The sequence below is a fragment of the Polypterus senegalus genome, chromosome 8 (genome assembly GCF_016835505.1).
Source record: "Polypterus senegalus isolate Bchr_013 chromosome 8, ASM1683550v1, whole genome shotgun sequence".
Classification (NCBI taxonomy): Eukaryota; Metazoa; Chordata; class Cladistia; order Polypteriformes; family Polypteridae; genus Polypterus; species Polypterus senegalus.
The window spans coordinates 15,548,263-15,676,161 of NC_053161.1; the positions used below are offsets into that span (position 1 = coordinate 15,548,263).

Consider the following 127,899-nt stretch of genomic DNA (forward strand, 5'->3'; position numbering starts at 1 on the left):
GGATTTATGAAAAAAATGAAAAAATACAACAGGAATTTGGTGTTGGCTGAGGCGCTTATAGTGTTAAGTGAATTCAGCTCATGTGGTGTTAATAAAAGTGGAGGCAGATTTATGTTCGATGAAATTTAATATGAATAAATGTAAAAAATTACAGTTTAGAATTAAATAATATTATCTTTGAATACACCAGGGGAGATCTAGAGCTTGACAGTGGCAGAAAAACTTTGATGGCAAAGCAATGAAACAGATGAGTTTTGGGATTTTAAAAAACATGGAATAATGTTGTTAGATATGGTTATTGTACATTTTATTTGTAGCTCTGAAGTTAAAAAAAAAAAAAAGTCTTTTTATTAGCCAACTGGGGTGGTAGCTCCATATGACTAGACCCAGATGATGAAGAGGATTACTCCCCTTAGCTGCAGTAGACTAGCCTTTGGCTAGTCAAGCTCTAGGAGGATCTACTCAATGGCTGAGGCATTTGTTTCACCTCACACAAATATCTGAAGATGACTGGGAGTGTGCCAGTCCAGTAAAGATCTGATTTGCTGATGGTAAGATGCGTATGGCTGCATGCTTTAAAATATCTTGTTGAGGAAGACGTGAATATGTAGTGAGCTACTGAACATACAGTCATCTTCTGTGTGTACGGTGCTTGGTCCCTTGGTGTATCCTATTTTCTGAAGTAATTTCATGAGCTGTGGTTAAAACCAAAGGTCTAAGATTATAGGTATAGATGTGAAATACATGAAGAAGCTAACTTAGAATATGTTGGAGAATACCTTTCAGAGATGTGGAGAAGCTTCATGTGGGAGAAGAAATGGGGCCTGTAGATCCTACACCAAGGAAAGTCAACATAAAAACATGGGCATACACTGACAGCAAGAGCAGAAAGGGTGGTGCAAATCATTATTGCAGTATTGTAGAATGAGTAGACAGTAAGATGTAGTGGCCATAGACATTAAACCACTAGACTACCAGTTTAATTTCTGGACATCTGTTAGTCACTTAACTTGCCTGTGCTCTAACTATAGAAAATGTACATGCACAGATGAAAGGTATTGTGACCTTATAATTTGTTTTAGTAATTGCAACAATAATGGTAATGACATTCCTCCCCTGTACCTTCATCACATACATTTGTGTTATTTAGGTCTCAATGATTCAACGCTGTACCTTGTTATTGTTTCATCGATGAGTGTACAGGAGGCCAGCTCACCTCTTTACTTCTTCACGGGTGCATGTAAGTTATTATTTGGGTCTTGTATTCAGCAGGAATTCTCCCCTGAAGATCCATGAATTGATACATTTAGTGTTGATTTGGTTATATTTTCCAGTGCCCCTCAACGTGAGTGCCACAGCTTTGAGCACCACAAGTGTACTTATCAATTGGACTGTTCCACTGACTGGTATCCGGTATGAAATCCAATATGCCAGATCTGGAGACAACATCTCATACATACTGTACACCACAGAAAAGTTCATCCTACTGCAAGGACTTCTCGCCAATGCAACCTATGATATCAAAGTGACTCCCATCATCAGCTGTGTCCAGGAGAAGGCTGGATGCATCACAGTCAAAACCTTAGCTGGTTAGTAAGATCATATTCATTAAAGTGTTCTGTGTGTGGTAGTAGTAGTGTTTAATATAGGGTTGAATTTAAATCATGCCCGATCATTTCTCTTTGAACTGACTGTCCCAAGGATTCTTCCATTTTTTCCCTACAAGGGGTTTTTTGGGAGCTTTTCCTTGTCTTCTCAGAGAGTCAAGGCTGGGGGGCTGCCAAAAGGCAGGGTCTGTTAAAGCCCATTGCTGCACTTCTTGTGTGATTTTGGGCTTTATATAAAAAAAATGGTACTCTATTGTATAAATTGTATTTCTGAAGATTAATGCATGCATTTAAGGCTGATTACTTGACTCTAAATCATATTTGTTTCTTTTGAAGGTTTCAAAATATACCCAATTAATATAATGATTATAAATGAAACTGCAGCTTCTGTCCTTATTTCCTGGAAACCTCCAGCAGAGAACACTGAGCTGATCTCAGCCTTTAGGTTGTATTACGGAGAGGTGGGCAGTATTGGTCAAACTCAAAATAAAACCATGCCAGCTTCAGTACTAAGCATGCATTTGACAGGTATGTGAAATAGAGAATCTTCTGTTTTTGAAATTGTATCATCATGGGATTTATGAGACTTACCAAGTCTGTTTACTAGACTTGTCTACTCCTGCACCTTATGATTAACACAGTAAATAGTAAATGGTGGTCCATTGATTCTGATGTTTATGTCCACTTCTGTCTTTATCGGTGAGTTCTTTGATGGCAGAATAGTTCCATCCTGTAGCCTCAAATCCTATTGTAGATTGGACATGTACTTTATATGCGGTAGCAGTAACCATGGGTGTCTTCCTCCTATTTCTCCTCTGCTGTTTCCTGGTTGCCCTTTCCACCTTCAGCATACGTATCCCACTTGAGCACATCAGGTTTAGGGTAGGGGATTATAGCCTTTTGCAACATCTTCCAGAGCCCTGGCCCTGATTTTTCACTCTCTTAACATGATCTACTGATTCTAATTGTGCTTCTTCTGCTCCTAGCAGAGCATTATCCATGATGTAGCTGGCCATGTAGCACCGTGTGAGGCTGTGCTTTGGGGGCACCCTTACCACATATCCCAACCATTGTAGGTGGTGCTGGGTAACAATGGCTTTATAGTACATTTGCAGATGGTTTTCCTGAGCAGTTCATAGTGATACACACAATCATGCCAGGTATTTCCTTAGATGGCTGCAGGCAGCACATATGGAAGTGCTCCAGAAACTTACTGTGGCAGTTGTAAATTACCCAAGCTTCACAGCTGTAAAGGAGGGTGGTAATGCAGATGGCTTAGTAGACACAGGCCTTTGTGCGGAGATGTAAATTCTTGTTTTGAAAGACCTGGCGCCAAAGTGGTGTGGTGTGGAGTGGAGTGAAGTGGAGTGGTGGCTCTGAGGCTAGGGATCTGCACTGGCATTCGGAAGGTTGCTGGTTCGAATCCTGTAAATGCCAATAGGGACTCTGCTCTGTTGGGCCCGTGAGCAAGGCCCTTAACCTGCAATTGCTGAGCGCTTTAAGTAGTGAGAAAAGCGCTATATAAATGCAAAGAATTATCAAAGAATTATTAAAGTCTCCCAAAGGCAACTGTTGATTGTTGGATTCAGTTCTGGACCCCATCATCAATGCTGCTGTCTTCAGAGAGAATGCTTCCCAGATATCTGAAAAATGAAACTACTGACTGTTGTTCATCAACAACAGTGAAAACTGGTGGTACTGGTGGGATGATGGCATACCATTGACGGATTACTTCTGTTTCTGTGGTGTTAACGGTCAGCTCCATCCTACTGTACACACTCACTGCTATACAAATTGGAAATGTTGTGGTGTGTTAGAAACTGCATACTGCAGCTCAAGAACCCTCAGTCTTTGCAATTTGGTAGTTGCTTGGAACCTTTCCAACATTGTAGAGGATACCATCTAGCCAAAAGTCCACTGCCACGCTTCTGATGTCCTCTATGTATTTATGTAGAAGTTTGGTGACACATAAGTAGAAGATGTTAAAGAGCACAGATGTGAGCCCACACTCCTGCCTGACCTCTGTATGTTCAGGGAAAAGGAGGACTCTTGTCCCTCTGTGGTCACCCGAGCAGTCATTCCATCAAGAAACTGGCTGAGGATGTTAAGAAATTTGCTGGGGCATCCAACCCTAAGGACAATACCCCATAGAAGTTCTTTCTGGACACTGTCAAAGGCTTTGGAGATGTCAATAAAGTCCATAAATAGGTCCTGGCATTGTTCCTGGCACTTTTCATGAAATTGCTGAGCTGTGAAAATCATATCAACTGTGCTCCTGTTCTTCCTGAACCTGCATTGCAATTTAGGCAGCATTGACTCTGTGATGTTATTGATCAGCCTCTGAAGTATCCCCTTATCCAGCAACAGCAAGGAGTGATGTGCCTGTACTGTTGTTACAGATGGCACTGTCACCCTTGTTCTTGTAAATAGTGACAGTTTTGACATCCATCTGTTGTTGTGGGATGTTCTCATCAGCCCAGAATCTGGTGATATATTGATGTAGAGTTCTTGTACAGAAGTATCCTCGCTGCTTTAACAGCTCTGCAGGTATTTTGTCAGCACCAGGAGACTTATTGTTTTTAAAGGAACAGACAGCTGACAGAACCTCCAAGAAGGTTGGAGATTGGTTGAGATTGCGAATGGGAGGAAATGGAAACGTTTGCATCAGAGTCCTGTAATAAATGGACTGGAAAATGAAGAAGTTAGAAGACATTTCCAAAAGAAAAGGAAAGCAGGGGTATGTTACCAGTTGAAAAACCAAAAGAGCTAAAGTGAAAATTTGAAGTCAGGAAAACAAAGCAAAAGTTCTGACTACCTGTTGATCATTTCCCTAAATAACTAAAATATGCAAGTCATTTATTTTAAATGTTATCACAATACTTAGATGCCAGTGACACAGTGTTGGCATCTTAAGTAGCTTCCACAATTGCAGCATCACCATCAAGGCACGTGATCAGCAATGAGTGCTGTTGTAATACAAAACATGACTGCTGAGGTGCCCAATGACATTACCATAAAACAGTGAAAACCAATATACGCAGTATGGAAGAAAGAACACACAGAAACGTGACAGTAATTTGTAGTTACAGATAATAAATGTGCCATCTATTCAGGTTATCTGAGAGTACTGTAGTGGAAACATAAGAATCCTGAACACACCTTAATTCAGGCCTATCCAGATGGCCCTCTGTTGGAATATTGACCACGCTAGCTTAATCATTCTATATAGCTGATCATGTTCTTTGAAAATGTTCATTTTTGTTGGTGCAGGGCACAATTTATTTCTTTATTTGTCAATGACTAATTTTATGGTGATTATGTTTGTATCGAGGCATATATTGGCCAGATATTTTAACATTGCAATATGTGGGCTCAACTAGAAAATCTTTTCATTATTCATTACATGAAAGTCAAACATTTAATGGGTGTGTTTGAAACCTGGGGCATGTTTTTCAAACTTCCTCACAATGAGTTATTTATTGAGAGGACTGAGGAATATCAGAACTGAAAAGTCATGTGAAGACCTAACATAGGTGTCCATATTGATGCATAATATAACTTATATGCATAAACAGGGCAGATCTTTAATTAGTGGAGCAAACTCAAATATCTCCCCATTATGCATTGCCTCAGACTAAACTGTCTAAAATGCTGTTCTCCCTCTTCTAGGCTTTAAGGTGGACACACTTTACTTTGTAGCTGTTTCTGCTTTGACATCAATGGGAGGAGAAGAAAAAGGACCTCCAGTCTACTTTACTTTGGAAATGTGTATGTAGGAGTCATTTCAATTTTACTCTTGTCTAATAATCTAGTCATACCTGACTTATTCATTTCCTTCCCCTCTTTTTATGCATATATAGAAGACTAGCAAAATACCCGCGCTTCGCAGCGGAGAAGTAGTGTGTTAAAGAAGTTATGAAAAAGAAAAGCAAACATTTTAAAAATAACGTAACATGATTGTCAATGTAATTGTTTTGTCACTGTTATGAGTGTTGCTGTCATCAAGGATTTGATTATCATCATTTCTTTCAATCAGGTTCGTATTTGGAGGATGTATTGTGTTCAAGTTACATTCCGTGTTTGTCAACCGTTGTAAAGATAACAGGTTTCATTTATCAAAGTGTTCACTACCCAAATCGGTACTTGTGAATCTAAGATGTTTAACAGGCATTCCCGGTATTAAGTTGTGGATTTGCCTGCGAGTATTTAGCGACAGCGTGTCTATTAACTTGTGGATTTCCCTGTGAGTATTTAGCGACAGTGTCTCTATTAACTTGTGGATTTTCCTGTGAGTATTTAGCGACAGCATCACAAAGTTGTTTTTGTCTAGCTGCATCAGAAAATGTACCACAATGTCTGACACGTCTACTTTTTTCTGTTTTGTCACAGCTTGGATTGCTGCTGTCATAATATGTTTGAGTTTCATGGTTTGTTTCAATTACGAAAGTATTTGCAGGTCTTGTGTTGAAGTGACATTCAGCATCTGTCAAGCGTTGTAAGCACACAACCGGTTTCATCGATAAAATCACATCCAGCTTTTGAGAGTTTAAACATCAAAGTGTCCACTACTGAAATCGTCACCTGTGAATCTAAGATGTTTAAGAGGCATTGGCGGTTGTCGAAAGGTGTAAAATATTTGGCCATTTCGGTACACTTGAAAGCGACAACCGAACAATTCAGTGGCAGCCATCAACTCACATGCAGATCCATAGGTGAAGGGCTTAAGCATTTCACTCTTCTAGTGCTCCTGTGTAGTATAATTATCTCCTGTACCGTCATCAGTCCACACCTTGAACCTGTCCCAGTCATTCAATACATAAGACACAATGTTCCTCCGGATATCAAGAGTGAGCCTGATATGGCCGTGCAATATGTAACAAAGAGAATGGAAAAGGCAGGTGCCATCTCCGGGCATGGAAACCACTCGGTAAGTGACAGTTCTTTGATCGATGGTGATCACCTCGATAGACATATTAATGGGGGTACGGTTGGAACGATAAAGGAAATGGGTACCTAAACAATGTAAAGTAAGTCTAAAATACCTACACAATAACTATAATCGTAATAAATGAATAATAAAACAGCGGAGAAGCCGTTGATTAAATAAAAAGGTTGCAGTTATCAGCAGGGAGACGTGAATACCGTGGCAAAGCAGGGAAGGGAATGAATAGACTGGAGTGAAGGACGGCCTTATATAGGCAAGCAGTCAATTACGTGGGAGGTGTGGGGATGGGGGAGGCAACGCCGCAAGGAAATGGGTACTTGAACAAAGAGGCTGTTTGGTGCAGCGAAAGTCAATAACCAGCTTCCTGGCTTTGCTGATGTTAGGTTGTAGATAGTTCTTTCTGTACCAAGAAAAAATGTTCAGCACCTGATTCCTACACTCTGTCTCATCCCCTTTATCAATACACCACATTAATTGCAGAATCATCTGGTGTTATATTTATAGTCTGAGGTGTACAGAGTGAAGAGAAAAGGAGACAGGACTGTTCCGTGTGGTGCTCCACTGTTGCTCACCTCTATATCAGAAACACCGTCCTCAAGTCTCACAAACTGCGATCTGCCTGACAGATAGTTCATTAAACAGGACACCATAGGCTCATCCACCTGTATATCTCTGGAATTATCCCTTAACAGGGATAGCTGGATGGTATTAAAGGCTCGTGAAATTAAAAAGCGTAATCCTCACAGTTTCTAGTATATACTTTATCACTCCAAGGATGCCAGTAAAATAACCTACAACATGAAAGCTGATACACCAATCAGTTGTTTAAAGGTTCAAACATCCATCCTCATGAATTAAATAAGAACAATTAGACAAATTCCAGTGTTAAAAATAGATCTCTAAAAGTGATAAGAACATTCAATAATTAAAGAAAGCTCTGATATGATGAAACCCCTGCACTACAACCTGTGGCGTAAGGTCTGCTCTAGGAGACTCATAATTTGAGTAATGCACACCTGAGGGTATGAAGGCTGGTCAGGTGGTCCATTAAATAAACTCCAACAGAGCACTTGAGAAATGGCAGACTGATGAAAACAGAGGTGATCTCCATATCATACTCAAGCAGATCTCATTACTCATGTCCATTCACATAGTTTGCTGAGCCTTTTGTTTCTGAACCATTTAAGGAAAATGGCATTTTTCATGCTGCTTTCAAACCAGTAATGCTTCCCACACTGGCACTGTTTTGATTATTATTTTTCTTTAATTATGTAGTGTACACCGTGTTTAGACCTAATGACGGGCTAGCTTGTTCTCACCTGACACTTTCTGGAGGTTTAGTGAAAGCCTGCGATTTTACATAGATGGAGTCAAGTCTAGTTAAACTAGCAATATGTGTTCATGAGAAATCTTAGCGTTTTGTCTTTGAAAAGGAGATTCATATTGATACATTATCATAATAATAAAATATATCACAATACTTCACATATGTGACATTGACTTCACGTCAGAGCTAATAACCAGAAAACTGCAGGAACAGTTTAAGTGAGATGGTGAGCATAAATAATGACAAGTTTCAAAAGATTTTGTCTATAAGCTATCAGCATACCATCAAGAATGACAGACCTTCTCTCAGACCTTCTTGATCAAATTCAGGGTCACAGGGACCTACCTAACCCATAAAGCAACAACCCCAGACGATGCTCAAATCTTCACAGAACATATACAGATACAAAACACACCAGGTCTGCCCACCTACAGTATAGCCTCCCCACCAGCCTCTGCAGTGCACAGTACATTAAAGTCAGTTAAACAACATTAATGGGTAATTGTGATGTGGCCACTTCTTAATCCAGCAAAAGATTAATGCATTTTCCATCACCTTATTCAAACATAAAAACACACCCTAACAAAAAATAGAAGCCATGTCTGGTCCTAACACGCGATAGAACACCACTGAGGATCCACTGGCGATGGAGGCTGAGGCACATTATTTTACTTACTTTATGTGATGACCTGTACAAAAGGCCTGCCATTTTGCAGTTTACCTCTAGGGCTTCCAAAATTTCTTCCCAAATACCTTTACAGGCCAAGAATCCGTATTGAAAAATCAGTAAAACATTCCTGGAAACTCTAAAATTTCCATCACCCATGTCTGTTCTGAAAAGCTTCAAAGATTTTTATGATTTAAGACTGCAGTCAAAATTGTGAAAAGTTATTGAAGGAATGGTACAATAAGATAAAACTTGTCGACAAATCAAAAAACTCTCATCTTTGTTTTATTTGCGTTAAGCTGTCTCCAACAGGACTGATTCCAACCTGACAGTCGAGCATGGTGTGAATGTGTTCCCTTCAAATATTGAGTCTGCAAAGAGGATTCCTGGCTATCAAGTTGTCTGTAATCCTGGAAACTTCACAAAAAACGCTTCAGAATTCACCTGCATCTGGACTGGTAAACATGACAACATTTTAGTTGTCCATGCTTATTGGATTTTTAAAAATAATTTCGGATATGCCAAATTATAAATAAAAAGATAACTATTTCCATACTGTGCCATTATGCAGCGGTTAGCGTTAGTCTGTCCTTCTGTGTAGCTAAAGTAATAAATGACTAAGTTCTCATTATTCCATTTTTGATTCTGCACTTGCAGTGTACGTAGGCAGTTCACTTATGCATATAGTTAGGTATAAACACCTAAAAAAAATATGACCAAATCTCAGGAACCCTACTATATACATTAGCGAAAATGGAAACTGAAGCACACTGAAGGTGTAATCCCAACTTCAACAGATTTGATATAATAATTAGACTGACATACAAAACAAATGACTGCTAAGGTCACAGAGCGTCTAGATCGGGGTGGGCAAAGTCAGTCCTGGAGGGCCGCAGTGGCTTCAGTTTTTTTATCCAACCCAGTTGCTTAATTAGAAAACAATCCCTGCCAATAATTTAATTTCATGGCTTGTTAGTGCTTTAACACTACCATCCATGTCAGGTCATTCTCATATCCTAGATTTTTTTTGTTCCTTTTTAAGGATATCATTCAAACGATATGAAGCCTAAAACAGATGAGTATTTCTCAGTCCTTCACTTTTTTCTCTTTGCTTTCCTTCCAAGTATTTAATTAAACTCAATAGTGCATGATAAATCCACACAGTAAATGGTAACAAGCTAAATGGAGAACTGCTGGTTTCTTTTGTCATTTACATCTAATTGCTAATAAGGAGTAATTAAAAACCAAGACTACAGCTGTTTAACACTAAAATAAGTGATAAGGGTTCAAAATCTTAACGAGCAAAACAACTAAAATGAAGCAGAAGTGTTACTTGAGCAATAAGTGCTTCTTATTAAGCCATGGGGTTGTAACAAAAACCCGCAGCCACTGTGGCCCTCCACGAACGACTTTACCCACCCCTGGTCTAGATACTTATATCTGGGATGTCATTCTAAGCCTACTAGATGTTCCCAGTGCTATATTCAGGTGTCTTCCATTTGGTGGTGTCCAAAAAGAGGTTGACATCTCAGGTGATCTCCCTGTGGACAGACTGTTCAGCTCTTCTGGTGCTCTCAGTTAATGACCAACTGGTGTCTACCATATGCTATAGGTTATCAAATCGTGACACTTGTCACCAGTGACACTCAATATGAATTTTGGCAGTGGCCAAACTACGCTTTCTTCAGGCCTTCTGAAAACCGATTATCACCCATCACTCCATCTCAAAGTGGACTTGGTGCCATCATTCTCAACTGCAGAAAAGTGATTTCTGTCTGTGCTGAGGAAGACATCCCATTGTACATTGGCAATGCAGGGTACTGTCCTGCAGACAATGGCAACTCATTAGTATTCAGACAGTTACTGCCGAAAGTATATGCACCATTTTTCTTCTGTGGTCTGTAACCAGTATGTATATGTATAGACCTTTACTGTCTTTCCTCCTTTTTGGGATGGTCCTGCTCCCAGTCTGCAGCTATCTTCTGGTGATGTGTGCTTTTCATGGTTCAAGTCCTTCTGCGACCCGGGCTTGAAGTCGGCTGGTATGCATCAGTACTGCCAGTGTTTGTTAACATACCACCACTAATAGTGCATCACGAGCACCCCTGAATTCTAAGTTAGGATTTGAAAGGTGAAGTCCCCAGTCCCTCCATTCTCCAATATAAAGTAAATACAGCTCGGCATTCAAAAGTACCACACACTATTAGGAAATGAGACGTAAACAGTGAGTACAGACATTTATGTGTCTCCCCTTCAGGCACACTCTACAACATGTTATATAGAAATGGCAGCCTCATACTGTATATGCAGATAAAACCCAACCCTTCTCCAAATCTGATAGCTGTTGAAACTGTGCTCCTGTCTCTCATACTGGCATGAGAATAAAAGATGTTCAATATTCCTCATTCATTACAGTTCCGTTAAGGATTTGTTCTTCACACAGTCGGACAGTCCTTGACTATAATGTTTGTCAAGCCTTGATCATGTTGTGTGTGACCTTCAACCATTTGTGAACATTTCCATTAGCGTTATTGGTGCCTGTTCTGTGCAACACTTTTACAGTTTTGCAATTTCAATTTTCACTAGTGCATTCATTCACTCATTCGAAAATTGTTATTTCCATACTACTCTAGTTTACGTTTGCAGTAAGTTGTAGCCTATCCTGGCATCCTTAGGCACAAAACAGAAACCAACCATCAACCAAATGCCAGTTTATCACAGGGGACGCTCACAGCAGTCCAGTTTTAATTCTGCATCTGAGCTAACCTGCACCTCTAAATGAGTGCACCTTTGAGAAAACTCATGGGCACTGGGAGTATGGAGAAGCTCTTCACAGAGGGTGACTGGGCAGGTTATGCCTCCCTTATGCCCTTGCTAAATATTACCAGCTGTAATTCTCAGATTTACACCCTATGCATATTCAAAGTATATTTCCTAAGCCAACTCTGACAGGTCGCACAGTCCACACAAAGCCTGAAGTGTAAAGCAAGCCCAGTGGCATTGGTCCTAAGGACGCCAGCCTGCAAACCAGGACTGCACATGCGGTATTGATATCTCATCCAAGCCAGGCTCTTATAAAGATTACAAACACAACCATTTCACAGTACTGCTTTGTATCTGAGGGCAAAGGGTGCAGCATACAAATCCTTACGTATCACTGCTGCCCACTTCTGATACGCATCAGCTCAAAGTGGAGCAGCCAAACACTCGTTTGCCCATTTTGCTTTTCCACTCCTGTTTTGTGTATTCTAGTGTGTCTGCACACTGCACAGATGACCTTTGCTGAATATAGAGAGAGTCAAGATACAAGAGTCAAAACCCTTGTGTAATCTCAGCTTAGCGTAGCACTAGAATTTCCATGCATTTATTTAGATTTGGCTGAATGCTACCATTTTAATAAGAGCCTCGGCTAAAGGTTGTTATTATCTACAATACTGTCAGCACAGTTGCAGTGCTTCTGGATGATTCCTTTTGTTATGTAACTAATATACTCACTCCTTCCATGCCCTTATACAACGCTGATGATTGCAGTGTGGCGTAGTGGCTAAGGCCCCCGACTCTCAACAACATGGCAGCCAGCACAACTGCCAACTGTGTGACCCTCTGAGAACGTCACTTAAATTGCCCATTCTCATATTGTACTGTACAAATGTATGGAAAAATATACCAATAATATAAAGCGCATAAGTGCAGTTTGAAAAGGAGCTATACAACAACAATGTTGTGTGTGTGTTGAAACGGCTTGTCAGTGACTTCAGTGTTGCTTATTTTCAGGTCTGAATCAGAGTACAGCTCATTTACCATCCATGTCTGGTCCTCTGTATCTGGGAACTACAGAAGTGAAGAATGAGGCTCACATTATTAGGGAAAGCTGTAAGTTGCAAAAATCTTGAGTGTTGCCCCATATCTGTGATAATCAGAATGTCTTTGAAAGTACTGTATGTGTGTGTTGATATACAGCAAAAAAATCTGAATTCTTCTTATGCTTTAGCTTCACATTTGTTGCTATTTCATTCGTGAATACATTTTGTCAAACCTTCACTTAATGGTGACAATATTTCATTAATCAATGCTGTTTCATTTTTTCCAGACAAAGAATGAGATTGAAGATCTTTGATTTTATTAAAATATCCAGTCATCTATTTACAGAACCCTTTTCCTTCACTACAGGCTTTCAGGGTGTAGGAACATATCTCAATAGCATGAGGCACAAAGAAGGAGCCAACCATGGTGGAGTACACTCACTCTTCCATCTCCACATTTATCAATTGTATGGTCAAAGAGGTCATAAAGGTGCCAGAGGGGTTCTTCAGAGTGATGCTTTAGGGGAGCCATTTTTGGTTCCCTAAGGACCCTAAAGGTTTCAGAAAGAACCTTTATTTATTTAGATCTGTAACAGACTCCATACAGTAAATGGTCACAGATTTGTAAAATACCAGTGAGTCTTGGTGCATAAGTCCAGTAACACAGGCTAAGTCCAGACTTTCTTAATCTGTTAGTGTCCTGCAGCCCACCAAAAAAATAAAGATTTTTCTTATTTTGCAACATAGTAGGAACTTTTTTGAAGCACAGAGAATCAGATTCATATGCAAAGAACCCGTTCCAGAATGAAATAGTGCTTGGTCAAGCCATGGAGCTACAAGGAACCAAACAGCATAGTAAAGAATATATAGTGCCATTGAAGAACCATTGTTTTTTAAGAGTGTAGAAACACAACCCACACTTCACTGGGTGGCCAGTCCATCTCAGGACTCACTCGTTCACGCTCATTTAGTGCAGGGTTGTCTTTAAACTGACGTGCATGTCTTTGGGATGTGGGGGGAAAACTGAAGCACTTTGAGAATGACCTGCATGGACACAATGGGAATCTGCAAAACATCTCACTAACAGTGAAAACAGGTAATGTTGTTGATTACCGGTGCTAACCATTGGCCACCATGACATAAGAACATAAGAAAATTGACAAACGAGAGGAGACCATAGCCCATCAAGCCCATTTGTTTAGCTAATAGCTAAGCTGCCCTAATATCGCATCCAGATTCTTCTTAAAGGTTGTCAAGGTTTCTGCTTCAACTCCAAGTCTCTGCAGTTTCTTCCATAGTCCCACAACTCTTTGTGTAAAGAAGTGCTTCCTGGCTTCAGGTTTAAATGTATTTCCCCATACTTTCCACCGATGTCCTTGAGTATGTAATTCATCCTTAAGCTGAATGAGAGACCGACAGACACACAGCATGTTTCGGTCATGAGTAGCACTGCATCACCGCCTCACTGCACTGGTGTCACAGGTTTGACTCCAGACTGGAGTGTATCCATGTGCGGACAGCCTCCTGTGATGGGGTAACTCTAAACAGTGGCCGTCTTTTAGTAGATGGGCATCTTGTTGCTGATAGTTTTGGGCATGTGTCCATTTTGGTCAGAGTAAGCACTTAACCCATCAATTTATGTTAGCCTGGTACAGATACTGGTAGCTCTGGAACTGATAGGTTTAACACTTTTGATTTTAAAGTCAACACATTTCGAGTCAAACTTTGCTTATCCTGCTAGCCCTGGTATTGTACTAGCACAGACAGATTAAGTAAAGTGAGTATTGTGCCCAAAACGTGGACCTGTGTATGTGCAGACAATTTGTCATTAAAACATAAAGGAAAACTCTTTGGATTTATTATTTCATTGTGAGTCTGGTAATTGGTAGTTGAGGTATATTGGTTAACACTCACTGCCTCTCACTTCAAGAGTTAATCATTTTGAATCTGTTTTTCTCACATCCCAAAGACATTTAAGTTGTTTGATGATGTTGCACTAATTTCATAACTACTGTAAAGAGAGACAAGAACACATCTGGGGCACCTGTAGGCAAACCCTGTATATTAAAGGTGTTAGGCGCACAGAGACTAGCCCCGTTGAAATCAGACAGTCCTCCTCAAGATGGTGGTACTTTCGGTTAAACTGAATTCTGGGAGGAAGAGGTGGGCACAGCTGGAACAGGTTCCGGAAGTGATGTCATAGGAATCGGCATGCCAATCATTCTTTCTGCAGAGGGCAAAGAAGGAGAGATACAGTTACTGCTTAGCGCCCTCAGCTGGCCTGGGATAGTATAACTATTATCTAAGCCTTTAAGGTGTTCCCCAAGCACACGCGTGTGACACTAGATTCAAATGTATGCTTAGCATTATTTAGAAAGATCAACTGATATAACAGCCTCTTTTAGGACTGGGAAAGTCAAGTAACCTTACAAACTTCATGTAGTTGGTAGCCTGAGAATTGGATCCTAGGACCCAGCACTCAGAGTTCACATTATGACTTGCTGCACTGCCGAGGACTCCACAGTTCAATTGATTGTCTTCTGCTTGAACCAGCTAGCAATGTGGTCTGCTGATTTTGTATTATGCTGCTAAGTACTTGAAACAAGCTCACTGGAATTCTGGTTTCTTAAACTTATCTCTACATTTTTATCTTAAATACTAAGTCACAAACTGTTTCCATCCTTTGTTTTCTAGTTTCATTCACAATCGAAGCTACTGCTAAAAATCCAACCAGCATCTTTGTATACTGGACCAGCCTGACATCAACTTCCATGACAGTCTTTGGTTATGAAATCCAGTATATGAGAGTAGGGGACAATAGTTCTGTTGTGATAAGAACAAATAACACACAACTTTTGCTTCAAGATCTCCTACCGAGCACCACCTACAGCATCAGTGTTACGCCCTTATACAACAACGCTAGAGGAATCCCAGGATCCTTAACCATTACTACTCCAAGCAGTAGGAATATTTCATTTTTATATAATTTCCTTTCATGAATTGCCATATGCAATTTTTTAAATTATTTTAAAGTAATTGGTAGTAAAATTTATAAGTGTAACCTGTAGAAATAGGTCATGGAAAGGTTAATTTTGTAATATTATTTTAACACAAAGCCTGTTGTATCTTAATTTTTTCAGAATTTTTCATTTTTCTTCATTTTACTTTAAGTTCCTTCCAGCTATTTCATTAACGTATTTGTGCATAACAAGACAGCAACGTCTGCAGTAATCAGCTGGCAAGTGCCTGCGCAAGTTGCATCAAACATCACGACGTATCGATTGTGCTATGGTCTTCTGAACAGTTCAGCCCTCATCAAAAATATGACCCTGGCTTCTTCAGTGCTCAGTTATCACTTGTCAGGTAGAAAACATTATTTTGATTTAAACAAACTCCAATTTGTAAAAAAAATATTGTATTTCAAAGCTTAAAATACTTGTTTAATCCCGGATGAGAAATATTATATTGTTCATGCAGACTCCAGTTAAGTAGCCATCTCTCTTTGTAGGCCTGAAAAACAGCACAGTGTACTTTGCACTCATTTCCGCAGTATTGAGCCCCTCATTGGGTGAGATGAGCTCCATTGTCTACTTTCTCACAGGAGAGTGTGAGTCTCCACTTATAAACAATACTTTTGAGTTAATGTTAACACCTGGTTTTTTTATTGATTGTTCTTCATTGACATCTCCAGCATCCCTATTGGTCAGTGCAATGACCAGCAGTCCAACCAGTGCTCATGTGAACTGGACCTGTCCAAGTTTGCAAATGGTCTCCAGTTATGAAGTCCAATACATCAGAGTGGAGGATAATGTTGGCAACATCTCCATTACCAGCAACACATCGATCCTGCTTAGAGATCTTCTCCCCAATTCCACATATTGTATCACTGTAACCCCGCTAATCAACGGCACCAGAGGAAATCCAGGATTCACAGCGATCAGCATGACACATGGTCAGTTCTGTATTTCGAAGATAATTGTACCAGGCAGGAGGGGTGACTTTTATTTCAATGGAAAAGATTCTTGATGGTTTATAAAGTTGTTTGAGCTCAAGCATTTCAATGTGCAGTAGCACTACATTAACATCTGTAAATGTTTTGGCTGTGAAGCCTTTATCTGAATATAACCTTCACCTGTTTTATTAGTTATCATTATTTATTCCTGGAGTATTTCTTTAGAAGTGAAAAAAATGCTAACCAGAGTCATACATTCAAATCTCTGCCTTGTTGCTGTCTGTGTGCAGTTTGTGTGATTTATTTTGGGGTATCCCCTTCTCCTTCCACATCTCAGATAAATACAAGTTAAGGTGATTGGCCACTCTAAACCAGTCCAGTGAAAGTAACTATGGGTGTGTATGGGAGTGTACTCTGTGCTGGACTAGCACCCCACGGTGGTTTCATTCTTGCATTAGAGTTAATGTTACACAGAGAGACAGTGAAAATGTAGGGAATCCTGTAAAGGTTGTTAATTAACAATCAGGGGAAATTATTTGCTAGGGACAGTATATTGTATGAAGTGCTGGTAGTGTGATATGTTGGACTTTAAATTACATAGCTGCTGGTTCAGTTGACACGTTCGGCTCCATTTGTGACCCTGAACAAACCACTTAACCTGTTCCACTTCTACTTTTAATATAAAAAAATATTCATAAACATATCCTGGTCTTTCCTAAAGTTCTCCACCAACTTTTGCTGGAGTATCCCAGAAAATCAGGAGACCTTTTACCAAGCTTTCCCTATCGCTGTATTTGGAACCCAGTAACACACTGAGCAGACCCACCAACCTTGACATAAATGGAGTTATCCAATATGAACAGTCTAATGAAATTCAAAAAACACAGACTATTTTAAAAGGTGTTGCTCAACATTATATCACTCCTTACGTTATAATACTGCACATATGTTAATGAAAAAAAGAATCTAATTGGACTTTATTCTGTTTTCCAGATGTTAGTGCTAAGGCAACCCCATCACCACTGCATTTGATGGTGTCAGAAATTGGACAGGGAGTGGGCTTGTTTTTAGTGACCTGGGAGCCTCCCGAAGTACCCGTTGGGACCATCTTGCACTATAATGTAATTCTGAGGATATTCAACTTACATATCAATTGCTTTTAATTGTTGATCTTTTAGTCCACAGCCTTTGACTTTGATTTAACATTATTGTCACTTACTGGATTGAGTCAAGTACACAGGAAGGTTGTAAACCTAACAAGGAATAAATAAATAAATAAATAAAAGGTTGAGTCAACTACTGTTTAAAATTTAAAAATTAAATGCAATAGATGTACTGAAACTTAATTAAAAGTAGGCTTTGAGAAAGGAGATCTGATAGTTAGCATTTAGTTAGCCATTATTTTATATTAATACATGAGGAGATCATGGAGCAGGACTATATTTGGTGCTCCCTCTTCAAGTCTGAGCCCATCAATGTCCAAGTGAGGTTTGTCGTGTTTCCTGGTGCATGCCTCACATCCTAAAGATGTGCGGGTTAATTCTAAATTGACCCAGTCGTGTACTGTACATGGCACAAAATGTACATGAATGAGTATATAGCAAAATGGTATTCCAGCAGAACAGTGCTCACCACTACTGGTCCTGTGTTCAGATCCCTTGTCTGTCAGGAGCCTGCACATTCTGCTTGTGTCTGTGAGGATCTTCCTTTCACACCCTAAAGACATGTATGTTGTGTTTGTCGGTGACACTAAACTGGAAACCAGGGTGTGAACTGGTATATGTCATGTGGTGGTCTGGTGCCTTACAACCACTGCTGCCATAAAAGGCTGCAGCCTCCTGTGACTTGGAACTGAATCATGAAATCTAAACTTTATGTAAGTAGATAATTATGATACTGAGTAACCAGTTACCTTTTATTAATTGACAATTTGTATTATTGAAGAAAGAATTGCCATATTTATGTGTAAATGTTTTGGCTCCCGGTGTGATTTATTTTGGGGTATGCCCCAAAAAAATAACCCTAACCCTAACCCTAACTTATAACTGTAACACATCCATTTTTGTATTCCTCTTTGTGGAAACAAAGGCTCTTTCAAGGCCGGAGTCATCCATGGATGGAACACCAGTCCATTGTTGGCACCTTCATGCACATACTTACACAGATTTATGTCAGGCCATTTGTGACTCTCCAGTCTGCTTAATATGTTTTCTTTTTTTAACAATTTTTACTGAAGTGTCCACTCGGCCGCCCAACTAAGTACCAATATCAGTCTTTATTCCTGCAAATGTACAGAGAAACATGACTTGAAATACCTGCTAGGTTATGGACAGTGTAGAGGCTCAGAGTTCTTAGTAATGAATTAAAAATGAAGCTTCAGCACATCTTTTTATTTTTTTTATTTATTTATTTATTTTTTTTAATAATTTTATTACACTCCATACAAAGCAATCAAGTTTTTACAAAAAGAAAAATAGAGTTAAGAACAGATCGATCCCCACCCTTGTGCTTCAGCACATCTAATGGCACATGTAGTGCCACCTCGCAATGCATTGCTCTGGTCATTCATCACTCTTTTTTTTATGAAATTAAGATTGTGAAATGTAATTAAACTTAGTGAGATGAAGAAAGATGAGTTCTTATTAAAGACTGGGTTGAAGACTTCTCTGCAGGCAGCACCTATAGCTAAACTCAGCTGTTTATCTGAAATGTATTCTCTCTGTTTGCATAAAGCCTGCAATTGCTTCAAAGCTTTCAAACTTTTTTATTTCTAGTAAGTACAGAGTGGATGATTTTGTATTTTCCTAAAATCCACAATTCAGTATCACCTCCGTACAGAGGCCCCAAAAGGCATAAACAGTTTTGATGTTCCTCACGTTATTCTTGACTACACATTGATTAAAATGTATAAGCCTAACACTTGTGGTATATGAAATTCCAAGTGTTCATTTCCTGTAGGTGTCTGTACAGGCCAATGGCTCTTCAACTGCTTGGTACCACACAGACAATCCGTATCTCTACCTTCAAGATTTCCTACCGAACACGGTTTACAGCATCAGCGTGACAGCCGTCGGAGAGAATGGCGAGAGTCTCCAAAGCGACACAGCTACAGTCCAAATTCAACCTGCCATTGCGTCCAGTTCTGGTACAAGTGCTTTTGGCATTTTTACTTTTGATTTTTTTTCATTTGGTTATATAAAATATAGTGTGATAAATAAGTTGTGAGTTAATATGTTTTTCAGTAATGTCTTATTGGCAACAACTCTGACATCTCCTTTCCTTCTCATTTAGAGAACCACAAATCAGAACATTTAGTGTGAGATGATTGTTCACAGATATTGAGGCATGCTAAAGGTTAGCAGAGGTTCAGCAACGTAATAAAGTGCAACACTAAGAAAAATTAGGTTTATAAACAGCTCATTTTAATGTGAATTTGTTTTCAAATTTTAAGTGAAATAGCACTTAATAAAAGTGGTGTTTGGGATTATTCCAGTTTGGTAGACTAAGACGACATTCTTGAAGCCTGGTGTAAGTAACCACAACTGGCTGTAACGTCCCATCAGATGTTACCCTAAACAGTGCTGCTTGAGGTTTAGGGATTGCAAAGAATCCAATACTGTCTAGAAGATAAGCGAAAATGTTATTTTAGTAAGGTCTAAGCTTAGGACATTCCTAGAAATATGACCTAGTGAGGTGGGTGACTGATGACTGAGTTTACATCTGGTTGCACATTTTGGGCAATCTGAGTTAAGAGAAATGAAAGTAATGTATGCATTTGTTCAGAGCAGCTTCATGCAAATCGATGAGCTGTTTATTGTATTAATAGCTGGCCGGCAGCACTGAGGCTCACAGTTACAAACAGCCTGAACAGCAGGCGATGACAGAATGGAAGATGAGACTTTATTTTACTAGACTACTACATGTACACTCTTTATAAAAATGCCACAATCAAACAGAAAAACAGGCCAATCACAACTGAACATTTCTGCTAAAGAAATGGCATCCTGACAGTCACGAAATGTATATTTGCATGATCAGCAATATCAATCCATAATGCATTTTGATATCTGTGTCCCGACATCACACCTTCATTATCCAAAACTCTCATTCACACTGTTTCCTCAAATTATCTAGTGATGATCTGTTTCAAAAAATTGGTAATATCTGGTGGTCCAACTTATGCCTTTTTAGCTCCTAGACAATATAATTTCCACTGGAGATATTAAGGAAAGTATATAAGAAAGGTTTAATGTAGTCTCTAAATGCCATATTGTTGAAGAAATGTGTCGATGAAAGGTTATGCATGGGGCACAGTTGTTGAAAGACTGCAAATATATAATCAGTTTACAAATCTAAAACCTTCAATACTAAGCACTTTCCATGTGTTAAATATTGTAGGATGCAATTGAAATAACATTTGAGCCTTAAACAGTCTCCTCCATTGATATCAGTCACTGAGTGAGTGCTGAACCAGCTGGTTACTGTTTAGGCTATGGAAATTGGTGGTGATTTGTGCACAGAAAAGAAATAAAGCAGGATTTCCTCTCCATGCCCAGCCACAACTATACAATTTAATTTCTTTCTGATTTTTTACACAGTCTTGCTGCACATATATTTTCAACTCCACAGAAGAGTGACCAATGAAGTAACACCATGTCCTCCATGCTTTAGATCTCTGGAGAGTTGTATTTTTCTTGTCTCATTTTGATTAAGATATGCATGAGAAATGAACACTGATCCAGAAAACTTGAACCAATGCAGCAATAATGTCCACAAAAACTGTCACGCAGTAGACTTTCATATGTTTAGCATGTTTTAACTGGTAGCACTATGCTCACTATAGTTAGAGTTTCTTTTTAAACATTGTAAACAGAGACACTGCCTCCATCTCTGTGAAATCAAAAGTAAGCATGCCAGTGTTATTCATCATATTAAACAGATTTCTGGCAACATATTGTCCATATGGTATGCTATATTTGACTTTAGCTCTTGAAGTTACCAGAGTACAGTCCTTTCAGACTAACAGTGAGCTTCGTCCCTTTTCAGTGTCCAGCTTTAAACCCCAGCTCCTGAGCACTGAAGAGCTGTCCATACGATCATCCAGCATACTGCTCAAACTGCCTGAATGTGGGGTGTTTGAGGAGGCAGCCAGGCAGCTACCGAGTCTTAGTGGCCAGAACCTGTCAGTGTCCTTGGTGGTGGCAGAAAGTAAAGGTAAGATAAGACTGAATGTACTCCTCATGGACCTTTACTTAACTTTGTTTTGTAGTAATGGGATCAGGAACAAGAGAGTGCCAGACTATAGTATAAAACTGCAAGCTCTTTATTCAGAACATAATAATGAGGAAGAAATGCATGAACGCAATAAAATAAGCCCCTTCTTTATAGCGCATGTAGACCTTCTCTTTTTGGTAGGTGCAGTGGTGTGGTGTATCCCAAAATGCAGCCTACCCAGAATATCTTCACACTACATCCTCCCAACGTAAAATGCTGTTCTCTGTCTTTTTGCCCCCTGCCTCAGATACACTGTGGTCTCTGATTGCACTTGTGGTGTAGTGGTTAAGGCTTTGGACTGCAAACCCTGAGGTTGTGGGTTCATATCCTGACCATGAATGACCATGAGCAGGTCACCTCACCTCCATGTGCTCCAACTAGAAAAAGAAATGTAAACTGTTGCATCTCAAATGTTGTAAATTGTCTTGAGTGAAGTTGTCAGCCAAATTATAACAACACTTGCTGTTCTAATTGTCTAAGACGGGTTGAACTCAAAGTAATCAACGTAGACCTCAGCATTAATGTTAGTTGTGCATCATGCAATGCATATATCTCTGTTTTAAGTCATTAGGTATGGAATTCATAAAAGATGTGTTAATGCTTGTAATGTGCCATCTATTCCAATGAAAAATGCAATGAATCTTTTTAGTAAAAATGTTTGTTTTTTGTTATTTTGGACATCCATCCATCCATTATCCAACCGGCTGTATCCTAACTACAGGGTCACGGTTAGGAAAATAGGATGGATGAGCTTCTTGGGTTAAATGGCCTGTTGTTGTCATAATTTTTCTAAAATGTTTTCTGAGTTAAGTGAGTGTTCGTGTTTCCATCCAGCCCCACTTTTTCCTAAATATGCATATTCTAGTTCAGCCAGAACTTTCCTGGCAGACTTGTTCACAAAACACAAACCACTGGACACCTGAGAATTTCAAGATGACAAACAGGCGGGGTGCATTTGAACATATACTCATACTCTGTTTGTAGAGTGTGACCATTTGCTTTGGGGTACACAACAAGTGAAAGTTGGGACCTGAACCATCAATCTCATATTTTATTGGTCAGTGCCTCTGCCACTTGGCGGCACTGCCTAACATGTTTATTGGAGGTAACATAATCCATTTTCCATTTCCAGTCCGCTATATCCTAACTACAGGGTCACGGGGGTTTGCTAGAGCCAGTCCCAGCCAACACAGGGTGCAGGGTAGGAACAAATCCCCAGGCAAGGCACCAGCCCACCACAGGGCACACACACGCACACACTAGGGACAATTTAGGATTGCCAATGCACCTAACCTGTACGTCTTTGGACTGTGGGAGGAAACTCACACAGACATGGGGAGAACATGCAAACTCCATGCAGGGAGGACCCGGAAAGCGAACCCAGGTCTCCTAACTGTGAGGGAGCAGCACTATCACTGCGCCACCATATTGTCCTGTAGCATAATGCAAATATAAAATTTTTAAATTCTCACCCTTCGTGGGATTATGACCCAGTGTGTTGCTTATGTGCCTCAAAGACTTAGAATTTTATTATCAGGAGATAAGTGTTCAAGATAGGGTTGCGTGTAGCAAATTGGTCAAAAGCCAAGCAAAGAAAACTCCATTGATGACCTTCATAAGTCTTGATTAAATCAGAGAGACTTCACTTAAAATGGGTACTGGGATTCCTGGAGCCAGAAACGTGAGTGGTGGTTATCAGTGTCCAGCGGCCACATAACTCACATAGCTCAGTTGAGCTCAGTTTGAAAAATCGTGGGGCTCATGTCGGCATACCACTAATAAGATAAACCATGAGAGTTTAGATGCAATTCCCGGTAGGCGGCAGGCAAAATAGGAGGGATCCAAATTTACTTGACCTTGGCAATGGAAGATGACTGTTAAGACAGGAGAGTTAGATTTTTCTGGTGGGGTTGGACCTGAAGGAAAACTGCCAGCTAGATGTAGTTAATCACATTGCTTTGCACTGTCTCTGGAACCAGACATCTTAATCAAGAGTGGTGTCTCTCACTTTTTCTTCTGCCTTGAAGCTGTCCTATTGAAGAAGGTAATACTCATAAGCCCCCGAATAAGTGCCAAACTGTTGGTGTTTATTCTGGTGTATAAGGGGTTTGCTTCAATACAACTTTGAGCTGCAGAGTGGAAAATTTTGTCTGTTGCTTGCATGTGCTGTAAGCACAATTGCTCAGAACTGGATAATTTTCCAAGTACCTGGCACCATGACTGACTTTACATTTGTGTCAACTGCTCTGAAGCTGTATATTCTGGGTAAAGACACGTGGTGAGCTGTTAATTGATCACGGCTTGGTGGTGTGCTCTCTCAAAACAAAAGCAGATATGGAAGACCCAAATGGGCATTAAGGGTTTGCTGGGAATGACTAATGGCTGCCTCTGTTCAGGATGAGTTCAACTGTCTCTTCCTAAACAGTTTTTCCAGTACATCAGGGAAGGCCAAGGACGTAGAATCCGAGAAGACAGTGTTCAAGACCTCAGTAATGGAGGCAATCCACATGTCTGTGTCAGTGATGACTGTACACCCAAGACCCGCTGATGGACACTAGTAGAAAGTGCATCAATCAAGTCAAAGAAAGCATTGTGGGGGTGCTGTGGCTAACATGCCTCTTCAACATTGAGTGAAAAGTGAGGACAGTGTTTTGGGAAGGGAAAATTGAGGTGGTGGTCTCCTTTGTTAAAAAAGAGATGCAACAAAATGAGGGATCACATTCCTCCCCCTGTGTGGGCATGCTGGAGTGGAGATTCAGTCCAATAGTTGAAACTCCAATCCAGGACAAAGAATGCATATTCTGTTCTAGCCATGGAAAAGTGGAACAGCTCTCTTTACTTACTTAGCTTGCTAATTCTGTTTGTAAACCTGAAAAATGCTTATGATCTTGTACATGGAAATATCTTACAGCAGGCACTTCAAAAGTGGGGGCAGCTACTGTGGACCATTCAATCCCTGTATTAGTGGAACAAGAATTGTGCTCACATAGCATAAAGTCAAGTCTGCTCAATATGGGTGACAAGACTCGGTCAAGGTTTCATCATGTTTGTTCTCCTGCTCATAATTGACAGGGTGCCAAGGTTCAGCCAAAGATTAGAGAGTATCCAGTTTGGGATGAGAGTGTCCAGTTTGCAGAAGATGCTGTCCTCTTAACGTCATTAGATTGTGACGTTAAGCTGCAAACTGTTTACAGATGAACATGGTAAGGTTTTAATGAGAATCAGTATCTCCTGTCTTAGATAACTCTTTAAATAAGAGGTGAGCAGCTGCCCCAAATGGAGAACATCAAGTTCCTCAAGGTCTTGGTCTCTGCTGAGGAAAACAGACTATTGTTAGATTGACCAACAAATTGGTGCAGCAGCATCAGTTTTGCAGGTGTCACACTAGACTGTGGTGAAGTTTGTGCCAAATACTTGGTTTAAGTTTTTCATTGTTTGTCAGTCTACAACCTGATTATCATGTATGCTCATAAGCAGTGACTGAAAGTATAAGAGTGTGAGAGATTAAGACACTGAAATAGCCTTCCTGTGCAGCGTTGCTGTGCTCATTCTCTGTGAAAGGGTGAGAAGCTCAGCAATACAATAAGAGAGTCAGAGTTGCCTTTCCACAGCAAGAGGAGCCAGTTAAGGTAGTATGGACATGTTATTAGAACACCCCTTTGTTGACCCCTCCCAACAGGATGTAGGCAGAGTATGACCGAATAAGAGAAGGTCTAGGGGTAGACCCAAGGTAAGCTGGAGAGATTAAGTCTTTCATGGGTCAAGGAACATTTGGGATCTCTCTCTATGAAGAGTTAGAAAAACCTACTAAGGATGGAATAACTCGGCCCACCCACCTCAATGGGTTGCTACTGCAATCTTCATCAAGATAAGCAAAGAGAAAATGACAATGATGAATATCACCTAGCATTGTGCAGTAATGAACAGTACATCAGGAGCATCAAACACTCATAGGTTTGAAAGTGGCCCAGACCTGCCCTTTTTGATTGTTATGGCTTTATGCTCAAATCCATAAAAGAGACAGAATAGTGTAACATGATTAGCTCATGAGTTGACAGCAGGATTACCTTACATCAGTGCATCTTCCTCATAGCTGTTTTTAGAGTTCCTCTTTTGAAGTTGCTCACCAGATTTATTCTCCATTCTTAAATATACTGTAAATCTGTTCTAAAAAGTTGTTCCTGTCTTATGTCTGTTGTAGCGGTTAACGAAGACTTCAAACTGGCATCCTCTACTCTGACTAATTTAACTTACAACGACACAAATATTGGCAGCACTGGGCCTTATGTGTCCATCCATTATCTCTCTGCGTATGACTGCTACAGCATTACAACCAACAGCCGGATCATTCAGAGGGACACTGAAAGCCTTTGTGGTCCTTCTACTGGAGGGTGTGAGAAGAAATTCATTAGGGCCAGAAGTAGGTAAGTGTCATTATTTGTTGGTTAGAAAAATGCATTTTTAATAAGAATATTTTAAGTAAATTAAAACATGACAAAACAATACAAGTAAATCGCAGCAATGTCTATTATTTAATCTATCCATCCAAGCTGTCGTGCTTCTTATGCCATGTCTGTGACAAATGGAGCTGCATGTACTTCAGAATAGATAATCCATATGAGGCTAAGCATGTCAGAATCAGAATCAGAATATCTTTATTGTCATTGTAACAAATACAACGAAATTAGGTGCAGTCCCTGCAGTGTCAAAATATAAATAAATACAATTACAAAAGGATAACAACAACAACAACATTTATTTATGTAGCACATTTTCATACAAACCCCCGTGACCCTGTATTCGGATTCAGCGGGTTAGAAAATGGATGGATGGATTTTCATACAAACAATGTAGCTCAAAGTGCTTTACATGATGAAGAAAGAGAAAAAAGACAAAATAAATAATTAAAATTAGGGAACACTAATTAACATAGAATAAAAGTAAGGTCTGATGGCCAGGGAGGACAGAAAAAAAAAACACCAGACGGCTGGAGAAAAAATAAAATTTGTAGGGGTTCTGAGACCACGAGACCACCCAGCCCCCTCTAGGCATTCTAAGTAACATAAATGACCTCAATCAGTCCTCATTGTATTCAGGGTTCTCATGGAAGAATTTGATGATGACGGTCATGTGATGGTCTGGCCTTTAATCCATCAATGTAGGGACATTATGGTGCTTTGATTAGGTGGTGGTGGTGCAGGTCGCCACCACAGAAAAACAGAAAAAGAACAGAAGAGAAAGTAGGGGTTAGTACGGATTTCAGAGCCACCATGAATAATAATGATAATTAATTGAATATACAGAGCGTCAGGATTAAACTAAAATGAAGTTATGAGAAAGTCATGTTAAAGTAATATGTTTTCAGCAGTGTTTTAAAGTGCTCCACCGTATTAGCCTGACGAGTTCCTATTGGCAAGCCGTTCATGATTTTAGGTGCATAACAGCAGAAGGCCACCTCACCACTTCTTTAAAGTTTAGCTCTCAGAATAATAAGCAGACACTCATTTGAAGATCTAAGGTTATGATTTGGAGTGTAAAGTGTAAGACATTCCGAAATATAAGATGGAGCGAGATTATTTAAGGATTTGTAAACCATAAGTAGTATTTTAAAGTCAATTCTGAATGACACAGGAAACCAGTGTAGTGACAACAAAACTGGAGAGATGTGCTCAGATTTTCTATTCCTAGTTAAAATTCTAGCACCTGCATTCTGCACTAGTTTTAATCGATTGATGTCTTTTTGGGTAGTCCTGAGAGCATTACAGTAATCTAGTCGACTGAAAACAAAAGTGTGAACTAATTTTTTAGCATCTTGCAATGTCATAATAGTTCTAACTTTTCCTATATTTCTTAAGTGAAAAAATGTTGTCCTAGTAAATTGATTAATATGTGATTTAAAATTCAGGTCAGAGTTAATAGTTACCCCTAAATTCTTTACCTCCATATTGAATTTTAATCCTAATGCATCAAGTTTATTTCTAATAACCTCATTATAGCCATCATTGCCAATCACTAATATTTCAGTTTTCTCTTTATTTAGTTTGAGAAAATTACTACTCATCCATTCAGAAACACAAGTGAGACATTGTGTCAGTGAATCAAGAGTGTCGGGGTCGTCAGGTGCTGTTGATAAATACAGCTGCGTGTCATCAGCATAGCTGTGGTAGCTCACGTTATGCCCTGAGATAATATGACCTAACGGAAGCATGTAAATCGAAAAGAGCAGCAGGCCCAGGATAAAGCCTTGTGGAATATCATATAGAGTATCATGTGTCTTTGAAGTATAATTACCACAACTAACAAATAATTTTCTATCTGCCAGGTAGGACTCAAACCAATTTAAGACACTGCCAGAGAGGCCCACCCAATGACTAAGATGATTTAAAAGAATATTGTGATCAGTGGTATCAAATGCAGCACTCAGATCTTAGAGGATGAGAACAGATAAACGGCCTCTGTCTGCATTTACCCACAAATCATTTACTACTTTAATGAGTGCAGGTTCTATACTATGATAAGAAAGAATAAGAAATGATAAGGAGAAATAAGGTAGAACACAAACATTCAACATAAGACCTTAATTGCACATGAAACACTATTGAGCCTGGCTAGTACTTGAATGAAAAACCATCTAAGAAAAGCCAGCGGGGTGCTTACCCTGTGGCCTGTGTGTGGTTCCCAATACCCTAGTGCAGTAACGGAGACACTGTGCTGTAAAAATTAGCATTGTCTCTTGGATGAGATGTAAAGCCAAGGTTTCTGACTCCATGTGGTCATAGAAGATCCCTTGGCATCTTTGGAAAAGGGTAGGGTGTACCCCAATATCCTGAATAAACTGCCCACCACAACTATGTTTATTTTGGCCTCCTAATCATCCCCTGTCTTTTATTGGCTATCTCTCTTAACTCTTCACCACCTAAAAGCTAAAGTGTCATGAGTGTACTGGTTCAAGAATGGCTGCCATCGCATCATCATTGTGGGGGCTACACATTGCAGGTGGTTGAAGTGGTTCTCCGCTGTCTATGTACAGTGCTTTGAGTAGTTTAGAAAAGCTCAATACAAAATTGATTATTTAGTATTATTATTGTTATTATTATTATTATTATTATCTCAATCTCAATGAAAAAGCTTATGCCAGGGTAATAGAAAAGAGACTCCACCCAGTTGTGGAACCTCAGATCCAGGAGGAGCAATGTGGATTCTGTTCAGGCCGTAGAATGGTGGACCTGCTGTTTACCCTCATAAGGATTCTGGAGGGTGCTTAGGAGTAAGTCCAATCAATCTACATGTGTTTTGAGGACTTAAAGAAAGTGTATGACTGGACTTCTTGAGGGATTCCATGGGATGCTGGGAGAGTACAGAGTTCTGGGCCCCTAATAAGGACTATTTGGTCTCTGTATAATCACAGTGAGAGCTGTATCTGCATACTCAGAAAAACATCAGCACCATTTCCAGTGGATGCGGGACTCCGCCAGGGCTGTCCAGTTTTGGTGGACTTAGAATCACATAACTGCTTTTTGCAGATAACATGGTCCATTTGACCTCCTCGGACCGTGAATTCCAAAATGCATTAGAATGGTTTGTATGAAGTGGCAGGGATGAGCATCAGCACATCCAAATCTGAGGCCATGGTCATCAGCAGGAAAAAGGTAGACTGTCTCCTCTGAGTGTCTCAAGTGGAAAAGTTTGAGTACCTCAGGGTTCTTGTTCACAAGTGAGGGGAAAAGGAGTGGTGATATCAATAGTTGGATTGAGGAGGCGGGAGCAGTTACATGGTTGCCATACCAATCCGTGCTGGTGAAGAATGAGCTGGGTCAGAAGGCAAAGCTCTCGATTTACCAGTAGATCTACGTCCCTACCCTCACTTTTGGTCATGAGCTTTGGGTAATGACTAAAAGAATGACATTATGGTGACAATTAGCTAAAATGAGCTTTCTCTGCAGCCTGGCTGGGCTCTCCCTTAGAGATAGGGTGAGAAGTGCAGTCATCAGGGAGAGGCTTGGAGTAGAACTGCTGAGCCTCCACATTTAGTGGAGCCAATTGAGGTGGCTCAGGAATCTGATATGGATGTCCCCTGGACACCTCTCTATGGAGGTTTTACAGGCACATCCAGTTTGGAGGAAACCCCTGCAAAGAACATGGGCTCAGTGGAACATGGCCTGGGAACACCCTTCATATCCCACAATATGAGATGGCAAGTGTTACTGGAGAAAAGGATGTATGGGCCTCACTGCTAAGGCAGTTGCCCTGATGACCAGGCTTCGGTTAAGTGTTAGAAAATGAATGAATGTATTATTAAATGATCTAACAACCAATTAATACAGAGGATATTGATCAAGATCAGTTCTAATGTGTCTTCGTTTCTTGTCTTCCACCCTTATGTGTGTCACTCATGACATCAGTCAGTTTTATTGGCTAACATCGTTGCCAGGTTACAGGGGTCTTACCAAGTAACTTGGCTGTTTCTAAACCTTGAGAGAGATGCCACCATACAGAACAGCCATTTTCATGATAAAAATTCTTTAATACTAGAATGTAATATATCATTCCAATTTCAAGTTAAGTAAATTGTTTAAAGGAATGCCTCTTTTGCTGATCACATCCAGTATTATTAGCATAACGTAATACTAATTTGTATAAGACACTGCTGATGTTTAGTGTTATATAAAGTCACTTTCTTCTTGAATGCTGAAGGGTTTGTGTGTTTTCTGAAGGGCTTTGTTTTTTTTTTTTCCTTTTTTTGTATTTTCTACTCTGACAGCCCTATTTGCTGATTCTGTAATCATTATATAGTTCTGAGTTTGTGTGTGTTTTGACAGTGTCATAAATGGCTGCCCAAATGTAGCCAATCTTCTAGTAGTGCCTTGCAATGGTACATTAAAACCTGATAACAGTAACAGAACATGGATGTGCCATTTCTAAAATTTTGAAGCTCTGTAAACCTAAAAGTAACTGAGAAAAAAATTAAATGTGCACAACAAGTTACTTAAAAGAATGTGTTGGCACCGCAATCCACCTGGCAGAATAGCTTCAGTCCACCTTGGCATATGTTCTAGAAGGGCCTGAGATTCCTGTATGCTACAGTCTATGGATTTCAGCACTGCCATCTTGGAAGACTTCGCTAAAATTAGTAGAAGCAGTAATAGTGGTGGTAACTCTTGTGCTACCTGCATGTCTATCCAACACAGGACACATCACCAGTCTAGTGACAAAATATCAGTAAAACTGCTTGAGGTGATTAAAATACTGCTGTAAATTGTTTTTGGTGGCTATCATATTATGTGCTCATTAAGTTGCTGTTATTTGGAGAAGTACACCTAACCTCTGCTCTATAATGCACTTCAAATGTTCAGTATCTGCTTGCCATGATTTGAATTACTGCAGCAGCACACACTCCACACACACCTCTTCATCAAATGCCTGACACAATTTGTAATTAAATTGGTTTTGTTTTAATAGTCATTTCCTGCCTCAGAAATTCATTATCTTTTTTGAAGCAGGAATTCAGTGGTCATACTTGTTTTTTGTTAGAATCCGTTTATAACAACATTGAATACGTTCTTTCCTTGTGCCATCATGTTTAGATTATGGATGTTTGATGCCCAGGTTGGCCGCAGCTGGCACAGTCATCCTTGAACCTAGGACACTGATAATCATAAACTGAGACAGATTAGGACTAACAAGGATAAACACACACTCACAGCACGAACTGCTGCAAAATAATACATATATTGCTTTTTAATTATTACAAAAGTGTACAAAGTGCAGTGCAAGATACATAAATAAATAAATACAGTATTCCAATAAAATCAGTGTATTTGTGAGGATAAAAACCAACAATAAATAAGGTAAAATCTAAGTATAAAATGGTCAAGACATTGGGTTCCTAACCGCCTACCAGCCCAGCAGGACTTTCTGCAATCATCTTCCCAGCTCAACCTTCTCAGGTCTTTCAGCTGAAACACCAGCAGGCTGAGGACCCTCACTTTGGCTCTCATCCCAGCCATCAAACGCTCTGCTTCCCTTCTGGTACACTGACTCGCTCTTCCCAATTCTGTCCTCTCTCAATCTCCATCCAATTATTTTTTTTTTCTCTTTTTCACAATCTCCGTTTGCAGGCTTCATTCTACTCTGATGGGGGCATTATCGTTATTATGATCTGTGGAGCGTCAATGAGGAAATGGGAACCACTCATTCATTCAAATACAAGTGTAATCAGCACCATTAAACACCCTGGGGTCACATGTCCATGCACACCCACAGAGCCTGAGCTGCAGGTTTTTTATTTAAAAACATACTACACCATGGACCCTTACCTTGCTTGTGATGGTCCAGGTTGGCGCCATTCTCCTTGACAACTTGAATCTGGAACCATTGATAACATATCTGAGGATGAGTCAGGCAAATGAGGACACACACAGTCAAGAGGAAGGTGAAAGTGATTAGTGCTTTTATTGACTTTCAAACAAAGGTCCTAGGGTACTAAAATTAAGCGAGATCTGAAAACAGACTGACTGAAGTGACTAACAGACTACACTTAACATTAATAAATGGCTTTCAAACATTATATACCCCATCTGTCCATCCATCCATCCATCCATCATTTACATCTTTTGTGTTCATTTCATTCCTGTGGAGAGACGGAGACCATCATGGCAATACTGGGAACAAGGCAAGAACCAACACTGAGGAGCAGACAGTTCGTCACAGGGTACATGCCCACCCATTCCCAAACCATTTTAGTGTCACACATTCATGCAACAATGCTGAGTTGGGCTGTGGGAGGAAGCTGGAAATCCCAGCATGAACAGTAGAAGAATTAGTCCTTCATGTCATTTTGGATCTCAGTTTGATGCTATTTTGGAGAACCTCAGTGAATTGGACAGACGTGCTTGTGAAAGACTTCTTCTCATCACAGTTGTCCTAAATGCTCTAAAGTCTCTCATAAATAAAATAAAATAAATAAATAATGTCCCCACCAAAATATATTACTGTTTGAAATGCATACATTATTATAAATTGTGTTTTTATGTTACAGTAGTACTTTCAGTATAAGACCTGTAATCGTGGGGGCCACTGAATACTGCAACTCATCAATACAAGTGTGCAATGGACCTCTTCGACCAAACACAGGTTACAGGTACTTTTAATTACTATTATTATATACTGGTAAACTTTACATCCAATTCTTTGTTTGCATTATATGGAGAGCTTGAACTTTATACTATTTTTAAACTAAATACAGGTCTTTAATAACTCTTCTGAGTAATCCACTTCACCTTAAGAATGAGTACAGCAAAATGAAAGCCAATATTAATTATTAAATAATTCACTTTGAACTAAAGTTCCCTTGTGAACAAAGAACCTCGTTATTAAAGCTATGTATGATTTACACATAGTGGTTGGCACTCTTAGCATCCCAGAAGGACCTCTCAGGCCTGATCAAGGTCTGCATGAAGTTTACATGGTCTCCTTCAGGTACTCCAGGTTTGTGCCCATTAGGTTAATTTAAATGAACGCCATGTTTGTGTCGACAGTAGACTGGCCCCACAGCCATGTTAAACTGTCCCTAAAATAAGTACTGCGATCCTGACCTGAATAAGTGGGTTAGAAAACTAATGCATTAATAATTGAAATGCGGTCATGTACAGTATCCTAATTGCTCCTTCTCTAATTTGAAAGTTTATTTCAACTAAAAAAAGGAAATAGAGGAGGCAGCTAGAAATCTATGTAGACATGAGGAGAACATTTAAACTCCTCACAGATTGTGGTGACTGAGCCAAAACTAGAATCTGTGTCCCAGGAGGCAGTGCTGCTACCAACACCACAGTTGATAAAAAGAAAAATATTTAAAAAAAAAAACAAAAACTGATGTGAGCTTCTTAGCATTCTTCAGAAACATCTAAACATTGACAGCAGCAACACATTTAGTGGATTAATAGACAAACGGCCTTATTCTGTTTCTTTCCCAGGACAAAATATATACTAGTAGATGGATCTGGAAATGAGGTGATGAGTAGCGATTGGTCTGACACCTTCAAAACAAAGTCTGGTTAGTATTCATTCTTTTATATGTGAATAAAATATTTTAAAATGGATTATGTCTTGCTTCTTTCAAGATTCTGCAATGTTTCTTCTTCTTTTTTTTTTTAATTTTTATTTATTAATTTTATTACAATCAATACATAGCAATCAAGTTTTTACAAAAAAAAGAATTATGCTAAGAACAGATCAATCCCCACCCCTGAGAGAGAGAGCAAGCCAAACGGTGTAAAATTTAAGGCTTTTAAAAATACCTAAATTAATAAATTCTCTGTGCTTTATAAACTTATTTTAAAATATTACTGATTAGATCCTGCCATGTTTTGAAAAAAGTCTGCACAGATCCTCTAACTGAGTATTTGATTTTTTCCAATTTTAAATAATATAACACATCAGTTTCCCACTGACTTAAGAGGAGAGTTTGGGTTCTTCCAGTTTATCAGAATAAGTCTGCGTGCCAAAAGTGTAGTGAATGCAATCACAATTTGTTTGTCCTTCTCCACTTTAAGACCCTCTGGAAGAACCTCAAACACAGCTGTTAATGGGTTAGGAGGGATTGTGAGTCCAAGACTGTCTGAGAGGTAATTAAAAATTTTTGTCCAGAATAATGTTAATTTGGTGCAGGCCCAGAACATGTGACCCAGTGAGGCTGGGGCTTGGTTGCAACGTTCGCAGGTTGGATCATGTCCTGGAAACATTTTGGAGAGTTTTAGTCGAGACAGATGTGCTCGATATATAATTTGGAGTTGTATAATTGTATGCTTTGCGCATATGGAGCTTGAGTGAATTCTCTGCATTGCTACTTTCCACTCCTTTTCTGATATATTAATTGAGATATCTTTTTCCCAGTGTCCTCTTGGATCTTTGAAAGGAAGGGATTGTAAAATGATTTTATATATTGTAGAGATGGAGTCTAATTCCTCAAAATTGAGCAATATTTTTTCCAGCGTGGATGAGGGTGCAAGATGAGGAAACAATGTTTCTTCTTCTAACTGATAAAGTCAGATTAGGGAAAATGACCAATAAAAATTGATCTGGCTCGGGCTCACATACAACAGAAATTGAAGAAAAACAAACAGACAGATAACCCTAAATCTGTTTCAAACCCTGTGGTGCTATTGTTTTTAACACAAAAATGTAATGACTTTCATGTTTCAATCTCTGCTTTTTGTTTCATTAAACATCCTTATATTATTTCACTTGTGTCTGTCCGTGCTTGATAATGGTTGCCACAACTACTATAACCCTCCACAACAATAGCGAGTATTCTGTGTTCCTGGCAGAGTTTTGGTCTTAGGCTTATCTTCAAGTCTTCAGTTCTTCACTGTGACCAATTATCGACTATGGTATTTGACTGTTTATTCGGTGCATACCTTGTTACTGACTGAAACTGCATTATGACACTACTATACACACCTCCTTTTTCCTTCACTTCAACACAAGCCTCCTGATAAAATGAAAAGGCCTGTAAAGGCTTATATGCCTAGATGCGACCAACAGAAATGGTCTTCTCGGCCTACATACTCACACCAACGCACAGAAGCAGAAACATTTACATCATGGCAGACCAACCAGCCAAGGCAAAAAATGCCTTAGAACAACAAAGACAACGTAAGACAAACCACAGAGCGACATTATCTGAAGATCAGCAGCAGCAAGTCTTGCACACAGACAGTAAACGAAAAACGAATTACACATACAACCTTTCTGAAGAGCAGCAGGAAACTGGCAGACATCAAGAAACATTACAACGAAAAACTACAGGGATTCCATAACACTGACAACTCAAAACAAGATATTCCCTTTATATTATGGCATAGGCAATTCCCTGTTCATTTAGAATATTGTATGACTATCACCAAGTCACAACGACAAATGTTTAATAACATTGGAGTTTATTTTCCAGGCCCTGTTTTTACCCATGGCCAGTTGTACACTACATTTTCCAGAGTTACATCGAAACCTGGGTTAAACGTACAGGTACTTGCTGATTACACACAGCAGAATATTTTCACTGACATTAATGTTTATGGAACAAATTGTGTTTTCCAATAATTATTATAGATGTCGGTATACTACATTACCTGATGGCTGCACTTCACACATACTGACTTACATGAATCCTGCATTTCCCTTCTTATCCAATATGTTCTGTTAACCTCTTCATGTTACACTTTGTATTGTAAATATTCATGCTATTGTAAGTGACTATAATAACATTCCATACTAATCATGTGACTATTCTAATATTGAGTCCTCTCACAAATCACTACTTCTTGAAATAATCTCCTTTCTTACTGTAACATGTAATGTTCTTCTCTCCCTCATCATCATTTCATTAATGCTTTTATTCTTGCAAAATTTTTACAAGCACGAGTTACTAGTCAAATTTAATCCCAAACATAACTGGAGCTTGATCTTTATTCTGAAAATGTTTGCACAATATAGTTTTAATATCTCCTTTATTCATATGATGTAAATTGTGAATTTCCCCTTGGGATTAATAAAGTATTATCTATCTATCTATCTATCTATCTATCTATCTATCTATCTATCTATCTATCTATCTATCTATCTATCTATCTATCTAAATGCTGTATAAATCTCTGTTTTAAAGTTTACCACACTGTTTACACCGGATACCATACAGTTTGAGGTATCTAAATTGAAAATTCTTATAAATTATCAATTCTATTTTATATATTTTATTTGTAACCATTTTATCTGGGCAAAATGAATCTGCGATGCTGTTTTATTTCTTTTTACTGATTTCGAACTGTACTTTGCATGGACCATTACAGGTACATCCCTAAGGTTTTTATTGTGCTTATGTGCTGCCACTGGACAAAAGTGTTATAAGGCGTCATATTAAGTTAGAGTGAATTTAAAATTATTATAAATAATTCTAAATATCTGTTTTGCTCGAGCTGAAAATGTACACACAACTGGAACTGGATCCTGTACTCTGTTTACATTATATACATCCAGATTGTCCCAGTGACTGAATTTGTATAATCTGCCCAAAGGATGATGATCAGTTCTCCGAGTCGGACTGTTCAGTTACTACTCTGAATGCAAAGCATTATTCACTTATTATTATTCACTTACTGTACAGTATGTAGGCAACTCAAAACTTGGGCCCTAACTATAATGCATCATTGACACTCAAGTAATGTAAGATTCAGAGCCCTAAGTTAAAGTTAGGTCTTTCTGCTGTAGACCTTCAGTAAGTGCAAAGAGGAGACGTGTTTTTACCTTTCTTTTTTGTTGGCACTTTTGCCTATATTTCCTTTTGCAGATGCCTGCTGATGAAGTCCACCTTCCTTAAATGAGGCTTTGCAGTTTTGTTCTTGTTTCTTGGTGACACTTTACAACATCATAGCCTAAACTATTCAGCTAACTACCCTACCAAGGACCTGCTCATGTTTTTTTTCTATTCAACATATTAGCTGGCACAGACTGCTCATCTTCTTAACTTGTCCTTCTTCACTTCTCAACTAAGTCATTTATGACCGTTTGCCAAAGTAGAAACCACACGCTTCATTGGTCCACAGCAGGGAGAGCTCCAAAAAGGTGAACTCATAAATTTCTGGATCACGAGAATGAACGAAAGAAAGAGCATCAGGTTTTTCAGGAAGAAGCAAGACTAGAGCAAGGCTAGTAGCAGCTGTCTTTAAGGCAAATAGCCTCTGTAATGTACCACAAAGTTGGAGTGAAGAAAGGTCTTGAAGTTGAAAAATATGAGGAAGAAGAGATATACTAAAAGAGAAAATGTATGCCAGAAAATTAGATATTCTTGCAAGCCATGCTGGGCATGAAACAAGATGCTTTTCCATCGAATTCCACATTGTGCATGTGATTAGTTGACACGTTTTTGAGGATTCATACAGAGTTTAAAGGTAAATGTCTTGGGGTAACATTGTTTCATTTATTTGGTAGCCATGAGGTCTTATCCTCCAGAATTTTTAATTGTGTATGCCTCAGATTTTTAAAGCTTCTTAAGCTCTATTAGGTAGTTCCTTTACTTGTCCTTGAGCTCCTTTAAATCAAGATGGATGATAATAGGTTCAACCTGAAAGCTCTGCTGGATGTAGGCATTTGTGGTTTACAGCTGTTCAGCCATAGTAAATGTGATGTTGTCCACTAACATCTCCATGATAAAACTTCTGCCTAATGCCTGTTACAAGAGCATGAAGCAGCCTGAGAGCTCCACTGCAAAGCAGTGTTAAACGCGGTCTTCTTCCACTTGTCCTCGTCACAGATTCTAACTAGACTTTAAGTGTGCTAAAGTTTTATGGAACTAGTGACCTGATTCAGTAGTGAAGACATCTGCAGGAGCAGAAGGCTGTTCTTTAAAGTGATCTTGCTCAGCTCTATAGTCGATATGCGGACTGTGACCTACAACTTTCTTTTCAACAAAAAAGAACTTTAACCCCAAGGTACTTTTACATGCACAAATAAAACCATTCTTAATATTTTCCCTAATATATGTATATATCGACTGACTCTAGTGTTTGGATAATGTATAAATCTTGCTTTTAGGCCAATGAGCATCTGCAAATAATTCTGTGGATCAGCCATGGTAGGCAAGGGGAGAAAGCTAATTTAATAATCTTAAGAAACGTGGAGCAAAAGGCCGATTACAAAACTGGTTAAGGGAGGGCATCTGACTTTTTTTAATACCATGGTTTTGACTGATTCCTTTCCCTATTAGAATTTCATCAGCTGAAAAAATATGGAGGCTTATATTTCAAGGCATAATTTCTTCATTAATTCTGTGCTCACGGAATTGTTGGCCGTACCTGAGTCTATAAGGGCCTGTGTGTTTGAACCTTCCAAGACATCATGAATTTTGATAGGGTTTGTGCCCCTGGGATTGTTCTTTCAGACCTAATGTAGAGTGAGTACTTGAGTTTTCCCTGATAATTTTGTTGCTTGAGACATTTTTCAATTTGGTGTCCTGAATCACTATGATAAAAGGACAATCGTCGAATAATTGCCATCGATTGTCTGGCAGTATGCGAAGTGGCTCTACCTGGGGACTTCCCTTTTAAGGCTGAACCCGTTTTTTCGAAATTACACACCCTTGTTGTAATTGCATGAGCAGACAGGACACAATCATGACGTCCTAACTGGTAATGATGCCAAAATTCCCTTTTTTTCGCAGCAGTCACACTATCACCATTCTTATAAAACGGTTTCACAGAAAAAGCTCGTCGTGCACCACTCCCCTGCTCCATTATAACTAACTAGCCATATGCGCCCAACTATGTTGCACGTGTTAAAGTTGTCTATGAAGGGCTCCCTGTTTAAACGTGGCTGCCAGTCGTGAACTGGGCCCTTCGTCGCACAGCATTATGATTTTTTATAAGGGAAACAAAATTACAAAAGAAAACTTTTGGACATTGATTCGATAGGAACGGCCTACTCGGAATCTCTGTCCAAATAGTAATTATGTGGTGGTGTAGGAGCATTTCTGCTTCTGTCCGTTCACAGTCTGTCTCGTTTTCACGACGCTGTCGTTTCCTCTCACGATCTCTTCTCAACCTTTCTCCAATCTCGCAGGTTGCTTTGTGGCAATACAAAGAGTAAGGCAATATACACGGAGCAATGGTTATAAAAGGGGGACACATAGGTATCCAGGCTCTTTAAAGCATAAATAGGGATCACTTCACTGACATGTGAGCAAGCCACGGTACACTGTGAGACGCACAGCACTCGCCGGCTACAACATAACAATAATAATTTCCGGAACGTGCTGTTACGTTGTCATTCATTTTACCCACTGTCTTTCTTATATTCATATGTTACGTAGGCACGTACCTTTTATCTTCGGCAATCTCATTCTCTAACCAGGCCTTAGGAGCTAACCAGCGTAACACTGTCCACCACCCCTTTCCTTATTCCGGCACATTGTTGACATCCGTGAGTAACAACGACGTACTAAACTGGAAGGTGGTCTACTCATGCGTGGAATTCGCGGACAAACAAAGATAGAGATCTAAATGAAGATTTCTTTAGTTAATTTAAAGCACAACAATGTGTTTAGTTTGAATGTCTGTGTTTTGAGGTGTGACTAGAGTACTACAGTCTTCAGTAGTATAAGGCTGGAGGAGATTCTTAATGCAATGCCTATGTTTTAGCTGTCTCTCTACTGCCATCTAGTGGTTCTTCTTCTAATTAATTTGCGGACAAACAAAGATCAAGATCCAAATGAAGATTATATATAGAGATGACAAAGGGTTCGAACCGAGGTTTCATTGGTCCCAAACAACTGATGACACCCCAGGGTCACCAACACCTAGTTCCAAAATTTCCTGTTTCCCTGTGCCACCCTGTATCTTTTTCCTGTGTTTGTTCTGAACTTTCTTCCTTAGTACGGTTACCAGTCTTTAAAGCCAAATTTATCGTTTCCTCCAATTAATTTCCCACATCCATATTAGCAAGTTTATCTTTTATTTCAGGGGACAGCCCTTTTCCTGTGCTTATGTGTATGTGTGTGTGTGTGTGTTTGTGTCCTTTCCAGTGCACATCAGTTGCCATACTTACTATTGTCTAAAGTCTTAACAGTCTGGAGACTGCTACCTCAGTTCTGACTGGTAAATGAGATATTTTCAAAAACATTGACTGAATTGTAGTTCAGTATTTGTCATCATAAGAAGATGACGCCCATTCCATGTGCTTATCAGCCAGTAATGAAGTTATAAGTGCCACCTTAGCTCTGTCTGTGGAATAAGTTTGTGGCTAAAGATCACAAAGTAAGCAACACTGCTTTAAAACTCTGTGTGCTTTCTTTTCACCTGAAAAACCAAGATGGATAAAGAATCTGAGGTTCTTTGGCTAACTTTACCCCCGAGGCAGTCTTAGTTTGCTTTGTCATTTTCATTAATCTATTAAAAACAAAATAAGACAAATTTACAAATGTAGAAGGTTAGAAGCTTCTTAAGAGGGAAAGAAAAATGACCTTAGAAATACCTCAGCAAGTGTTCTCTTGCCATCATGGGTCTCTACCATATTTGATGGACTGAATTCCAGGGATCTTCAATTGACATTGTTTGTCAGTGGACTGATCCTCTTCAGAGTGTTGCTGAGCTGGCATAGCAGAATTATGAACTTAAAACTTTTATGTATATATGTATATTTTTGTATATATCGCCTGATGTTTCTCTATGCATGTTTCATGTGCTTATGTTGCCTGTCTTTTGTGTAAACTGATTTATTATTAGAGTACAGGGTGCTGGGCTCATAAGTGGAAGAAGAAATAAGAAACAATAGAACTGATAGTACAAAGGAAGGATTGTCTGAGTGTTACATCAAAAGCAGTATTAACTTTTAACAAAATTTTTATTTCTGAAAAAAAGAGCTACCTTATTAACTTACTAGACATGTATGAAAATACATAAAAAGAAACAACAGCCCTTTTTTATTATCTATCTATCTATCTATCTATCTATCTATCTATCTATCTATCTATCTATCTATCTATCTATGATATAGTGCCTTTTTATCTCTCTATCTATGATATAGTGCTTTTCATACCTACCAATCTATCAAATGTATTAATGTATTAAATCTGAATATCATTTAGTGTCCTTTCTGTCTATCTACTGTATCTTTTAGTAGAATATTCAACAAAACATTTGAAATGGAAACTGACCTTAAGCCTGATGATCATACTCTCTTTTTCATCCTAGGACCAATCCCATATGAAGCCATTGAGCTCCGGGACAGAGCCACCACAGCCGGAGTGGTCATTCTTGCTGTCCTCCTTCTGTTCCTCTTTCTTCTGCTTCTGCTGCTGTGCTTTCTTTGCCTGGGGTGTAGCAAACGCAGGTAGGAAATGGCAATTTTCTGTCAGAAATAAGCTCAGCCAATGACTGTGGAGATTTTAAATAAGCTTGAAAATGCTGTCAAGCAATAAAAGGCAGGATGGATATAACTGTAACCAGGTTTTTCATATGAAAACAAATCCTTACAATAATATCCCAGTTACTGTATATTATTAATAAGGCCATGTCATCCTTTTCAGAGTATTTAACGCACATATTATATTTTAAATGTATAACAAATCTACAGTTCTCTGCCCCTTAACAGTTTCATTGTATACATAATTTACATTGCCTATGTTTCTATCACCAGTCCATTAGTAGCTTAGTAAAATTGTCCATATACCACTGGCATCTTGTGCTCCTCATAGCACAGACTGTTAACACATCATATACAATATTAATATCCATTCATTTATCTACACTTTCAATGAACCTCCTTATCCAATTTCTTAGTCTCATGGAGACTAATTTATAAAAATAAAACAACATAATATTCTTGAACAAGCTCACTCTATTTCCATATTGCCACCACTGACCTGCTCTACCCTGGGACTTCTGAATTGCTGCCCTCCATAATCTTCTAGCCTCCAAATCTCTGCACACTCTGACAGCACCAGGACAAGACAATGGCCAGGGCATCAAGATGACCTCAGATAACAGATTAAGAGAGAGGAAGCAGGGGGAGAGCAAGTCTGCCGCATTCATCCTACCGAATTCTAAGTGGAACTGTCCTGGCAAAGCCTGACATGAATTTTATGTTAAATGATTCTCCAATAAAAGCTAAGAAGACCTGAACCTATTCCTGTAGCATTAAACAGAGGCCTAGACAGGCTGCTAGTCAATGACAGAGACCACTCACTCACACACTGAGGCCAGTCTGGAATCACCAACTAACTTGACTTGCATGCTTTTGGAGGATGTGTGAGGCAAACTGGATTACGGGGAAGAATACCCACACTAACACTGGGACAAAAAGTAAACTCCACAAGGACAATGAGCAAGTGCAGGACTTGAACAAGGAATGCTGGATCTTTAGGCTAGTAGTTCTACCCAGCGGGCCACCACATGTAAAATTATCGTGCCCTCATCCATCCATGTATCATTTTTCTGACCACTACTTGGTTTCAATTGCAACAAACAGCCTAACCCTAAAACATCACATGTAAGGCTGAAATTTCCACTGGATGGGATGCCATGTCATTAGGACACATTTGCAGCAATCCCTCTATTAAAATGTAAACATTTACCCTTTTGGATATACGAGAGAATTACCCCTGCTAACAGTCCACGATTTGAACATGAGACCCTTGATCTAACCAGTTCACCAAAGTGCTGCTACTGACTAGCTACAGATACTGCAATTGGACACATGACTACAAAAACCACATAGACATTCTGCAGCAGTGCAGAATCATCAGACAAACAGACTTTTGGCACAAAGGCTTACGCGAAAGTGGGCTCAGAGGCCTAGTGGTGCCTTTGTAGATGTCCTCATCTTGATATGTATGCCTCTGCTCTACTAGGGTGTCTGGACAATCTTGGTCCCCACCTTTGTGTCACCTAACCTGTGGGAACTCCAAACTATACAAATATGAGAACTGTGTTACGTTGATTATTATTTTTTCATTTTTACTGTTACTATTTTATTTATTCACTGTCATTGTTACTTTACTTTCTTTGTCATTTCCACAGGTAATTACAGAAGTGTCATTTTCTTCCATAAACCTTTCATACATTTGAAATATAAATTATTAATTAATTTAATTAATTAAGTAATAAATATTAATCTGTCTAAGCAGTCGCACACTGTTATCTGAGAATTTACATTTTGTAAGACTCAGTGATATTCCTGAACCCTTAATGTCCCTTAATGTTTGATTCTTATTAAACTGCACTAGGAGTTCAAAATAGATATTGCTATATAAAATAAGGCTGCGGTGGGTTAGCATCCTGCCCGAGATTGGTTCCTGCCTTGTGCCCTGTGTTGGCTGGGATCGGCTCCAGCAGACCCCCGTGACCCTGTGTTCGGATTTAGCGGGATGGAAAATGGATGCATGGATATAAAATAAGGACTGACCACATCTTTTATTGCTTTACTGTAAACAGAAACAGGAAGATGTACAAGCAAGCCACACCATATGATACACATCACACCAAAGACATAGTGATGAAGAACAGCATGGCTTCTGAGCATAACATCCGGGAGCCAAAGAATCTTGAACAGATGAACGGACCATTTGTAATTCAGAGCCAAGAGCAGTATCTGTTTTCGGGCTGGGGAGCTTCCAGGTAAGGCCTAACATGTAAGGTAGTCATTCATACGTCAGTTAATCCCGTGGCATACTTGAACAATATACCTGCACTTGCTAAAGACAGGCAGGGTGGGTGAATTGGTGTTGCTAAATTGGATCCTGATGTATATGTACAGTGGTGTGAAAAACTATTTGCCCCCTTCCTGATTTCTTATTCTTTTGCATGTTTGTCACACAAAATGTTTCTGATCATCAAACACATTTAACCATTAGTCAAATATAACACAAGTAAACACAAAAAGCAGTTTTAAATGATGGTTTTATTATTTAGGGAGAAAAAATCCAAACCTACATGGCCCTGTGTGAAAAAGTAATTGCCCCCTTGTTAAAAATAACCTAACTGTGGTGTATCACACCTGAGTTCAATTTCCATAGCCACCCCCAGGCCTGATTACTGCCACACCTGTTTCAATCAAGAAATCACTTAAATAGGAGCTGCCTGACACAGAGAAGTAGACCAAAAGCACCTCAAAAGCTAGACATCATGCCAAGATCCAAAGAAATTCAGGAACAAATGAGAACAGAAGTAATTGAGATCTATCAGTCTGGTAAAGGTTATAAAGCCATTTCTAAAGCTTTGGGACTCCAGCGAACCACAGTGAGAGCCATTATCCACAAATGGCAAAAACATGGAACAGTGGTGAACCTTCCCAGGAGTGGCCGGCCGACCAAAATTACCCCAAGAGCGCAGAGACGACTTATCCGCGAGGTCACAAAAGACCCCAGGACAACGTCTAAAGAACTGCAGGCCTCACTTGCCTCAATTAAGGTCAATGTTCACGACTCCACCATAAGAAAGAAACTGGGCAAAAACGGCCTGCATGGCAGATTTCCAAGACGCAAACCACTGTTAAGCAAAAGAACATTAGGGCTCGTCTCAATTTTGCTAAGAAACATCTCACTGATTGCCAAGACTTTTGGGAAAATACCTTGTGGACTGATGAGACAAAAGTTGAACTTTTGGAAGGCAAATGTCCCGTTACATCTGGCGTAAAAGGAACACAGCATTTCAGAAAAAGAACATCATACCAACAGTAAAATATGGTGGTGGTAGTGTGATGGTCTGGGGTTGTTTTGCTGCTTCAGGACCTGGAAGGCTTGCTGTGATAGATGGAACCATGAATTCTACTGTCTACCAAAAATCCTGAAGGAGAATGTCCGGCCATCTGTTCGTCAACTCAAGCTGAAGCGATCTTGGGTGCTGCAACAGGACAATGACCCAAAACACACCAGCAAATCCACCTCTGAATGGCTGAAGAAAAACAAAATGAAGACTTTGGAGTGGCCTAGTCAAAGTCCTGACCTGAATCCAATTGAGATGCTATGGCATGACCTTAAAAAGGCGGTTCATGCTAGAAAACCCTCAAATAAAGCTGAATTACAACAATTCTGCAAAGATGAGTGGGCCAAAATTCCTCCAGAGCGCTGTAAAAGACTCATTGCAAGTTATCGCAAACGCTTGATTGCAGTTATTGCTGCTAAGGGTGGCCCAACCAGTTATTAGGTTCAGGGGCAATTACTTTTCACACAGGGCCATGTAGGTTTGGATTTTTTTTTCTCCCTAAATAATAAAAACCATCATTTAAAAACTGCATTTTGTGTTTACTTGTGTTATATTTGACTAATGGTTAAATGTGTTTGATGATCATAAACATTTTGTGTGACAAACATGCAAAAGAATAAGAAATCAGGAAGGGGGCAAATAGTTTTTCACACCACTGTATGTGTGTGTGTGTGTGTGTGTGTGTGTGTGTGTGTTTGTGTTCGTTCACAAGGAAATGGCCTTGTACCTAGTGATTGCTGGGATAGATTCCAGCTGCTCTGTGGCCTTGCCTTATATAAGCACATTAAGCAGATGGATGGATAGATTCTCAAGTGTGTGGCTCCATCCACTGCCTCACTGCTTTTCTCCGACTTTGTTAGCACAAGCAGAGTCAACTGTGTGCGCTACCATGACTGCATATCCACAATTCAAACACTCCAGGATCTTTTCCTCTTTCTATGAAATGAATAGCAGTGAATACCTGGCTGTTCTGCACTGTCTCTGCTTGTCACTAATAAAATCAGTCCTTGACTATTTAATCACCAGCTCCATCTTTACAATGTTTTTTGTTGGATTATCTTCAGCACCGATAGTTATGGCCAGAAAACCTTTCCTGCATATTTAAGCCTCTCAGGTCAGCATGATATAGTGGTTAGGGCAGTAGACTTGAAATGCAAAGACTGTCAGTTCAGCGGTTTCTTTAGTGTTACTGCGAGACCCTGAGCAAGTCACTTAACTTCTCCAGACTCCTATTTGGGGGGGAAAAAATACTTTCTTGCACTTGTAAAGCACCTTGAAATATAGAAAAAATGCAATAAAGCATGAAGGCCATTAGATTTCATGCCAGCATGTGACCTTTTGCTGATAAATCAGCTTCTCTCTTACATAAATAGCATTACTGTACATTTAATTACACAAATGAACTTCAACCTTAAAACCAACTTATTTTGGTACCAGGCCTGCCAGAAAAGTTTGTTCTTTAGGGTCAATAATGACTAACACACACACACACACACACCCACCCACACAATAACAACTTGAATCAGATTAAGTAGTGGATGTTTTGTTTTTTTTTTTCTTCATAGAGATCACTACAGATCTGCTTATTATTACAGGAGACAACACCAGTCGCGGTATTTGGTAACATTATTAAGATGTTTTAATGCTGATCCGATCAATTTTGTTTTATTACTGCTACAAATAATGACACTGTATTGGCATCAATAAGCAAAAAACTATAAATTCCTCATTACAAAATAAATTTGAATGAATGTCTACTGTCAAAGATAAAGTTACGGGGCCGATTCAGGACGGTGACAAGCCTTTATTATCACGTGTGTGGATCCATCTGCAGTGCAGTGAAGGTGATGACTAACTGACAGTTGTTGATTACACTTCTTATATTCACAGTTACTTTCAGGAGTATGTAATTAGTGGGCATTTCTCATGTCCTTGCAAGTTACTGATAAACGCAGCCTTGGAGTACAAATGTCTCCTATTCATGCATGTGCCAGCTCTTCTCAATGCTGTACCAGCACAGCTTAGATTAAGGCTGGACTGTCTCATTTACAAAATGCTTTAATAAAATGTATCCTAAGAGTGCTAAGGGTAAAAGCTAACAGTAAAAAGAATATAATAATAAGTAAAAATCATTTTCCATGCTGCCAACAAGAATACCATATTCAGAAGTTAACTACTCTGAACAGCAACAACTGTATGTGCTAAAACAACACATTTCATTCTGTTTCGTTGTGTCTGTTGCAGCTAGTAAGTATATGCAGGCATACAGCAGCGCTGTCGTTTCATCAGTGTAAGACTTTGCCTTAATAAAACTGCAGTGTTGTCAATTCTGTTCAGTTCAGAGTTGCTGTCACACGTAAGCAGCACAATGACAATCCTGTCTGCACTCTTTGACCAACATGTACCATGCCAGCACTGTCCTTCTCCGACAGCAAAAATTTCATTCTGAAGGTTATGTAAAATACTAGACATTAAGCCCGTTACAATAACGGGCGCTAGAACAGTAGTACATAAACATTAGTAGGAACAGTCTATATTAAATGGCAAGGGACCTTGTATGTGGCTGTATTATGCATCACTGTATTGTGTGCCTTTAATTTTCTCTCTCAGTAATACTGGTTTGTATTTCCGTAAAATGCCTGTAATCTTGTCTGACAGTAATACAGTGGAACCTCGGTGCAACCGAAGTAATTTCCCCCATAGGATTGTATGTAAATACAATTAATCCGTTCCAGACTGTATGAACTGCATGTAAATATATATTTTTTTAAGATTTTAAGCACAAATATAGTTAATTATACCATTGAATGCACAGCATAATAGTAAATTAAATGTAAAACCATTGAATAACACTAAGAAAACCTTGAACAACAAAGAAAAGTAACACTGCAAGAGTTCGCACTATAGCCTTACGACCCGCTCGCTAAAAACACTTTTTTTAATGAGTTTTAAGCACAGGGAAAAAGATGAACATTTGAAAAATCTGTAATTTAATAAACAACCAAGAAAAGTAACATTGCAACAATGCACGCGCATGCCTGGGTTTGTGTGTCTCTCTCTCTCGCGGGCCTGCGTGTGTGTGTCTCTATTAAGCGCGCGCCTCTGTGTCTGTGTGTGTGTGTGTGTCTCTCGCCTGTGTGTGTGTCTGTCTCTCGCGCGCACGCACCTATGTGTGTCTCTCTCTGCACACACAGGAAATGCACAGGAAGAGACTGAACACGTGCCGTGTGGCCCCGCACATGCACACTTCACCAGAAGACACACACACGGACACCTGGACGCACACAGGGGTTTTATTAAAGAGAATAACATCACAAGAGTGACAAGCGAAATAGCCAGTTTTCTTCTCACATACAGTTTGGCGAAATTTGTGTTAAAATTGGTGATTTCACAACTTTGAAAATCATTAAAAATAGTTGGTTTTTTTTTTTCCATTATTCCTTATGGTTTATGGCACCATCATATACCATTTCCAGTCCCATTAATTTTTCAGAAAAGTGTCCACATGAAAATAAAAGGGAGAAGTTTAGAAATTCAAAATGGATAAAAACAACCTGCGATGAGACAAAAAAATGCAGCAACATCAAAAACTCTCTTCTTTGAATTATCTGAGAAGATAATGGTGCAGATGTGGATTTTTTTGTTACAATTTAAACTTTGAATATGCTCATCCCCAGCTCAATGAGAACTGTTATCCACACATCAGCACTACAACAGGTTTCTAGATGACATGAAAATGAGATGGAAATCTAATGGGTAGACACAGATGCTAAACACAGTTTCACTGCAAATTCTGCTTCAATGGAATCATCACTAATAATAGACTACAAGTAGTCTGGGCTCGGGTCCACCTAACACCCAAGTTTCATGGTTTATGATCTTTAAAAATTGGATTTCAATTTGATTAATTGCATGAAAACAAAGATGACAGACAAGAGACAATTCTGCTTGGAGTGAAGTTCCTCAGTGATCTGCATATAATTTACACTAATGACACAGACTCTGATACAGTCGGTAATCTTATGAAGTTAGTAGATGAGAACAAAAAAGAAGGGTCAGAAAATACTGGGGAGTCACCAAAGCAATAACAAACTTGAATTATTGTCAGAACTGTGAAAACACTCAGAAATTGCAGTTTGATGTACTATAAATAAAAAAAAGTGTCAGGAAACAGAGCATTAATGATAAAGACAAGATGGGAAACACTGACGTACAGGAAGTGACCTCTGATAAAGAGTTGTGGTTTATTAAGCTAATTAAAAGGTCATTCAACGGTAGGTGACATTGTAAAACTGCATCACTCTATGGAAAAGACATGTAAGCTTTAGAAAATGTGCAGAGGGAAGCAACTGTTGGTATCCCAGTGTTAAAGGGTGGAAGCCCCCATCACACTGTATGACTTCTCCAGCGTTTCTCAGTTGCAGACTTCATTTATGTAATCTTAGAGAGTCAGAGGTGTAGTCGCAGTGCACTCCTATGATATTCTATCATGTACTCTAACATCCCCAGAAACTCTGTGACTCACCCCAACAGAATAAACAGGTTTGATTTTTGACTTAAGTCGTAGGTGTGGGCTTGTGTGCATGAGAGCTAACAACCAATGAGCCCCCACACAAATGTCCATTACAAATAATGCAATGGCGAGAAAGAAGCAATGCTGGTGTTTTGGACCTTGAAAACCAATAAGAAGCTTGTCTGTCTGATGTCTTGTGTTTGCTGTGCCATGAAAGAATGCAAAGAAAAAAAAATCAGAGATTGTAGCTGAGCTCCAATGCTTGGAAAGCCCTCATATAGTACTGGTCTTGTCAGAAGGCATGCAGTGAACTCCTGATACTTTCCACATTTGAAACTAGCAGTGTTAGCAGACACTAACTAATCTTTTTGTACAGATGTCTGATTTCTTCCATTGTTTCTAATTAGTCCTGCATCTGCAGGTAAGGGAAAGACAAGTGATGTAGACGGCCTCAAGACAGATTGTGACATCTTCATGTCTAAATGAAGAACAGCCTCACTGCTGTAGGAGAGGCTCAGGCAACATGGAGGTCACCAAGTATGGTGCACTATGCTGAATTATTCAGAGAATGTTGTTGCCAATTGTTGCTTTTTCACCCACATAACAGACAACACTTGATAGATAGATAGATAGATAGATAGATAGATAGATAGATAGATAGATAGATAGATAGATAGATAGATAGATAGATAGATAGATAGATAGATAAAATTGTATTTGTCCCAGGAGGAAATTTGGCTTTTTACAGAAGCTCTTTAAATAAACAGATACATAAATAGGTAGATACTGTAAGTAAATACAAATGTATTGCTGTTGGTATAAAGACACCCCAGTAGAATTTCTTGACACTTCTGCTGAATAGCTAAACAGAAAACTTCTTGGACACTTTTCCTAATGCTCAGTGCAAATAAAATATATATATATATAACTAGCAAAATACCCGAGCTTCGTAGCGGCGAAGTACTGCATTAAAATTTTTATTAAGAAGAAAATTAAACCTTTTTAAACTGAGGGAAAATATGGCAATAATTATTTGTTATGGATCTCTTTGTATACCACATTGTGAGTTCGGCCCTCCGGTTGTAATGTGACCAAACTGTGCGCTGAGCTTACTTTTGAGCATGCAACGTACAGTTGGCCATGTAAAAAGCAATCTTGCCTCAAATCTCACAGCTTGGATTGCTGCTGTCATAATCGGTTTGAGTTTCATGGTTTGTGTCAATTATGACAGTATTTGCAGGACTTGTGTTGAAGTGACATTCAGCATCTGTCAAGCGTTGTAAGCACACAACCAGTTTCATTGATAAAATCACATCCAGCTTTTGAGAGTTTAAACATTCATAAACCTCAAAGTGTCCACTACTGAAATCGTCACCTGTGAATCTAAGATGTTTAAGAGGCATTGGCGGTTGTCAAAAGGTGTAAAATATTTGGCCATTTCGGTACACTTGAAAGCGACAACCGAACAATTCAGCGGCAGCCATCAACTCACATGCAGAACCATAGGTGAAGGGCTTAAGCATTTCACTCTTCTAGTGCTCCTGTGTAGTATAATTATCTCCTGTACCGTCATCAGTCCACACCTTAACCCTGTCCCACTCATTCAATACATAAGACACAATGTTCCTCCGGATATCAAGAGTGAGCCTGATATGGCCATGCAATATGTAACAAAGAGAATGGAAAAGGTAGGTGCCATCTCTGGGCATGGAAACCACTCGGTAAGTGACAGTTCTTTGATCGATAGTGATCACCTCGATAGACATGGTAATGGGGGTTGGAATGATAAAGGAAATGGGTACCTGAGCAATGTAAAGTAGGTCTAAAATACCTATACAATAACTATAATTGTAATAAACAAACAATAAAACAGCAGAGAAGCCGTGGATTAAACAAAAAGGCTGAAGTTATCAGTAGGGAGACGTGAATCCCGTGGCGAAGCAAGGAAGGGAATGTAGAGACCGGAGCGACGGACGGCCTTATATAGGCAGGCAGCCAACAACGTGGGAGGCATTTGGATGAGGGACCCAACTCCGCCTCACACGGTGACCGAGCTGCAGGCTATGGACGTATATATGTACGTAAGTAGGATTCAGTTAGCGTTGGGAACCCGCGTACCAAATTTCTTGAAGATGGGCCCACAAGTAACAAAGACTGTTGAAAAGTTCAATATGGCGGCCGACAGTGGCATCATATCACCGAAACAAGTACGTACATTGGTTTCGGTTAGTGCAGGGAAGCCGCCTACCAAATTTCGAGAAGATGGGGCCATAAATAAGAAAGTTCAACATGGCGGACGTTGTTGACCGTTATGACGTTATGTGTAGAATTTCGAAATGAGACCTGCTTAACTTTTGTAAGTAAGCTGTAAGGAATGAGCCTGCCAAATTTCAGCCTTCTACCTACACGGGAAGTTGGAGAATTAGTGACATTGGAAAGTTCAATATGGCAGCCGACAGTGGTGTCATACCAACGAAATAAGTACGTACATCGGTTTCTGTTAAAAGTTCAATATGGTGGCCGACAGTGGCATCATACCACCGAAATAAGTACCAAATTTCAGCCTTCTACCTACACGGGAAGTTGGAGAATTAGTGACGTTGGAAAGTTCAATATGGCGGCTGACAGTGGCGTCATACCACCGAAATAAATATGTACATTGGTTTCGGTTAGCGCAGGGAAGCCGCCTACCAAATTTCGTGAACATGGGGCCATGAATAAGAAAGTTCAATATGGCGGACGTTGTCGACCGTTATGACCGTTACACGTAGAATTTCGAAATGAAACCTGCTTAACTTTTGTAAGTAAGCTGTAAGGAATTGGCCTGCCAAATTTCAGCCTTCTACCAACACGGGAAGTTGGAGAATTAGTGACGTTTGGAAAATTCAATATGGCGGCTGACAGTGGCGTCATACCACCGAAATAAGTACGTACATCGGTTTTGGTTAGCGCAGGGAAGCCACCTACCAAATTTCTTGAAGATGGGGTCAGCCTTCTACCTTCACGGGAAGTTGGAAAATTGGTGACTCTGGAAAGTTCAATATGGCGGCCGACAGTGGCGTTATACCATCGAAATAAGTAAGTACATCGGTTTCGGTTAGCGCAGGGAAGACGCCTACCAAATTTCGTGAAGATGGGGCCATAAATAAGAAAGTTCAACATGGTGGACGTTGTCGACCGTTATCGTAAGTTATGACCGTTACGTTTAGAATTTCAAAATGAAACCTGCTTAACTTTTGTAAGTACGCTGTAAGGAATAAGCCTGCCAAATTTCAGCCTTCTACCTAAATGAGAAGCTGGAGAACTAGTGATGAGTCAGTGAGTGAGTCAGTCAGTGAGGGCTTTGCCTTTTATTAGTATAGATGATTCAAAAACTATCTTAATTAAGTCTTTAAAATAAAGACTTTTTAACAAATAGTCCTGTATATTTTGTCAAATAGTTAGGAATTGTATCCTCGCTTCCCATCATTCATCCTTTGCTACCAAGTTGGAAACATGCTGCTTGAACCATGAGCTGGACAATATCTGTCCCTGCAGTGCCAGGTCACCTGCTTCTGCCATGTTGTCTCTTTGCCTGCTCTGACTTATGGACTTGTTAGCTAATTGTAACATGCACAGTGGTTTAAAACTCCTATACTTACCATGAAATGTTTTATGTACAGTATCAATCATCTTTGGATGAATGGCTTTATAAAAAGTACAGGGTGACCACCTGATTGATTAAAAGACAATTCTATACAAGTGCCCCTCTTAATGGATTGTGTATCTTCTGTTTAGGACAGTGTTTCCCAACCTCGGTCCTGTAGCCCCCTTGTGGCTGCAGGTTTTTGTTCCAACTAGATTCCTAATCAGTGACAACACCTGATAACACTGATCTCATTTAATTAGCTGGTATTATTTTTCTTTTCATTTTACATTCAGAAAAGCACAGCAGCATGATTTTTACATTTATAAGACACTAGCAGAATACCCGCGCTTCGCAGCGGAGAAGTAGTGTGTTAAAGAAGGTACGAAAAAGAAAAGGAAAAATTTGAAAAACAATGTAACTTGATTGTTAATGTAATTGTTTTGTCATTGATATGAGTGTTGTTCTCATATCTATCTATCTATATATATATATACATATATATCTATATATATATATATATATATATATATATATATATATATATATATATATATATATATGTTGTTCTCATATCTATCTATATATATATATATCTCTATCTATCTATCTATATATATATATATATATATATATATATATATACCAGCGCTTGGAAGCGGAGCAGTAGTGTGTTAAAGAAGGAAAGAGAAAGAAAAGGAAACATTTTGAAAATAACGTAACATGATTGTCAATGTAATTGTTTTGTCACTGTTATGAGTGTCGCTGTGATATATATATATATATATATGCAAAATAGCCGCGCTTCGCAGCGATGTCATGTGTTAAAGAAGTTATGAGAAAGAAAAGGAAACATTTTAAAAATAATGTAACATGATTGTCAAAGTAATTGTTTTGTGTATTTGGCGGCAGCGTCACAAAGTTTTTTTCGTCTAGCTGCATCAGAAAATGTACCACGACGTCTGACACGCCTCCTTTTTACTGTTTTCTCACAGCTTGGATTGCTGCTGTCATATATATACACACACACAAACACACACACACACACACACATACATACATATATATACACATACATATCTTCATATCTACATATCTATATATACATATCTACATATACACATATATATATATATATACATACCTATCTACATCATATATACACACATACATACACACACACACACAAATTATATATATGTGTGTATGTATGTATGTATGTGTGTGTGTGTGTATATATATATATATATATAATGTAGATAGGGGTGTGTGTGTGTTTATATATATATATATATATATACACATACATACATATATATACACATATATATACTTGTGTGTATGTTTGTATGTGTCTATATGTGTGTGTATAGCTTTGGTCACTGAGTGCAAGGGAAAAATAATAAAATATAGTCTATAAGTTATTAAACAGTAAAACATTAACGTTTTAAGAAGTACAGGTACATTGAGCACTACTGGAGTGGTTTGGGTAAACTACATTTTAAAGACTGTGTAACACAACAGGTAAGTAACTAACAGCAGCTAAAATGTATATGGATCATCTCTTGGTAGTAGATCCCTTTTGAAAGGCGCTACACGACGGCTGTGGTATAGAAATTACATTTTCTATGTGAACGCTCAAATTTGTGCCTCTGGTAATGTGCCTTACCAGCATTTAAAGAAAATTAGTTTTGTGTCCTCTGCAGTGTTAAGAGAGAAAGGCTTTGGTTTGGGATAAAAGGAAAAAAGGTGTAAAGAAAGGAAAGTTGCCTTTTTCTTTTATATAGTATAGAGAGATGTGTTCGCTGACGTTATGATCGCCTTTTGAGGACAGTCGCGGTGGGTCTTGTGTAGACTGGTGAGACGTCCCGCCATTAATCGGCTGTGATGGCACTGTCAGTCCTCCACTCGTGCGTGTCTTCATAATCCGAGGTGATGACCTCATAATCGTATCGTGCAAAAGAAAGTGTGAATCGCCTTAATATTATTTTTCCGTGGTGTAGAAAAGGGGTCCCGTGTTTGCACTTGTCTGGGCTATAGCGCAGGTGGAGGATGAAAAAATTAAAAGTGCTCACTTTGACTTAAGGCAGAAGCGCAGTCAGCGTCTCAAAGGCCGGCACAGCTATGCGCGCGCTGGCTGCTCGACTTTTGCTGGGCAGGAGACCACAGTTTTGTACACACGCTCATGATATCAAAAGTCTCAGCGCTCTTTGGAGGTCATTCATATATATATATATAGCAAAATACCGCGCCCGCAGCGGAGAAGTAGTGTGTTAAAGAAGTAATGAAAAGAAAAGGAAACATTTTAATAATAACGTAACATGATTGACATTGTCATGAGTGTTGCTGTCATATATATGCCTGCCTAAATAAGTCACCCTCGCTTTGCTCTTACTTTATTTACCGTTCATTTAATCATGGCTATTGGCGGAAAAATTATAAAATGGAAGGAGGATGGCTTTACCAAAACAATTATTGATGGCGAATCGATTATTCATAAAGCTTGAATTGGTGATGTTTTTCTGTGTTAACCTCATATTTTTCATACTTCTTCTCAAACTAAGGTGGTGCGAGGGTAAAATGAATCGGGATGCGCTGATCAATGTAATCGGTGTACCAGGAAATCATGCATTGACAAAAGCTCCCTTTGCTTGTAATGCAAAGTGTGATTAAATGCATTATTTTTTAACGCGTTATGGAGCACATGCATCGAAGCTTCTCAGCTGTGCTTGTGCTAAGAAAAGGAAAGATTTTAAAAATAACGTAACACGATTGTCAATGTGACCTTTTGTAAGTAGTGCCTGGAGGATTCAGTGTGTAGAAACTCTAGAGACAGAGTGTGTATTAACTTGTGGATTTTTCTGGGAGTATTTGGTGGCAGTCTGAGGAAGTTGCTTCGGAAGACGGCGTTAGCCGCGGAGCTCAGCTCAGAGCGAAATGAGATGAATGGGAGGGGAGATGATGACGTGACTCCCCCACCCGCCTTAACTTTCAATCCCCCACAAACACAGTCTCGGAATTTGCATAAGCACACCGCTTCACCTACAATTTTAACTTAGTTACAAAGTGATCAAAACTCTCGTTTATATCCTGCGTCCTCTCATTAAACTTGTATCCCGCATTACCTGTGGGCATGTGAAACGCCAGCGGTAGCCTGTCTATGAACTTAATTTAAAGTTTAGGTTTACACCTTGCTTTCTTTCCGAGGTAGCAGCACTCATGAATATGGTAGTATATGTCACTCGCTCGCTTCTTATTGTTTTTCGCTGCCTTCTCAATTATATAATACATGTTTTGTTAAGCGCTTTTTGGAGGTCTTCCTGATTTTCTACGCACTGCGTTATCAATCAGTTCATGTGATTACGTGAGAGGCGTGATGATGTCACACAAAACTCCGCCCCCACGTCATTGCAGCTCAACTCCATTACAGTTAATGAAGAAAAATACCTTCCAGTTATGACCATTAGGCGTAGAATTTCGAAATGAAACCTGCCCAACTTTTGTAAGTAAGGTGTAAGGAATGAGCCTGCCAAATTTCAGCCTTCTACCTACACGGGAAGTTGGAGAATTAGTGATGAGTGAGTGAGTGAGTGAGTCAGTGAGTGAGGGCTTTGCCTTTTATTAGTATAGATTTAGAAATATTTCTGCTTTTGCTATAGATTTAAATGCTTAACTTTCTTTTGTTGATTTCATTATATTTTGCTCTTTCTCTGTGCAGTTTTTCACCTTCATTGTATCTTAATAATGACAATTAAAAATGAGCAGAGCAGACACGCTGACAAACAACAGTAAATAATCAAAGGCTGCAACTACTTTAGCATCAGACCCATTAATTAGTAAATAATGGATTAATTAAACAATTAGAACACCTAGAAAAGTAGAATGAAAATCAAGATGAAAATATTGATAAAAAGAAAAAAATACATTATTCCCATATAACTGCTTGGTATATATATATATACTAGATGTACCCGGCCACGCATTGCTGTGGCTCAGTCTGGTTAAATTGAAAAGAAAGAAGAGAAAGCGCACGTTCCTAATATGTTTAATTTCACAATGCTTGTGGGTATACAATATTTTTGTTGTTCCATTGTGTGTGCAAATATAGAGATTGTCTGGTTTGCCGACTCTAGAACACGCAACATATAATTGTCCATGTGAGAAGCAAGCTGTATCTAGATCTAAACTGCACAATTCTAAAGACTGGCTCTGAACTTTGTTGATGGTGATTGCAAACGCCAATCGAATTGGGAATTGCAATCTCTTAAATTGAAATGGCATATCCGTTGGAATCATAGGAATGCAAGGAATGAGGACATCTTCGCCTTTGAAAGGTCCTGTCAAGATTGTTGCTTCTACGACGTTGCTCATTAATTTTTTTACTTTAAGCTGCGTGCCGTTGCAAAGCTTTGGCTGGTTGATATTTTACAACATGATAATTGGGACACCAACTTTCAATTGCAGTACATTCGGTGGCATGTCTGGCAGATCGAGTGAATTCAAAAATTCTGTTGGATAATTAACCGCTTCATCTGCTTCCACAACAGTGTCGACGGACTTGTATGTGACTGCCTCGCTTTGAATGTTAGACTGAATAATATTCTTAAGTTGGTAGACGTCTTTATTCTTAGCCGCAAGAATAGCTCGTTCACTCAGCCAATCGTGATTCTTATAATTGGTTTGAATATTGGGAAATACTTTTTCAACCAATTCTTCCTTTGACGTCACTAAATTGCAGAAGTTATGAGGCAGTGAAATTCGTCCTGAGGTCAGATCAACCGGCACCTTTCCGTTCCCAATTTCCAGCAATTGATGTGAGAATATCTCAGCTGATCGATCGTTTTGCAGCTGGACACGCATATTTATAGTTAATTTTAACGTCTTTACGTGTCGCCACAAAGTAGAGTATTTCAGGCAAGCATTTATTTTGTCCGCTGGATCGAATTGCTGCCAGAATCAAATTAGGAACATTTTGCCAGTTCCTCCTGGCGCATCTAGAAGAAGATTTCTCCAATCCCGTTATTGATAGTTTGCATTATTTGATCGTAAATGCCTTTATTCTCAAGCGTTAGTTTAGGAATATTTGATTGCACATACGACAAAAGATCACCCGTGTTGTAATTTTGTTCACGACGCAATTCTACATCGAACGAAACAGCAGCAGATCGATTCGGTGATGGCATTCCCAATTGATTGAGAACTTTGTTCGCGATTTCTAAGCACAAATCTTCAATCATTATCAACGCTTCGTTGTAGATTTCTGCTGTGAAATCCATGTCCATATTTGAATTTAACTCTGTTGGAGATGTAGGAGAGCAGGCGGTCAATATGATTGCAAACAATGCACGAATTTGATTTGGGTGTGACGTGTTGCACGCGTCATTAATGCATACATATACATCCCAGTGTCGGTCGTTCTCCAATAAATTCAGAACTTGACATGCACTGCGGAAAGTGGCATGTGTAACGACGTTGACAATTCTCAATTGCTGGAAAGACGTTGGACCGGGCACATTTAGCAACAGCATGCGAAGAAAGAAGCATTCATCTTGATTGGGATGCACGGTGTACAGTCTGCCCATCGTAGTTTCTTTATATATGCCAGTTGTCCGTCGACTCGCTGTAATTGTTTGCGGCGTTCAAATGATTTTCTACTCGCATTTCATGTGTAATATGTAGGTACTTCCGAATACAGCAGTGTTTTCGCAAACGCCTCATTTTGACATAACGTGAAGAAAGCAGTTAACGATGTAGCTGGTGGATTCAGGGCTATTTATTGCACATTTGCAGCTTTGAAATAAACGCGTTGTTTATTTTCTAGACGTACTGCTAAGTGAACAACAGCTGGACTTCGTTCATGTATAGGAAATGAAAGAATTCGCCATACAGCTTCATTGCTGCTTATGTATCTTCCAGCCTGATACTGTGCTATTTAATCGATATGTATGGCCGCATTCCTATCATTTCTTTCTGGTTGCACACCAAAAACTGCCATGTCGCAGCCTTTATTCACGTACTTAATCGGAAACATTGAAATGGAATCGTAAAATATTTAGTATAGCGTATGTTTTTTTTACGTCCAACAGATGGCGCTGTTTTTCAAAAAAGCATGTTTTTACCTGTCACAGGTGTGACATCTATATAATAGTAGGTATATATAAACACGCACGTATTCGAATGTAACATTGTGTCAAAATTTCAAAGCAATCGGTGAAGAACTTTCGGAGATTTAAGATTTTGAACAAACGAACATTTACATTTTTATTTATATAGAATTGAATATATTTATTTACCAAACTTAGTTTTCTAATTTCTATATTGTTTCCAAAACACAGAACTTGAGAAATAACATCACTTAATTAGCCCAGGAGTCCAATTAAAAACAGAAGCTGGTTGGAACAAAAACCTGCAGCAACACTGGGACCAAAGGACCGAGGTTGGGAAACAATGGTTTAAACTATTTGTTAAATATAAGAGTGTCTCAGGTGACAAGTAATGTTTTTCCTCTCGTGTAATTTATCAAATGCTGTGTCTTTTCCAGAACATTCTGTGTACCTATTCTTAATCAGCCTTATCCATTTGCCTGATATACTTGGCAGTTTTTGACTAATTTAGTTTTCCTTTTTTTCAATGCAGCTCTGGTTTCTCAGGAAAGCAACAAGAATCCCATACAAGGTGATTTTATTTTGTGCTATTCAGATATTATGTGATGGCGTTATACATTTGTATTAAATGAATATTTTTACTGTTTACCTTTTCTATAGATCGGTAACCCTAACAACGGTCATTGACACTGGCAGGTATGTGTTTTAAAAGAAACTGTTTCATTTTTCTTGTTTAAAAAAACACAATAATATGAAGTAAATATTAATTTACATGAATTTTGTTTACATTAACTTAATCAACATGCGTCTCATAAAGAAAAATTAAGTTGTTCTAACTTTGATACAAAACTATTCCAAATGACCTGTGCTGCGCCCTGACAGCTAACACACTGGGCAGTTACCCATGAAGCCTGATGCCATAGCCAGTCTGATCAGCTGGACGATGAGACCCTATGCAATGTTGTGTCTTCTGACTGGAGGATAAGATACCGGCTAGCAATTTTCCTGCTCTATTACATTGTTGCCATTTCAGATTTCTTTGACTCTTTTGCCAAAGACAAAAAATGCAGATACATTTAAAACCAATGGAGGCAGAAACAAGTGCAAAATGAAAAGTTCAAGAGTTGGCAGATTGCAGGACTTTGCTGCAGGCAGTACAAATATAAGATAGCAAGTGAGACAAGCAATATGTCAAAATCAGGTGGCATTCCTGTCTGCTTTTGGACACCCAAAGGGGTAGAAGTTTCGAACAGTCTGAATAAATTCAACTGATTAGGAGCAAAGTTTTTTAGTGTGTTTTGATGGAGGATGCACAATTAGCAGGCAGAGCAAGAATAGTGGCGAGATGTGGACAAAGTGACCAGCCAAACAGTGCAGTAACCTGTATAATGGAAGTTATGAGCTAGATCACAGCAGCAATGGTAAACCACTAGAGACAGTAGTGCTGCTGTCAGGGATGTTGAGATGGAATGACTAAAAGTAGCAGGCAGCAGAAGATGTCTGGTTGGGAGCGATCAAATAGCTATTGCAAGGCCACCCAGCCTTTAATGTGTTGCCATTGTTGCTAAGGGAAATGATGCTGAACTGCCAGTTCATCCTACATTCATCAGAGCCTGTAAGAAGTGGGTTTGCTCACAGGCCCTGGCGGACTCCCTGAAGCACACACACACTCATAACTGATACCCTCTGCATAGTGTATAGGCCAGGCCAGGCCAAGAAATTAATGCTATTTATTTTGTTAATATTTCTGTAAATATTCTTTGTAATATCACGTGGTATCTTTTTTCGCAAAAGTGTCAATCATGTGTAGATACTGTATTCTGCCTCAAACAGGGATAAAATTAAATGCAAACGAAACTCAGTAACAAAATCCTACAGTAGTTTTTTTTATGTTTGGACATAAATCACAGCAAATGTAGTATCAACCAGTTTGAAATCTCGAATTGGAAAGATCACTAGACATAGGTATTGTGATTGATTTTATTTTGTCAATAGACTAATACTAATGATTTGTTTTTATGAAATATTGAGTGTTTGTTTCATTTTTATAGCTTTTAAGTGCAATGATGTGAAACAAACTAGACAATATTGTGTTATTTGTAATGATTATTTCTTCAGGTAGCATTGCGTGATCCAGTCTAAAAGAAACTTACTGCATATGCAGACTAAACACTAAAAACCTGAGATCAGCATAACATGGGCAAAATGCCCCAATATTTCAAAACTCGCTCAATCTTAAATAACTGGCCGCCATGATGTTAAACATTACACTGTTCACATGACATCATAGCAACTGGCTTACAAAATGAGGGCGACTGTGATAACTGCAGTGAAATGAGCGAAAAGAACATAAATGACCACTATTTAAGAAAAATTTGGAAGTATTAAATTCTTTGAAATTATCATACTCCTAAAACAGTAGGGGTATTCACATTAATTTCATCCATCCATCCATTTTCCAACCCGCTGAATCCGAACACAGGGTCATGGGGGTCTGCTGGAGCCAATCCCAGCCAACACAGGGCACAAGGCAGGAACCAATCCTGGGCAGGGTGCCAACCCACCACAGGACACACACAAACACACCCCACACACCAAGCACACACTAGGGCAAATTTAGAATCGCCAATCCACCTAACTTGCATGTCTTTGGACTGTGGGAAGAAACCGGAGCGCCCGGAGGAAACCCACGCAGACACGGGGAGAACATGCAAACTCCATGCAGGGAGGACCCGGGAAGCGAACCCAAGTCTCCTAACTGCGAGGCAGCAGCACTACCACTGCGCCACCGTGCCGCCCTACATTAATTCTGGCAGTAAAAATAAATTTTAATTTGCTGTTTTGTAAAATGACATTTGAGTATCCTGTACTATGCATGCATATATGACTGGAATTAAGTACAAGTAGGAAGGAAACAATTCATGTCTGCATTTTTAAATGGAGGCATGAATTATATTTTTGGCAGGTACTCTTACTTTCATGGTCTTTATCCTTATTGATTACATGTTTCCCCAATTCTCTCTAGAATTTCATCTGCGCCAGTGGAGCACAACTGAGAACAAGAAGACTCATCACCTGCTCATATGGAGCTGCACACTGCTATGTGTACAATTGATACGATATACACGCTGCAGATTCCTTCATTTGTACTAATGTATTTATTTTTTTCATTTGTGTGTTTACCAATAATGTTGACTCAAGGAAGATTAGTCCTCTGCAGTCAATTAATGTATTTCAGTAACTGTGGGAAGAATCAGACTTGTTTATGGATGTATTTCCCCTTTTCACTTTTTAGATCTTCTAAATAAGAATCTTTTTCATATTATGCAAAACACATCAAATTAAGATGCATCTCTACATGTTTTTGATGTTGATTCATTTTTTTCAATGTTATAGCAGATAGACTCATTTGAAATTGTATTGTTATTTAAGTAATTTTTGTGAATAAAAACATGACTTTGTGGCAGCATATGATGAACTATTCCCATCTTTTTCATTCTTTAGTTTTCCAGTAATGGTGTGAATAAAACATTTGGTTATAATTTAGAATTTATGAATAAAGCAAAGAATCAACTTTCAACAAATTGCTATGTCCTCAAAGGCAGAGATATGGCAATGCATGCTGCATTCAGAAGCAGCCATTTTCATATTAACTCGCTCTAATTCAAGGTCAAGGAGGCCAGTGACTATCCTGCCAGCATCAGACACAACATGGGATTTTGGTTGGGCCCAGTCACAGGCACATATTAGCCATATTTAGAGGCAAACTCTAGCCCTAAGTGGAGTACCAGGGGGCACACAAAAAACACATCCAGCGATCCCAGGAACTACAATTTTTCCATCACAAAATTTCTAAAAATAAAAATACTTTCAAAGTATTAATTAGCGGTATTCTTTCATTATATACTAAAGATTTTAGTGTGTCAGGGATGCCAGGGGCAAAGACCTGGCCGGGACGCCGTAAGGGACCGGATGTAGGTCTGCGCCCACCCTGGATCACGTGGGGACCACCTTCCTGGTTGCTCTGGAGGCCACGGGTTGAGGGCATGGAAGCCTCACCCCGTAGGGGCCCGTGGTCATCGCCAGGAGGCGCCCCAATGCCTTAGGGACCTGTTACCTCAGCACTTCCGCCACACCAGGAAGTGCTGGGGGGAAGAATAAGGAGGATACCTGGTGAGCTGCCGGGAGAATAGCTGGCACTTCCGCCACGCTGGGGCGTGGCCAACGGGGGAGTGTCGGAAGCACCTGGAGCTCATCCGGGTCATGTATAAAAGGGGCCGTCTCCCTTCATTCAGAGCTGGAGTCGGGTGAAAGCAGGACGAGGCACGAGAGAGGCGTGAAGGCAGCCCGAAGAAGAGGCATTTGTGGCCAGGACTGTGTGTTTGGGGTATTGTGCACGAACTGGGTCTGAGTGACCATTTAATATTATTGTAAATAGCTGTAAATAAACGTGTGGTGGTTGAAAAACAACATGTCCGCCTGTCTGTGTCCGGGTCGGCTCCACATCTGGCGTAGTCGGCAGGATGCTCTGCCTATTCCAAGGCAGAGACCTGAATTAAGAAATCTCGTTGTGGACAGCCCGGCGCAGCAGGGGATCCCACCCACGTGCCGCGGGTGCTGCGTGCACACAGCCCCGTGGGGTAAAGGAACCCCACGGACCGCCAGGGGTCAGCAGGAGGGTCGTTTTCCCCTGCCTCGGGCGGGCAGCGTGCATGGAAAGAGTGCAGCGGGCTTCGCCGAGCGTGGCGTTGCTGGAGGCGCCCGGGACGGCATGGCTGGTGGAGAGAGTGCAGGCGGTGCCACCACCAGGAGGGACATGGAACCCGCGGAGAGGGTGCGAATGGAAGGGGAACGCTGCCAGTGCGTGGCACACGAAGGGTGCCCAGGCAGCGGTTCTGCCCCTGCGTTTTTCTCTATTGCAGGGATGAACCCCAGACGAGCAGTAGGACCCCCTTCATTGGGGACCTGTCCTCAGATGTCGGACCGCCTGTTGAGGGATCTCTCTGCTGGTGTGCGGGTGCCACCACGGCTGGAGGAGGTTGCAAGGGAGCGAGTGGCTCAGAACAAAGGGGCGTGGAGGCCTCGGAGGGGGTGCCGAACGAGGGGGCCCAGGGGTGCCGGTAAAAGGGGGGAGCGCAACCTTTGTGAGGCACAGGAGGGCACCAAGGGCTGGTGCTCAGGCCGCGTCTCTGCCCCTATTCCTGTTTGGAGAACATGACCGGACCCCGGCTGTCCTGGAGTAGGACCCACTTCAGGGGTGTGCTGCCCTTGCGGGACGTGTCGCTCTTCCTGAGTGGTCTTTGCTGGCTGTGGGGCACTGTCAGGGATGCCAGGGGCAACAACCCGGCCGGAACGCCGTGAGGAACCGGATGTGGGTCTGCGCCCACCCTAGATCACGTGGGGGCCGCCTTCCTGGTTGCTCTGGGGGCCACGGGTTGAGGGCATGGAAGCCTCACCCTGTAGGGGCCCGTGGTCACCGCCAGGAGGCGCCCCAATGCCTTGTGGACCTGTTACCTCAGCACTTCCACCACACTAGGAAGTGCTGGGGGGAAGAATAAGGAGGATACCCGGTGAGCTGCCGGGAGAACAACGGGGGAGTGTCGGAAGCACCTGGAGCTCATCCGGGTCATGTATAAAAGGGGCCGTCTCCCTTCATTCAGAGCTGGAGTCGGGTGGAAGCAGGACAAGGCACGAGAGAGGCGTGGAGGCGGCCCGAAGAAGAGGCATTTGTGGCCAGGACTGTGTGTTTGGGGTATTGTGCACGAAACTAGGTCTGAGTGACCATTTATAATTGTTGTAAATAAACGTGTGGTGGTTGAAAAACAACATGTCTGCCTGTCTGTGTCCAGGTCGGCTCCACAAGTGTCATAATCTGTAAACTGTATTGGCTGTTTCACAAAGGGATAACATTTTATTGGATTTTACCTACACATTATTTTTCTTTTGTAAAATTCCTTCTACTTTGTCATAAAATGTACATTCTATCTTAAATGAGCAGAAAACACATTTTCTACTTTTAACTGACTTTAAGGAAAGGATTTTTATATATTAAAATATTATATATATTCTTATAAAGAACTACATTTTGTTTATTAGAATTGGGCCAACAGTTTCAGTTACATTATTTACAAATTAATGATATTTAAATACTTTTAAGATGCTATTAAAGTGATGTTTGCTTACAGTACAGTAATGTTATTGCCTTACAGACCCAGCACCTCAGGTTCAAATCCCAGGCACAGTTGTGTCCATGTAGAGTGTGCTTGTTATCCCCATGTCTGTGTGGGTTCATTGCTCTCTCTTTAGTTATTTGTTTCCCCTTAGAGTTATATGGGTAAGCCACCCATTTGGGTGTCACTGGGGGATTTTCCCCAATCTCCTCAGTGCATAACATGAATGTTAGGTAGCCCCTCTCAACACCTTAGCATTTCTAGGACTGGCCCTTCTCTTTACAAAATTTTTCAAGTCCCAATGACTTATATGGGTAAGGCCCCCAAAATGTGTGTGTCAAGTGCATTGGCTAAGAACAAGTGTAGGGTGTGCCCTGTGATGCACTGGCACCGAATCCAGGATGTTGTCAGGATAGGCATCCCGAGACCCAGAACTTGACTAAGTGAATTGGTGAATTTTATGTTGTTTATTCATCCAGATTTAAGCTTGTTCAGTTCCTCTTGTTTTAAATATACAGAGTAGATTTAGGAATAATTGAGTCTGACTACTATTATAGATTTATAAAGAATACAGGCTTCACATCATTTCAGACGTGTTCATTTTTAACATTTGTGAGCATACTGCTAATGTATAATGTCATTTTTTTCTTAACAGTACTGTAAAGAGAACTAGTTAGAGTTTGAGACCCCAGGTACTTCTGGCTTAAAGTGACCTCTTGGTCTCTTTCGTGTGGGTTGCCCTCAGTGTAAATTTTATATCAGACATATACACAGACTTTTAGTTTTATATATTAAATTCAACATTTTTATTTAACATAGAGAATATTTACACAAATTTTCTACTGAAAATGGATAGGTGGAAAAAGGTATGTCAGAGGTATGTGATGATGCTCATAAAAGTGTCATATTTATTACCAAGCAGTGTCAGGACATTGATACAGCCCCACACCAATTACTCCACCATACTGTTAAAGATGTACTGTAAAATGGACTGAAAATACTGAATTACACCCTAAAAATAATATGCATGTTTTTGCACTGCACTACTAAAACTACATAACCTAAATAAATGTGATATTCAACTATATATACAGGCTAGCTGCCAAATAAATATTTTATTTCTATACAGAATAACATGAACAAGATTTTGCATTTTATTTGTTCAGAAGTTAACAAAAATCAACATTTACACTTTTTGTAATAAAAACACAACTAATCCTCCAGTTGTCCATATCATCTGGTTTTGAGACACTTCAAATTCAAATTTATTCAAATTCCTGAAAATTAAAATCTGCATAGTCAATAAAAATGGATAAAAAACAAACAAACGGAGTATACGGTAATTCTGATTTTTATTAAAAGGCACCAGGTCAGGATGTTTGCTGGAAAAGAAAAAAACAGAACAAAATTACTAAGACAGACAGACTGAAAATGTCTAAATCCATCTACCTTATTCACTTAATACATAGTTACTGCCTGGATTCTCGAAAGATTGAATTCTACTCCAATATACATAAAAAGGGAAAAATCTATGTTTTTTTTTCGTTACACAGGGGAAAAAAAACAAACTAAAAGAGAAAACTTATTCAGGGCAGAAATCAGAAATTAATTTCTATATAGTGGGCTGCAAGAAAGAGAATCAAACTACCCAGTCACGAGCCAGTTCTGCATAAAGTATTAATGAGTCCATATCTGTAAACCTTTCTAAGCTGGCCACGTGTTCCACACACATATACACCACACAGGGGCCATGGGAAACTATCTCAACTTATTCTTTACTCCAGTCTTTGCTGTATTTCTTTAATATACAGATGAAAGCAGATAATCTTCTGTACTTTCCATTCAAAGTATTAGCTTCCTTAGATTTCCTGTTACCCACACTTCAGCTATAAGTAAGGTTTACTATTGTACACATATTGGAGCTGTGGTGTTGTGGAGCTGTTAATGTCATCTCTGGCTATAAATAGAAAGTTACAGTTTTCAATTATGCAATGTTAAATGACATCTGGTTTACACATACACTTGCAACCTGAAATTTCATAAGGTGAGAAGTGAAGTAAATGGATTCTAGCATCATCTTTATATTGCTATGTTTCTCACAAAATTTCAGTCAGAGTTTTTTTAAAGGTTCTGCATACCTGAAGAGCACGGTTTTTGGTCTCAATGGGTAAAAATAAGGCAGCGGCCGAACAGGCAAGACAAGCAATGGCAAATGGACACAAAGCTGTTATTACAGACTTAGATATTAGAACCTGCAAAACATCACAGAAAATGGTGTTATTTATCAGGTAAAATTAATGGAAATTGCACCTGAATTACTCTGTTCATGAAGTAGAGGTCTCATTTAAAACTACTCTGTAACAGTATCGCAGAATTCATGTTATTAATGTGTTTCCTTAGGAAATTTGCCTATAAAATGTGCTGTCTTCAGCTTTTATTGCTGTCATAATCTGTTCTAGGGTTGTGGGGAGATGTGACCTGTTATGATGGAAATGGACATGGATGCATGTCGCTGAACCCCAGATGCACATATTTTCTTTTAGACATTGGAGTAATACATTATATAACACGTTATCCAAATTACTGCTTGTTGAAAAACACTAAGACTACTTTTACTAAGAGCTGGTTACAAACGTTGCCACTTTTGATCTTAATTGGAGCTTATTTTGTCAGAAGAGGAGTCATACACCACTTGCCTGTGCTATGAAGGGTGCTATCATCCCACCTAAACGACTGCATGCAGTGCAGGACCCCATTCCTACAGAACGGATTGAAGTTGGATAGACCTAAAAAGAAGAATACAAATGTCTGCAGTTAACAGCACTACAGAGTAGTCATTACTTGGCATAATGGGAAATCTGTGATGTCAACATTACACTAAGTAGTCAGTGTCGAGATCTGAACCAAAACTCAAAGAACAAAATGTTAATATCATCCAAAAATCTCCTGAAAAATTGTACTGTCAATCTCCATTTGTTTATTTACTTGCATAACTGCTGATCTAAGGAAAACCATCATGAAGGGCCATGTTTTTGTTATATTTGTGGAGATAAAAGTTTTTCTGCAAGCACACCTTACAGTTCTACAAATTCATGAATTTACTACTTCATACCATGATGCAGCTTTTCGTGATCTACAGACTACTGCAGGGAGCTCAAGTTATGCTGAATGAATACCTACCACCTAGAGTTATTACATTAAAATGTTGTATTGAATATTAAAACATGCTAGGATAACCTGAAACACATCCTAAGGTTAAATTCACCACAGTTTTGACTTCTTGGTAAAAATCTAAAATATCCCATAGTTAACTATTTAGGAAAGCAATAGCAAGTAAAAGTTAATTATATACTTAACATTCAGGATAACATTACAGATGCAATATGGGGTACTCACCTCTGCAGTATATATGTAAACAGTGTTAAAATTAGCAGACACCAGGGAACGGAGAATAAAAAGCAATGCAGTAAATCCTGCACTGAAAAACAGGAAAAGTGATCATGTATATAAATGTAATTATCTATGTAAATAAAAGTTTGTTACCACATCATGCAAAACAACTAGACAAAGTTTCTAAAATTTGGTGGGTATGAAGAATCCAACTCAGAATACTGGCTACTGTTGATGGCCATCCCAAGATAAAATTGTGGCTATAAATTCACATTTTTTTTTTTTTTTTAAACAAAGTGATCCCTTGAGGAGCAAGGTTGACAAACATAATCCATCATCTGCAGCATTTAGCTAGATGGAAAAAATAAATACCAATGAGAGGCAGAACTAAATGTGAAGAGCCAATATTCCTATCCTTTACCTCAAGTCTTCAAAAACTGTGTAAACTAAAAGTCACTGAGGCAATTTTAAGCAATTCAATAAATATTAACCAGTACTCGTCCCCACATTCACTTAATTCCATCTCCTTACTTATTCACTTCAAAAGACTTCAGACCCCTGTCAATGTCTTCTTCACCTAAACTATTACCACCATATAGGACCAGACTTCCAGAACAGAAGATACTAAGCCCCGCCTGATCTGTTTCTCCTGTAGCCAGCGTTGCCGGACACTGCTAAGGATGAGTAGATTCAGGGATCTGTTTATTTGTACACCTAATGTAATTTAAAAATCTAGTTTACTAGGAAGCACTGCACTACATGCATTACCAGATATTTGTAACATTTAAGACTGAAGTCTGTAAACACCTTCAAGCAATGATTTTCAGGGCCACAGGCTGATGTTCACATGAATGGTGTGAAAAGGAAATTAGGCCTTCATCAGGGCTGACTAAGGAGGACTGTGAAGGATTACTTTGGATGAAAAATACATCATGGCTGCTACTGTTACACTCAGACCCTACTAGTATCTCTTCCTGTTATGCTGACCTCCTGTCTCATTCAACAGCAGCATTAAGATTTTCATAACAGAACCATAGAATGTCTCCAAACTGCTACAATATGACTAACTGTGCTTAAAGGGGAAGCTTTGAGAATTTTTAAAAAGAAGGATAAGATTGGGTAGGCTGGATGAACTGAATGGCCTCCTATTGGTTGTTAAACTTCTAATATTCTTATATTTCTGTTGCTTTGGGCATTTAAATCAAAGACAAATGCATGAGGGCAAAGGTAAGACATGGACTTACAGTGGTGTGAAAAACGATTTGCCCCCTTCCTTCTTATTCTTTTGCATGTTTGCCACACAAAATGTTTCTGATCATCAAACACATTTAACCATTAGTCAAATATAACACAAGTAAACACAAAATTCAGTTTTTAAGTGATGGTTTTTATTATTTAGGGAGAAAAAAAATCCAAACCTACATGGCCCTGTGTGAAAAAGTAATTGCCCCCTGAACCTAATAACTGGTTGGGCCACCCTTAGCAGCAATGACTGCAATCAAGCGTTTGCGATAACTTGCAATGAGTCTTTTACAGCGCTCTGGAGTAATTTTGGCCCACTCATCTTTGCAGAATTGTTGTAATTCAGCTTTATTTGAGGGTTTTCTAGAATGAACCGCCTTTTTAAGGTCATGCCATAGCATCTCAGTTGGATTCAGGTCAGGACTTTGACTAGACCACTCCAAAGTCTTCATTTTGTTTTTCTTCAGCCATTCAGAGGTGGATTTGCTGGTGTGTTTTGGGTCATTGTCCTGTTGCAGCACCCAAGATCGCTTCAGCTTGAGTTGACGAACAGATGGCCGGACATTCTCCTTCAGGATTTTTTGGTAGACAGTAGAATTCATGGTTCCATCTATCGTAGCAAGCCTTCCAGGTCCTGAAGCAGCAAAACAACCCCAGACCATCACACTACCACCACCATATTTTACTGTTGGTATGATGTTCTTTTTCTGAAATGCTGTGTTCCTTTTACGCCAGATGTAACGGGACATTTGCCTTCCAAAAAGTTCAACTTTTGTCTCATCAGTCCACATGGTATTTTCCCAAAAGTCTTGGCAATCATTGAGATGTTTCTTAGCAAAATTGAGACAAGCCCTAATGTTCTTTTTGCTTAACAGTGGTTTGCGTCTTGGAAATCTGCCATGCAGGCCATTTTTGCCCAGTCTCTTTCTTATGGTGGAGTCGTGAACACTGACCTTAATTGAGGCAAGTGAGGCCTGCAGTTCTTTAGAGCGTTGTCCTGGGGTCTTTGTGACCTCTCGGATGAGTCGTCTCTGCGCTCTTGGGGTAATTTTGGTTGGCCGGCCACTCCTGGGAAGGTTCACCACTGTTCCATGTTTTGCCATTTGTGGATAATGGCTCTCACTGTGGTTCGCTGGAGTCCCAAAGCTTTAGAAATGGCTTTATAACCTTTACTAGACTGATAGATCTCAATTACTTCTGTTCTTATTTGTTCCTGAATTTCTTTGGATCTTGGCATGATGTCTATCTTTTGAGGTGCTTTTGGTCTACTTCTCTGTGTCAGGCAGCTCCTATTTAAGTGATTTCTTGATTGAAACAGGTGTGGCAGTAATCAGGCCTGGGGGTGGCTACGGAAATTGAACTCAGGTGTGATACACCACAGTTAGCTTATTTTTTAATAAGGGGGCAATTACTTTTTCACACAGGGCCATGTAGGTTTGGATTTTTTTTCTCCTTAAATAATAAAAACCATCATTTAAAAACTGCATTTTGTGTTTACTTGTGTTATATTTGACTAATGGTTAAATGTGTTTGATGATCAGAAACATTTTGTGTGACAAACATGCAAAAGAATAAGAAAGCAGGAAGGGGGCAAATAGTTTTTCACATCACTGTATGTGTAAATCAGAATTGTAAAGTTTCCATGATTCACTGTTAAAATGTCAAACACTATTATTTCTTCTTTCAATGTGATTTCTAATTCAGTTTTAAGTACAGTTTATTCATGTAAAGAACAGGTAACTTTCTATTTTACATACAAAATATCTATTAAGGCTACTGTTTGTAGCCTTATTTCACTTTGTTCTTTCAGTAAATTGCCAAAATGTAAACATGTCTATTACTACAATATATGCACGGTGGCGCGGTGGGTAGCGCTGCTGCCTTGCAGTTAGGAGACCCAGGTTCACTTCCCAGGTCCTCCTTACATAGAGTTTGCATGTTCTCCCCATATCTGCGTGGGTTTCCTCCAGGTACTTCAGTTTATATCTCAAATTTTAAGTACTATGTTGGAAACCATTTAAACTGAGTAATGAACAGGTACTGTTCGTCAGCTAGTTTAGATGTACTGTAAATGCAAATTTCTAAATTTATTCCAAAATTACCTAGTAATTTATCAATAACGTAAAGCAATCACATAATTACTTTAGAATCCGGGACTTTAATAATTTAATATTTTAATACAACTTTAATATGAAAACCTTTATTCCTGTTTTTAAGTCTGTATTTCAAAGGAAAACAAAATGTAAACAAACAGGTTGCTAGAATGTACTAGCAGTTTACTATACCTTGTTGTACAAATATTAAGCAGTAAGAAAAATACTCCAGTCAAAGCCATGGATAATGCCAAACACAATCTCCTTCCAAACACATTCAGCATTAGTATATTTACAGGTACAACTAGGGGTGGAAACAAAATAAAAATTAAAAAAATGAATAAGGGCAGGCAGCTTAACTTAAATATAATGCACAATTATTTTAAACAAAAGCACCTTGTTTGACAAAAAGAGGTAATGATCAGCTATCTATTTACCTAATGTTTCAAGACAAGATTAATCCGATTATTAAAACTGTAATATGAGCTCAAGCACTTCACATTCTTTATAAAAAATGAAATGGCTGTGATGGAAATTAGCATTCTTTTGGAAAGGAGAAAGTGCACACTTTCTAGTGAATAAAGGAACTTGTGAGTAGGGCTTATCATGCACTTAAACTTTAAGAGTAGACAAAGAAAGTGATTGAAAATGTACTAAAAAATACAAAATCCACCATTAGCTGAAAGGTTATGAAATGAAGCTTAGCTTCAGGACTGGTAAGGATTAAGATGTACACATTGTAGTGTAGGAAAATCATCTGTATTAGGCATTTGTAGATTTGACAAACACACGCAAAATATAGTTAAATACTAAGACATTGAGAAACTTGTGGATGAAATATTATTGCCTCCATTGTGAATTAGGTAATTACTGGCAATGATCCTATGGAGTATAAAATATACTGTAGATGCACGCACACACACACCCACAGAGTACGGAGAGTATAGCAGTATCATTTTGTGTTCTGAACAGTGTGAATTGTCAGTTTTATTCAGTAGTGGCACTATTCTTATTTGCCTGTATATAATTCATGTTTGGTATAAATAGTAGCAGTACTCAGAACGCTTCATCTTTGCTACCTGCAGAATTATTTCAAATGATGCTGATATATATAGAAGTGCAGACTTTGATCTGAATACCATATGTGAACAATGAATATTTCAATGTGGAGGTGGAGATATTATGGAATTGATAGACACTGCATTGTACTCTAATGGGTGGGGATCATAAACCATTCAGAATGGATTTTGTAATTGTAACATTTTCTCTGAAAAACAAAAAAACATTCATTTAATAGCAGCAACATATTTAAAAGAAACAGACATTGAATTATGTTTCAGAAACATAATTTAACACTATTCTAGTTTTGTCACTCACTCTTTGGGATGCTATTTTCAAAATTCAAGTTTAATGCCTTCAAAAATGAACTGAGGATTTTCTCCCAACCTCCCAATAACAAAGAAATACAGGGAAGATTTCAGTCCAATTATTATTTTGAAAAGTATCTGGCAGAACAATAATTTACAGAGGATTTTTGTAAACACTGGCAGAGTGATTAACATTTTTTCATAGAGAGCGAAACATGCTGCATTTGCCAACTGCTACTCTACTCTACAACTTGCAGACAAATGTGCAAATCAGGTTTCCTCAGCACTTAAACAGACCTTCAGTGACAATTCATTTCTTTACATGTTGTATATTTTAACCTTTTATCAAGTGAAACCCAATGCATTTTAATTTAGATTTTACTTTAATGTAGGTCACTCAAATGTAATGTAATATGTAAACTAGTAAAATATGTAATAAAATAGAATTTCTCACATGCTATTTCCCCAAGGGTGCTAATTAACATTGTGTAGTATTCTGAAGTTCCAAACATATGACAATAACAAGGAGCACTGTCTGAATTTAGCACCTTGGGGAGTTCGCCAGCGTTGGTAACACAAAGCAGCTTTCGCTCCAATAGCTCTGAGCTTGCCAATATGGCACCATAGTAAGAAAAAGAGGCCACAACCCTGAAAAGGTTAAAAAATAAACATCAATGTTGTTGCAATTTATAATTCAAAATGGAAAGACAGGAAGTTACAGTGGGTTAACCTATGATATGATAAAATTAAATAGAAGATGCAATATGTAAAATTGCAACATACCTTTGTTTAAAAAATAATACCAGGGTGCATGTATTAAGGAAACATATTAACAAATTATATTTTGCACAAATATACTTTACGGTAAGCAGTTCCTGACAATGTCTCATTAGGTGTACGGCAAGTGTTTTACAAGCATAATGTATAAGTGCATGCTGTATTATCTTCCAAACAACACCACCATGTAAATAGCAGCAGCGTACTAATCTGGGGAGTGTATGATAATTTTAATTTTTTTAATTGTTTCTGAATAAAGAGTAAACATTTTTCATAAAATGTTTTGCTATGGTAATACTGTAGATTCTTTATAGCAGTAGAGGAAAATACACAGGATGACGACAGCCATCTGCTTAATATTGTAGAGTCTTAAACATCCTTGATCAATATTGGATGCAATTAACAATTTATAAAAGTAAATTTTAACATATCATAACAGGTAGTATATCTTCAAAACTTAAACTGAATAACATTAATATCAAGGTAAACGCAAAGAATTTACTCATTTAAAGGAATGTGGAATCTTTTTGGATAGAACTATTAAGTTACATGAAAATTTTATTACGCTTATGAAGTATCTTACAATAAACTGTGCTGGCATAATGGCTGTTAATAATTACAGGGTACACAATAGCTTCTCCTGCATGTGTTTTTGTTATGTGGTAATTAGAGAAGTATTACTTTACAAAGATTACAAAATGTGCCTATGAAGTAAATGTAAGAGAAGAAACCTATTTTGTAGAATGCTGCCAAAAATTAACAGAAGAAACAGTCTTGGTATTACTTCTAAACTGTAAAAATATAGAAAATTGGTACAAGATACAATTGCTTATTCACACACATATCAAATAACTAAGGCATATTAAGAAATATTACACTATTAAAATTGAATAGATTCAGTACCATGAATACCACATTATTAGCGTTGTCCTCCGGTAAGTGGAATCCATTAAGTCAAGGAAATGCCCTCGCCTTTCCTGTAAATTAAAATAATATACTATATAGGATAAAGTTATTGATTACAACTTTGCTTAAATACTGTACATTAGCTACTTCTTAACATTTATCTTCAATGACATTCAGTAGTAGTATTCAATGCTATTCACTATCCAATATATAAAGTTGAATATTGTTTGTCTGGGATGAAAACCCACACCGTTAAGCCTATACCACTGAATTTTGTACAGATTTTGCAGCATCAATTAGTATCATCAAATGATTGAAGACACAAATAAAAGACACCAATTTCAATCGCTCTAAATCATCAATGTAAATCGAAAAACCAATCTGAAATTATCCCCATCCATGCAATTCATAAGCCAGAGAACACAAACATGAAACAGCGGATTCTCTTTTTTGTTTTGTTTTTTCTGTCTTGAAATAAGCAATTACCCTGTCTCTGTAATTCTTATGTTTAATAATAAATGCCTTTAAACATAACATGACCTTCTTGAGAATTCAGTCCAGAAGTACTGGGCAATAAGCAGAATACAACACTCCACAGGATGCCATTCTGTTGCAGATGTCTCTCACACACTTACACAGGGCCTATATTTGCATTATTCTATTAAAAAAACATGTTTGACTCAGTTTAAGTGTAGCACTCAGCACCCCAATGCACAAGCCATACCAAACAAGTTAAGTTAAGTTGGGGAGCATGCACTGGTACGGTGCGTTGCCGCACCCACTACTCAACGAAACAACTCTGGATCCTGGTTGGCAGTCCCCCAGTCAGACATGCAGTCCAGTCCAACTCTCCGGAAATGACCCTCTATCTGCCGCAGCCAGGTGTTACATGGGTGTCCCCTTTGTCTGGTCCAGCCACTCGGGTCCTCAACAATGAGGACCCTGCCAGCCGGATCACCCTCACGGAATCACGCCACATGGCCGTAACTGACAGTCCCTGACAATGCAGATAATGTGCCTCATTCGGGACTCCATGAGCAACCGCTCATTTGACACAAAGTCACACCAACGGCACTCAAGGATTTTCCAGAAAGACACAGTACCAAAGGAGTCCAGTCCTCGTCTCAGGTCACTGGATAGCATCCATGTCTCGCAACCATATAGCAAGACAGGAAGCATCAGGACTCTAAAGACTTGGACCTTCGTCCTTTTGCATAGATATCGGGAGCACCACACACCCCTTTCTAGCGACCTCATGACCCCCCATGCTCTACCAATCTGTCCACTGACTTTATAGGAAGAGTAACCAGAGACATGAATGTCACTGCCGATGTAAGTAAACCTTTCTATACCAAACAACTTATATTAAATTTGCCAAAATTAAAATGCTAATTACATAAGAAACCATCACACCATAAGCAAGAAAAGGATCAACTAGAATCTCTATTCACATTAGTTGTGTATGCAGAAACTTTTAGCCTTTATTTCTTACCACAGTTGGCTCTACCAGTCTTCCTTCTGGCAAAGAGGAACGATTCATTTTGGCAATGTTCTCCAGGGTTTTAACAGCTTGCTTTGTATTTCCCGCAGAAACATTGTATCTGGCAGATTCAGGAATAAACTGGGGACAAAGTGATAAGAATGATATTATTTTTAGAGGAAACTTTACAAAATGATACAGGTCTGGTATAAAACAAGAATGCAGAAAACAAAATAAGAAACTGAATGTAAAAACGGCACATTTGTGTTGTGGCTCATTACAGTGACCACATTGTGAGCTCCAACACATTTTATCCTGGAGATACTAAATATAAATAAGAATGGGGAAGGGAGGTTCATCTCAGGTTAATATACAGTATGTCCTAACATGATGCATAACTGTAATCAGCCTACATTCTGATTAATCATTTTATAAAGTGAATTTGTACATTTATTTTTTACTTTATATGCATTTCTCCCTTGTCTGGGGATCCTCAGTCCAGCATTATTCCACCTACTGAAACTATTGCAACCCTTATGCCCCTTGATTTATTCTGTGCTTTGTTTATACCTATTCCTTGTGACAGCTGCAGATGACAAATATCAAAAGACATGGTCTTCAGTCTCTCGTGTCAACAGAGAAACCCCCATTCTTTAAAATTACAAAGGGTAATGAAGCCAGCTATTAATATGGCATCTTAATGTGTATTCTTGACAGTAAAATGACTTTTGAGATCTTGAGCGGCTGGATAATACAGAATACCATTGCATTACACTGTCCAAGAATTTCTCTTTCAATACCAAAACAAACAGAACAAATAGAAGCAAAAAATAAATAAAAGGGTTTTACAAATGTCTCCATTTACTTAAAGATTATTTCCAGACAACAATTTCCCATAATTAAATACATTTTAAAGGGTCATCTGTTATTTATATAGTGCACATACAGTAAATATTATGCTAATATTATTTTACCAGTTTACAAGAAATCTGAAACGTATGTGATTTTGATTATTTTATTACCTTAAACAGAACAATTAAGATCATGCTGGGAATTGTTGAAATTCTTATCAACCATCGCCATCCAAAAGAAGGAATAATTGCAAATGCCAGGACAATTACAAGCAATGAACCAATTAGCCAAAATATCTGCAGAGGAATTAAATGAATGGTTTGTAATGTGTGTTTATTTTCAATACTTTTGTAATAAACATTCTAAATATGAATAACATCTGTACATTTCATCTTGTTACAAACAAAATCTACACAACTTTACACAGCAATTACAGTGGATTCAGAAAGTATTCAGATCCCTTCACTTTATGCACACTTTATTGTGTATTAAAGTTAATTTTAAATTGATTAATTTGCCATTTTTGACCATCAATCTACACTCAATAACCCATAATAACAGAGGGAGAACATGTTTCCAGAAAGGTGTGCAAATGTATTAAAAATCAAATCAGAACCTGTTGGAAAGACACCCACCTCAGCAGCACTCCATCAATTAAATGTTTACTGAAACCACTCTTAAGTAAAAGGAATATTGGAGTTTGAGAGAATGAGGAAAAAGATTCTCAAGTCTAATGTGATTAAAATGGAACTCTTTGGGCAGAACTTCAAGCACCGTGTCTGGCAATGACCAGGCACTATTTGCACAATTCCCAATTAGAAACACAGACAGCAGGCTTTTCTAGCAGTGGTAGCGGGGCTTAATCTCTACAGCATTGCTATTTTTCCCTGTAGATATTATTTTACATTCCCTACATGTGCACCGTGAATCACCAATTGTGCCAAGCCACAATATATAGTTACACGGCATAAATTTCCCTTACTCTGACTATCCAATTCTCTCTCTCATTTTTTTGACCTCGTTTCAGATCTGTTGAAGCTCCTAACTGGTGAATTATGGCTCATGAAGAAAAGGTTCAGCAGTGAGGAAAAACAGTTAATTACTATACACTGAAAGTAAAAAATGTTTCTGTAAATCCTTAGAAAACTTAAAATTTAACTGGAAAAATGAGATTTAGTACCCAAGGGAAAAAACTGTAGCACTCATTATGCTATCCATCAGTAGCCACATCACTGGGAGTGTATATATGTATTGAGGCCTCTTAAAAATGCAAAATAAAAATTATACCTTATCCAAAACAATATGGATAGCCATTTTTCTATATGTGATATGACACATTGTGACTCAGTTCTCAGTAACATTCCTGGCTTTGAACTGGATGGTTTATCTTGTACCACACTAACCACCACTGGGGAACATGTGATGTAAGAAAAAAAACTATAAGTTTGCAGGGAAAATGAATGTAGGCTATGATTGTGAAAAATATCGCTGACCAAATATATTGTTCAAACAATCCTGGGACACATTGTGAGCATTTATTCATAACTTAAAGACACATACAATGCAAAACCAAAATATACTCAGCCCAATGTTAGGACATTATTGTATTTTCAAAGCAGTTACATGTCACTCATTCTTCTTATATGTCTACACAAAAGAGCCAACTTCCTCACTAACACCTTAAAGAACATTTTCCAACATTTTGTTTCTCTTGTCTTGCTACTGTAGCTCCTTAATTTCTCTGGCAGCTGAAAAGTGTAATTCTCAATTAGACCTCAATTATCTCTGACCACATTAGTTTTCATAGGACAACTGACAAACAGATTATGATAACCTTAAACTTGCTGAAGGCAATCTCATGGAAAAAATTAAAATACCTTTGCTGGTTGTTAATATCAATAAATATGATTTGCACTCTCATTTATTTAAGGCCTTATTTGAATTCCTTTAATACTGCTTTAATACAGTAAGTTGTGTTCTGTATATATGATGGAGGTTTTTTTTCAATCATCTATTCTTTGAGGTATTATTCTCAATTGCTTATTAACTTTGCATAGTCTTGCCAACTATGCCAATGTTTTCTTCAAATCTTAATTTTTAACAAGCTGCCTTGGCTAAAGTTATTAGCTAAATAAATAATAAGTGCATTATCATGTATTCTGCCATACACTGTAGCCACATAGACTTAAATGTTGCAGAAGGTAAGTACATGCTACAAGACAGAATGCAGTACAATCCAAGCTCCTTTTTCATCTTTCAAAGTGGTCTTACAAAATCAAAAGCAATTTAATTTCTTATCACAGTGTGTACAACTAATAACCACAAATAGCATCACAATGGCTCTGCTTCAAAAGGGAGTATTTTTTAATATTTGACAAACAGCTTAATCCAAGTGATTTACAAGGGCAGCATATTATATACATTAACTGTTTAGTGTTCACAGATTTTTTTTTTTTTACAGCCATAACACAAATAGGTTAAATGACTTGCTCAGACACACACAGTGAAGCAAGGGAGGGAAAAAAGCCTACACTAGTGCTTTACCAATTAGCCCACACTGTCTGCTTTTAATGATTTAATACATGAATAAGACCCTGAAGACAAATCAATGTTTAATTAATCAGTATTACATTGTCCAACTCTTACATACTGTATTTGCTGGATGGATGTTTTGGATTTATGTACAAAATGTTTCTTATTGCACAGATGCAAACAACATGGTATGTATATTTAAACTGTACTTTTAGTAGGCTGAACACAAGCAATGAACTAATCACCTAGTAACAAGAAATGAGAATGAATAGGTTTATCCTATACACAAAGTCTATTTGAATCAAACAAATCATTTACTTCAAACAAATGAATCAATATTTCCACTCTAATATACTGTACATCATCTTATTTTAGTTGTAAAATGCATAATTTTTAAATACCGTTGCCAAGGGCAGTAAGGAGCTTCTGTATTTAGCTGGCATAAATTCAGTTTTTAAAACAAACCTAAGAACACACAAAATGTCTGTTAGTGACCAAATCAAAGCTTATCTGTAAAAGATATTATTTTCTATACAATCCACATGTACAGCAGAATAACATGAAAATAAAATTCTATGATACCAAAATTAGATTTTTCAAAATATGCTTTTTCAACTACAGTAGACCCCCACGAAGTTGTGGTTCAGAGTTTGCGGCCTCAGTCATTTTCGGATTTTTCCTTAGAACCTAACTAATAATTGTTAGGGGAAACCGCAAATATCCTCCACAATTTTAATGGCTTTTTTTCGTGGCAATACTGTACTGTAGAGAGAACAGGAAGCAGCTGTAGAGAAAACCGCGACTTGGGATGGTGAAAGTAGCCTATAGAATTTGAAACTGCAACTTCCAGCAGTCCCTACAGTGGCTCTGATTGGTCTTCTGCTGAGGGTGCTGGTCAAAGGATGTCAGTGCGGTTTTTAAAAAGGGGGCCGGTGATCAAAAGCAAAAAAAAAAAAAAAAAAGTTTTTGTACTTTGTGTTTCAGGTTCCTGTCTGTCTGCCTTCTGTTGGATTACCTGTACTTATTCATTTTGTCCTGGATCGTTTTGTGTGTCTGAATTGTCTGTCGTCTGCCTGTGTACATGAGGACTGAACCCATCCACCCGCCTTCACCATTTCAGGAACTACCGGTAGGACTATCTGTACATTCTCATTCAACGCGCGGATCTCTGGACTATCTATAATCATTATTACATTTCATCTGTTGCTGTTTTTCATGATTTACTGTGTGTTTTTTGTTTGTGCTTTGTTGTATTTAATGTGTAATTGCAGTAAGGGGAACAGGGGGGTTATTGTGGTTTTCTTATTCCATTTGTTTTCATTACTTTCTTTATTTGCTGTTTGATTACCGGTTTCCTTTGTTTTTGTGTCTCAAGGCTGGGTGCGTCCTTGGAATCTTCACCATAAAAATAAATAAATCGCCGTCTTCTGGATTGCGGCTTATTGCGTGACGTTATGCTTACTTAAAAACCTGAGCAGCATGTGTCCTTTTTGGCCGATTGCTTTGTTTCTCTCTCCTCCCCCACGAACAGGGGGTGGAGCCCCCTAATTTTTTTTTATATAAAAATACATTTTAAGACTTTTTCAAATTCAAAATGATGTTGGCAATTTGTTCTGAATATAAATGTTTCAGCAACTTTAAATATAGATGTAAATAACCAATAAAACCAAATGAAAATGCAATGTAAGATATATTAGTGATAAAGTAATACACCAGGTCCAGTTCAACTTAATTTGATAATACTAAACCTGAAAACTGTATATTGTAAACTGAAAATTGTATATCATAATCAACTTGCAGTTAAAAATGAAGATCAAGATTTTAGATTAAGCAGTTAATAAAACATCATTACTTTGGGAAAAAAACAAGATCAGCGTCCAACCAAGCTCGAAACAAACGTACATAAAAATAAATTAGGATTAGTATTAAGATTATTAAGCCAAGTATTTTTTTTTAACTTTGTTAGTCTTGGTTGAATTTTAAAGTTGTCATTTCTTTAAACACACTAAAGTCATGCAATCACCATACACTGAATTAAAAAAAAATCATCCTTATATGGCTATATGATTTTTTTTTTGCCAAAGTAAACCTATGATGGACATACATACCCTTGGGAATGACCAGACACACCAGTGCCCACCATAACACGCAGGAAGACAAACCATCCATATGAAGGGGAAAATGAGGTCAGTAATGAAAAATACAGTCCCCAAACGAAGCAGCCAAAGACAACCTGTACATATAAAAAACATCAAGGGGAAATGTGAACACAAACAAGATAAGAATCCAAGAAAAGCCAACCTGGTGGTTTCTGAGGTCAAGACCCAATATATGTGTGACCCAGTGTATGAGTGAATAAAGCAAAAATATTGTTAAGTGAAGCATAGTTGCAGGTACTTAGGTGCCACCTTGAATGTTTCACAGAAGTGCTTGTGTTCTAAGGCTTACTTTTTAAAAAGACTTTCTGAAAATTGGACTTATCCTATATTATGCAAACTCCTCTTCATTAATGCCAAACAGAAAATTGTTGAAACAAGTTACTACCAGCCACAGCACGCAACATCTGTTTCATTGATGCAATTTAATTGTGTGATTATTTAGCAGCAAAGGTGAGTGACAAATTGGTTTCATCAGGTACTAATAAAACTTTAGCAGTATACATACTTAGACCCTCACTACCTCATATTTGATACTATTTTTTTTTTAAATTTTGTTCATTATACTGTTTGAATCTTGAATGAGTCTTTTTAGATCATAATACTGTGTGATAGGAAATTGAATAGAGAGATAGATCTAAAATAGCACTTGACAATTGATTCTTATTCATGCATTTTCATTTAAACCATCTTTGGTTAGTGATAAAGTAATAGTAATATAGTATATATAGTAATATAGTTTTTTCATAACCTTTCATGAATCCAGCCCTATTACCGAAGTTAAAAGTTCATATGTGAAGCCTATCGACCACAGAGGTTGGTGGCCCATCCTGTAAGTGAATAAATATTGTAAATTCAAGGGATAGTTCATCTATGAATTTTCTGTGCGACATGTACTGTATGTAGGGGAGCTCTGGCAATATTTTGTCACTAGGTTTATTGGGCTTACATTTACTGCAGTATTCCCTATTAATGGCATTCTTGTTTCATGCAAAACAAGTAATTTATATGAAAGTTTATACACAATCAAAAAAGGAAACATCTGTATAATATCTCCATCGTCTGAATACATATTTAAACACTCATGTATCTTTTATAAAGTATTTTGCATTTTACGTTTTTTCCTCACCTTCCATCGTCCATACATATCAGCTACAAATCCACTGATGAAACTGCATACCATAAAGCCAAGAAATACCATCTAAAAAAGGTGAAAAAAATGTACTCTTTAGCTTTTGTGTAGACCTGTTTTTCTGTTTTAAATGTATATATGTTAAGTAAGGCCAGAACATTTTTTACACTTGTTTCCCTTTACTACATTTATTGCACATTGTTTGGGAAAATATCTGAATAGTTCATAAAAACTACCACCAAACCTCTTACTGCTGAATACGTTTTGAAGTTAGAATCTCCAGAATAACATTTTTATTCTGTCAATACATATGACAATTAAACCAGAAAATCCTTAAATACCAAAAAAAAAAATGTTTAAAATGTGTTGTGATATGAGTCCAGTTCCTAAAGAAATGATGCCTAGTTCCCATATTTGGCAATTTTCATTTGTCTTTGCAAATGTAATAATATGATCCAAAAGAAAGTTGACAAGAGGTTGGTAGTCTTGAAACCTGAGGTCCCCAGTAGGAGAGCGACTTTCTTTGAAAGAATGTGGGGGAAAATAAAAAAAAAAAGTTTAAATCATAGTACTAAAAAAGTAGTGGTGACAAAACCCTGCTGTCAGTTTCTGTAAAAGCCTTTCCTCCCATAGGAGTCAAGTAATGGTCTTATATCCTTTAAACTTACAGTTGTAACCAGAGCAACTTGCCAGTCACTCAAGCGCCACTCACAGCGAATGGCAGGGGACACAACAGCCAGGAGCATTATCTCAGTAGCTTCAACTATCTGAAATAAATCACAAAGTACAGTTAATCTACTTCTTAATTCATAAAAATAAAGAACCTAATCTGCCTGTCTGTTGTAAGCTACGTGCAGCCTGGGCACTCTAGATACCTTTCATAAAACAGAAATTATAATCCCCTTTTAAAATTTAAAGCATATCACAATACTACTGCTGGTATTTTGAATTTTAATGTTTAAAATAACCATTTCCAGTAAACAAATAATGCATCATTAATAAGGGCTCTATATCCTACATTTCACACTTATTATTTTCAAACCTTGAGTTCTACTCTCCACATGATTACAAAATCTATTGTACCGCAGTAATAAAAGAAATAAATATCCTTGCAATGATGTTAGATCCTTCTTAATAACTATTTATTAGTATATCCAAAATACATCTTGCCCAATGCTGAAATAGTTCAGAATCTACTAACTACTCTATATCTTTCACACAAATACACATTTAAATGTATTGATTTGATCACATTCAATCCTTATTATTTCTTTTACTGAACTGACAGACAGCAATAATCAACATTTCTTTAAATCATTATTGGTTTACGCCATGTTAATCACCTACATAAGTACATACTTACACTTGTACTTCCCATAATAAGAAAAAGCAGAATGTGAAATCGACCAAACCCAATTGTTTCCACAGCTTCTTCAATGGTATAAGTTTTATCTTCTGGAAAAGGATAAAAAAAAAAAAAAAAACTGAAACAAAAACGATAACAGGAAAATATGCCATCATTTTCAGAAGTGACAACAATGTTGGCCTTCTTTAAATCAAGATTTACTATGGCATGTCATTGAATTATTAAAAAAAACAAAACATAAAATTACATATGTACATGTATTCAGCTTGAATGAGATACATTTTCAATAGATGTTCACTTTCTTTCTGGAAGTCCATGAATCTCCATCCATTGTAGCAGATGGGCTACAACACAACATTTCCATTGGATTAAGGTCAGGACTTTGACTTGGCCATTCTAAAACATTAACTTTATTCTTCTTTAAATATTCTTTGGTAGAACAACTTGTGTGCTTAGGGTTGTTGTCTTGCTGCATGACCCACCTTCTCTTGAGATTCAGTTCATGGACAGATGTCCAGACATTCTCCTTTAGAATTCTCGGATACAATTCAGAATTAATTGTTCCATCAATGAAGGCAAGCCGTCCAGGCCCAGATGCAGCAAAACAGGCCCAGACCATGATACTACCACCATCATGTTTCACAGATGGGATAAGGTTCTTATGCTGGAATGCAGCATTTTTCTTTCTCCAAAAATAACACTTTTCATTTAAACCAAAAAGTTCTATTTTGGTCTCATACATACACAAAACATTCTTCCAATAGCCTTCTGGTTTGTCCAAGTGATCTTTAGCAAACTGCAGACAAGCAGCAATGTTTTTTTTGGAGAGCAGTGGCTTTCTCCTTGCAACCCTGCCATGCACACCACTGTTGTTCAGTGTTCTTCTGATGGTGGACTCATGAACATGAACATTAGCCAGTGTGAAAGAGGCCTTCAGTTGCTTAGAAGTTACCCTGGGGTCCTCTGTGACCTTGCCAACTATTACATGCCTTGCTCTTGGAGTGATCTTTGTTGGTTGACCACTCCTGGGGAGGGTAACAATGGTCTTGAATTTCCTCCATTTGTACACAATCTGTCTGACTGTGGATTGGTGGAGTCCAAACTCTTTAGAGATGGTTTTGTAACCTTTTCCAGCCTGATGAGCATCAACAACAAGGTCCTCAGAAATCTCCTTTGTTCGTGCCATGATACACTTCCACAAACATGTATTGTGAAGAGCAGACTTTGATAGATCCCTGTTCTTTAAATAACACAGGGTGCCCACTCACACCTGATTGTCATCCTATTGATTGAAAACATCTGACTCTAATTTCACCTTCAAACTAACTGCTAATCCTAGAGGTTCACATACTTTTGCCACTCAAAAATATGTAATATTCGATCATTTTCCTCAATAAATAAATGACCAAGTATAATATTTTTGTCTCATTTGTTTAACAGGTAACTCTTTATCTACTTTTCGGACTTGAGTGAAAATCTGACAATGTTTTAGGTCATATTTATGGAGAAATACAGAAAATTCTAAACGGTTCACAAACTTTCAAGCACAACTGTGTTATATATATCTATACTAATAAAAGGCAAAGCCCTCACCGACTCACTCACTCACTCATCACTAATTCTCCAACTTCCCGTGTAGGTAGAAGGCTGAAATTTGGCAGGTTCATTCCTTACAGCTTACTTACAAAAGTTAAGCAGGTTTCATTTTGAAATTCTACGCGTTACGGTCATAACGGTCGACAACGTCCGCCATGTTGAACTTTCTTATTTATGGCCCCATCTTCATTAAATTTGGTAGGTGGCTTCCCTGCGCTAACCGAAACCAATGTACGTACTTATTTCGGTGGTAAGATGCCACTGTCGGCCGCCATATTGAACTTTTCAACGGTCTTTGTTTCATAGAGGCCCATCTTCAAGAAATTTGGTACGCGGGTTCCCAACGCTAACTGAATCCTACTTATGTACATATATACTTCCATAACCTGCAGCTCGGTCACCGTGTGAGACGCTGTTGGGTCCCACATCCCAACGCCTCCCACGTTGTTGGCTGCCTGCCTATATAAGGCCGTCCGTTGCTCCGGTCTCTACATTCCCTTCCTTGCTTCGCCACGGGTTTCACATCTCCCTGCTGATAACTACAGTCTTTTTATTTAATCCATGGCTTCTCCGCTGTTTTATTGTTCGTTTATTACACTTATAGTTATTGTGTAGGTATTTTAGACTTACTTTAAATTGTTCAGGTACCCATTTCCTTTATCATTCCAACCGTACCCCATTAACATGTCTATCGATGTGATCACTATCGATCAAAGAACTGTCACTTACTGAGTGGTTTCCATGTCCGGAGATGGCACCTGCCTTTTCCAATCTTTTTGTTGCATATTGCAGGCTCACTCTTGATATCCGGGGGAACATTGTGTCTTATGTATTGAATGAGTGAGACAGGTTCAAGGTGTGGACTGATGACGGTACAGGACATAATTATACTACACAGGAGCACTATAAGAGTGAAATCCTCAAGCCCTTCACCTATGGATCTGCATGTGAGTTGATGGCTGCCGCTGAATTGTTTGGTTGTTGCTTTCAAGTGTACCGAAATGGCCAAATATTTTACACCTTTCGACAACTGCCAATGCCTCTTAAACATCTCAGATTCACAGGTGAGAATTTCAGTAGTGGATACTTTGATGTTTATGAATGTTTAAACTCTCAAAAGCTGGATGTGAAGTTATCGATGAAACCGGTTGTATGCTTACAACTCTTGACAGATGCCGAATGTCACTTCAACACAAGTCCTGCAAATACTTTCGTAATTGACATTTGTGAATTGAATTGTGAATTTCCCCTTGGGATTAATAAAGTATCTATCTATCTATCTATCAAACCATGAAACTCAAACCGATTATGACAGCAGCAATCCAAGCTGTGAGATTTCAGACAAGATTACTGTTCACATGGCCAACATGCTCAAGAGTAAGCTCAGCGCACAGCTTGGTCATATTACAACCGGAGGGCCAAACTAACAATGTGGTATACAAAGAGATCCATAACAAATAATTATTGGTATATTTTCCCTCAGTTTAAAAAGGTTTAATTTTCTTCTTAATAAAAATTTTAAGGTACAGTATTTAGCTGCTGCAAAGCGCGGGTGTTTTGCTAGTATATTTTATATATATATATATATATATATATATATATATATATATATATATATATATATATATATATATATATATATATATATATATATATATATATACTAGCAAAATACCCACTTCTGAGAAGTAGTGTGTTAAAGAAGCAATGAAAAAGAAAAGGAAACATTTTGAAAATAACGTAACATGATTGTCAATGTAATTGTTTTGTCACTGTTGTGAGTGATGAGTGTTGCTGTCATCTATACTAATAAAAGGCAAAGCCCTCACTGACTCACTCACTGACTGACTGACTGACTCATCACTAATTCTCCAACTTCCCGTGTGGGTGGAAGGCTGAAATTTGGCAGGCTCATTCCTTACAGCTTCCTTACAAAAGTTGGGCAGGTTTCATTTCGAAATTCTACGCGTAATGGTCATAACTGGAAGGTATTTTCTCCATTTACTGTAATGGAGTTCAGCCAGTTCCGTGGGCGGAGTTTCGTGACATCATCACGCCTCCCACGTAATCACGTGAACTGACTGTCAGCACTACGTAGAAAACCAGGAAGAGCTCCAAAACGCGCTGAAGAAAACATGCATTATAAAAACATGCATTATATAATTGAGAAGGAAGCGAAACAATAAGAAGCAAGCGAGTGACATATACTACCATATTAATGAGTGCTGCTACTTCGGAAAGAAAGGTGTAAACCTAAACTTTAAATTAAGTTAATAGACAAGGTGCCGCTGGTGTTTCTCATGCCCACGGGTAATGCGGGATACAAGTTTAATGAGAGGACGTAGGATATAAACGAGAGTTTTGATCACTTTGTAACTAAGTTAAAATTGCAGGTGAAGGGGTGTGCTTATGCAAATTCCGAGAGACTGTGTTTGTGGGGGATTGACAGTTAACGCGGTTGGGGGAGTCACGTCATCATATCCGCTCCCATTTACCTCATTTCGCTCTGAGCTGAGCTCATGGCTAACGGCGTCTTCCGAAGCAACTTCATCACACTCCCACCAAATACTCACAGAAAAATCCACAAGTTAATACACACGCTGTCTCTAGAGTTTCTCCACACTCAATGTATTCCTCGCGCCCCCTTTATACCCTCTAATCTCCCATTTCAATTCAGATACCTCCAATTTCCAGTAAGGCTCAGCTGCGCGATGACAAGTAATAAGTCTCAAGGACAGACCCTACAAAACGATGCCATTGATTTCAGGCAAGATTGCTTTTCTCCTGGACAACTATACTTGCATTCTCAAAAGTGAGCTCGCGCAGCTTCGTCATATTACAACCGGAGTGCAGCCAGAAACTTTTAAGTACCGGGTCTTAGATAACATTAAATTAAGCCGTAGACATCGCAACATCACACAAGATAGCAGCTCACGAGAACTTACTGAACGCAGTAGAGTGATCACTTCCATGCATCAAACCTGTTCAAAAAACGCATTACACAATTTACAAGGTGATGGCTTTCTATGGCGTTCGTTTATAAAGCAGCGGAGAGGCTGTGTGAAGGCAGCTACAGAGAAAAAGCAGAGCGCCACACTCTGAATGTATTGCTGGCATCACCGTTAAACCCTCTGATCTCCCATTTGAATTGAAATGCCTCAAATTATATATATATATATATATATATATATATATATATATATATATATATATATATATATATACACACATATACATACATACACACACACACACACACACACACATATATATACATATATATGCCAGCAACACTCATGACAATGACAAAACAATTACATTGTCATGTTACATTATTATTAAAATGTTTCCTTTTCTTTTTCATTACTTCTTTAACACACTACTTCTCTGCTGCAAAGCGCGGGTATTCTGCTAGTATATATATATATATCTATCTCGCGATGTTTCACTCACCTTTAGGCTCTTTGACTGCCTCCTAATCGCACATGTGTGACATGACCCCCCTCAGCCCAGACCCTTGGGTCGGGCGACCTGCACCGAGAGGTCGTGGACACGAGAGAGAGCATCTGCGTTGGCCTGCAAGGAACCCTTACGATAAATGACATTGAAACGATAAGGTTGAAGATTCAAAAACCACCTAGTGACGCGAGGGTTAGACTCCCGATAAAGGGACATCCACTGTAAAGCGGCATGATCCGTCACCAGAGTAAACTCCCGCCCCAGTAGGTAGTACCTCAAGGACGTAACAGCCCACTTAATCGCCAAGGCTTCGCTCCACGCAGCATACTTGGTCTCTCGGTCCAGCAGTTTCCGTTTCCGCTCAGGTACATAACAGGGTGTTCAGCACCATCAACGCATTGGCTCAGCACGGCACCTAAGCCTGTGGCCGATGCGTCGGTCTGGAGGAGAAAAGGAATAGAAAAATCAGGAGATCGTAAAACAGGTGCTGAAGTAAGGGCCAACTTTAAGTCACCGAATGCCTTCTCAACCGAAACATCCCATACCAAACCGAAACATCCCATACCACTTTTAAAGGTGCTTGTTTCCTTGTCAAATTAGATAAGGGCGCAGCAATTTCTGAGAAATGAGGTACAAAACGACGATAGTAACCTGCCAATCCCAAAAATGCTTGTACCTGCCGCTTATTCATCGGACGGGGCCAATTAAGAATGGCATCAATTTTGGAACATTGTGGTTTAACACCACCCCTCCTACTAGGTAGCCCAAATATTTGGCTTCTTTTAATCCAAAAAAACATTTCTTTGGATTAATTCGAAGACCAGCATTCGCTAGCGTGGAGAGTATTGTTTAACCTGCAGACATGATCCTTCCACGTGCTGGAATAAATGACCACATCATCTAGGTAGGCAGCGCTATATGAATTGTGGGGCCTTAGCAGTGTGTCTACCAGACGTTGGAAAGTAGCTGGTGCCCGTGCAAGCCAAAAGGAAGGACCCTGTACTGCCAATGTCCACTGGGCGTACTAAAAGCGTTTTTTTCTTTGGCGGAGTCCGCTAAGGGAATTTGCCAATACCCTTCGTCATGTCAAGAGTAGTTAGGAATTGAGCGTTCCCCCAGCCGATCAAGTAAATCATCTATCCGCGGCATGGGATACGCATCAAATTTAGAGACCTGATTAAGTTGACGAAAGTCATTATAAAACCTCCATGACCCATCAGGTTTAGAAACTAAGACAATTGGACTAGACCAAGGGCTATGGCTTTCCTCAATAACCCCTAATTCCAGCATTCGTCTAATTTCCAACTCTACTTCCGCTTTCTTTGCCTCCGGGAGCCTATACGGTCTCTCTCTGACAATCACTCCAGGGTTAGTAATAATATCATGAACAATCAACGCAGTACGCCCTGGTATCTCGTCCACAACTTTAGGGACAGACAAGATAGCCGCCTCGAGATCTTGTCGTTGTTTGAATGTCAAATCGGGCCAAAATTGAGATGGGCACATGACATAAACAGAGAACGAGGCTGATTGACAGGGATCAGGTTCCCTGTCCTTCCATGGTTTCAGCAAATTAATATGATATACTCGTTCAGTAAGTCGCCGATTAGGTTGTTTAACCAAATAATCAACGAGACCTTTTCTTTCTTTAATTTCATAAGGGCCTTGCCAATGTGCTAACAACTTTGAATGAGACGTTGGGACGAGTACCATCACACGATCACCCAGGACAAACTCCCGAATGGTGGTGTTTCGGTTATAATAACGGGACTGCGCTGCTTGTGCCTTTTCCAAATTTTCTTTTAGGATGGGTCTGATTTTCTCTAGTCTATCGCGTAATTGCGTGATATATTCGAGAATATTTGAAGTTGGGAGGACCTCCTCTTCCCATCCTTCTTTTGGCATATCTAAAAGTCCTCTGGGTTGTCTTCGATATAATAATTCAAAGGGAGAGAAACCAGTAGAGGTCTGAGGGACTTCCCGATAGGCAAACAAAGCGAGAGGAAGCAATTGATCCCAGTTTCTTCCATCCTCGTTAACTACCTTGCGTAACATCTGTTTCAAAGTTTGATTAAAACGTTCTACCAATCCGTCAGTTTGGGGATGATAGACAGACGTTTTCAGATGTTTTATTCTGAGTAATTTGGCTACTTCCCTGAACGTCTCTGAAGTGAAAGGAGTCCCTTGGTCCGTTAAAACCTCTTTGGGGATCCCAACACGAGCGAATATCCCTACTAATTCCCGTGCGATGTTTTTTGTATTAGCTGAGCGCAAAGGAACAGCTTCCGGAAAGCGAGTGGCATAATCTACTAGCACCAAAATATATTTAAAACCTTTTAACGAGGGTTCCAATGGTCCTACGAGATCGATACTGACTCGTTCGAAAGGGATATCAATAAGGGGAAGGGGAACGAGAGGAGCTCGCGTCTTTCTAGGAATCTGGCGAAGTTGACACTCCGGACAAGAAGCAAAATCGCGGACCTCCTTGTTAATTCCCGCCAATAGAATCGGAGCTTTATTCTCTCTACCGTTTTCTCGGAGCCTAAATGGGCTCCTAGAAGGTGAGCGTGTGCTAATTCACACACTTTTCGCCGAAAAGTGCGTGGAATTAACAACAACGTTCGCACTTCTCCCTCGTGATCTGCCACTCTATATAATAATTCATTTTTTTTAAAAATCATCGTTCCATTGTTCCCTTTTAAAAGATGGTGTTAATAGGAATTGAGCAGTTAAATCTTGTATAAGGTCTTGTGCGACCTTAAGGGGCGTGGTTTCTGTCTCCACGTCTTCTGCGTTAACTGCGCTGGTTCCCGCAGAGGTCGATGGGACATCAATTTCTTCACATTGGGTACCCGTATGGGTCCGTGCTACTGTGGGACATGGCGTGGAGGCAGTCGGAGCAGTATTCTCCATTACTAAGCCCAAATGTTTCGGAGGTACAGTTACGTTATTACCGCTGGTAATATTATTCCAGTCTCTACCCAATATAACTGGAAAAGGGGGATCCGGTAATACAGCCATGGCCATACTTGTTAGGTGATGATTCACAGATATTACACATCTGGCCGTTTTATAATACCTGATATCCCCATGAATACATTTTAGACTAGTTTTTATCCTAGTCCACTGTTGCGGTAAAAGAACGGGTGGCAACAATGGAAATGTTACTCCGGAATCAAACATTGCTCTTACCTTCCTACCATTTATAATAACTGCACCTGTATATGGAAGAGATAAAAGGATTAGTCACAGTGGCACAATACCTTAACTAATGGGCAATCCATCGGCTCGATAGTACGGTTAGGGGACAGATGTCCAATCTCCCCACACTTGAAACAGCGGGGAAGACTAGCACCTCTGTCCCGCTTACGGACGGCAGGCTCGGGAGCTTGTCGGGTGGGCACAGGAGTTGCCCCACGTGCCTGTTGGGTTCGACGAGAGAACCGTTCCGATTTCCCTGATTTGCAAGCCGCCCAATGACGCTCCGTGATCTGGATCAAGGAGTCCATGTCCTCAAAATTATGTTTCCAGACTTGCTGGGCGATATGGTCAGGGAGGGCATACACAAAAGTCTCGCAAGCGAGCAGTTCAGCCATTTTATGGGAATTATTGATATCGGGCCGTAGCCAGCGACATACTTTTCCCCAGGCTTCAAAGCCCTGGGTTCTTATGGGTCTGTCGGGATCAAACTGCCACTCCCTCCATTCTCGCCTGCTGCTCCGGAGATACGCCGTAGCGTTTGAAGACCTCCTTTTTTAAAGCGTCATAATCAGCAGCCTGCTCCTCAGTTAGATCGTAATAAGCTCTCTGCGCCGTTCCCTTCAGGTAGGGAGCCAGTATGTACGCCCATTCCGACCTCGGCCACGCGTTCCGCTTAGCGGTACGCTCGAAAATCAAAAAGTATGTCTCAATGTCATCTGACTCAGTTAGTGTTGCTATAGCAACAGGTGGTGGCGGCGACCTCCATCCGCACTTGCAGTAGCAGCAGCAGCACGAGCGCTGGCTTCAGCTACTTGGGTCCTTGTTTCCCCCATCTGTAGCTTCAGGGTTTGCAGATCTGTCATGATGGTGCTCAAAATAGAATTAAGGTCCTGTTCCTCCGACATCTTTTAAACTTGACGAAGAACAATCCTTGTCGACTACGCCAATGTAATAAGGTTTCTTTTGAAAAGAATAATATTTCCACAAAGAAAAAGTTTTGGGGACCGTCCCCATATATTGTCGTCCAGACAATCAAAGAAAACACGATTCACAGTCTTAAATAAAACAATGAACAATTTTCTTGAGAAAAAATGGCGACTTTATAGAGGGAAGGATTATGGGACAGGAAATGGTTGGCAGTGACGTCTTGAAACAGGAACCGGAAGTGACGTCATTGGGATGGGACGGAGGTGATGTGAATTGATGGAGCCGGAAGTGACGTCATCGCGGCCATTTTGGAATCCGGAAGTGGAGGAGTTATTTTTCTTCCAGTTTTCTGTCGGGCAAAAGAGATTTAGGTAAGTACCACGTGACAACCCTCTATCTCGCGATGTTTCACTCACCTTTAGGCTCTTTGACTGCCTCCTAATCGCACATGTGTGACAATATATATATATATATATTTACACATAAACATATATATATATACAGATCTATACATATACACACACACACATATATACATACATATAAAGTAATCCCTCCTCGATCGCGGGGGTTGCGTTCCAGACCCCCCCGCGATAGGTGAAAATCCGAGAAGTAGAAACCATATGTTTCTATGGTTATTTTATATATTTTAAGCCCTTATAAACTCTCCCACACTGTTTATAAATATTCCCCCAGAGTTATACAGCATAATCCCTTTGTATTCTCTTAGATATTAGGTAAGATTCATTGAAATTATGTATATAAACACACTGTTTATATACAGTAAAACCTAAATATTATTTTAAAGAGTCACGTTACAGCCATTACGATAGACATGCCACCAGCAATAAATACGTACAATGCAACAAAAATAGTATACAGTAAATGTGTGTGTACAGTGACACTAAACGTACGTACATGTACTAAGTACTGTAAATAGAAAAATAATTATGGTTACTTACCAACAATGACACAATGACTTGTCCGATAACAATGAGTTTTATTTTACTGCACAACAAAGGAGAGCGTTACAGCCCTTAAAGGAGCCACTTCAGGCGATTGTGTAGCACTGCCGTTGTTCTTCTTCTGGCAGTCTTCAATCCAAATCCCTAAAGCAGATTCCATCCAGACTGCTGCCTTATTACATCCACTTACAACTTGTTTTGCACCCTGGTTAAAAGGACACTGCGGCCGTAGGTCTTATATTCCTTTCCTACTTTTTAAATAAAAAGAATCGTAGCCTTCAACAAATCCAAAACGTTTACCTTTTCGCAATCGTTAACATCTTCCGTTTGCGCTTGGGCACGACCCCTGAAGCAGTAGCAGATCGTTTTGGAGCCATAATGAAGGGCTTGACTATGCACAAAGATAAACACAAAAGAGCACAACTCTTTACACAGCAAAACACGTTGATGCTGAATGAGTGAGACGAGACTTCCTGGTTAACACTGCATTCAGCAAGCAGGAACTTAACTGCGCACTCTGATTGGTTAGCTTCTCAGTCATCCGCCAATAGCGTCCCTTGTATGAAATCAACTGGGCAAACCAACTGAGGAAGCATGTACAGGAAGTAAAAGACACATTGTCCGCAGAACCCGAAGCAGCGAAAAATCTGCGTTATATATTTAGTTATGCTTTCATATAAAATCCGCGATAGAGCTTAAACCCGAAAGTGAAAGCTGATATATAGGGATTACTGTATATATATCTACATATATACACATACATATACATACATACATACACACACATATATACACACAAATACATATACATATATATATATATATATATATATATATATATATATATACATATACACACACATACACACATAAATAAACATATATATACATATACATACATATCTACATATATACACACACAGCTATTTCGTATCAGTGCAATACGCTGCTTGTTAAAACGGATAACTCCCGCTCTTACGTGCAAGTCTGCATGGATATTATGAACTATCAGTATTCGTTCAAGTTCTATTTAAATTTTAAATAGAATGAATTTTTATTTAGTCGACAGAAATATCTTTGGTAGGAATGGTAAAAACAGACAGGAATATTATTCCTGAATAAATCAACTCAAACCTTAAACAACTTATAATATTTTGTTCTCCATAAAAATATATCCTGTCTAAATTATACAAGTTAGAAATAAAGTAAACGTTAAAAGAACAAACATTCAAATTTCTTTACTCTTATGTAATTTTATATAAAAATAAACTTAGATTTTAAATATCCCAAAAGATTTTGCTCTCCATAAAAATATATCCTGTCAAAATTATACAAATTCAAATATGAACATGCTGCATAACAAAACCTGGAAATATAAATAAAATGTGTTCCTTTCAGCAATAACAAATCAAATCATTCAGTTGTCTTTGCTCATATGTCATTTTAGAGCTGGACGCCTGGCATCTTTTTTTGGCAACAAGTTCGTTTATGTTTGGTGTGAGGTTCTGTGTTGTGGAGATTCTCAGGATGGATTGCAGGTGCTCATCAGTGAGGCGACTCCTGTGTGCTGTTTTGTTAGCCTTCATGACTGAGAAGAGCTTCTCACACAGATATGTGCTACCAAACATGCACAAGGTTCGAGCCGCATGTAGACGGACTTTTTTTGTTCTTCAAAGTCGCCAAAGCGCCGTGCAAACTCAGTGCGCTCAGTTTATCAGCAAAGTGCGTATTTTGGGAACACCGTAGTGACGACTTGGTTCAAAATTACTTGGCAACAGGGAAAGTGGGGCAAGTTGCACTGGTGCATTTGTGTCTCCCATAAAAGCAGCTTCACTTGAAATCACTTTGTGATTGTGCACGGTAAAACGTCCGCTGAAGTGTCAGATTCTTATTTAATTCTTCTGCTTTCTGTATCTTCTGCATTGCATTCAGGTCTTTCAGGTTACCCTGATGTTTTGTCTAATAGTGCCGTCTTAGATTAAATTCTGTAATTACAGCCACATTAGCTCCACAAATGAGACACACGGGTTCAGTAAACATATACTCAGCCTCCCATCGGTTTTTAAAGGCTCTATTTTCAGAATCAACTTTTCTCTTCAGCATCGTGTGAGCTAGCTTCGCAATAACTTGCAGCATCATAAGCTAGACTTGATTAACGCAGTAAGTGTTCGGCAAGGCAGCTGAAGCGCTGCATTATGGGATCTGTAGTTTATTGTGTTACCAGCGCTTCATATACCGGGCCATTAATAACAATAACACAGTATATAAAATGATCTCGGGCGGATATAATTACACACGGGCGGATGTGGCCCTGCCCTTGAGTTTGACACATATGGACTAAATAGAACTTGAAAAGATATATTTTTCAAATGTGATCGCGCAATTCAGATAGAGTTGACGCGCACCACAGCCCGCATGCCTCAATAAGTCATCCTCCCTCGCTCTTACTTTTTTACCGTTCATCTAATGAATACATGGAGTATGGCTTTACCAAAACAATCATTGATGGGGAATTGAAGTATCCATTATTCGAGTATGTAGATCGATATATATATATATATATATATATATATATATATATATATATATATATATATATATATATATATATATATATATATATATATATATATATATATATATATATATATATATATATATATATATAGCAGCGAGAGCGAGAGTAGTGTGTTAAAGAAGCTATGAAAAGAAAAGGGAACATTTTAAAAATAACGTAACATGACTGTCAATATACAGTATTTGTTTTGTGAGTGTTACTGAGTGTTGCTGTCATCAAGGATTTGATTATCATTATTTCTTTCAATCAGGTTCGTATTTGTAGGATGTGTTGTGTTCAAGTTACATTCGTGTTTAAGTTACATTCCGTGTTTGTCAATCGTTGTAAAGATGACAGGTTTCATTCATCGATTCGTTTCTTACTGCATCAATAAACAGCTCGTCTTCTTCTTTATCTGAGACCTGACACACTGCATGCACGGGTTTTTTTTTTGTTTTTTTTTTTTTTTTTACACACTGTCTTCCTTTAGCGGGACATTGACTTTTTCCACCGTGTGCTTTGTTTCCGCAGTAGCTGGATTTATGAATATGCTTGTATGTATCAGACGCTTCATATTTTTTGCTGCCTTTTCAATTGTGTAATTCGGTTTTTGTTCAGCGCTGTTTGGAACTGTTGCTTTTTATCTGTGCACTGCGTCAGTTCATGTGAGCCACTCGGTGTACATGCATCGAAGGTTCCCAGCTGTGCTGGTGCCATCTCGTGCTATGTCCATGGCTGTATTTAACGTTACCTTAGTCCTGGCACTTAAAACTTTCTCTCGCAGTTTCGCTGAGTTTGTGCCAAACACCACCCTGACCATCTCATCTTCCTCTGCATAAGCACAGTCCTTAACCCGTGAATATTTAGTGGGAGTTTGCTATTGGATTGCCGCTGACGGACGGCCTTATATGGGCAAGCACTAAATTACAAACGCCAGCGGCAGCCTGTCTATGAACTTAATTTAAAGTGTAGGTTTACATCGTGCTTTGTTTCCGAAGTAGCAGAACTCATGAATATGGTTGTATATGTCACTCGCTCGCTTCTTATTGTTTCGCTGCCTTCTCAATTATATAATGCATGTTTTCTTCAGCGCTTTTTGGAGGTCTTCCTGGTTTTCTACGTACTGCGTGATTACGTGGGAGGCGTGATGATGTCACACGAAACTCCGCCCCCACGGCATTCAAGCTCATCTCCATTACAATAAATGGAGAAAAACAGCTTCCAGTTATGACCATTACAGTACACGTAGAATTTCGAAATGAAGCCTGGCCAACTTTTGTAAGGAAGCTGTAAGGAATGAACCTGCCAAATTTCAGCCTTCCACCCACACGGGAAGTTGGAGAATTAGTGATGAGTCAGTGAGTGAGGGCTTTGCCTTTTATATATCTATCTATATATCTATATATCTCTATCTCTATATATATCTCTATCTCTATCTCTATATATATATCTATACTAATAAAAGGCAAAGCCCTCACTCACTCACTCACTCACTCATCACTAATTCTCCAACTTCCCGTGTGGGTGGAAGGCTGAAATTTGGCAGGCTCATTCCTTACAGCTTACTTACAAAAGTTGGGCAGATTTCATTTCGAAATTCTACGCGTAACAGTCATAACTGGAACCTTCTTTCCTATACTGTATACGGCCATAGCGGGCAGCTCGGTCGCCGTGGCGGGTGAAGGAATGTGCTTAGCATATTCATAAGTAAGGCTGCTGCGCAACTCAGCACGCCTCCCATGTAATTGACTGCCTGCCCATATAAGGCCACTCTTCCCTGCGGTGTCTTCAGTCATTTCCTTGCTTTGCGAAGGAAGCAGCTTTCTCACAGCTTCTGCACTGTTTTATAAACGAACGATATATAAGAAAGTCCTTTTTCCTTGCTTCTCCAACGAAGCAGCCTGTAATTGACTGCCTGTCCATATAAGGCCGTTCTTCTCTGTGGTGTGTTCACTCCTTTCCTTTCTTTGCCAAGAAAGCAGCGTTTTCATAGGTTCTCCACTCTTTTAGCATATTCATAAGTGCTGTGGAAATCAGCACGCCTCCGACGCGGCTACTGTGGAACTCAGCACGCCTCCCACGTAATTGACTGCCTGCCCATATAAGGCTATTCTTCCCCGCGGTGTCTTCAGTCGTTTCCTTACTTTGCGAAGGAAGCAGCTTTCTCACAGCTTCTGCACTGTTTTATAAACGAACGATATATAAGAAAGTCCTTTTCCTTGCTTCGCCAACGAAGCAGCCTTTTTATTTAATCCACGGGTTCTCCGCTGTTTCATTGTTTATTTATTACGATTTTTATAGTTATTGTGTAGGTTTTATTTAATCCACGGGTTCTCTTCTGTGTTCACTGCGGTGTCTTTCGTTTACGAGCTTCGCTAAGGAAGCAGCTTTCTCACAGCTTCTGCACTGTTTTATAAACAAACGATATATAAGAAAGTCCTTTATCCTTGCATCACCAACGAAGCAACCTTTTTATTTAATTCACGGGTTAAGTCCTTTTTCCTTGCTTCACCAACGAAGCAACCTTTTTATTTAATTCACGGGTTCTCTTCTATTTTATTGTTCATTTGTTACGATTGTTACAGTTATTGTGTAGCTATTTTAGACTTACTTTACTGTTCAAATACCCATTTCCTTTATTTAATCCGCGGACTCTCCGCTATTTTTTTGTTCCTTTATTACGATTACTTATTTATTGCTTCCCTTCTTTCGCTGACTGCCTGCCCATATAAGCCGCTCCGCTGTTTTTTTCTCAAGCAGCCTTTACATAGCTTCTCCGCTATTTTATAAACAAACGCCATATAAGGAAGTCGTTTTTCTTTGCTTCGTCAATTTAGCAGCCTTTTTAATTAATCCACGGATTCTCCTCAGTTTTATTGTTCGTTTATTACGATTGTTACACTTATTGTATAGGTATTTTATACTTTGTTTACTGATCAAGTAATCATTCCCTTTATTCTTCCAACTATACCCCTATTAAAATGTCTATCGACGTGATTACCATCAATGAAAGAACTATCACTTACCGAGTGGTGTCTATGCCCGGAGATGGCGCCTGCCTTTTCCATTCTCTGTGTTACATATTGCACAGACATATCAGGCTCACTTTTGATATCCGCAAGGACATCGTGTCTTATGTATTAAATGACTGGGAGAGGTTCAAAGTGTGGACTGATGATGGTACAGGAGATAATTATAGTACACAAGAGCACTATAAAACTGAAATGCTTAAGCCCTTCACCTATGGTTCTGCGTGTGAGTTGATGGCTGCCGCTGAATTATTTGGTTGTCGCTTTCAAGTGTACCGAAATGGGCAGATATTTTACACCTTTGGAGAACCGTCAATGCCTCTTAAACATCTTAGATTCACAGGTGACAATTTGAGTAGTGGACACTTTGATGTTTATGAATATTTCAACTCTCAAAAGCTGGATGCGAAGTTATTGATGAAGCCAGTTGTATGCTTACATCGATTAACACATGCTCAATGTCACTTCAACACAAATCCAGCTGATTATTACAGCGCAATCCAAGCTATGAGAACACAGTAAAAGGAGGCGTATCAGACGTCGTGGTACATTTTCTGATACAGCTAGACGAAATCAACTTCGTGCGGCTACCGCCAAATACTCGCAGAAAAATCCACAAATTCATAGGGACGCTGTCGCTAAATACTCGCAAGCACATCCACAAGTTAATAGGGACGCAGTCGCTAAATACTCGCAAGCACATCCACAACTTAATAGGGAAGCTGTCGCTAAATACTCAAGCACATCCACAAGTTAATAGGGACGCTGTCGCTAAATACTCGCAAGCACATCCACAAGTTAATAGGGACGCTGTCGCTAAATACTCGCAAGCACATCCACAAGTTAATAGGGACGCTGTCGCTAAATACTCGCAACAACATCCACAAGTTAATAGGGACGCTGTCGCTAAATACTCACAAGCACATCCACAAGTTAATAGGGACGCTGTCGCTAAATACTCACAAGCACATCCACAAGTTAATAGAGCTTCTGTTTCTAGATACGATCCCAATAATGAAAAGCGGCTCATACGAAAACAACAAGTTTGGCTCAAAAAAGCCAATTGTGGATTTGCGTACGACCCAAACATACATTATGAGTCTGATAAAACAGTACACATTGGATCTATGGATGTTCACTGTGACTATTGTCAAGCAAAGAAGTGGAAATGCGAGTCTCCTGGTTTGTGCTGTAACGGTGGTAAAGTCTCTCTCACTCCTTTATGTAAGCTTCCTCACCTTCTTGAGGGCCTGTTAAATGGCGAACATCCTCAAAGTGAGCATTTCTTGAACAACATTGAAAGTACAACAGCGCATTTCAAATGACATCATTTGGTGCTAACCAAATCGTTGAGGGAAATTTTATGCCTTCATTTAAAGTTCAGGGACAAGTGTATCACTTGATTGGCAGTCTTTTACCTATGCCAAGTGAGGAACACAAATTTTTGCAAATTTATTTGTCGGGATGATGAAAAGGAAGCACAAATCCGCTGTGCTAATTTTTCTGGACTTAACATGCCCCTGGTCAAACAATTACAAAAAATGCTCCATGACTGTAACACTTACATCCAGGACTTCCACTCCACAATGGACAGTATTTCAGATGATGACAAAGACTTCAAAGTTGTCATTCACGCAGACAAAAAACCATTACATGCACACAAAGGCAGATTTAATAAACCCACAGTTCATCAAGTTGGTGTTGTCATCGTTGGGCAAACGTTCAACAATAGAGATATTGTCTTGAAAACCAGAGACAATAAACTGCAACGCATTAAAGAAACCCACAGATCCTATGATGCACTTCAATATCCTCTCATGTTCTGCTATGGTGAAGACGGCTATTCTGTGTCTATACCTCAAGTTCATGCTACCAGTAAGTTACCTATGAACAAAACTGTCTCTGCAGCAAACTTCTATTCATACCGCTTATGATCAGACAACATCATGCTAATAATATCCTTTTCTTCCGAACTTTATTAAATCAGTTTTTAGTAGATATGTACGCAAAAATTGAATCCGAAAGACTAAATTATATCAGACTAAATCAAAAAAAACTTCGGGCTGAAAATTATGTTCACTTAAAAGATGCTATTGACAAAAACGACACTGATTTAACAGAACTTGGTCAAGCTGTGATATTACCATCTTCCTTCACTGGAGGACCTCGCTATATGCACGAGCGTACACAAGATGCAATGACATATGTTCGTCGTTATGCCGCCCTGACTTATTCATCACATTTACTTGCAATCCTAAATGGCCTGAGATCACTGAAATTCTCCTTCCACGTCAAAACCTCACGATCGCCATGACCTTATCAGTCGTGTATTTCATCTCAAGATTCGCAAAATGATAGACTTGCTCACAAGAGTAACATTTTCGGCTGTACAAATTGCTACATGTACACCATAGAGTGGCAAAAGCGAGGTATTCCTCATGCACACATTCTATTGTGGCTAAAGGATACATTAAACCAGCTCTCATCGATCAACTCATCCGTGCAGAAATTCCTGATCCACAGACTGACCCTGCCCTACACAAAATAGTAAAATCCAACATGATTCACGGCCCATGTGGACCTCATAATATCAACTCGCCCTGCATGATCAACAGAATATGCACTAAGAAGTACCCCGTCCGTTCATCTCACAAACTCAAACCGAGAAGATGGTTACCCTCAGTACCGCCGGCGCGCACCTGCTGATGGAGGTCATACAATTAACATCAAAGGAGTAGATATTGACAACAGATGGGTGGTCCCTTATAGTCCTGTGCTGTCCCGCTTCTTTAATGCTCACATCAATGTCGAATTTTGCAATTCAGTAAAATCAATCAAATACATCTGCAAGTATGTTAACAAAGGAAGTGACCAGGCAGTATTTACAATACAAAATCAAAATGACGAAATATCTCGATACTGAAGCTGGTCGTTACATTAGTAGCTCTGAAGCAGCCTGGCGCATTTTCTGTTTTCCCATTCACGAACGATTCCCTCCGGTCGTTCATCTTGCTGTGCATCTTGAGAACGGACAAAGAATTTATTTCACAGAAGGCAATGTTGCCGATAAAGTACACAATCCACCACAAACGACCCTTTTAGCATTCTTTGACCTTTGCAAACATGATGATTTTGCTAAACAACTTCATTATAATGAAATTCCATCATATTATGTGTGGGCAAACAACATGTTTCGTCGAAGGAAACAGGGCAACCCTGTACCAGGATATTCGGGAGTAAAAAAGGATAATGTACTGGGACGGGTCTACACTGTACACCCGAATAACTGTGAATGCTACCATCTTCGACTACTCCTCAACAAAATCACAGGTCCCACATCTTTCAAATGTCTCAGAACAGTTAATGGTATCCTACATCCGACCTATAAGTCAGCCTGCAGGGCACTCGGTTTACTACATGACGATATCAACTGGGACGAGACACTGCAGGAAGCTGCTCTATCTCGCTCACCTCAAAAGATCCGTGAACTATTTGCTGTCATGTTGGTGTTCTGCCAAATGGAAAACCCCTTAAACCTATGGGAAAAACATAAAGACAGCATGGCAGAAGATGTTAGGAGACAGACTGAAAGAGATCATATACGAACAGAAGTCCACCAGTGGTTAAATTTAATCTATAACAAGTGTCTACAGTTGCTTCAAAACTACGTCATTGCTATTGGAGGTCAATCTCTTCATCATTACGGTTTGCCTTCACCTTTAACAGAACTCGCACAACTTGCATCAAATCCCGAATACTTGAAAGAGACATCTTACAACACCTCACTTGGCCAATATAGTCACAAATAACGAACAGTTGCTAAATAGTGACCAAAAGTCAGTTTATGAGCAAATCATGAGCAGCGTTCGTCAGCCACTGGCACGGTGTTTTTCCTTGATGCTCCAGGTGGAACTGGTAAGACATTCCTAATAAACCTTCTCCTTGCAAAAATCCGAGCAAAACGTAACATTGCCATAGCTGTGGCTTCTTCTGGCATTGCTGCAACTCTTCTGCAGGGTGGCAGAACTGCTCATTCAGCTTTCAAACTGCCTCTAAACCTCAACCATACTGAATCCCCCATGTGTAACATATCAAAGCAGAGCAACATGGCTGAAGTGCTGCGACATTGTCACCTTATTGTCTGGGATGAATGCACTATGGCACACAAAGCAGGTATTGAGGCTTTAGACAGGACCCTCCAAGACATCCGAAACACCAACAAACTTATGGGAGGCTTGACAGTGTTGCTGGCTGGAGACTTCCGCCAAACCCTTCCAGTCGTGCCCAGAGGAACATGCGCTGATGAAGTTAAAGCATCTCTGAAATCTTCATACCTATGGCCACAAATCCATGTTGTTACTTTAAAATAAACATGAGAGTTCATTTGAAAGGCGACAAAAAAGCAGAGGAATTCTCTACTCTTCTGATGAGTATAGGTGATGGTACCTTCATAGAAGAAAACCGTAAAATAAATATTCCTACAAATCTATCTCTCATCGTCAATACCTTACAAAACCTTCTTCAAAATGTTTACCCGATCTACAAAATCTACACCAAAATGACGTCTCATGGTTAAGAGAGAGAGCTATCCTGACACCAAAAAATGACATGACTACAACTATAAACCACATTTTACTTCAAGAACTACCTTCACAAACAAAAACATATCAATCTGTTGATTCAGTTCTAGAAGTAGAAGACACAGTTTATTATCCAGTAGAGTTTCTCAACACTCTAAATCCTCCAGGCACTCCTGAGCATAATCTCATCTTGAAGGTTGGGGCACCAATAATGTTACTGAGAAACTTACAACCACCGAAACTTTGTAACGGCACAAGACTTCAGGTCACATCTCTACAAAACAACCTAATTGAAGCAACTATTTTTACTGGCAGTGCCTCAGGTGACACAGTTTTTATTCCTTGCATCCCCGTTATACCATCTAATCTCCCATTTCAATTCAAACGTGTTCAATTTCCAGTAAGGCTCTGCTTCGCAATGACAATTAATAAGTCTCAGGGACAAACACTACAAAAGGTTGGCATTGATTTGAGGCAGGATTGCTTTTCACATGGCCAACTGTATGTTGCATGCTCAAGAGTAAGCTCAGCAGACAGCTTAGTCATATTACAACCGGAGGGCCGAACTGACAACGTGGTATACAGAGAGATCCTTAACAATTAATTTTTTAGATATTTTCCCTCAATCTAAAAATGTTTACTTTTTTATTAATAAAAATATTCAGGCAATATTTCACCGCTGCGAAGCGCGGGTATTTTGCTATATATATATATATATATATATATATACTCATCACTCACAACAGTGACAAAACAATTACATTGACAATCAGGTTACGTTATTTTCAAAATGTTTCCTTTTCTTTTCATTGCTTCTTTAACACACTACTTCTCGCCATGGCCTTGGTATTTTGCTAGTATATATATCTATATATATCTCTATCTATCTATCTATATCTCTATCTATATATATATATATATATATCTCTATCTATCTATCTATCTATCTATATATATATATATATATATATATATCTCTCTATCTCTATCTCTATATATATATATATCTCTATCTCTATCTCTATATATATATATATCTCTATCTCTATATATCTATCTATATATATATATATATATATATATATATATATATATCTATCTATATATATATATATATATATATATATATCTCTCTCTCTATCTCTATATATATATATATATATCTCTATCTCTATCTCTATATATATATATATCTCTATCTCTATCTCTATATATCTATCTATATATATATATATATATCTCTATCTATATCTCTATCTATCTATCTATATATATATATATCTCTATCTCTATATATCTATCTATATATATATCTCTATCTATATCTCTATCTATCTATCTATATCTATCTATCTATATATCTCTATCTATATATATCTATCTATCTATATATCTCTATCTATATATATCTATCTATCTATATCTCTATCTATATATATATATATATATATCTATATCTCTATCTATATATCTATCTATCTATATATCTATCTATATATATATATACACACACACACACACAAACACAAACATATACACACACGGGGGGCTCTGCCCTCTGTTCGCTTCGCTCGCTCACCCCTGGGTTTGGTTTACCGGATATACAATTTAAAGAGATTGTTATTTTCATGGGAATTGTTGCATATGCATTATTATCACTTTTACTTTAAAACTTTTGTAAAAACAGTAATTGTGTTGTGAACACATGCTAAGGAGATACCTGTACAGCAAATTTCCTTTTGCCACTTTATGTTTCTGCCGCTCACGTTGTGAAGGGGGGGGCTAAACGCACGCTAAGAAGTTGCAGTCGGATTATCTGCTGGCGAGCTGCATTTTCTGCTTGTCGCACTTTGCGTTGATCATTTTAAAGCCTGTAAAGCAGTTGTGCTTTTGCCACAAGGGAGGGAGGTTGCTGAACGCACACTAAGGAGAAGTGCCGTTCTGCTGCCGCTGGCAAGCTGCATGTTCTGCTTGTCATTGTTTTAAGAGCTGGGAGCACCTGACGCCTGTCTGCCAAAAAGCATTCCAACAACTGCTTGGTTAGATGTCCGTGAACTTGTTTTAAATGTTATCTCATTGCCTCGTCTCGTGTGATGTTAAAGTGTCTCTCACAGGAAGTCAAACTGTCTTCCGAGAAGATCACTTCTCATCTCCCTAGTCTCTCCCTCCCAGGATTTTTTTTTTTTTATAACAGAAAGATATATAGCAAATTTGATTCATTCACTCATAAAACAAAAACACTATTTTCCATACGGTTAATTAAAAACTGAAATTTAGTAGGATTGTAGATCTAGTGCACTAGGTATCCATAAAGAAAACACATTTCGATATTTCAATATTTAGGGATAGCCCCTCCATTAGAAAATCTAAATACCGCAAAAATATCAAAAATGTTTTCACAGATTTCATTGAAATTTGGTGACATAATACAAAAAATGAAATTAGCCAACTTATTTTTTTTAATTATTGAAATTTGGTAATAATGTGTCTAACAAACATACTGTGTCCCCTTTTCACCACATGGCTGACAGCAATCGTATAAAGAAATGGGGTGTGCTGTGACGATGCGGGTTCGCTCCATGCTCCCCTCTTGCTTCTGGGAGCCCTCGAACCCGACACCGTTGGTAATGCCACAGATGAGCTGTACAGTGAGGCACAAACAATGAAGCAAGGGGATGGTGCAAAAGTGCCAAGTGCTTTTATTTAAAAAACGGCAAACAAAACAAAGTGTTCAAATAAATAAGTGCAGTGCATCACTAAAAGTCTTCATTAAATAAATAAGCCATTAAAACGTGTGAAAGGGTGGAGGTTAAAATTCAATAGAAAAAAAAAATCCCTTTAAAAAACAACGAGGTTAAAACAATGGCATGAAGCAGTCTCTTGAAAACAAACCCCGGTGCATTTCTTAACTGGTGACTCCCATGTTTCTCCCATTCAGGCTATGCACCAGAGGAGTCACACTACATGCAGCTGACCTTCTTTGCTCTACTTGACTGGTCTGGTGGCCTCCCGATCCCTGGCTTCGTTTAGCCCTCTCCAGACCGAGACTTGACTTCCCCCAATGGCCAGGGTGCTCACACTGGGGAATCCTCCTTCCAAGCCTCCCAACTCCTGCTGCCTTCTCAGCCTTACGCGGCCAGCCATCCTTCTTCCGGTCACTCCCGCTCCTCACAATGCTCAGCAGGAGTGAAAACTACCAACTGCCCTAGGTGTCAAAGCCAAACACCCCACTAGGGCTCACTGTCCAGCTGCCTGCGAACCTGTGCTCGATCGCTATCCTGCACTGGCTCTCTCCTCCTACTTCCTCCCCTTTTAACCTCCGTTCGTCTTTTTTTTTTCCTCCTCTTTTAGCCGCCTCGCACTTTTATTTAATACGGGGACGTGGATCTGATGTGACAGCTCCCGGCATCAATTACGGATGTGGATGACTCCTCACCTGTGCACTTAAGCAAGGTTCGCCTGCATCAGGAATTCACCCAGGAACCACTTCTGACCAAATACCATGCCTCCTCCCTAAGCCGCAAGTGCGCCGATTATTTATTTAAAAAGTGGCCTTTTTGACGTGAGCTGTGGACCTGCTATACCACAAGTGCTAGCTGAAAATGAAAGTGTAGTGAAAATCATTTGTGTACAATTTTTTATCTATTAAACCATCTGCGCAAGTGAAGTGAAAGGAATAAAGTTTGACAAAGTTCAACCTGTTTAGCAAGCATGCAATAAAGCTCAACTGATTGTCTGGCACAGAGGCTATGAACATAGTCAATTTCATACAACTGTGATTTAATATATGCACTAGCCCATTTCATCTTATCTACATCCTTGTGGCAAATGTTGTTGTAGGGACTACAATTCTCTTCAGCTAGCGTGCTGCTACAGACAATTTAATCAGCACTCAGAAAGTCAAATCAAGTGCATCAACAAATGCGGCAAGTCAAAGGTAGCTAACTGCTGCATTTTGTTACTCAACCACTTCCATTTCATTTTCTCGTGGAATTACAGCATTAACTTTTAGTCTGTTTTTGTCTCATCTTGGGTTGTTTTTAGACATGTTGCATTTACAAAATCTCTTTATTTTTATCTGGGCCCTTTTATGAGAAAGGTGTTGCCAAACTTTTGTATGCAGTGTTGCTAAACACTAAATAGAGCAGTCTTCGTTTCTTTCTACAAAAAAAAAAAACTTCCAAACCCAGATACCTGTTTTTAGAAAGTTTCACTACTGAAAACCTGCATGTGAAATGTAATGTATTCTTAATGTGACTGCTTTTTTGCTTATCATTACCTATTGTAATGTAGTAGAAATAATAATATTTGAGTGAGACTCAGGCAGCCGGACAGTGGTGGCATGATGAGCTGGGCCATACACGCACTTCATTTTAATGTGCACACAATATGCAAAAATAAATCTGATATAAACCGATTACACTACATTTTTTGTTTTATCAATGCCTAGCCTTAAGTTTTTGAAAAAGCTAACACTGCTGTTCACCTGCACTTCGTTCACAATACCAATCAAGTTTTTTTTTTAAAAAAAACACCAATTAACCGATGGAGTCAAACCTCAGTTGAACAGCATAAAATGCAATGTTTTCTATATGTTTTTTTCACCAATATGATCTGTGTTTTTTTTTTTTAAGAATCTGGCATTCGAATCCTGAAGACACCAGAAGTAATTCTACTTTGTTGGGCCCTTGAACACGGCCCTTAACCTGCAATTGCTTCGTCCAAAATATCAGGTTAATCTGTATCCAACCCCACAAGCAGGTCCTCCAATTTACAGGTTAATCTTGGGGGGTTGGCAATCCAGCCAATGTAAAAAAATACCTCACACTGTTCCTGTGTTGTGCGGAGGTGTCATCCGATGCACTCGAATCCCAATTTTGCTGGTTTATTGTGTGGTGGGTGTAGCAATGTGCTATCAGCACATGCTCCCAACCTCTCCTCTGGGAAAAATATATAATAAGTAAATTCTTTTTTTGTTGGTAGATGTTTATTCAAACCCACTGAGGCAGAGGTAGTACTCATTTTGGGTTTTGTCACTTTTGGAGAGCCAGGAGTTTGAGTTTTTAGCCTTAAATGAATGAACTTTATATCATCTCTGTAGCATTACTGAATACCACTATTGGTGATGGGGCGGCACGGTGGCGCAGAGGTAGCGCTGCTGCCTCGGAGTTCGGAGACCTGAGTTTGCTTTCAGGGTCCTTCCTGCGTGGAGTTTGCATGTTCTCCCCTGCGTGGGTTTCCTCCATGTGCTCCTGTTTCCTCCCACAGTCCAAAGACATGCAGGTTAGGTGTATCGGCGATCCTAAATTGTCCCTAGTGTGTGCTTGGTGTGTGTGTGTGTGTGTGTGTGCGCGCCCTGCGGTGGGTTGGCGCCCTGCCCAGGGTTTATTCCTGCCTTGCGCCCTGTGCTGGCTGGGATTGGCTCCAGTAGACCCCCGTGAGCCTGTGTTAGGATATAGCGGGTGGACAATGACTGACTGACTCACTGACTGACTATTGGTGATGTACTTTAATATGGAGTTCTGCTGCAATCTCTGTCATACCAACATCAACAAGGAAAAGTAGGAATTGATCAATGGCAGAAATGTTTCACTCTTGGGCAGTTGCTCGTAGCATGCTGAACAGTAAGCAGTTCAAGTGCACTAATAATTTTACTTAGTAGAGAAATATAGTAATTACCAAAAGCATAAGACTTTAAAAGATCACTATATAAATACATTGAAAAGTAATAAACATTATGTAATTGTTCATACAGTACTTTCATGTAAACTTTACTTTTTGATACTACAGGAAATCATCATTTTACAGTATAATACAATTCATAGTACTGCACAAATAATATACGTGAATCAAGTATATAAAAATAAGTTAATTATGTAAACAAATAAATGTAGAGTAAAATGAACAGTTGAAATGAAACACATTGGGTCAAATGAAGTAAACAAGCAGCATAAACAGACAGATTTTTGCTGGGATGGCTTAACTCCACTGTACATGTTGACCTTTACATGTCTAGGTGTGTGTGCGAGTTCACTTCTTTCTCTTCCTCTTCCAGCATATGCTCTGGTAGGGAAAACAAGCTGTTCTTTTTTTATCTTCATCTATTACCACTTCTATAAGGGGTCGATGTGCCACACCAACCTTCTTTGTACAGCTCGGTCCTGCAGCTCTTTTCCATTCAGACTCTTTTCCCTGAAGTCTTTGTTTTACTTAGAGGACTGCCGAACTTTCTTTTCACTGTAGTTCCATTCCCTTCTCTCTTTTGCTCACATACCCATTTTCTCTTCATCACATGTCTATAACACTTTAATTTCCTGTACTTTCTTAGATATCTCCCACACTTTTCTTGTACCAGTAATTGTCTCATTTCTTATTCTGTCCTTTTTTGTAACTCCACCATCCCACTTCAGTCTCATTTCTGCCATATCTAGCTTCTCTTGCGCTCCCTTTACTGCCCATGTCTTAGCTCCATACATCATTGCTGGTCTTAACAACCTTACATTTATCATCTATATATATAATTCACTAAGGCAAGACACCCATGGAAAGAATGCCGGAAGGGGCGTGGATTCACTAAGCCGTCGACAAGACAGACGCCCACAGCAGACGCAGGAAGGAGCCACTCCCACCAACTCTAAGACCATTGGATACGATGACAACTCGCAGAACCACACCCACCAACTTGGACGCGACGACACAGGAAAAACGCCGTCATTTATGTTCGTATGTCATAACGAACGAGTCCACATGTACCTCTGAGCCACGTTGACTGTTCATAGATGCATGTTTCTCGCGGAAGTGAATCGCTATACGCAGCGTGTAAAGCAGTTTGCGAGGGGTATCCCATGGGATCCTTAAAACAATCCTTTAAAACTGAGGTTAAAACACAATGAAGGAAGCAGTCTTTAAAAACCAATAAGGCCTGTGCCTCTGTTTCATTAACATCTCACCTGCTTCACCAATGCAGGCCCTGCAACAGTCAAGACGCTCTCTCAGCAGCTGACCTTCTCTGTGTCTGACCGGTTCACACAGAGGCACCACATGACCAGGCAGTGTGTATGCTTCGAGAAACAGGGTGGACGCGACAATACTATCTACGAAGAGGCATGTTTGTCACGGATGTAAATCGCTGTATGCGGCGTGTAAAACAGTTTGTTTTTCGCGAATGTGAATCATTGTATGCAGTGTGTAAAACAGTTTGTTTATCGCAGATGGGAATTGCTGTATGTGGTGTGAAGAGCAGTTTGCGAGGGGTATCCCATGGTCTTACAGTTGGTAGGTGGGTCTCTGTTAGTTGCTCTTGGGAGCGGGCACATGACCAGGCAGTGTGTGTGCTCCGAGAGTGTAGGTGGACGCGACAGCACCATCTAAGAAGATTCATATTTGTCTCGGATGTGAATCGCTGTATGCAGCATGTAAAACGCTGTATTGTATGTTGCCTCTCCAGAGTTACATCTTTTCATTCACATACAGTCGTATACACAATGAAGTAAGCAGTCTTTAAAAAACGAGTTTTTGGTTACAACACACAGGGCACAGGAGCAGGCAGTGCATACTGGACGAGAAATCAGCAGACTAGCATGACGGAGGGAGCGGAGTGGACGTCCTTCTCCTCTCCTCCCGTTCCACCCTCCGCGCCTGAGCGCTGCACGAACGATTGTGTGTTGGTTCCTTCCGTGCATTGTTACAATGTTGCTTTTCTTGCTGATTTATTACATTACAGATTTTTCAAATGTTAATTTTCTCCCTGTGCTTAAACATTATTAAAAAACCAGCCTGATTATGCGGCGTATGGTACGCCGCGGGTTGGCTAGTTTGCCTTAATTCTTTGATCCCATAACACACCTGATAATATCTTCCAACTGTTCCATCCATAATGCACTCCGAGTTATCTTGGCATCTAATTTTACATCTTGGGCTACCACTGATCCTACATAGTTAAATAAAGCCAATCTTATATAGCTAACTTCTGAATCTTAAAAATCACCAAAACTCATATATTCTAATCTCTTCCCATTCCTCCAACTTTGTCTCCACTTCCTCTTTTCTGGCACTACACAACACAATTTCATCAGTAAAAGGCATGAATTAGTGGGATTTGTCTTTAATTCCATGACCTAACGCATCCATAACCAGATCAAAGAGGTAAGGACTTAAAAGAAGATCCTTGGTGAAGATCTTTTCTAAATGGGATCTTGTCTGTTACCCCAACACTGCTTTTGAACCAAGTCCTCAATCCTTTATACATATCCTGTTCAATCCTCACATACTTCTCTGGTACTCCTTTCTCTCTTATACACATTCGTACCTACTAATGTGGCACTCTGATAAGCTTTCTCTAAATCAATTAAAACAATATGTAATCCTTTGTTTTTCTTAATGCATCTCTATAAGCTGTCTCTATGCAAAGACTGCATCAGTTTTTGATCTCCTTGGTATAAAACCATTGCTCTTCCCCAAGATGGTCGCTAAGCCTTCTCTCTATATCTCTTTCCCACATTTTCATTGTGCAACATCAGCTTTAACCCTCTATAGTTTCCACAATCCTGAATATTGCCCTTCTCCTTATAAAACGGGCACCATCACACTGTTCCTCCACTCCTTTCGTATCCCCCCCTTGTTCAAAGATCTTCTGCATTAGATCCCACAACACATCTACTCCCTCTTTTCCTAAACTGTTCCACACTTCTGCTATTTTGTCTTGAATTTCACATTTTCATTCTTTTTAGTGCCTTCTTTACTTCCTTCATCCTTATTCTTGGTACTCTTCACTTGGGGCTCCATCTCCAAATACTACACTTGGATTTTCTTCATTCAACAGCTTTTCAAAGTACCTCTTTCTTCTATTCTTGATCCTATTACACTCATTCAAGGCTACACCTTTCTTTATCCGAGTAAAATCCTTCCCAGCATTGTTCCTAGATTTTGCTAATCTAAAAGTCCTTCTCTCTCCCTCAATTGTCTCAAGTCGTCACCTATCTTAACTTATAAATTTCTTTGAGATTGTGAGTGCATGTGTATGCATGCATGTGCATGCTTGCGTGCGTCTCTGTCTGTGCATACATGTATATTAAAAAAAAAATGTATGCATCTCAAAGAATTATTTATGCCAAAATTTTATTAATGAATGGGTCTGGTCCCAAAACTAAAAGGAGCAGTTAAATCAACACACAGAATCCCTAAAGACTACAATTTCCCTAACATACACAAGGAATCTCGCAGCTTCTTATCGCTGCCTCAACTGCCCACCAATAAGTGCTTTTGTTTTGCAAAAATATCAATTGCAGCACACAGCCTGTACTCATTCATCCCCCATTCAGCTAGCTGAAACAAATGCACTTATCGCCAGAGCAATTGGTGAGGTGATAAGGACGTACAAATTTCTTTACATATGTCAGGAAAACTAGGGTCTTTGGGCAATTAAATTTTGGCAGGGAAGCTAGTGGTCAAACCATTTTTGAAGGATACAGAATTAAGTACTATAATAAAATCATAAGCCTATGTCAAGCCAAACACGATGTTTGAAAAGACAAACATCATGCCAAAAATACACTTTTCTTAATGTTTTGAACGTCAGTGAATTTTGACCCCATCACCAAACTTCCATTTACATGAATGTCAAATAATTAGAACCTAGATAAATACTGGAGACTGCATCTAAAAATCAAGACCACTTGTGGAACCCAAGATATGTTGCAAATACCTTTTTAAACAGTACTCTAAATAAAAGCAGTAAAATATCACTTAAGAAATGTCAGAGACGCATAAAAAAATCACTTATTACTACAACATTTTAGTTCATTCAAGTTATATCTAACTTTCATATTGGAGATCTGCCTAAATATTAAAAATCTGTCTATACTGAAGGCAGAATGAATTAAATAGCCCCTTTTGTGACCTCTTAAGTAATTTCTGACTCTAAACAACTTTATATTATATCACAATCTGAAAATGAAGAAAACTACCTATAATCTAATTGTAGCTAAATATACACACACTCACTCAATATAAGAAATTTATAATTAACAATGTTTCTTTAAAACCCAATTTGTGCAGAGAAAAACTTGACAAACTTAAAACACGTGCATATGTGACTGTGTATTAAACCCCACTATTAAAAAAACCATCAACAAGCTCACTTTCTACACCTATATTCAAAATAACTTTTTGTTTTTTCTTCATTGCATTATTGGTCTACACTGAACTTTTCTTCTTTTAGCTATAGTTGTGAACCGGTTCCAGGTTTTTCAAATCTCAAGGCAGACTGTAGTCTGCACATTTACATACACACATTCCTGGTACAAAGGCTCAGTTACACACTCTTAACTAGTAAACCTACTTCATTTGTTTTAAGATTCAACGCTAGAGCAAAGTGATCCTCAACAGAAAAAGTAGACTGAAAGTAAAATTAATTAGATGAACTGAGAGTGCAATTCTAAAAGTATTCTTCATTCAACCACCATTAAAGAAGTCATATTAGAAAAATCAGTATCATAACATTCACTCTAGCAGCTACCAGTTTCAGAAGATGCTCTTAAATGCAAACAAAAAAAATCCATACCCGGGCTAGGGGATTTCTTGGTTTCTTGGTCAAATTCTTCCAGATGAATGGCACTGACCAACTGCTCATCTTTATTTCGTTTTTGTAACATTGCTGTGTCCTTCCTATTGCACTCAGATATTTCATGCCAGTTTCTATAGATCTGAGAAGCATAAATTGTAATAAGAAAAGCATTAGTTTCACATCTGTCAATACCATAGCTATTCAACAAATAAAGTACAGCAATTAAAATAACAAATTCTAGAAAATCTGTCAACACAGCAATTAGAAGATGGGCTGGCCAAGTGCAGCAAAGCTGACACAACCATAAAGATTCTTGGAATTCTGATTTTGTCCTCCACGCAAAACTAGACAAGTGATATCACCGATCCACTCTTTTCTGGCAATTAATACAAAAATGGCTATGTCATTTTATCTATTTTTTTCTAATCGCCCATATGAAAGAGAATACTTTCTTCGGTAATAGACAGAAAATTTTGACTGTTTCATTGTAAAAAAGATAGTGGCACATCTTATGGTTTGCCCACTTAATAGCACTTGGACTGCAGTTTAACATGTTTATTACCAAATAACGAAGGTTGTGTGTGTGTATTATATAATATATATATATATATATATATAATTGTGAAGTGCTGGTGGGAAGAGGAACTGGGACACCCGGAATGCTTCCAGGGAGACAGCAGGCACTTCAGCCACACTGGGGCGTGTCGGTGGGAGATTGCCGGGAACACACCTGGAGCACATCCGGGTGCTTATTTAAAGGGGCCGCCTCCCTTCAGAGAGAGACAAGAGTCAGGTGGAAGATTGGACAAGGTCTCTGGAGGAGGCAGGAGGCGGCCTGAAGAAGAGAAGAGAGAGAGAGAGAAGGCATTGTATTGGCCTGGACTGAGGGGTATTGGGGGTCTTGTGAGTGCTGAACAGTAAATAAGAATGGGGAATAAACGTGTGCTGGGTGACATGAATGTGTTTGCCTGTCTGTGTTTGGGGCAATGTTCACTATATATATATATATATATATATATATACAGTAATCCCTCCTCGATCGCAGGGGTTGCGTTCCAGAACCCCCCGCGATAGTTGAAAATCCACGAAGTAGAAACCATATGTTTGTATAATTATTTTTATATATTTTAATCCCTTACAAACTCTCCCACACTTTTAACATTATTAGAGCCCTCTAGATATGAAATAACACCCTTTAGTCAAAAGTTTAAACTGTGCTCCATGACAAGACAGAGATGACAGTTCTTTCTCACAATTTTAAAGAATGCAAATATATCTTCTCTTCAAAGGAGCGCCGTCAGGAGCAGAGAATGTCAGAGAGAGAGAGCGAGATTAAAGCAAACAATCAAAAAAATCAATACGTGTGCTTTTGGAAGCACCGCGATAAAGCGGCCGGCATTTCTTAGAGGTGCGTTCCTATCAACTAGGCAAACAGCTTCTGTGCAAACAGCCCCTCTGCTCACAGCCCCTCCGTCAGGCGCAGAGAATGTCAGAGAGGGTGAGATAGAGGCAGAGACAAGCAAACAATCAAGCACTGCGTGGGAAGCATATCTTATAGCATTGAGGAGTTTTAGTTAATACGTAATACATGCTCTGATCGGGTAGCTTCTAAGCCATCCGCCAATAGCGTTCTTGTATGAAATCAACTGGGCAAACAAACTGAGGAAGCATGTACTTTAAATTAAAAGACCCATCGTCCGCAGAAATCCGCAAACCAGCGAAAAATCCGTGATATATATTTAGATATGCTTACATTTAAAATCCCCGATAGAGTGAAGCCGCGAAAGTCGAAGCGCGATATAGCGAGGGATTACTGTATACCTACCACGCTACCACTGCGCCACCTTTACATCCAACAATAAAATGTCAAAATATAATATGCATGTTAGTGAGACTAGATAAAATTATTTCTCTGATGCACATAAATCGATAAAATTGTTTGTTTGGTATTTTTCAAGTCAATGTTATTTCTTCATAAACATGGCATATATGCATTTGCAACACAAAATTATGTTGTAAAGTTAAGCGTTTTTTAAGTTTTAAAAAATACAGAGCCAGTTCTGGCATTTTACAAAGAACCTTATGGGGCATTGGGCATAAGGCATAAAAACTTTCCAAATATGCCCATTTTTTAAAGCCAATGCATTTGTGGAGTAGTGATCTGTGTTTAGTGATTACACACACATTGTAAATGACCATATACAGTATATGAAAATTTGGGGGGAAAAAAAGAAAAAACAAAAAAAACTATAACAGCTATGTGTGCTTCCTCTGCGTTTGCCTTCTTCCACAATAACCCAAGATGGTTTCCACTCTAAAGACAAAATCACAGTACAGTAAACTGTTTGTGCCATGTGGTTGGTTTTGTTTGATTTATTTCCGTATTTATGCGAGAACTCAAAGTATCTGTAAGGGCCAAATCCTTTAAGTTAATGTTAATGTTACATTTTTCTTAGTCTGCTTAGCTTGAACTTGAACCTAATATAGCTTAACGCAGATAATGGAAGATTCAGTTTAACCCCCTATAAGTGATGGAAAATGGAATATTCATAATCATAACTCTGTGTGACAGTAGAATAGTCCTTAGATTGATGTTAGATAACTAGAACGAAACCTGAAAGGTCTGTTATGCCAGAAGAAGCTAAACATTCTGCAATTATCCACAAGCACTCACATATTGCCTCTCTTATAATGCAGCACATTCACAAAGAAGTAGGACATTGTGGGCACAATTATAAACTTGCACAGTTACGCCAGAAATACCGGATACCTCAAGCAAACTCAATTATCAGGAAATCATTTCAAAGTGTGCAACATGCAGAAGATACAACATGAAAGCAGGTGGGGAAAAAATGGCAGAATTGCCAGAAGATCATTTGTTACCTGATCAACCACATTTCACCAGTGTGGAAGTTGATTATTTTAGTCCTTTTCGAGTTAAAAGAGGCCAAAGTCTAGTCATGAGGTACAGAGTAATTTTCACTTGTTTAACAAGTTAAACTGCACAGATTGGATTCTTGTATCAATGCAAAACATCAATTCAGTTGCAGAAGTGGGCAAGTTAAAATCAAGCGCTCAGATAATGGAACAAACTTTATAGTAGCAAAAAGAGAGCTATGTGAAGCAGCTAAAAACCCTGACCAAGACAAAGAAATCAAATGGCTTCAGATTCATACCAAGGTGGCATAAGGGTAAAGATAAATCAGGAGCATAAGAAAGATTCTATACTTGGTACTCTACAAACAGTAATGTGTGAGGCTGAATCAATCAACAAAGACAGGCCCATTGCAAACAACTCCAATGATCTAGAAGTCCCGACAGTATCCTTACCACAAGAAAAATAGTACCAGGAAAATGGGATAATATGATTAATTCCAAATCCCTTTGTCTTGTCATAAAACACACTGAAACATATGGAAGCATGTTTTCTTTTATCAAAATTCAAAGATGATGTACTCATTATGTTATTATGCTTTTCTTTCCTGGTGGAGCCCCATGCCCCATAGGGTTCATTGTAAAACGCCAGGACTGGCTATGTATTTTTAAAAATTCACTGAAAATGCGTTTTCTTTTAATAAAAACAAATTAAAATTTGAGTGGGAAATGCATAAATACCATGTTTGTAAAGAAAACAACTTTGACTTGAGAAATCCAAATATTACTAGAATTCTTGTGGGCTATAACTCATTTGCCAAATGTGTAACTTTTCAGTATTGCCTACGTGTTATGTGTTTTGAATCATCAGGCTGAGCTGACATTTTTTTCCGTCCCAAAGCAAGTCATGTGTTTGGACCCTGCAGAACTTCTGAAATATCAACTCATACAATTTATTCTTTAATCACTGGGATAAATAAAATTGTTAAATTACATTTAACTGCAGACCGTATACACCGGCAGAGCCTTTATTGGTCCATTCACAGAACTGCCAACACCGTCTTATGCTATTAGGTTTCAGTTTTTTGGGGAAGTAGAAAGTGGAACAAGAACTATTTTAGGTAAGCTCGTTTGCATTTTCATTTAGTCACAATGAAGTTCTGCTTTGGGTTGGCTTTCTTTGATTTTATCGGTACGCACTACCTGCGAATTCTCCGCTTACTTCCGGCCTATTTACAGTTAATTCAAATATACTTTAAAATCAGCGCCAGTCCTACAGTGCTAATCAACAGTCACGTCTGCGATGAGAAAAAAAAAAGTACTCGGGCAATTTTCAACTTCAAAAATAATTTTGTACCTAATGTATTTTAGGAGCAGCCACGATCATGTATGAAAGTGAATTCCTTTAAAGAAGAGGAACAATGCAAACGTTGAGCTCGAAAGCTCCCCTCAAGTCCTCCGTGTCGCCCTGGCACGAGTTAAAGTAGAGCTCAGGTCTGGAACGACTGTCAGTTTTATCCGTTAGTCTTACCTGAACTCGAGTAAAATTCAATTGAAAAAGCACAGTTGGGAGTCAGGACACATTTACTTCGCAGTTTGTCGGTTCCATCCTCGGAAGGGGTACGGGTGACGCTGCCCGCTGCTGCTTGGGCTCTCGGAGAGGCGCCTGTGTGACGCGCCCGCTCCCTCAGCTAGTTATTCGCGTCACAATTTCTACATGGCGACAGCGATACATTCGATACCCCGAGACTCGTAACAACTCCAACATTTTACACCTTGAATTAATCCGTGGTGGCTTCACTACGGGTTTCTTTGTAGGGTAGTTATTAATTTCCAACAATGCTGCAAGAAGAGCGTTAAAACGTAGGCTCACGTATTCCCAAAAAGCTCAGGGCATCAACGCCACATTCGCGGAAAATGGAACGGAGCCAAAAGTCCACCTGTATCCTGTTCGGGAAACTTACTGTGTTCACTTTACCTGTGCAATTTAGAAGTCCAACATTGAGTGCATTTCAAAAACATCACTACTTTTTTGTTTGTTTGTTTGTTTTGCCGGTGGTCACTTACCTGGACAAGCGCGCTTATTGTTTGCTTCCTTATCTGATGTCACAACCCCACCAAGGCGTGTCCTTCGTGATCTGGGTTTTACCTGCTTTCCTCCGATCGCATATTTTTACATTTTTAAAGGGCCATCGCACTGATAAGACCAGCGATCACGAACCGATAACAAGTCGCCGCAAAGTTTTCGTTTTTTTTCAATTAGAAGACAAACGCTTTTGTTAACGGAAGACAATAGTTTGAGTATAAATACAAGTATTATATATTGTACTTTAAATTCATCCTCAATCCATCCATTCCTTTTAGTTTGCAACCCATCCTTCCATGTATTGTTTATCGAAACCAATATTTTGGAGTTCGAAGATAGTAATTAGATTTGGACGCAGCGCCAGTTTATCACAGGGCAATTCTCTTTATCCCTTTATGCTACAGTTTCACTGGCCGGTAATTAAGTACGGTATGTCAGCCACCATCGTATATGTCAGATGCTACATATCGTCTATACGTGCCAGATAACCACTGCTTGCCATGCATTATAGGGTGGTCCAGATCTAATTATGTAATTTTCATTACACTATAACTTAAGTTTATTACATAGAGAATTCACAAAAAAAAAAAATCGTTTTGTTGCCGATAGATGGCAGCACCAGCCCTGCATTCCAAAATGACGGAGAGATGGTTGTCAGTCGAACAGCGGGTGCGATGTGTTGGCTTTTTCATAATTGCATAATTAGATCTGGACCACCCTATATTCGTTGTTCTGTACAAGCAAATGCATTATACGTGTGTGCTCTGTCGGCACAGAAAAAATACATTTGCAATAAAATTCATGAATTAATTCACAACTTCTCTCAGGCATATTTGTTGTTTTTTGTTAGAGTTCCCCATGGGACCTAATAGTGGGGAAGTTCCTACAGGTGTGCTATAATTGTTATGTTCAAGCCAGGGTTCCTCTTCTGCTATATGTTTAAATTTCTTTTACTTTTTTTAAAATTTTAATCATATATATTTATTATTCGCCTAATTTTGTTTTCAGTCTTAATTTTATTTATTGGCTATTTGATTTCTATGCAGGTTATACTGTTCTCTCATGTTCCTTGTGTTTTGTGGGTGGACCCCAAGAGCCATTGCCACCATTATCTCATTAACCACCCCCAGCTTATAAGAAAGTGAGTTCCCTGGTAGTTACGAGCGTTTTGATTCATTCACATTACTGATTTGTATCAGTATGTCTATATGTTCAAGTAAATCTTTTTATTTATTTAGAGTCTGGTATATTTGGGAAATCCAAGGGGGTGGTGTTCCCTCTATTGCAGCACATTAAATAAACACTTGGAGCTCTGAACTGAAAAATTCAGTGAAAACATAGCTACCTGAATTTTCTGCGTTATGATGTAATGCTGACCTTTCACCTGAGTCAATTGAATAAGATAATAAAAAAAATCTGGTCAGCCAAAAAAGCCATTTTTGCGGTCAAATTGTATTTGGAGCAAAGTGATGCACATTTAATATGTGTAGCTTGCACTTTATTTTCACAAAAAAGTATAGTTTACCTTTAATTGTTTTTTTTTTTTTTTGCAGATTGAGTAACAAATCAACAGCGTTCTTGCAATTTTCCAAATTGTTCTGCCAAAAACTCAAGTCAAAGCACTGAATCAGGAGATGAAATGTCACAAGTCAGAGCTCCAAATAGTCCAATACACATGAATGCAGCAAGAGATTTGATTTGTGAGTATTGCCCTTCTTTCAGTTATTTTTGTTGCCTTGAATTTTTGCTTGTCTTTGGATTTTGTTTACTGTACTATTGTATTAGGACTTGTCTTTTTCCTGTTTGATATTTCTTTTATTTGTTAATTTTTGTTAGATAGATAGATATATAGATAGATACATTATTAATCCATCCATCCATCCATCCATCCATTTTCCAACCCGCCCAAGGGGAAATTCACATAATCCAGCAGTAGTATACTGATACAAAAAACAATATTAAATTAAAGAGTAATAAAAATGCATGTAAAAACAGACAATAACTTTTAGTAATGTTAGCATTTACTCCCCTGGGTGGAATTGAAGAGTCGCATAGTGTGGGGGAGGAACGATCTCCTCAGTCTGTCAGTGGAGCAGGACATTGACAAAAGTCTGTCACTGAAGCTACTCCTCTGCCTGGAAATGACACTGTTCAGTGGATGCAGTGGATTCTCCATGATTGACAGGAGTTTGCTTAATGCACGTCGCTCTGCCAAAGATGTTAAACTGTCCAACTTTACTCCTACAATAGAGCCTGCCTTCTTAACAAGTTTGTCCAGGCGTGAGACATCCTTCTTCTTTATGCTGCCTCCCCAGCACACCACCGCGTAGAAGAGGGCACTTGCCACAACCGTCTGGTAGAACATCTGCAGCATCTTATTGCAGATGTTGAAGGACGCCAACCTTCTAAGAAAGTATAGTCGGCTCTGACCTTTCTTACACAGAGCATCAGTATTGGCAGTCCAATCCAATTTGTCATCCAGCTGCACTCCCAGGTATTTATAGGTCTGTACCCTTTGTTAATATAAATCCTTCTTATTAAAGATTTTTACCTTTGCCCTTAATAGCACATGACAGAGGTTGACTGAAATCCCCTCCTTTTGTGCGTATTTTTTTTATATTTATAGAACTTTGTTATTAATTTTGCAGTTTTGAAGGCCCAATTTGCCCTGTGTAGACTGAAGCCAGCCAGTGGAGTAAACACTCAAGTTAGTCTGAGTGTACTTTATCTAAGCATGCACGTTAGGATTCTCACTGGCTCTGCGGCTATGTTTTGGAGGCTTTACCCCTTTTCCATTTTTAGAGTGAAAATCATAGCATCTTTAACTCTGCTACTTCCAGCTCATCCTCCTGTCTTTTTGTCAGTGTCACCATCTTATAACCATATATAACAAAACTGGTCTCACAACCATTTTGTAAACATTCCCTGTCACTCTTGTAGGTACTCTTCTATCACAAATCTCTCCTGCCACTCTTCTCCACCCAGTCCACCCTGCCTGCCCTCTCTTCTACAGCTCTCTGCTGTACTCTCTGTTGCTTTGGACTATTGAACCCATATTTTTAAATTTGTCTACCTTTATCACCTCTGGTCTTTGCAGTCACAGCCTTCTACCACCTTCCCTTTCATTTATGTACTCCACTCCGTCTTACTCCCCTTCTCTCCATTGTGTACCTCCACCTCTCCAGGTTCGCCCCAACCTGCTCTCTACTCTCACTACAGATCACAGTGTCATCCATGAATATCATAGTCCATGGAGACTCCTGTCTGACCTCATCCATCAACCTGTCCATCACCATTGCAAACAGGAGAGGCCTGTGATCTGATCCTTGATGTAATCCAACTCTCACCTTGAACCAGGCTGTCATTCCAACTGGACACCTCACCGCAGTCACACTGTCCTCATACATATCTGTGCCACCCACGCATACCTTTCTGCTTCTCCTGACTTCTTCATATAGTACCATAACTCCTATTTTTGCACCCTGTCCACAAAGTCCACAAACACACAACACAATTCCTTCTGACCTTCACTGTGCGCCATCAGTCTATAGTACTGTTTCCTTGCATGAAGTCATATTGCTGCTCACAGATTGTTACCTCTCCTATCAGCCTAGCATCCATTACTCCTGTAATGTCATGGTGTGGCTGATCAACTTTATACCCCTGTAGTTAGTGCAGCTCTGTACCTCTCTCTTATTCTTGAAAATTTGTATTAATATACTTCTTCTCCTCTCCTCAGGCATCTTCACACTTTTCAAGATTTTGTTAACAATCTAGTTAGAAACTCTACTGCCATCTTACCTAAACATCTCTATGCCTCCACTGGTATATTGTCTTGGCCAACTGCTTTTACACTTTTCATCCTCTTCATATCTTCTTTCACTTCAGCCTTGCTGATCCTTGGTACTTTGTGATTTACTATCTTCCCTTAATCCAACCTACACTCTCTAATTTTCTAAATTCATAAACCCTGCATAGTATTCCTTCCACCTTTTCAACACACTCTCCCTGCTTGCCAGCACATTTCCATCTGCATCCTTTATCGCCCTGACCTGCAGCATGTCCTTCCCTACTCTGTACCCTTGAGTAGCCAGTTGGTACAAGTGCTTTTCTCCTTCCTTTGTGTCCAACGTTTCATATACTGTAGCTCGGCATATGCCTTTTCCTTAGCCTTTGCCACTTTGCTCTTCAACTTTTGCCATATCACTTTGTACACCAGTACGCTTTTGTCATCTCTCTGGTTATCCCAATTCTATTTCACTAACCTCTTCCTGTTTATACTTTCCTGTACCTCCTCATTCCACCACAAAGTCTCCTTGTCTTCATTGCTCTGTCCAGATGTCACACTGAGCACCTTCCTAGCTCTCTCCCTTACCACTTCAGCTATGGTGTTCCAATCATCTAACATTCCTTCACCACCACTCAGCACCTGTCTCACTTCCTCTCTGAATTTCCCACAATAGTCTTCCTCTTTCAGGTTCAACCACCTGATCTTTGGTTCCATTCTCACTGTCTTTCTCCTTTCACCTCGAAATTCATCCTGCATACCACCAATTGATGCTGCCTAGCTACACTATCCCCTGTCTGCATCTTACAGGCGCTAATCTCTTTCACATTGCATCTTCTACATAGAACATAGTCCACCTGTGTGGACTTTCTCCACTCTTATGTCACCCTGTGCTCCTCCTTCTTCTTAAAATATGTATTCACCACCAGAGGTGGGTAGTAACGAGTTACACTTACTCCGTTACATTTACTTGAGTAATTTTAAAAAAATATTGTACTTCTAAGAGTAGTTTTACTGCACCATACTTTTTACTTTTACTTGAGTACATTTGTGAAGAAGAAACGCTACTCTTACTACGCTACATTGTGCAACACTTGAATCATTACTTTTTTCCATTAGATACAGTATTCTATATTTTTGCCAGAGAGAATCCGCCAGTGGATCTATTTCACCAATCGGACATAGCAACAATAATCACATGGCTCCGTTTCACAAATCAGACGTAACCATGTAGTCACATGACCACACACAATTTGTTGCGTCCTAGCGGCACAAATTCCTCACAGACAGCGGACAGGGAAAGAAAGAATACTGCACATGAAAAAATGAGAGCCAGCTCACTGGGTTTGAGTGAAGAACAAGCACATTTTAACCAAATACGCACAGACACAGACAGTCAAGGTATGTTATTTTCTATCAGTTGTGCTATTTGGAGGGCAAGTGAATATGCAGTATTATACTGTCAGTGTACAGCAGGGGTACCCACACTGTTTTCAGCTTGCGAGCTACTTTTAAAATGACCAGGTCAAAATGATCTACCTACGTTAAAAGCTATATATATATATATATATATATATATATATATATATATATATATATATATATATATAGTGGTATATGGCCAGTCATTTATCCTGGCCAATACCCCCAGGCCGCCAGATGGAGCCCTCCCTGCAGCATGGATGTGCCCCGAAGACCAGCAGAGAATCCTGGTTTTTATCCACAGCCCTGCTGGATACCATGGGGGCCACTAGAGGACGCTGCAGGGAGGAACAAAGACTATTGGCCCTACTCCCTGGAAGTACATCCAAATCACTTGGACATTAGGAATGACATGCTTCCGAGGTGAAGAAAAAGACTTTTTATCTGACCCGGAAGTGATAGGAGATCACATAGACTGGGGAATTGGAAACACTTCCGGGTCAGAGACTATAAAGGACTCTAGGAAATCGCAGACGAGTGAGCTGAGCTGGGTGGAAGGGTGGCAACGCGTCTGGGAGTGGAGGATTGGTTTATTGATTAGTGTATTGTTTAATTAATGAATATTGTGGAGAGGAGGGTGCTTTGTGCACTGTGCAGTATAAATAAAGTCGATTATTGGACTTTTATCTGGTGTCTGGAGTCAAGTCCGAGGGTTCAAGGGAGTGACAGCACCCCCTATCTGCCACAATATATATATACACTGAGTATACTTTATACATAAAATATATGTTGTCGTACTTTGCATAACTGATTAACCCTTATGGCACAATAACAATTCAATACATTTATGGTCACTACAGTATTTGGATTTAATAATCTTCATGTGGGAAAAGGCTGACTCGCCTAAATACTGTAAGTCGAGCCGAATAATGCAGTCAAGGAGGAAGCACTTTTCCTCTGTGAGTAAGTTCCAAAACTGTCCATGAGCCCCATACTTCAGCTGAGTGTCATCCTGTATTGTCAAAATCTCATCCTCCACTGTAGAGGAGGTTTAGGTGAAACAGTGTTGCAATTTTTGATGCGGGTGAATCACTCTTAACATCTTCCGTAAATGGATAGCACTTAAATGTAGCAATTGGCTCAAGTAAAGCTGAGTCTTGAAACCGTCCGTCAAAGTCTGATAATTTTCAATCTGCTCTGTGTGGCGTATGCTGTCAAGTTGCGCAAACACCTTCCATTGCGTCTCCAGCTCTGACGCAGGGTTTTGGATGTTCCCCAAATCAAGGTGCTGCAGCTTTGAGGACAGTTGTATTTTTCGCTTGAAAGCATTAACTGAGCTAATCATATTGACCATGGTTTTCTCTTTTCCTTGCTGCTGTAAATTAAGCTCATTCAACATGTTGGTCAGATAGGGAAAAAAAAGGCCAAGTCTAGCGGGCATTGATCGTTATTAAGTTGCTTGTATTCTGCATATTTAATGACAAGGAGAAACTCCTTTTTCTTCAGCCGGGGGTCTTGAACTATCAGCAGGAGTTTCTCCCTAGCCATGTGCTTCAACGAAGACATCTTTTATCATATCTCCATCTTGGAAGGACTTCTTATGCTTAATGATCGAATGACTTACCTGGAACGATGCTTCGGTGTGTCTTCCTTTGCTTTTGAATTCATCCGAGTGAAAAATTGCTGGTGCCCGTTTAACTGCAATTTTAGTTCCCTCTCCTTTCTCTTTCTTAGATCACTTTTAGGAAGGAAGTCAGTTTCGTAGTTTTTATAAACAGTTTGAAAGTGCCTTTCCACATTTTCCTTCTTTGGAATAGGAATGATAGACTGACAGATCAGACAAACGCACTTTGATTGTGACATTATGAGAGAAAAAAATCCTCTTCTAATTCCACATCCAGGCCATAAACAATTTTTTTAAAATCCCTTCTTTAGTCGATATAAATTTGGAGGCTAACTAGATCACTTAGATAGCCAGAGTTTTGCAGAAGCTTGCGCGTTTGATCGTGTGTGCGGGTTGACCGGTGTGTTAGAAGAAAAGAGATCTCAGACTGGCCGCCCTGTATGTCAATCAAGTGGCAAATGCCATAGGGAGGATATATGATAGACTGACATTTAAAAAATTTTTTTTTGAATGCAACGCAATCTACCTGCACTACCCTTCCAATCTACCGGTTGATCGCGATCGACATGTTGGGCGCCACTGGTGTACTGTATACTGTATCTTGTCACTGTAAGTAGTTTGCACTTTTCAAACATACATGTTACCTACTGTAGGTATGGGCTTCAAAAGCTTTGTTGCGAAAAACTGAGATTTGGAACTTTG

The 127,899-nt window shown here is 39.1% G+C and overlaps 2 protein-coding genes across 6 annotated transcripts; one reads left to right on the forward strand and one right to left on the reverse strand.

The window, feature by feature from the left end:
• The first annotated feature begins 5,349 nt into the window (after window positions 1–5,349).
• LOC120533813 (collagen alpha-1(XII) chain-like) lies at window positions 5,350–62,525 on the forward strand. Its single transcript, XM_039760813.1, has 18 exons — window positions 5,350–5,375; window positions 8,846–9,004; window positions 12,321–12,419; window positions 15,044–15,310; window positions 15,521–15,712; window positions 15,858–15,956; window positions 16,041–16,301; window positions 17,295–17,422; window positions 19,260–19,446; window positions 21,348–21,515; window positions 25,777–25,999; window positions 32,614–32,715; window positions 33,548–33,627; window positions 41,312–41,450; window positions 43,553–43,735; window positions 59,596–59,634; window positions 59,724–59,759; window positions 62,089–62,525. Exons 1-18 carry the CDS (start codon window positions 5,372–5,374, stop codon window positions 62,117–62,119), a joined length of 2,397 nt encoding a protein of 798 aa, XP_039616747.1. The 5' UTR covers window positions 5,350–5,371; the 3' UTR covers window positions 62,120–62,525.
• Window positions 62,526–66,322: 3,797 nt separating this feature from the next.
• On the reverse strand, window positions 66,323–120,427 carry svopl (SVOP-like). 5 transcript variants are annotated; one of them, XM_039760814.1, is made up of 16 exons: window positions 120,346–120,427; window positions 115,402–115,543; window positions 84,524–84,615; window positions 83,829–83,927; window positions 83,158–83,229; window positions 81,981–82,105; window positions 80,274–80,337; window positions 77,511–77,636; window positions 76,501–76,629; window positions 75,006–75,079; window positions 73,780–73,973; window positions 72,151–72,262; window positions 68,630–68,711; window positions 67,930–68,019; window positions 67,372–67,485; window positions 66,323–66,615 (listed from the first exon to the last, which is right to left on the reverse strand). In XM_039760814.1, exons 2-16 carry the CDS (start codon window positions 115,490–115,492, stop codon window positions 66,604–66,606), a joined length of 1,476 nt encoding a protein of 491 aa, XP_039616748.1. In that variant the 5' UTR covers window positions 115,493–115,543; window positions 120,346–120,427; the 3' UTR covers window positions 66,323–66,603. The 5 variants fall into 5 exon arrangements, with proteins under 5 accessions (XP_039616748.1, XP_039616749.1, XP_039616750.1 ...); XM_039760815.1 differs by lacking the exon at window positions 120,346–120,427 and adding an exon at window positions 120,257–120,332; XM_039760816.1 differs by lacking the exon at window positions 120,346–120,427 and adding an exon at window positions 119,810–119,915.
• Window positions 120,428–127,899: the final 7,472 nt, after the last annotated feature.

What these genes read in the sequence shown, in the direction of transcription:
- LOC120533813 (XM_039760813.1), top strand. An exon ending in AGCGATCAGCATGACACATG is followed by an intron (nt 16,302 to 17,294) that starts GTCAGTTCTGTA and finishes TCTGTTTTCCAG; the next exon opens with ATGTTAGTGCTAAGGCAACC. An exon ending in TCGGGCTGGGGAGCTTCCAG is followed by an intron (nt 43,736 to 59,595) that starts GTAAGGCCTAAC and finishes TTTTCAATGCAG; the next exon opens with CTCTGGTTTCTCAGGAAAGC.
- svopl (XM_039760814.1), bottom strand. Translation starts at nt 115,492, where the DNA reads ATGTTACAAAAACGAAATAAAGATGAGCAGTTGGTCAGTGCCATTCAT. An exon ending in GACTGGTAGAGCCAACTGTG is followed by an intron (nt 75,080 to 76,500) that starts GTAAGAAATAAA and finishes TTTAATTTACAG; the next exon opens with GAAAGGCGAGGGCATTTCCT. An exon ending in CACCCTTGGGGAAATAGCAT is followed by an intron (nt 72,263 to 73,779) that starts GTGAGAAATTCT and finishes TTCCACCCCTAG; the next exon opens with TTGTACCTGTAAATATACTA.